Source organism: Hippopotamus amphibius, chromosome 13 (assembly GCF_030028045.1).
Source record: "Hippopotamus amphibius kiboko isolate mHipAmp2 chromosome 13, mHipAmp2.hap2, whole genome shotgun sequence".
Classification (NCBI taxonomy): Eukaryota; Metazoa; Chordata; class Mammalia; order Artiodactyla; family Hippopotamidae; genus Hippopotamus; species Hippopotamus amphibius.
The window spans coordinates 2,391,636-2,532,114 of record NC_080198.1 but is presented as its reverse complement, the minus strand read 5'-3'; the positions used below and the strand labels follow the sequence as shown (position 1 = coordinate 2,532,114).

Here is a 140,479-nt window from a genome sequence, read left to right as displayed (position 1 = left end):
AAAAAATTGAACATAGAATTACCATATGGCCCAGCAATTCCACTTCTGCATATACAGCCAAAACAATTGAAAGCAGAGTCTCAAGAGATATTTTTATACCTATATGCACGGTGGTACTATTCGCAATAGCTGAAAGGTAGAAGCAACCCAGGTGTCCAGCAACAGATGGTGGACACACAAAATGTGGTCTCTGCAGACAATGGAATATTGTTCAGCCTTAAAAAGGAAGGAAATTCTGATGCATGCGGCAACATGGATGAAGCTCGAGGACACCGTGCTCAGTGAAATAGTCACAAAAAGACGAATTCTATATAATTCCACCTATATGTGGTACCTACAGTGGTCAAATTCATAGAGACAGAAAGTAAAAAGACTGTTGCCAGGGCCTCAGGGAGAGAGGAATGGGGGGTTAGTGTTTGTTGGGGACAGAGTTGCAGTTTTGCACGATGAAAAGAGTTCTGGAGATGGATGGTGGTGACGGTTGCACAACAATGTGAATGTACTTAATGCCACTGAACTGTGCACTTAGAGATGGTTAAGAAGATAATATCTGTTATGTGTATTCACCACAATTAAAAAGAAAATTAAAAAGCTGTCCAGAAAATCTCAAAAATATTTGAAAATCAAACCATCTACTATAAAATAAGCAGTGAATAAAAAACAAAGTAACAAGGGAAGTTTTGAAATATTTTGAACTGGAGCATGAAAACGCAGCATTTCACAATTGTGGGAAGCTCAGAGAAATTAGTAGCGCTTATGATGGTTAATTTTTATGTGTCAGCTTGACTGGGTCTTGGGGGTGCCCAGACATTTGGTCAGACAGCATCCTGGGTGCATGTGTGACGGTGTTTGTGGATGAAATGAACACCTGAATTGGTAGACTGAGTAAAGTGAATTGCCCTCCTTAATGTGGTCCCGTCAAGTGAAGACCCAAATAGAAGAAAAAGGCTGAGTAAGAGGGAATTTCGTTAACTGAGACTTGGGTCCTCTCCTGCCCTTGGACCAGAACTTACCCCATTGGCTCTCTCGGTTCTCCGGCCTTCAGACTGGACCGCAGCATCGGCCCTCCTGATCTCAGGCTTGCAGACCACAGATGTTAGGATCTGCAAGCCTCCTTAACCGTGTGAATCATTCCTTATAATAAATCTCTTGAAAGGTACATACGCATTTACGTACACACACGCACATCCTATTCTGGTTCCCTGGAGAACCCTGATGAATGCGACTCTAAGCAGTTGTGTCAAGAAAGAATAAAGGTGCGTGATCTGCTCTCTCAGCACAGGAAGGAAGGCAGGGTGACTTGGCCAAGGCCCCGCCGTCCGCAGTGGAGGAGGCAGGACCGGGGTGCAGGCTGTCAGGCTTGGTGTGGAGTCGGGGCATCACCCTCAAGCTCAGCTGTGTCTCGGTGCCGCCTCTCCCGTGCGCCTGTGTCAGGCGTGCAGAGGCCAAGCGGTGGGGGCGAGGGTGGTGTCAGGCTGATCCTCAGTGGTGCTCCTGGGGTGGGGTGGGGGTGGGTGAATTATTATTCACAATTTTCTGGTCATTGGTCTAAAGACCATGAAAATATTTTAAGCAGAAATGTGATCCATTTCCCTGTCTGAAAAGAAATAATTCCTGTGTATAAAATAGGTAAACAACAAGGTTCTACTGTATAGCACAGGGAACTATATTCAATATCTTATAAAACCTATAATGGAAAAGAATCTGAAGATATATATAGATAGATAGATACACACACACACACATCTGAGTCACTTTGCTGTACACATGAAACGTAAATCAACTATACTTCTATAAAAATATATATAAATAAGATTTAAAAAAAAGAAATAATTAAACCAGCAAACAAAATGCTCTTGTTGTCGGGTGTGTGGAGTGTTCTAACCTCACCTCAACCACAGCCCCCAAATACAGGAATATGCACTGGGGCCAAGGTCTGCGTCAGGCTCGTGGGGTCACGGGCACCTCACTCTGCCTCTTGGGGTCGCAGCGTCCTTCCCTGTAAGATGGGAGTGATCACGAAAGAGTGCATTTGCTGCGTCTCTTGAAAACACATTCCCAGTGGCTCTGCCTTGTGCTTTGATGTCAGAGTTGACAACAGCATCCGGAAACTTAACAGCTGAGGTGCACGCAGGGTGTCATTTTCTCCTGCCTGAGAGGAAAAGAACCTGATCTTTGAAGCCCAGATTTCTCAGGATGTCATCTCTTTAGCATCCAAATGCAGCCCATTTTTGCTGAAAGACACATGCAGTTCTGTGACAGGCAAGCGTCTCATCCCACTTCAGGGGTCAGAAAGTGGCACCTGAGAACAGCAGAGCACTTCACAGCACCTCCTCTTTCAATCTTTTCTAATGACCGATGTCCTCGTGTCGGTGTGTCCCTGAGCTGACCTGAACAAAATCAAACTGAGATTAATTAGTGTGGAAGAGATGATGCAGATGGGTCCAGTTCCTGTTCTCATGGACACTTCACACCCCAAATGAGAACGAAAACAGGAAAAGAATTCTCATTTTTTAAAAAACGTGTCATTGGGAATCTCCTTAGCACTGGCCCAGGTGCCAGGAGAACTGGATTTTTTGTTTGTTTGAAGCTCTTTATTGGAATATAACTGCTTTACACTTGTGCCAGTTTTTGCTGTACACCAAAGTGAATCAGCTGTATTTATACATGTATCCCCACATCCCCTCCCTCCCGCGACTGCCTCCCACCCTGCCTATCCCAGAACTGGGTTTTAATTCTTATTCTACCAACCAAGTGGTCATGTGACCTTTCAGAAGCCACTGGCCTTGCTCAGTTTCCAGACCTGTGAAATGGGGTTGGTTTTAATTGCTTACTATGAAATAATAGAAAATGTGTATGCTGGTCTCTGCCCCCAGTGCGTGGCACAGAGCTCCTAAAGCCCTTTTAATTCCCCAAGTGATAAAAGTACCAGGAGCATCGTTTGTCCGAATATTTGGTCCTCAACCCCGGATCTTTACACAGAGCTCTTAAATCCCTTGGAATTTCCTGGGTGATAGGAGTGTCTTTTGTTCTAATGAAGTGATGCTTGGTGGGCTCCTGCATGGCTTCAGGATGGGGATTGGTCCCCAGAAAGATGAAGCCACAATTAGAAGCTTGGAACAGTCAACCTCACCCCGTAACCTCTGGGAAGGGGAGTGGGGCTGGAGATTCCCTTAATGGTCAAACATACCTACGTGATGAGGCCTGTGTAAAAATCCCCAAAGTATGGTGACACTGACACCTGGAAGCGTTCTGCTTCCCCAACCTGGAAGCTCTTCAAACCTCCTCCTTTGGGGTTTTTATGGCAGCTTCATCACACAGGCACGATTGATTAAATCACTGACCACTGGTGATCATTTCAGCCCCTCTCCCCTCCTGGGAATCAGTCCCACCCCTCTATTCAAGGTTAGTTCCCCTGGCAACCAGCCCCATCCTTAGATGGTTTCCTAGGTCACCTATCCACATAAACCTCATTGAGGCAGAAAAGGGCTTGTTATGAATAACAAGACTCCCGTTTCACCTTTATGGCTCTGAAGCTGAAGACAAGAGACCAAATATGAATATAACAAATGATGTTCCCACTGCTCTTATCTCTCAGGAAATTCCAAGGGTTTTGGAAACTTTGAGCCAGAAATTGTGGACAAAGACCAACTGTATATGAGAAGTACATATTTGTTTATCAGAATGACCAAGTGTGTGTATTTCTTATAAATCACAATATCGCACTGCAAACAGCCTGAAATGTCACTTTATCCACCTCCGTATTCCCAAGTCATCCGTTGGAGAGGCGTGTCCCGGGGATCTCGACAGATATGTGCTGGAAGAAAAGGCAATCCACTGACTTTGCCATCGTTTTTTCTTTTGAGAGTCTGCTGTCTGCACCAACAGATGTCTAAAGCTGATCTTTCGTATACTTACAAGAGCTTAAAATGATTTTCTTGACATGGCATATCCTCCACTCGTGTAAAATTAGGCAAAAAACCAAGAGACTCCTTGCCATAAAGCTTCAGTATAAACTTAATTCTGGTATCAAATAATATTTGGAAAATTTTTAAAAAGAATTCCCTAGGTTTACCACCTAACACAAACATCATTCGTATTTTGGTACATTCCCCTTTTCAGTAAATTCTTTTATGATAGAATTTTTAGAATTTAGACTTTTAGAATTTAGTAGACTTAGAATTCAAGGCAATATACAAAAATAAACATAATCATAAAACAAGCACCTGTTGTCCCCAAACTCAGAACTGACAATCGGTCCTCCTTTGACTTGTTAAAGAAATAAACTGTTATACAGTTGGCTCTAATCACTGTTGTGACTTGGGTGGGAATCCTTCCTGTATAAACAATAGGTTCTGTCTGTCCGCCCTGTGCCTGCCCTTCCATGCTCTCTGCTTTATCATGTGGGGCCAGAAGCTTCCAAACTATCTACCGACTCCTTGTCTGCGGGATTGGGGGAGGCACCGGAGAGAGGTTGTAAGGGGGGAGGAAGAAAGAAACTCTGTTTCCTTTCTGCACCAGCAGTGGCAGGAACCGGAGCTGAGGCTCCTGAGTTCATGGTCGGGGCAGGGCTTCTGGTGGGGCAGTGGTACCTGTGAGCTCTTGGCCTCAGGCCAGGGGTAGAGACAGCCTCCTGGTGTCTGAGTACTATTTCCTTTTTCCTATTGTTCATCTCTTTCAACACATTTGAAAGCAATTATTTGCACGAAATACCTTTCTGCTCAAAATAGCTAGAATGGCTTCTATTTTCCCGATGGGACATGGATGGATACAGTAGTATTGATTGCCATGTTTGTAGAATTTACAGAAACACCATCAAGCTGTATATAACATTCTGCATTTCCTTTTTTTAAAAAAAATTAAGTTAATTATAAGTTATTCAGATACAGAAAAGTGTTCAGTTTCACAGAATGTTGCACAGTGAACACTCATGGGACCACCGCTCAGGTTAAGAGAAAGAATAATCCTGACAGCACAAACCCCCAGTATCCCTGCCGCCACGCCTGCTTCATGCAGCGCCGTGATTTTGTGATCTCACGGTGTCGGTCTGTAGGGCTGGCTCATCCTTTCAAACTGTCGTACAGTATTTTATCCCACAAATATGCCATAGTTCACTCATGCAATCTCTCACTTAGTGAAATTAGAGGTGATTCCAATTTATTTACATTCCCAGCAGTCTTGCAGTAAACATCTTTCTTCACATCTGCGTGTACACACGTAAGTCTTCCTCTGTAGCCATTTTGCCTCACTGTGGGTCATAACCTATTAGTTGAGTGAGAAATCAATGTAAGGGGTTTCAACCAAACTTTTTTTTTTTAATAAATTTATTTATTTATTTTATTTTTGGCTGCGTTGGGTCTTTGTTGCTGCGCACAGGCTTTCTCTAGTTGTAGAGGGTGGGGGCTACTCGTTGCTGCCATGCGCGGGCTTCTCAGCTTGGTGGCTTCTCTTGTTGTGGGGCACGGGCTCTAGGCTCGTGGGCTTCAGTAGTTGTGGCACGCGGGCTCAGTAGTTGTGGCTCACGGGCTGTAGAGTACAGGCTCAGTAGTTGTGGTGCCCGGGCTTAGTTGTTCCGTGGTACGTGGGATCTTCTAGGAACAGGGCTCGAACCCATGTTCCCTGCATTGCCAGGCGGATTCATAATCACTGCGCCACCAGGGAAGCCCTCAAGCACACTCTTTTTAACAGCTTTATCGAGATATATTTTGCTTATGGTAAAACTCATGGATTTAAAGTTCCATGTTTTGTGGTATTTCACAGTTGTGCGACCATCACCAGGCTCTAATTTTCAAATGTTCTCATAGCCCCCCAGACAAGCCTTAGGACTATTAACAGTCACTCCCCATTTCTACTCTCTGCCCCACCCCCAGTGCCAGGCAACTACTAGTCTGTTTTTCTGCTTCTCTGGATTCTGGGCCTTTCACATAAGTGGGATCACAGAATGTGTGGCATTTTGTGACTGGCTTCTTTCACTGACCATATGCTTTCAGAGTTCATTCATGTTGCGGTGTGTGCCAGCACTTATTTCATTTTTGTTGTCGAATAACATTCCGTTGTATGGAGAGACCACACTCGCTTATCCACTCATCAGCTGATGGACAATTGGTTTGTTTCCACTTTTCGGATATTGCAAATAACTTTGTGAGCATTTGTATACACGTCTTTGTGTAGAGGAACGTTTTCATTTCTTTTGGGTACATGCCTAGGAGTGGATTTGCTAGATCATAGGGTGACTCTATGTTTACCTTTTGAGGAGCTGCCAGACTGCTTTCCAGAGAGGCCGCACCATTTCCGCTGCCAGCAGCACTCTGTGAGGGTCTCCCCGCCCCCGCCCCCGTGGCGGCCCACTTAGGCCCCCAGAGTTGATGTGAAGATGGTTGTAAGTGAAAGACATTTGAGGTTCACAGTTGCAGAAAGAGCCGTTTCAGAGCTTCGTTTATTTGATTAAAGGTCGAAACTTCTGGAAGTGAGGCTGCCATAAACCTCCTCTCTAGGGGAGTTTTACTGGCCAAGAAGCAGAGAGAACAAAAACCTACCTGCTTAAACAAACATTATCACAAACTTTATTTCCCATTTGCTCCTCTAGAAACCCATTTTTTCTCCCCATAGAAGCATTTCCCCCACCCTCCACCATCCTTCTCCCCTATTAAGTCTTTCTATTCAGAGTCACATTTTTCTGTGAATTCCCAACACCTGCATGAATAAAAGTCTGTCTTTTTTTCTTGCTAATCTGCCTTTTGTTGGTTTAATCCACAGGCCCCAAACACTACACCTAACACAGCAGAGAGACGTTTTTCCTTCCCTGCGGTTCCAGTTTCCCGCATCCTCACCAGCACTTGGCATTGTCTCTTTTTCAGTTGCCATAGCCGTCCAAGTAGACGGGATGCTGTGTGTTGTGGTTTTGATTCACATTTCCCTGGTGGCTAATGACGTTGGATGTCGTCCCATGTGTCCCTTGTGTGTTGTTGGCTGTTTGTATGTCTTCTTCAGAAAAATGCCTTTCCAGGCCCTTTGCTCATTTTTTAATTGGGTTGCCTTTTTATGGTTGAATTGTAATCCAACAACTTTTGAAAACATGAAATATAGGGAAGATGCTTAGAACTGTGCCTACATGTTAAAAGTTCAAAAAATGGAATGCGAAATAGAAGATATCAGAGTGGTCATCCGTAGGCAGGTAGATAACTGTTTCATGAAACTTTTGTTTCCCTCATACACACACATGTGTGAATTGGGTCACATGTGAATTGTGTGTTTTCGGTTTTGTTTTTTGTTTTATTGGCCATGCTGTGCAGCATGTGGGATCTTAGTTCCCCAATCAGGGATTGAACCCACATCCCCTGCAGTGGAAGTGCAGAGCCCTAACCTCTGGAGCGCCAGGGAAGTCCCTGAATTGTGTTTCTTATTCGGTGGGTTGCACTCAAAGCAGTTCAAATCCCATTAGCAGATCCAAACTATTATGTATAGAAGGAATAAACAGCAAGGTCCTACTGTAGAGCACAAGGAACTATATCCAATATCCTGTGATAAACCATCATGGAAAAGAATATGAAAAAGAATGTGTATATGTATAACTGAATGACTGCTTTATAGCAGAAATTAACACAATGTTGTAAATCAACTATATTTCAATAAAAAAATTTTTTTAATTGAGAAAAAAGTTCAAATCCCATATTCTAAGGTGTGAATTTAGGAGATGAATTGCTAGGTTGTTCAAGTTTACTAAATACAGATCCAAGATCCCTCCCCACTATTCTGAAATAAAAACAAAACAAAAACAAAAAACAGAAAACAAAATCCCCCCCAAACAAACAAAAACAAAAACAAAACTCTAAAACCACTTTCCCCATAAGTTTGCAACAAAGTTCTTTGCAGTGAAAACTGACCTAAATGCGCTGAGGCTGTTCAAGTCTACCTTTGGCCCATTCAGTGTGAATATTGATGTTTTACTGAAGAAAAATCCAAGTGTTGACGGTAGGTGCTGCTCCTGAATTCTCTGGAAGTGGTGATGTAAAAATGCGTTTCTGCACCTTTTACTTTTCAAACTAAAAAAATAAACAAAACCCAAAAAATTCTGAAATGCATCTGGTCTTGGTGATTGTTAATAAGGGCTTGCAGACATATGTGCTGAGAAAAACTCCCCAGATGCACTGAAGCAATCTACACCTCCACCAGCTGCGCAGAGTTCACTTCCCCTGTCTTTGCTCAGACTTGATATAGTCAGACTTTAGAAGTTTTGCCCATCTGATCAGTGAGAAAAGACAGCTCATTGCTGTTTCAATTTGCATGTCCTTGGGTGCAGGGAGTGAGCAGCTTTTCTTCCGTGTATTGGCCGTTGGGATCTTCTCTTCTGGGAACTGTCTGTTCGTACGTCTATCTATCTTTTCAGTATTATTTCTTTAGCACACCACAAACGGACTCTAACACCATATTCAAGTAATTCTAATTTTCAGTTCGTAGAGAAGTTGCATTTAGTCTCATAAACTTATCTTTTTCCCTGAGATAATAATGGTAGGAGAGAAGCTAAGAAATCTCAATTAAAGATGATTTCTGCTGTTGCCACGGCAGGCCACCCCCAAATATACCTTAATGGCATACTGGTTATTTTGAATTAAAGTTACTTAAGAGAGGACGTCCTGGGTGGCGCAGTGGTTAGGAATCCGCCTGCCAATGCAGGGGACATGGTTTCGATCCTTGGGATCCTTTGTCTGGGAAGATCCCACATGCCATGGAGCAACTAAGCTCACAAGTTGTGAGCCCCAACTATTGAGCCTGCGCTCTAGAGCCCATGCTCTGCAACAAGAGAAGCCACTGCAGTGAGGAGTCCGTGCACCGCAACGAAGAGTAGCCCTCACTCGCCACAACTAGAGAAAGCCCGTGTGCAGCAACGAAGACCCAACACAGCCAATACATAAATCAATTTTTTTAAAAAGTGATGAAATTGTAAGCCTAGAAAAAAAAAATAAAATTACTTAAGAGATAGCTGCTACAAGAGGGACCCTGTGACCCTTTTCTCCATCGTCCTGAAAGCAGGAAATAAATCTCTCCTGTGAAATGTCCACTCCCTGCATTTGGAGGTAGAAGGACACCCTTATTGGGAATAGGGAGTTCAGGGTGGTGGGTCTGTACAAACAAACCTGTTACTTCTTTAATTTACCACCCCAAGCCCTAACTCTGTTTAGATTCTTCCCTAATTAAGGACCCAAAGCCTAAGTTTCTTTGTCCTGTCAATTCCTCACAAATTGATTGTTATTTTGTTTAAAAAATATAAAAGCTGCCTGTTTTGGCCATTTCTTGGGTCCCATTTCTATGAAACCTCTATGAGCACAAGTTAAACACTGATTTCTTTTTCTCCTATTCATGTGTCTTATGTCAAGGTTATTATGAGTCCAGCCACGGGAACTCCAGGGGGGAAGAGGGAAATTTCCCCTCACGACAGACCAACACTGACTTTATCAATCCTACAAGAAGCATTCACGGTCCCCAGGGTCACAATGGGAGAAAAGGCACCCCCCCCCCAACCACTCAGCTAATTAAACTTAAAAGTTTCCACTGGATGCAAAACCACAAAACCTAAATTATCCAGTCAAGTCAGTTATGACTTAAAGGACATTACAGTTCACCACAGTCTAATGTGTGCCTTTGTGATGTAAATGTTGTGTTATAGTCAACAGTTCAGGGACTTCCTGGTGGTCCAGTGGTTAAGACTACACGCTCCTACTGCAGGGGGTTAGGGGGACTAAGATCCTGCATACCAAGAATTAAAAAAAAAAAAAGAAAAAAAAAAGCTAAACTTACCCGGCTGATCTGTTAAATGATACCAAGTAAGCCTGCTCCTTGGGCCAGGAGGGAGACGGGAGCATCGCATAGAAAGTCACCCTCCCTCTGACGGGCAGCTCAGGTGGAGGGCAGTCAACCTGAAGGCTGCTGCCAGCTTGGCAGGACAACTGCGGCTCCCCCTTCAGTGAACACATGGGAAGTTATGGAAAAGGCTAAAGTTCCTCTCCATCACTGCATTGGTGAGGCTGTGTGTGAAATGAACGTTTCCTGACACTGTTTCCTGGCTATGAGTTTTTATTTATGTATAACGTAAAGCTGGCTGAGGTGGACAATAGGGAGTGGTGGGGCCTGTGGCAAACTGGGGCGGTCACAAACCTTCCTTTTCAAAGGCGGCTGCCGCTCATCCCCAGCACGTTCCTACCAACACTGGCAGCAGACATTATAAATCTAGATTTTGTATAAAATGGCCTGATTTTTAAATATTGGGAAACAATTCAAATTAAAGAAATCTGAGTAGTGTTTTCTGTCTGACGGTGAGGAGGGGCCTCCTCCTGGAGTGAGTACTTGACTACGTAGCTTGCTAGCACTGGCCTGATGCCACACGTGTTATTAATGGAAGCTTTGTGCCTTGGATACTGCGAGGAACGCCATGCTATCAGTGAAGATGTAACTGACAGATCTCAGGCCACGCAGCCAACAGGGAGCAGAGCCAGCGTCTGACCATCATTTGCAAAGGTCTCAAAGCAAGCGTGCCTGAGGGTGGGCAGGGGCCGCCCGCAGCAGTGAGGATGCCTTGTCCACAGAGATTTTGAAAACACTAACAAGATGGGCAGAAGCTTGTCTGGTTTTTATGACCGCCATGCACGAGAATAGTAAACGATATCAGTGATAAAATACACACTGTGTATTTCTTGTTTATCACACAGGGTTCAAGTACACAAATCCCTGAAAACTTCTGTAGGTTTAAGATCTAAAGAATTGCTGTGGCTACCGTTAAGAGGTTTTTTAAATCTTTTTTTTTAATTGTAAAGTTCACATAACATAAAGTTAACCATCTTAATTATTTTTAAGTGTGCAGTTCCTTAATGTTAAGTATATTAACATTGTTTTGCAATCACTCTCCAGGCGTTTCATCTTGCAAAAGGGAAACCCCATACCTAGTAAACACCACCTCCTATTCCTCCCCCCCACCCCTGGCAACTGTAGGGGAGGAAAATTGTTCCTCTACCCTTCTAGGTTCTTTTGGCTAGTCTGTTCATTGAATTGACCTATGACAGGTTAACAGGAGAAAAACATTTATTTTCGTGCGTATTTATGGGAGCCTCACACAGACATGAGAGGTTCCAAGACAGGCGATGGAGGTGAAGCTAAGGTGAGCTAAGGTGAAGGGCCAGGGCTCTGGGGCTCCAGGGGGAGGAAGGACAAGTGCTCCGTGAACACAGGTTTGTCATGCCCTGTGGGACGACGGGGTCAGGCCCTGCCAAGCCCCCCAGCACACCACACCAGCTCACACTCTGTGGTTACCTCTGGCAGCAGCTCTCTTCCTGGACCAGGCCTTCTAATTCTCTTAGAGCTCTTTAATGGGAAGGTAAACAGCTCTTCCTGAGTCTTTTGGGCCATGACTGTCTTCCGTTCAGAAGGACCTACATGCCAGAGTGTCACGTTTTGGGGTGGCATTTTCTGCTCCCCTTCCCAGCTACTATCCGACTTTCTGTCTCTATGAATCTGACTGCTCCAGGGACCTCATATAAATGGAATTTTTTTGTTCCTATTTGTCCTTTTGTGACTGGCTTATTTCACTGAGCATAATGTCCTCAAGGTTCATCCGTATGGTATCATGTGTCACTACTCCCTCCTTCAAGGCTGAATAGTACTCCGTGTGTGTATACATCACGTTGTGTTTAATCCATCCATCGATGGATGCTTGGGTTGCTTCCAGCTGTGAACAGTGCTGCTGTGAACGTATCTCTTCGAGACCTGCTTTCAATTGTTTGGGTTCCATAAGCGGAATTACTGGATCATATGGTAATTATGTTTTTTATTTTTTGAGGCATCTCCATACTGGTTTCCACAGTAGCTGCACCATTTTACATTCCCACCAACAGTGTACAAGTGTTCCAGTTTCTCCACATGTTCCTCAACATGTTTTCTGGTTTTGCCTTTTTTTTTTTTTAATAGTAGCCATCATGATGGATGTGAGAGGAGATCTCATGGTTTTCTATTGCATTTCCCTAATGATCATGGTGTTCAGCACCTTTGCATGTACCCGTTGGCCATTTGCATATCTTCTTTGGAGAAATGTCTATTCAAGTCCTTTGTCCATTTTTTTGTTTGTTTAAGTCAGGTTATTTATGTTGGTGCTGTTGAGTTGTAGGAGTTCTTTCTATATTTGGATATTAGCCCCTTATCAGATGTGTGACTTGCAAATGTTTTCTCCCATTCCACAGGTGGCCTTCTGGCTCTGTTGACTGCATCCTTTGATGCACAGAAATGTTAAAGTTTCATATGGTACTATTTCTCTGTTTTTACTTCAGTTGTCTGTGCACTGTTGAATTTTAATAATATATAAACATTAAGATCACACACTTTAAAAATATATGCTGCAACACAATGTATTATACATGGATGTTAATTCTGAAAACTCCTAGTTACACAGTCTGCCCACCCCCCAACCCCCCCATACATATGGATTTAGCTCATGTGTTTTTTTCCAGAATAAGTTTGTGACTTTTGGAATCATTTGAATTTGCTTCAGACACAGTTCTTGTCTCCAGCTCCTAGCGTGGTTCTCAGTTCTAGGCCTAAACAGCAGATTCGAAATACTCAGTGATGGCACCGTGATTGTTAAGACAAAGAAAACAACTTGTTATTCGGCCATCCTACAAGCCCACTTACCGCTCTTACTTGGTTTAGATTTTAAGACAGTGAAACAGAGTGCAAACTGTAAGGGTAATATTTTTGTTTGGTTAAGTGCAAATCTTACCTTCTACCTGAAATATTTTACTGAATTTTCATGTTAGGCTAAGAATAAAAATTTCTTAAAGAAGATGTGGTACACATATACAATGGAATATTACACAGCGGTAAAAAGGAAAGAAATTGGGACATTTGTAGAGACATGGACGGACCTAGAGACTGTCATACAGAGTGAAGTGAGTTAGAAAGAGAAAAGAAAATATCGTATATTAACACATGCGGAATATAGAAAAATGGTGCAAATCAACCAGTTTGCAAGGCAGAAATAGAAACACAGATGTAGAGAACAAACATATGGACACCAAGTGGGGAAAGCAGGGGGGTTGGGGTGGGATGAATTGGGAGATTGGGATTGCCATATATATATTACTAATAAGAAAAAAATATCGAATTGTACACTTTAAATATATGCAGTTTATTGTATGTCAATTGTATCTCAATAAAAGTTCTTAAAGAAAAAAAGAATAAAAATTGCTTGTTTGTTACTATTCTTATTTACTAAATTAACCAGTACACACTCATGTTATTTGTTATTGCAACAGGCCAATATGTAAGTATAAGTTTTTAAAAAAATACATTAATGTAATTAAAAATGACTCTCTTTTTGGCTATAATATTTATTTCATTTTTTTAATTAAAAACATGCTTTTGCTGGCTTGCTTGTGTATACAAAGCTCAATCAAAGTTTTAAAAAGTTATTTTTTTCCAGCCATTATTATGTTGCATTTAATGGGTTTTTGGTTTGTTTGTTTTTGTTTTTGTTTTTTTGCTGCGCAGGGCAGCTTGTGGGATCTTAGTTCCCCAACCAGGGATTGAACATTGAACCCAGGGCCACAGCAGTGAAAGCGCCGAGTCCTAACCACTGGACCACCAGGGAACTCCCATATTTAACATACATTACGGAAAATAATTTTGTCTTATAAAGGAGTGTGTAAAAAAATGTTCCTCCCTAAGTGGTTTGATGCGCTAGGTACGCTACTGGAGGTATGAAATAGCCAGGTGTGTCCAGATGGGAGGAGAGGACCTGGGAGGGAGAAGGGAGAAGTGATGCTGTGTGGGAAGCAAGGCACCTGGAAGGGCCTGAGGACCATGGAAGGAGTTTGCACGCTTCTGCCAAAGGCATCTAGGAGGCTCTGGAGCAGGGCCAGGCAGACATGTGCTGTGTTCTGTGTCTACCACTCTGGCACCAGTGTGAGCTGCCTGGTAGGCGGGACCCATCTGGGAAACCAGGGGTAGGACATACCCCCTCCAGCTCTGGTGGCCTGGTGATGTCTGAGGACTCCCTGTGTATCCCTCCAGGGCTGCCAGTGTCAGGCTTAGCCAGCTGAGATAACACACGTGCCGGAACTTCTGAGGGGGCCTGATGGTGTGAAACTGCAGTCAGCTTATCCTGCAGCCACTGTCCCAGAGCAATGCCTCTGGGGATGAAGAGAGTAGGCAGGGGAGGATGAAGGGTTCAGCGGTCCAGGGGCAGCTAACTGGCCAAAGCAGTCCCTGACCCCGGCAAAGGATGGATGTGTCAAGTATGAGAGAACTGTTCTGAGAGAGTACATGCACAAATAGAGACTAGATCCTGCGAGCAGGCAGCATGTCTGGGCATTGATAAAAAGCAGTGATTTCTGTCATTAAATGGTGCCATTATCTTACACAAGATGAAGTTTTGGAAAGCATTTTGCCAAGGCTGAAGCCTTTCCAATGCTCCCAGCCTTTTTCTTATTTTTTGTTTCCCCAAATGTCGAGGTTTCCAGCTTAGAGGTGGTGCTGAAGGCCCACAGTGGGCCCCCCTTTCCTCAGTCCCCAGGGACCGTGACCCGAAGGTAGCTGCGGCCTCGTGCAGCAGGGAAACCACTGCTGCGGGGCTGGGTGCTGCAGATGGGGGTGGGTTGGGTGTGAGTGAGGGTGCTCTAGAGAAGAACTTTGACTCTAGCAGAAAGGGGTACATGACACAGACCATGCCAGGAGGGACAGAGAGCTGGAGGGGGAATCTGGAGATTAAAAGCTCATTTCAACTCATTGCAATGTGAGAGTGAACCTTACTTAGATCCTGATTCTGAAAATACAAACTGTAAAAAAAAAAAAAAAAAAAAAGCTGTGATGTTTATGAGACAGTTGGAAGTTTTAACTCTGGATATTTTATGACAGGAATTATTGTTCACTTTTTAGATGTGATAATAGTATCGTAGTTATAGTGTACATATAAAACAGTCCTTATCTTTTAGAGATACAGACACTGAGATACAGATGAAATATGACCCTGGAGGGGGCTGGGTTGGCTGCAGAAGGAGCAGGGCTGGGCATGGACTGTGGTCACGGGGCTGGATGGTCGCGCCTGGGGCTTCATTATACTGTTCTATCAACGATCGTGAATGCTTGAGCTTCTCCAATGCACAATTTAAAATATATATTTGTTACAAAAAGATGGTAGATAGGTTCTAATATGACAACATGCCAGTAGGAACAAATTTCTTGCTTTTGAAATTCCCTCTTGACCCTTATTTGCTCAAGGAGAAAGGCCCCTATCCTCCAGCGCTTGGTCCTCTCCCGCTGGAGCCTTTGGCAGGAAACAGTGTCTCCTTGTAACCTAATGGCATCCCTTCGTTTCATTGTATTTATTTGATGGCTCCTGCTATGTTGGCAACTGATACCGCTTTTCTATTTACAGAAGTTTCCTTCTTAAAATATTCTTAAACTTTGATTTAAAGAGAACTAGGAAACAACAGTACAGGTAGTACTCAGATGCTGTCAGGTTTTTCCGAGTGGTAGGAAATGCTAAGCATGGAAGGCACTGACAGAAGTCATTTTCCTACCTCATTTTATTTATCAGGTAGACAAATCTGGGGTCCCTTCCATCCCCGAGGGTCTCTGTGCCTGGGGCAGCATGGCCTCCTCAGGCCACGCCCGCTGTCTCCTGGAATCTCCGATAAACCCCTTGATGCCCAGAGAAGGCGCCCAAAGGCAGGGAGGCAGGTGCAGTTGAAAACGGGAGCGGGAGGGTTAAGGGCAACACAAAGGAAAACATCTCAGATGAGAGGATGGTCTAGCCATCATTTTGTTGCTTCCCATTGTTGTTTCCTGCTGGGGCAATTTCCTGATCACCTTAAACTAAGCAAACAGGTGGTCTGCAAGCTGTGTCCACCTGGGTTATTTTGCTAGGCCTGCTGGTATGTTTGCTTTTTTGTTTGTGTAAGTAAACTTTTTTCTTTTTAGATAACTGTAGGTTCACATGCAGTTTTAAGACATAGAGACATTTTTTTTCTTTAAGAACTTTTATTGATACAATTGACATACATTAAACTGCATATATTTAAAGTGTACAATTTGATTTTTGTTTCTTCTTAGTAATGTATATATGGCAATCCCAATCTCCCAATTCACCCCCCCCACCCCCACGCCTGCTTTCCCTCTTGGTGTCCATATGTTTGTTCTCTACATCTGTGTCTCTATTTCTGCCTTGCAAATTGGTGAGAGAGACATGCTTAAGACATACTGAGAGATCCCATGAGCCCTTTTCCCAGTTTCCCCCAATGGTGACCTCTTGCAAAACCACAGGACACACAGGGAACTATAATCAATATTTTGTAATAACCTATAATGGAAAAGAACCTGAAAAAAATATATAAATGAACCACTTTGCTGTACACTTGAAACTAACACATTATAAATCAACTATACTTTAACTTAAAAAAAACCCCCAAAACCCGTAGGACAATAATACAACCAGGATGTGGCACAGACGCAGTCAAGACCTAGAACATTTCCATCCCCACAAAGATTTCACATGTTGTCCTTTTACAGCCACATCACCCCCCAACCCCTACCAGGTCTGGCCCTCACCCCTGTCAATCACTCACCTGTTCTCCAGTTGTATAATTCCGCCATTTCAAGAATGTTATGTGAATGGAATTGTGCTGTACGTAACCTTTTGCGACTGGCTTTTTTCCCACTCAGCATAATTTCCTGCAGATCCGAGTTGTTCAGTGTGTCAGTAGTTTGCTCCTTTATTGCCAAGTAGCATTCCGTGGTGCAGATGGACCCAGTCTGTTTAACCATCACCCATGGAGGGACCTCTATGCTGTTGTCAGTGTTGCGTTATTATGAATACAGCTGCTTTGGACGTTTTCTGTATGAGCTTTTGTGTAAACATAAGTTTTCATTTTCCTGGGATAAAAGTCGAAGAGTGCGGATGTTTGTTTTTAAAAAATTAATTGCATTCATTTACAATCGAGATGTTTCATCTACAAACCCACGTTACTGATTTCTCCTCACTGGTCAGAAGATCGGGAAAGATGGGGTATAAGGGACTGGTGATTCTAATGGGCCGGTTGGGCTTCAGACCCCTGCTCCCCTGCCGAGTCCCCCGTATTTATTTACCTCCTGGGCAAGGTTCCTGGTTTGCCCCTTTAAATGGGAAGAATTGGAACATGACGAGTTGTATCATGAATTTTAAGTGTATACACACACACACACACACACACGTGTTTACTTGTATATGCATAAAATCTGTCTGGAAGTATACGCAAGCAGAAAACACTGGTTGCCTCTGCGAAGGGTGCTGGGTGAGGGGCAGTAAGGGGGAGTCACTTTTACTATGAGCCCTTTTGAGCCTTTTTAGCTTAAGCCACCTGTTATTTACTAAAAAATGAATCAATAACATATGCAAACAAGAACACTAAGAATTCCTCACAGATACCGGCTCTGGGGCTGCTTTTTCCAAACAACTCTTGTTTCTTTAGACGAGAGAACCCACTGATATTTCCCCTCCCAGAGCACCTGGTTCCACACAGGGAAGAGCCCAGCTCCAAGAGATCTCTGGTCTGGGGCCTTTAGGGTTTGAGGGTGGTTCCATACACCCCTCCTCGCCATCGAAAAGCCGTATGACGCCTGAGGGCAGGCTCACATCATCTGGGCCTCTCTGAAACCCAGTGAGCTGTCTGTGCCCAGCCCAGGGCCACCTCCTCCAAGAAGCCTTGCGCAGCCTGATTGACATTCAGCTTCTCCCTCCCTTCTATGGCAGGGACATCAATGTGCCTCCCTGCTTACAATTCAGGTCACACTTCCTGGACCCTTCATATAGGCTGGGCCCGCTTCGCACTTACCCCGCCTCTTCCTGACCTCCCACTAGGCTGGGCCCTCCCGGAAGCAGATTAACTTCTGAAAGGCACTGGTGCACAGGGTACCTGCAGAGCCCACCCAGGTGTCAACTCTTGACCAAGACAGCTACGAACATAGAGCACAACCTGTAATTTAAGAGCTAAGATTTCTGCGCGCAGAATTCAGTGATGCTGACCGTTCTCTCTCTGCTGGGGGCAGGGGAGGGGTAGTGTGTGCTCTGGCCGTGTTGGCGCCCTAAATCTGCCCTTTGGGTAACCTCCCCACGGCTTCCGGAAGACGGTGCAGCGCAGAGAACCAAGGGCTTTCGGATCTGAGAGGCTCAGCGTTGAGCTTCGTGGCTGAGTGGTCTTCAGGCCAAATCACCCTGTTTCCTCCTGGAGAACTGGGGATCCTAACGTCTCCCTGGCAAGGCTGGGAGGAGGTTGAGGGGGAGGGAGCAGCCACAGGGCCCCCGCCGCTTCAGCAGGTCGTTTGCCCTTGCGGAACCTGGCCTCGCTTCTGGATGCTCGGGCGAGGATGCGCTCCGCACTCCAGACTTCCTGGGGGCCTGTTCCTTTCCGTGTTGATGGTGGCCTTCCCCGACTGAGCTCAAGCTCTGGGAACCTGGCGGACTTGTTTGCCGGGCCCTGGCCAGGCTCACTGGCCAGAGGCGCAGAACCCGGCCGAGGGAATGGCTGCGGAGGGGCTGCGAGGCTCCACATCCGCGTGCAGTGCCGCCCGAGAGTCTGAAACCAAGAGTTTGAAACTAGGGGTACGAGTGGGCGGCCAGAAAACGGTGCCGGGCTTCCCGCGTGGTCGGGGGGTGCCCCGCAGGCCTGCGCCGCATCCACTCCCCCCGCGCGAGGCGGCTCGGGCGCGCGCCCCATCGCGTTCACCCGCCCCCCGCGTGGCCCCGGGCGCGCGCCCCAGCCCCTCCCTCCGCCCCGCAGGGTCCGGGGCCGGGGGATGGGAGCCCGGCCCCCTCCTCCCCCCCGCCCCGTTCCCGCGCTCAGGGCCCGCCGGGGCCCAGGAAGTGGCCCGAGGCCGCGGCCGTCGCCCCGCCCCCTCCCTCCCGCGCTTATCACCTGCCGGCGGGCGCGCGCGGCCGGCGACGGAGGGCGCGAGGGGAGCGCGCGGGCGGCCGGGCGCCGGGTCGCGGGAGGGGAAGCGCGGCGAGGATGGCGGCGCGGGGCCGGGGGCTGCGGCCGCTGCTGCTCGCGCTCTCGGGGCTGCTGGCGCTGGGCCCCAGCGCGCCGGCGGCCAAGCTCAACATCCCCAAGGTGCTGCTGCCCTTCACGCGGGCCACGCGCGTGAACTTCACGCTGGAGGCCTCGGAGGGCTGCTACCGCTGGTGAGGCGCGGGGCCCGGCGGGCGGCGGGGCGGGCGCGCGGCAGGTGCGCGGGCGCGGGGCGGAGGCCGCGGCTCCGGGCGCGCCCGGCGGGGCCCGCGCAGCAGGTGCGCCGGCGCGCGCCCCCGGGCTCCGGCTTGGCGGCCGGGCGGCCCCCGGCCCGGCGGCCGGCCCCGCGTGACCCGGCGGCGTGCGCGCGCGGGTCTCCGCCCCTGCGCAGGGCGCCGCCCGGGCCTCCGCGCGCCCTGGCGGGAGCGGGAGCCGCGCGGTCGGCGGGCGCGGCGGAGGGCCGGCGAGGGCCTGCCCGGCCCGGGGCTTGCGGACGGACCTCCTCCCGGGGGGGGGGGTCGCACCGGAGCTGCTGGGCCCGGGATGCGCGCCCACGTGGTCGCGCTCCCTTCTCGGCCGGGCTCCGGGAGAGGCGGTCGGGGCCCTGCACAGCCCTAGGCCGGGGACTGCGCTCTCTGGAGTGTGTCTGGTGACCGGGGCTCATCCCTGGCGCCGCACCGGTGTGGGAATTGGGCCTGTGAAGAAGTGGGGAAGGCGTGTGTGGGAGTCGAATCGCTCGTTCAGCGTCTTTGGGGGGAACGTAAACCTTTGATGAAAGGTCTTTCGGAGGAAGCCCTAGGGTTTTAACAGATAATACACCTGTTTTATAGATGAGAATTGCAAGGGAATGCTGGGTGGTTTACCCCAGGTTGTCCACAGAGCAGGGTTGGCCCGGATTCCCAGCTTCTGGGGGGAGGGGAGGGGCGGTGAACTCAGGAATTCTGCACCAGTTGTGGCACATGTGCTGTGGGAACCCCAGGAGCTAATGAAACTAGAGGTCCGCCCCACCCCAAGGTAGCTGGGTGATGTGGTCCAGCCCTTCAGATGGAGAAGAAGGCGGCCTGAACTTTCTTAGCAGGGTGCAGGCAGTGCTGGGTGTGACCGAGGCCCGGCACACACCTCCCGGCTGCCGTGCTGGAGATGAAAAGGAGGGGGTGCCCCGCCATGGGCTACACCCTTGCTTCTCCCTCAGGTTCCCTGTTTCAAGGCTAGTCAAGGTGTGATCACATTACGAGTGTTAAGTGTGTAGCGATAGTAGCCTGTGCACATCCGCAAGCCTGGTGCTAAAGCTCAGACGGCCTTCTCCCTTACGTGCGTTACTGGTACCTATTTGATTTCTGAAGCTCGCCTGCTGAAATAAGGACAGGCCATATCAGCCAAATGCATTTTGAATTTAGTGCCTTCTGGGCCTGGAGGGTTGCGGCTGCAGGGCTTGGTATCAGGGGCGATTTGGGCTTTAACTTGTCTCTCATCCCTGTCCAGGGCCCTGTGTGGTGTGGGGAGATCACCTGTTTGTCCATGCTTTGCAGGTGATCCTCCTTGTTCCCTGGTTGAAGTTGTCTGTTCTCTTGATATGAGGGGGGGAGGGGAGGTGCAAGAAAGAGGAGGCTGGCTATTAAAAACAGCTGGCTTCAAATGAATCCCTTTGGATGTATTTGTATGCTGCTTCCTCTGAGATTCTAGAACTGTGTTTTTTGTTTCTGAAGTAACAACTTTTTTTTTTCCTAACTGCAATTTCCTTTCTGAGAAGAACTGGTGGGTTTTAATTTACTTGTATAGCTTCTTAGGAGGAAGGGAAAAAAAATTCTTAATCTCTGTTGCATCCGAGGAGTGCTAAGTATCTTATAACTTGTTTTGAATCTCATCCATAGTTTTTATTGCAAATGTGTGACTGCGGATCTTAAGTGTCTCAGAGGTGTTTGGTGGTTGTGATTTCCCCCTTAACTTCACAGGAAAACCTTCTGTCAATCAAGCATTGGAGATGTCTTCTTTATTTTAATATGCTCTTCCTAGTGAGTCAGGCATTGCTTTAGTTTTTGAAGAGTCTCCTCTGGAGTTTTTAGAGTGGGTGTGCAGACAGGCTTTCTGTCCGCATTCATCTACACGTGGGAGGAAGATAGCCTCTCTCCACACAAGGAGTTCACTGTGACGTCTGTGAGGGGAAGAACAGAAGATGAAAACCCTCCTGGACCTTGGGGAAGTTTTTGCTTGTCCTCTGGATTTCCGACGGGCTCCCAGGTTCCTGGGATCACTGCGTGCCTGAGCTGGGTGCTTTAAGTTTACTTTTGTTTCTTGATTTTATAACATCAAATAATCGGGCCATTGTAAGGTCAGGAGAGCTATGAGAGCATCAAGTCAAAACGGCCCACATTTCCGTCTGAGCCTCAAAGAGGGTAGTGCTCTGGGGGAGGCGAGTAAAGAGTGACGGTCTTGAGCTTGAGACTGTGCCCCCCGGCCCACCCCATTCAGGGATTTGCAGCCTCTGGCTCATTGGCCAGACCTGACTGAACCCCTCTCCTCACACAAGGGGTTGCTGGTTATGTGACAAGTTCCTGATGCGTGATATTTCATGTTATTGAAAGGGCTCCAAAGCATCTTTCATGAGCTTCTTTTTAAGGCGTCCCTTATATAAATGACATGAGAGAGAAAGTTGGGAAAAGGGAGAAAAAGTAAAGGATCCCATAATCCTTTTTTTTTCTTTTTCTTTTGGGCTTTCCAGCCGCCAGAACAGAACCCAGCACTGAATTCTAGGAGCACATGCAGAGCCTGTTGCATTTTTTAAGCATCATGGATCGGGCCCTTTTCTCAGTTATATGAAAAAGTTGGTGCCGACATATTTCTGTTCTATTTTTTTTTTTTTAAGTTTAAACTTATTTTTTTCACATACAATAAACTGCATATATTTTAAGTGTACAGTTAGATATTTTTCTTCTTATTATTATGGCCGTGTGGCATGTGGGATGTTAGTTCCCTGATCAGGGATCAAACCCAGGCACCCTGCATTAACCACTGGACCACCAGGGACGTCCCCCATAATCCTTTGACGGTAACACAGTCAGTCACCATTTTGTTTTCCTTTTGGTCACTTATTTTTCTCCTCGAAGCTCAAACCTGGTATTCGGGTCACTTGGGAACCTCCTTCTCCACCAACCGCCAGCGAATGTAAAAGCCCAGTCGTTTTTCTGTGTTGCTGCGTGATCTTGAGTCTTCGGTGTCTGGGCGCCGTGCTGCTGGGCAGGTGTTCTGTCATCCATGGACTCTTCTCCCTGTGGCTGAAGTTGGAGTCCAGGGTGTTCTGGATTCTCCAGGGGGCTGCCGTGTCGTGGAGGAAGGCAGGGTCTTTAGGTGGGCTTCCCAGAAGCAGAGCCCGAGAGCGGGTTTGGTTTCTTGACAGGGTGCTCTCCTGGGAGGCGAGGTAGGGGAGGGGACAGAGGGAGGCCGTGGTCCCTGGGAAAGTCCTGCCTTGCGCGGGTGCTCCTGACTCGAGTTGAGCTGCGCTGCAGGCTGTCCTCCCTGAGGCAAGCCAGACACCAAGCTTTTGAATTTTCTCACCCAGGTGGGTCAGCCACTGGCCGCGCCCTGGGGAGGGGGTGTGTGCTGCCTCCCAGGCTTCTGGGCAGAGCACCTATTGGCCAAGGGTGTTTGACTGGATAAGGTTATAGGTGTACACGGTGAGCTGCGGCCCCCAGCTGGGGTGGGGTGGGCGGGCCTGCCTGGTAGAGAGCCTCTGGCAGGGCACCCGCAGCACCCACTGAACTGAGCTGGCCCGGCTGCCTTGTCCTCTCCTGGGCGCCTCGGAGCTGCCCAGTGTCCTGGCCAGGCTTGGTCCGGCCAGGGTGCACGCTCTCACCACGGCCTGGGCGCCTCAGCCGAGGGCGGAGGGGTTCCCGGGGAGGCCGGGGGAGCCGTCTCTGCTGCCTGGGCCCGCACGGTGGGGCTCATCCGTGGAGTGTGCCGTGCGCCCGGCGGGTCAGGTGGTGGCGTGGAGAGGCAGGCAGGAAGACCCCACAGCCCCTTTGTCCTTGCTCATCTGTGGCTGTGGGGGGCCTGAGGCCATGTGTGTCCCGGGGCCCCTCTGCTCACCCCCAGCGGCAGGAGGCAGCCGCGGGTCACCCTGCAGCTCTTTGCTGGAGGAAGTTGGGGGGGGGGCCTCCGGAAACCCCTCTGCACCCTGAGCCAGGTTGAAACGGCGTCCAGCCCAGCTGCCTTCTGCTCGGAGCCTGTGGGGCAGAGGCAGGGCTGGTGCTGGAGGCTGGGCAGGGGAGGCAGTAGGACCTGGTGGAAACTGGAGAAGCAGGCTCTGAAATGGACATAAAAAATTTGCAATGTGGAAGTTTAACCAAAAAAGTGGCTTTAGTTTAACCAGAGGCCCATCAGTTAGCCCTTCCTGACCCCAAACCTATCCTACTGTCCCCCTGGTCTAGAGCGTTTGCCCTTGACAGCCTGTTTGTGGGCCCTGTATCTCCTGACACACCAAGGTCAAGCCTCTCCTCCTTGCTTCTGCTGGGGGGCTGGGATGGTAGACCTGGTAGCTGGGGCTCATGTTTCTGGTGCTTCGAGGTTTGGGCAGAGGTGCCAAAGCCCCTGCAGTGCCCAGGACACTGCCGGCTCTGGAGGGCTGTCCCGCTGCTACCCGGGGACAAGCCCTGATGAGCAGCTAAGGGCTGGGGACTCACCAGCCAAGTGATGGGTGTTTGTGGCTCTTCGCATGAGCCAGGCCCTGGGGCCTGGGATGCTGAACAAGCAAGTGAGGCCCTGCTTTCATGCAGCTTGTAGTTGATGCGGGAGTTAAATAATAAACCAAGACGAAATCAACGGCTGCGTTTCATATGGTAGTAAGTCTGGGGAAACAGCCTGCTGCGGTAAGGCTGCAGGGGCAGTGCCTTTCTGGACAGGGTGGACAGGAGACGGAAAGGGGGTTGTAGGGTCAGGAGTTGGGTGGGGTAGCCTGGGTCTGACTCTCCTCTCTGCTCCCGACCCGCGGGCTGTTGCAACCCGGGTTCCCCCACGCCTGGTCGGGTCACCCCACCCGGACCCACAGAAGGAGGTGACGGCAAGTGTGTTTGCTGAGTGGGCCTGCTTCCCTTGCAGGTCCCACCCCCAACCCCGCTCTGCCCCTCGAGGTGGCTTCCGCCCTGCAGGCCCTGCCTCTGTTGGGAGGGGGGTGGGACCCGCAGGTGGGTGGAGGGAGGGCTGTGTCTTCCTCCGTCCCCACCCACCCATGTTTGCACAACCATCACTTCTCCTTTTCCTGCTGTCGCTTTCTGGCCTGACCCTCCCTGTCCTCGGGTTCCCCTGTCTCATTAGACACCCTCAAGATAAAAGTTCATGTCTGGTGCAGACGTGTTGTTTCCAATTTTTCTTTTTAAAAAAAAAGTTTGGTAAAATATACGTATCAAAAAATTAACCATTTTTAACTGTCCAGTTCAGTGGCATCAAGTATGTTCACATTGTCACATAACCATCACCACCATCATCTCCAGGACTTTTTCATCTTCCCAAACTGAAACTCTGTCCTCATTAACGGCGAGCCCCCTCCCCTTCCCCCAGCCGCTACATCCACCTTCTACTTTCCTCAACACCCTGTAATACCTGTCTGTTTCCTTTGTGGGCAGCGGTGTCCTCCACCCCCACCCCACCCCCAGAACGTAGTAACATGGTTTTTTTCTTTCGTTTTTTTTTTTAAAGCTCTTTATTGGAACATAATTGCTTTACACTCTTGTACCAGCTTTTGAGGCACACCAAAGTGAATCAGCTGTATTCATACATATATCCCCATATGCCCTCCCTCCCGCGACTCCCTCCCACCCTCCCTGTCCTGGCCCTCTAAGGCATCACCCATCATGGAGTTGATCTCCCTTTGTTATACAGCAACTTCCCAGTAGCTATCTATTTTACAGTTGGTAGTGTATCTGTGTCTATGCTACTCTCTCCCTTCATCCCAGCTTCCCCTTCCCCACCCACTCCCCACCCCAGCCCCGTGTCCTCAAGTCCATTCTCTACATCTGCATCTCCACTCTTGCCCCGTCACTGGGTTCATCAGTACCATTTCTTCAGATTCTATATATATGAGTTAGCATACAGTGTTTGTTTTTCTCTTTCTGGCTTACTTCGCTCTGTATGACAAACTCTAGGTCCATCCACCTCATTACAAATAACTAAATTTCATTCCTTTTTATGGCTGAGTAATATATTGTATATATATATATGTGCCACATCTTCTTTATCTATTCATCTGTTGATGGGCATTTAGGTTGCTTCCATGTCCTGGCTATTGTAAATAGTGCTACAATGAACGTTATGGTACATGTTTCTTTTTGGATTATGGTTTTCTCTGGGTATATGCCCAGGAGTGGGATTGCTGGGTCATATGGTAGTTCAATTTTTAGTTTTTTAAGGACCCTCCACACTGTTTTCCATCGTGGCTGCACCAGCTTCCATTCCCACCAACAGTGCAGGGGAGTTCCCTTTTCTCCACGCCCTCTCCAACATTTATTGTTTCTAGAATTTTTTTTTTTTACTGTTCAGAGCAGAGGTTTAACAATTCCATTTCTAAAGACAGTATGTTCTACTACTTCTACTTTTAAATGCATCAAGCACTTCTACACATCTAGAAAGACTAGATATTTCATATAAGAACTTCCTTGTCCACTATGTACACAGCACTGTTAAATAAAATTGCACACGTGTAACAATGGTTGTAATCTGAGGTATCTTCTAAACATGACCATTTTGGCCTGAACCATTCCCTCCCTCCCTTCCCTCTTTCCACCACCAATCCAGTGGACAAGTACAGGCATGTGTAATGCTTAGAGGTGGTTGAACAAATTCATATCCAAAAGTCATTTACAGAAGACAAGCTTTCCTATGAATTTCAACACAAAGTGTACAAATGTACTAATTTTACTACTTTGTCATATGCTGGCAACCTCTTTAAAATCTAGAGGCTAGATGTTGCAAAATTAGGACTCATTTGTCCATTATATACACTATATACACAGCAAAACAAAATTCACATAACATACAAAAAATGGTTGTCTGAAAATGTCCAGGTATGAACACACTAGCGTATTACCTTTTGCAATTCTTTCCCTCTCACCTCCTCCAAACCACTGAACAAGTATAGACGATAGTATACTGCTCACAGAGGTGGCTTAGCTTTTAACATTCCCAAAGACGGTCCTTCCTGTGAAATTTAGCAAAAAGATATTTACAAAGGGATGGTTTCCTACCTCTACATTTCACCTATGTCTGGCACTTCTAAACATCTAGATGGACTAGATATTTCAAATAAGGACTGAATTTGTCCACTCTATACAGAGCAGTCTTGAGTAAACTGCACACATGTAACAGTTATAATGGGAAAATGTCTTCAAAATGTGAGGATTCCAGCCTAAAACCAACCCCCTTCTCCCTCCCCCCTCCACCAACCCAGAGGGCTATTATGCTCACATTTTCAGAAGACAATCTTTCCTAGAAATTTTAACACGAGACGTACAAAATGCAGTATTTACTACCTCGACGTCTGTCATACGCTGGCGACCTCTTTAACATCTAGAAAGACCAGATGTTGTAAATTAGGACTCATTTGTCCATTATATACACTATATACACAGCAAAGTGAAACAAAATGCACCAACCTAAAAAAGACCATGGTTAATCCTGCCTCACTGTAAACACACTGGCACAGAGTTCTCTGCACTTCCTTCTCCTCCTCCCAACCTTGAACCAGTGCACAAACACCATGCCTCCTGTTCAAAAAGGGGGTTTGGTGAATCCCGCCCCCCCCCAAACAACATCTCATATGAATTTTTAACAAAAAGATACAAAATGTCTTTTTACTACCTCTCCCTCTAACATATATCAGGCACTTCAGAACATCTAGAAAGACTACATATTTCAAAAAAGTACTTACTGTCAACTGTATATACAGTAGTGAGGGGTAAAATGCACACACAAAACAATGGTTATAATACGGAAATGTCTTCTAAGAATGACCAGCCTGGCACAGAACCTTCTTTTCTTCCTCAAGGTCTTCCATTTGCATGTCCTCTAACCCACTGAACCAACGTGGACCTCTGTGGCTCCTGATGTCACTTCTAGAGGTGGTCAAACAACTCCATCTGGAAAAGTCATTTCCAGAAGACATTTCTTTTCCATGTTTTTTTTTTTTTTTAATAAAAACAAACGGGCGTTTGCCAGCCGTGATTTTCTAACCCTACTTCATCATAGGTCGGCAACCTCTTTACATCTAGATGGCCTGGATGCAGCGAACATTTTCTTTTGAAAGGTTGGGGGTGAGCTGAGAGCAGCTTTTTCATATCATACACTCAGGCCTCTCTCCATGGCCAGTGACTCTTCCCGGAGGGTGGTGGGCACCTCCGCTCGGCCACACGTGGTCCGCTCTTCTACCATGTCTATCTCCCGACGTCAAGGTCTTGGTGGAACCACGGCCCACCGCCCAAGGACCCGCCAACTCGTCGGCCGGGGCCCCGCTCCCCCTCCGGGCCTGGGAAGGCCTGTGTCCGTGGTCGTGGGGACGACGGGAGGTCTCGTCCGGCTGGGACAGCAGGGTCACCTCAGGTCCCGCATCCCGCATCCCGCATCCGCGCGGGCTCCCAGGCCTAAGGGCGGCTGCGTTGGCATCAGCGTGGACAGGCCTTCCCGGGCCCTGGAGGCTCTCGCGGCCCTCCTCCCATTCTTCTCGCCACCCAAAGGCGCCACGTTCCCGGGGCCTGGGTCCTCGGGGGGCCGGGGTCCCCGGGCCTGGCGGAGGCTTCGCCTGAGCCCTGTGGCATTGGGTGGGCGGGCTCCGGGCCTGCCAGTGGGCGGCTGCGGCGAGGACTCCCGGGCTCGGCAGGACACAGCCCGAGCCTGTCCCGGGAGCCCCGTTCACCTGCCCCGCCGAGGCCGGAGGGCCTGCAGGGCCTGCAGGGCCCGGGGCGGAGGGCCGCAATGCGCTTCTCACCGCGCTCTCTGCTGGAACTCTGTTTCTAGATGTTTTGATGATGGCCATTCTGGCCGGTGTGAGGTGATACCTCATTGTGGTTTTGACGTGCATTTCTCTAGTGATGAGTGATGCTGAGCATCTTTTCATGTGTTTGTTAGTCATCTGCATGTCTTCTTTGGAGAAATGTCTATTTAGGTCTTCTGCCCATTTGTGGATTGGGTTATTTGCTTTTTTGGTATGAAGCTGCATGAGCTGCTTGTATATTTTGGAGGTGAATCCTTTGTCCGTTGCTTCGTTGGCAAGAATTTTCTCCCATTCTGAGGGTGGTCTTCTTGTCTTGTTTATGGTTTCTTTCGCTGTACAAAAGCTTTTAAGTTTCATTAGGTCCCATTTGTTGATTCTTGATTTTATTTCCGTGATTCTAGGAGGTGGGTCCAAAAGGATCTTGCTTTGGTATATGTCATAGAGTGTTCTGCCTGTTTTCCTCTAGGAGTTTTATAGTGTCTGGCCTTACATGTAGGTCTTTCATCCATTTTGAGTTTATTTTTGTGTATGGTGTTAGGAAGTGTTCTAATTTCATTCTTTTACATGTAGCTGTCCAGTTTTCCCAGCACCACTTATTGAAGAGGCTGTCTTTTTTCCCTTGTATATTCTTGCCTCCTTTGTCAAAGATAAGGTGCCCATATGTGTGTGGGTTTACCTCTGGGTTCTCTATTCTGTTCCGTTGATCTTCCTTTCTGTTTTTGTGCCAGTACCATACTGTCTTGATCACTGTGGCCTTGTAGTATAGTTTGAAGTCAGGAGGCCTAATTCTACCAACTCTGTCTTTCCTTCTCAAGATTGCTTTGGCTATTCGGGGTCTTTTGCGTTTTCATACAAATCGTAAGATTTCTTGTTCTAGTTCAGGAAAAAAAGGAAGAAGGTGCAAATCAACAGAATTAGAAATGAAAAAGGAGAAGTAACAACTGACGCTGCAGAAATACACAAGATCATGAGAGACTGCTACAAGCAACTGTATGCCAATAAATTGGGTAACCTGGAGGAAATGAATAAATTCTTAGAAAAGTACAATCCTCCAAGACTGAACCAGGAAGAAATAGAAAATATGAACAGACCAATCACAAGTACAGAAATTGAGACTGTGATTAAAAATCTCCCAGCAAACAAAAGCCCAGGGCCAGATGGATTCACAGGCAAATTCTATCAAACATTTCGAGAAGAGCTAACAGCTATCCTTCTCAAACTCTTCCAAAATATAGCAGAAGGCAGAACACTCCCAAACTCATTCTACGAGGCCACCATCACCCTGATACCAAAACCAGGCAAAGGTGTCACACAAAAAAGAAAATTACAGGCCAATATCACTGATGAATATAAATGCAAAAATCCTCAACAAAATACTAGCTAACAGGATCCAGCAGCACATTAAAAAGATCATACACCATGATCAAGTGGGGTTTATCCCTGGGATGCAAGGATTCTTCAATATATGCAAATCAATCAATGTGATACATCATATAAACAAATTGAAGTATAAAAACCATATGATCATCTCAATAGATGCAGAAAAAGCTTTGACAAAATTCAACATCCATTTATGATAAAAACTCTCCAGAAAATGGGCATAGAAGGAAATCACCTCAACATAATAAAAGCCATATATGACAAACCAAGAGCCAACATCATTCTAAATGGTGAAAAACTGAAAGCATTCCCTCTAAGAACAGGAACAAGGCAAGGGTGTCCACTCTCACCATTATTATTCAACATAGTTTGGAAGTTTTAGCCACAGCAGTCAGAGAAGAAAAAGAAATAAAAGGAATCCAAATTGGAAAAGAAGTAAAATTGTCACTGTTTGCAGATGACATGATATTATACACAGAAAACCCTAAAGACTACCAGAAAACTGCTAGCATTAATGGATGAATTTAGTAAAGTAGCAGGATACAAAATTAATGCGCAGAAATCTCTTGCATTCCTATACACTAACCATGAAAAAACAGAAAGAGAAATTAAGGAAACTCTCCCATTTACCATTGCAAAAAATAATAATAAAATACCTAGGAATAAAGCTAAGGAGGCAAAAGACCTGCAGTGAGAAAACTACGACACTGGTGAAAGAAATCAAAGACGATACACACAGATGGAGGGACCTACTATGTTCTTGGATCGGAAGAATCAACATTGTGAAAATGACTATCTTACCCAAAGCAATTCACAGATTCGACACAATCCCTATCAAATTACCAATGGCATTTTTCATAGAACTGTAACATGGTTTTGATTCATGTTTCTTTTTATAGTTACCTCCGATGGATGGCAAGTGATACAGGCTCTCTGTTTACACTACCGATATAAAGTTTCCTTTAAAAATTTTTTTTTTCAGGACTTGCCTGGCAGTTCAGTGGTTAAGACTCTGAGCTTCCACTGCAGGGGGCTAAGATCCCACATGCTGTGGGGGTGTGACCAAAAGATAAATAAATAAAGTACTTTTTCAGTAAAGAAGAATCAATTTAAAAGTAAAAAGTAAGGGACTCCCCTGGCGGTCCAGTGGTTAAGACTTCCGCCTTCCAATGCAGGGGGTGCAGGTTGGATCCCTGGTAGGGGAGCTAGGATCCCACATGCCTTGAGGCCAAAAAAACCAAAAGATAAGGCAGAAGCAATATTGTAACAAATTCAATAAAGACTTTAAGAGTGGTCCACATTAAAAAAAAAAATCTTTAAAAAAACTTTAAGAAAATAAAAGAAAAAAGGAAGGAAAAGATATGAGTTACTTAGATGTAATCAGATGCAGAGAGAGAGGGGCCCAGAGGGGCCTGGAGGTGGGGAAGGTGCTGGTGTCCAGGCAGCTGCCCCAGTGGGTGGCCAGAGACCCGAGTCCAGAGGCAGGGACTTTGAATGTTGCAGGTGGGAGTGGCAGGGGGAACCTAATGGCAGAACCAGTTTTTCTGCTTACTCCTGTGCATGTTTTGCATGTTGTTCCCCACTCACTCCTGAAGACAAAACAAAACACCTTTTCGGCGAGAATGACCACCCACTGCACAAATGGGGACCCGAGACCAGGAGCCTCATAGCTGCCTACAGGCAGAGCCACGTTCAAAACCGGGTCGTGGACTCGGCTCAGCCCTGGGACGCACAGGAGATGTGCCAGCCCTTCTCATCGATGGCTCTTTTACCCGGGTTCCTTCAGTAGGGTTTTAGGAAAGTTGATTGACACATTAAGAAGCAGTGTAAAGCATGCCTATGGGGTAGGGGGTGATTGAGGGGGAGATGGAGCCGGTTTTCACCGAGGCCTGGCAGCCCGGGCCCTCCCGTGGGCAGCCCTAGGCAGGTGGAGGCCATTGGCTCTGTTTTGAACAAGCCCGGTGCATTCACCACAAAGGGGGCGGGTGGTGTCCAGACCAGGGGTCTAGAGGCAGCCTGACTGAGGTGTTTTCCAAGAATGTAACCCTGGGCAGGTTACTTCACATCCCTGCAGGGGTTTCCCTGTGCGTCAGATGGGGGGTTTCAACAGGATAGTTGGGAGGCAAATAAAGTATTTGTGATGTGTTTTGTTCTGTGCCTGACACATAGTGAGCACATAATAAATGATGTATTTTTTTCTTTAAAAAAAAAATGGTACCAGTAGTTTGAACGAAATAAGGCAACAAGTCTTGAAGAATTCAATCAGGGGATTTCACTTGTCTAGACTGTCCTGACTTCCCTGCATGTGACAGGAAGCTCAAACCAAAATAGTTTAAATAAAGCAGGGATGTTGTTTTGGCAGTTTGTCTCAGGCTGCACCCAGGACTCAGTGATGTCAGCAGGGCCTGGTCTCAGGCCTCGGGTCTCGGCCTCCGCCGGGTGCCCCCTGGGGTAGCAAGACAACAGCTCCCCCTGCAGCCCCAGTCAGGCCTGGAAGGGCACACGCTGGTCTGAGCCAGGGGGACACACAGCTGATTGGCCAGTGCCCAGCCACCTGCCTCCCAGGGTCTGTGGAGTGTGGGTGCCCCAGAGCCTCATGGTCTGAGTGTGGAGGCGAGCAGCACCCACAGAAAAGGGGGGGGCTGTTCCTGAGGAGGGGGATGGAGGCTGGGCCGCCAGCACCCAGCACAGGTCCCTGCAGGATGACACCCACGTGTGCATGTTTGCCCTGCTCTCCTGTTTGCCCAGCTGTGTGCCTGGGGGTGGGGGGGAGCCGTATATATACCCTGGGTTTGCTCACCTGGGGCCCTCGATGGGAGCTGCTGTGGTCTGGGCGGGGGAGGGGGGGGTCTCGCTGGGATGTGGGCGAGAAGTTTGAGGGGAAAGGAAGCAATGTGGCCACCAGCACTGAACCCCAGGCTCCCCAGATGCAAGGTGGGTGCCCCAGTCCCACCTCCTGTGCGGGACTTGGGGGAAGGTTCTCAAAACACTTGGAAAGGAATAGAGCCCTTGGTGCCTTCCAGTGCACTTAGGACATTTGGTAAAATGAAGTTTATAATTACAGACCTTCTCGTAAAGAAAACCCCAAGCCCAGCTTGCCTCACTTGTAAATTCTGTGAAACTTTTAAGGAGGAAATAGCACAAATCCCTTATAAACTCTTTCAGGAAAGAGAGGAAGAACAGTCATTTCCTAGCTCATTTTTATGGGGCCAACATTACAGTGATTGCAAACCAGGCACAAACATTATAAGAGAGAAATTCACAGACACAAAGTACAAAATTCCTTAACAAAGCAGCAGCACATCAACTCCAGAAAAACAGAAAATGGGTGATGTGTTATGACCAGCTGGGGTGGATCCCAGGAATGCAAGGTTGGTTTAGCACAAACCAATCAGTGTCATTGCTTGATCAACAATAAACAACTCTTCCATTGCCAAAATGAAGAAGGAAAGCCATGGAATGGTCTCAGTAGGTGCAGAGCATTCCACAGTCATTCAGGACAGAAATCTGCAGCAAACTTGGAGTAGAAGAGGAGCCACAACCTGATAAAGGCATCTACAGAAACTTGCACCAGAGTCTTACGCCGGGGACAGTGGGTGCCAGAAACGAGCACGCCGGGGGCTCTGTCCTCACGCTCAGACTCCCAGGGAGTCGGCCCGGGAGGAAGATCATGGCAGCCGTGGCCTCAGGGCCTTTGCGCTCGCCCATCCTTTTGCGCGAATGCCCTTCTCCCAGACAGTCGGGGAGCCAGCGCCTGCCCTGCTCCTCACGTGTCCTCTCTGAGGGAGGCTCCCTTCACCAGCCTGTTGGAAACTGCAGCCTTTCCCTTTCCCACCTTCTATCTGTCTGTAGCGCTGCTGTCTGTGGTCCCACCTTCACTCACTCATTTTGTCTGTTCTTGTTCTCCTCCCACTAAAACGTAAGCTCTGTGAAGGTGGGGATTATGTGTATTTTGTACTTTGTTGTGTCCCCAGCCCCTAGGACAGTACCCGGAACACGGCACGTATCCCAATACATAGGGGTTCAGTGAATGAATGAGTGGGTGCCGTAGGGACCCCAAGGAGGACCAGCTGTGGAAGCTGACTGGTGCTGTGAGGAGGCTCAGGGATGGGTCTGTGGAGGAGTTGCCGGTGCCCGTGAGCCCTCAAGGCCGGGCAGCGTGAGAGCTGGTGGGAGGGCATGAGAAGTGGAGGGGCCCGCGTCCGTGGAGGGATGGGGGGAGCTGAGGGGGGGGAGAGCTTCTGAGCAGAGGTTAGACTTGAAGTCAGAAGCTTCAGGCTCCTGCCGGTGGTGAACCCCACCTTGGGCCTGAATCTTTCCTCGTGGCTCTGAGGATGTCTGCGCTTGGGGGTGGGGCCCTGCCAGCAGGGATCAGGGTCAGGCTTCATCCAGGGAAGGGGATGGATAGGTCAAGCATCAGTGATCACAATCTAGAAGGACCTATGTTTTCTTCCTTTCTTTAAAAAGCAAAGTTCTTCTGGTTGGAATCTTGCCAGACCCCTCAGGGCCAGAAGCTCTTCATCTGGGCACCTCCTTCTGGTTCCTGAGCTTGAGTTTACTATGTGAGAGGCCCTGTGATAAGAGCTTTATGTCTGTCATCCTGTCTAATGCACCCCAACCCTTTGCAGCAGGTACCATTTTTATTCCCATTGTGCAGATGATAAAGGCACAGAGAGGTTGAATTGTTTGCTCAAGGTCACACAGCTGGTGAGTGGCAGCACCCTGCTGTCTTAGGCCTTCACCTTCTCAGCAGAGAGTGAGGCTGTGTCTCCATCACCGCCTGCACAGGGGCCCGGGGTGGCCCTTGAAGCTCCTCCTGTGGGCCTTGGGGCACGTGGATGAGTGGGTCGGGCGTGCTGACTGACAGCTGAGATGCTTGGAACAACCAGGTGTGCAAGCTGGAGCAGCTCACATCCTTTCTGAGCAGCTGCAGTTCATTTAAACTGGGGAGAGAGGAAGGCTCTTGCGCAGAAAAGCCTCTGAGTCTGGACCTGCTTCTTTGGCAGAACAGGATGCTGTATCCAAGGGACCTGGTTGTCAGAGCCGTTTCCCTTGTGGACGTCTCAGCCGTCAGCACTGCATGGACCCCGCCTTCTCTGCTGAGTGCCCTGCTGTCTTCGGGCCCTGCTCCCTGGGCCCGTCCTGCCGCCTGGGCTGTGCACGCAGAGCCCGAGAGGGTCAAGCTGAGGGGGCTGTCATGGTACATTTGCCTTTTCCCTCCTTCCGTCTGTTCCTCACGTGCATCCTCCCGACCAGTGTGGGGACAGCCTGACTCTGAGAGCTCCAGCTATGAGTGTGACAGGCTGCTCTGTCCTTGTTTTATAGAAACACTGGCAGCTGATGGACAGACCCCGCCCCTCACAGCTGTCCTGGGAATGCCGCGTTTCCCTCCCAGACGGTAGCACTTGACGCCACTGCCAGAGTGCTGCCTTTTTAATATACTTCCTATACGAGAACTTACTATTTCCTTCAAGATGACTGCTTTTTGAACATTGGACATTCTCTTCGGTATTAACATTTAGGAGCGCATAAGTTCGATGCATTTGTTTTTCCTGAAACAATTAAAAATAAGTGTGTAATAGTTAAAAGACATACAGAGTCAATCTAAAAATCGTTCCTGGGTGCTTCACTGCTCTCTGGTGTTGCGTCCTCCGTACCCTGGGGAAAACTCTTGTGTCGTGGGAGGACTGTCTGATCTGGGGTCACACAGACCTGGCTGTGATCACGGCTCTGCCACTTACAGCTGTGTGCCTTTGGGGAAGTTACTCAACCTCTCTGAGCCTCAATGTGGTTTTCCCAAATAGGCCTGCTGGAGGGTTAAGTAATCTGCTGGACAGAAGTATTTAGCTCTGGGCTTGACACATGGTAGATCATTTCTTTCATTATCTTCTGTGCCTTCCCCGTATTGTTCAGGGTTCTCCAGAGAATGTGTGTGTACACAGACACAGACACACACACGCACACACAGACACACACGAAGGCTGTGAGGCAGGAGGAACACTGTCTCACTTGCAGGTGGGTCAGTCTTTTCGTTCTATTCAGGCCTCAACTGATTACCCTACCCACCTTGGGGAGGGTAATTTCCTTAACTGCATCTATTGGTTTAAATGTTAATCTCGTCCCCAAACACCCTCAGACACACCCAGGATAATGTCTGACCAAGTAGCTGGCACTGCATGGCCCAGCCAGGTTGACACATCACACTCCCCAGCACACTTCTGATTTTAACAATAGTCTCTGGATACGTCTGCGTTCCCCAGATGGGAGGCGCTCCTGCCTGTCATCCCCTCTTATCTCCGTCGCCCTCTGCCTGGCTCGGGTCTGTGAAGAACCACCCATCCTCCCTCCATGGAGAAGGTGGCTCCTCTCCTGCCAGGTCCTGGAGGCGGGGACGTGTGGCAGGTCTTCCCTTCCCAGCCCAGGAGAGAGCCCGCCTCCGTCTCTGGGGCAGCTCTCCGGGTTTGAGAGTTCTGAGATGCAGACACAGTACTTCTGTGGGGCCAAGAGGTGATTTGAAAAGAAGAAAACTTTCCAAATTCCATATTTGGGCTTGGAACACCTGTGTCCTGACCCTGACCCTTGGAGTGGCCCTAAAGCAGTCCCTTCTTGCTTTTGAGTCTCAGTTTACCCACCTGTAAAATGAGGGCAGAGCAGTGTTTCTCCAAGTTGCATCCAATGTTGGAGGGGAGATGCTTCTATTTAGGAGTTAGAATACAGAAGAGAACAGAGAATGACGGTGACCACCCGTATTGCTGCCATCAGAGTTAGCTCTTGCCAACAATTTGTGTATGTGTCTGCAGTCTGGCTTTTTTGGGTAAGAAACACAATGTGACAGGTCAAGTGCTGCCTGCTTTGCTGTCCTCTCCCAGTTTTCACCCCCCACCCCCTGCAGTCCCCTTTCTGAGTCCCAGGTGTCCCTTTCCCTTTATAATCCCTGACAGGCACCTTCGAATGTTCCACTGACCAGCCACTGACCAGCGCTGTGACATGGACACCCGACACCAGGCCCGGGGGCAGGTGACTGCTGGGTTCTCTGCTTGCTTGTGCCTCTTAAAGGCACAGCCAACGCACACAGGCCTCCGAATGCCCCAGGAGGAGTCAGATAACTGAAAGTAACCCCCTGCTGGGGTCGGAAACAGGACCCTAGACTTCTTAAACCCTCTTTAGGTGGTTGGGGATGAGCCCTCCAGCTTCAGATTTGGGGTCCTGGAGCGGGATGAGGGGGCAGGGTGGGGGTTTCCAGGCTCCCAGCTACCCCGTGAGGATGGAGGCCAGCTCCCTTGCCCTGAGCTTAGCCGCGTTGCCTGGGTGTGGGCCTGCAGGTTGGGGCTACAGCAGAGCTGCACCCCCTGCGTGGGAGCCCCCATCTGCTGGCTGGACCTTGCCGCAGGCCTGAGGGTGGGGTGGGCGGTGGCTTTGGCTGCTGTCTTATCTGCAGGCTGCACTTACTGCCCTTGTATCTGCCCTAAGTGTGGAGAGGAGGGACTTTCTTAACAGCTGCTGAGAGCACTCAGCCCCTGACAGGGATTAGACGTCATCCCCAGGGCTGCCTGCCCGCCCGGCTCTCCACCCGGAGGCCCGACCTGGGGCCACTCACCCCACGTGACTTTCAGCACCCGAAGGGCAGCCGGGGCCACCTGTCAGAAAGATGACGTTTGGGGTTAAATAACGTGTCATTAAAATTAACTTTGACCAGGGATCCAACCTGTGCCTCCTGCAGGGAAAAGCAGGGAGTCCTGACCACTGGACCGCCGGGGAAGTCCCTCATATAGCTTTTTAATATGGACTTAAGAAAAGGATGACTCGGTAGAGCACAGAGGGCTTGCAGGGCAGTGAAACTCCTCTGATGATACTGTAATGGTGATCACAGTCATGCATTTGTCCCAGCCATGGCACGTGGAGCCCCGAGAGGGAGCCCTCGTGTGAGCTGTGGACTCTGGGTGACCATGACGGTTCAGTGTGGCCTCATCAGTTGTGACAAACGTGCCATCGGTGAGGATGTGGATGGCAGGGTGGCGGCGTGTGGGGGGATAGCGGGTGTATGGGAACTCGCCACACTTTCCACTCAGTTCTGCTGTGAACCTGAAACTGATTTAAAAGATAAAGCCTATTAAATTAATTTCACCTGTTGCTTTTTAATAAGGCAGTGAGGAAATTTTAAATGTGATTGGCCGTGTATTTCTATTGGACGGGGCGGCTTAGGGCCGTACCTGGACTGCTCAGAGCCCTGCCGCCCCGAGGCACCAAATGCAGGGCGGGGTGCTCCCAGCCAGGCTCTGAGCGCTGTGGGCGTCTCAGGGCTCTGGGAGCCTCCCATGGGGGGCCTGGGCGCGGGAGGAGGACTTCAGGCCTCTCTTATTTGAAGACTTGAACTAGGGTAGTCTGCTCTCACCGGCATTGATTTCTTTATTGGGACCCTGTCTGAGATTAATTCACTGCCCCGAAGGAGTGAGAAAAGAACTTGTCATCCCTGCTCCACTCTTGAGGAGCTTGAGGTTTGATGGGGGCGGGGGTGGAGGGGTCGGGGCGGGGGGGGGGGGGGGGGGGGGGGGAGGCGGGAGGGAGGGACACCGGGCGGTGGTGTGCTGGGATTTTCAGTCCAGACGGGAGCCCAGATCCCTGGCTCCCAGGGGCCATTGGACAAGACATGCCACACTGTTTCGGAAAGGTAGAAACAGGAAACTGAATTATTTTTTTAAAATGCTTAATTTTTTAGAGCAGTTTTAGGTTTATTAAAAAATTGAGCCAAAGTTACAGCAATTTCCTGTATAGCTCCTCCCCCAGCATCCCCCACCATCAACACCCCCCACCAGGTGGTGCATTAGTATTAGTTACAATTGATGAACCTAGGTGGACAGATTATTATCACCCAAAGTCCACATTTCATGTTACCATTCCTAGTCGGCATTGATTCTACCAGTGTAGACAAATGAGTAACGAGTTGTATCATCGCTGGAGTATCCCACCAAATGGTTTCACTGCCCTAAAAATCCTCTGAGCTTGGCCTATTCGTCCCTCATGCCTCCTGTCATTTAATTTTTTTTTTAATTTGGAATAATTTTAGATTTACAGGAAAGTTGCAAAGATAATACAGAGAGTTCCCGTGTACCCTTCACCCAGCTTCCCCTAAAGTTCGCATCCTTCAAAACCAGGAATATCAAGAAAAGGAAAATGTTAGCACTCGTGCATGACTTAACTAAACTCGGGGCTGCTTGGGTTTCACCGGTTTACCCCCTGAGGCTCCCTTTCTGTTCCTGGATCCAAGCCAGGATCCTCCATCATGTTTGTATCCTCAGTCTGCTCTGATCTTGGGCGCGTTCTCTGTTTTGTTCTTGTTTCCACGTCAGTTTTGTGTGTCTGTGTGCACGTGTGGGAAGGTCTGACGCCCTTTAAAATCATCTTGGAGCAACAGAGCCGCTCCTGTTGAGCAGTGTGGTGCCAAGTGTGCCCGGGGACCTGCCCGCACCTCCCTGTCTGGGCGTGCGTTCCTGTCCCCTTTCTTGTCTCCCTTGGTCTCTGAAATGCTCTTTTCTCAGAGAAAGTCTCTCAGGGCGGGGACCACAGGTGCATTTCCCTGGCGGCTTAGGTTTCTTTCCTCAGCTGTGGGTGAGGGCTGTTCTCAGAGCAGAGGCGTTGGTGTGTCCCAGCGTGGTGTCTGTGACATCCAAGCGTCCTTGGAGAGTTTGGAGAGGCTGCTGTGCCTTCCTGGCCCCAGGGATATTTGTGTCGACCTGGAGATGTCTGTTTGGGTGTGTTTCACAGCATTGCTTTTTAACACCAGGCTGTTTTTACAAGTTTCCTTCTGAATAACCCAGGACATTGACGCTCTAGGGAGTTAAAGCAAAGCGAGGGGCCCGCAGCCGTGACTCAGGAGTGCCCGCTCCGTGCTGGGCGCCTCGCTGAATGCAGGCCTAGGAACGCGGACGCCCTTTCCTGGGGCCTCCCCGCCGGGAGCTCACTGAGGGAGGCCCTGACACTCTGCTCTGAAAAGTGGGAGTCACCCGCAGAATGATTCTAAGCTCCTTACTGTGGCCTCCAGTGCTTCCCTGACCTCAGCACCCCCATCTCCCTGACCTCAGCACCCCCATCTCCTTGACCTCAGCACCCCCACCTCCTTGACCTCAGCACCCCCATCCCCTGACCTCAGCACCCCCATCACCTTGACCTCAGCATCCCCATCCCCTGACCTCAGCACCCCCATCTCCTTGACCTCAGCACCCCCATCACCTTGACCTCAGCATCCCCATCCCCTGACCTCAGCACCCCCATCTCCTTGACCTCAGCACCCCCATCACCTTGACCTCAGCATCCCCATCCCCTGACCTCAGCACCCCCACCCCTGACCTCAGCACCCCCATCTCGACCTCAGAACCCCCATCCCCCTGACCTCAGCACCCCATCCCCTGACCTCAGCACCCTCATCTCGACCTCAGCACCCCATCCCCCTGACCTCAGCACCTCCATCTCCTTGACCTCAGCACCCCCATCTCGACCTCAGCACCCCATCCCCTGACCTCAGCACCCCATCTCCTTGACCTCAGCACCCCCATCACCCTGACCTCAGCACCCCCATCCCCTGACCTCAGCACCCCCATCTCCTTGACCTCAGCACCCCCATCTCCCCGACCTCAGCACCCCCATCCCCTGACCTCAGCACCCCCATCTCCCCGACCTCAGCACCCCCATCCCCTGACCTCAGCACCCCCATCTCCTTGACCTCAGCACCCCCATCTCCCCGACCTCAGCACCCCCATCTCCTTGACCTCAGCACCCCCATCTCCCCGACCTCAGCATCCCCATCACCTGACCTCAGCACCCGTCTGCAGTGATGCTAGTGGCCATGCTCACCCAGCAGTGCAGTGTCCACTGTGCTCCTCTCCGCTCGTCCCATCTCACTCCCCCCAGAACTATTATTATCCCGTGTCTCAGATGAGAAACCGTGCACTGACCCTGGGTGCCTCCCGTCACGCTGTCCCTTCAGCCGGTTATTCCACGGCCCACGTCTCCGTGTGTGGAAAGTCACCTCATGGATTTTGCAGATCCGTCCGTGTCGTGCTTACCTGCCCTTCCGCCCACCTTCCCTGTAACCTTGTTCCGGGTGCACTGGGCCGTGTGCCCGTTGTCACGGTTCCATCAGTGCGCTCCGGGTTTGTAGGGCCTGTTGGGGATGGAGGCGACTGTCTGGGAAGCAGCCGTGTGCCAGGCCCGGCCTGGAGGTCCGCAGGTTCCTGGCCTCGCCTCCTCCCCAGGGAGCGTAGGCGCGTTCCCACCGGTAGGTGTTTCCAGTTCTGTGGAGTAGTCCTGTCCGGTGACTGTTGGAGGTGTTTCCCAGTGTCCAGGCGCCCGTCTGATGTGCTCGGGGGTGGGAGGGGAGGTTCAGGCCCTCGGGGTGTCCTGCTCCTACTGGAGGGGCCTCGGCTGCCCGTCTCCTCTGGGTTTGAAGCTGGTGGAGCCCGGCCCCGCTCGCCGGCGAGCCTGGCTTCTGGTCCCAGCCCTGCCTCTCCGGGTGGCTCCAGGGTAACGTCTCTGCTCCTCGCTGCAGGTCATCAACGCGGCCGGAGGTGGCCAGCATCGAGCCGCTGGGCCTGGACGAGCAGCAGTGCTCCCGGAAGGCGGTGGTGCAGGCTCGCCTGTCGCAGCCCGCCCGCCTGACGAGCATCATCTTCGCCGAGGACATCAGTAAGGGCGTCGGGGCCCCTCGTGGCCCTGGCGGGGGTGGGGGCGGGGCAGGAAACACCCCGCTGAGACCCTGGGCCGGGGCGGGGCGGGGGTGGGGGGCTGCAGAGCCCACGGCGGCGTTTCCCTTCCCTGGTTGGGTCTGAGGACCCCCGTGCGAGGTGGGGAGAGGGCCACTGAGCAAGCAGCACGCACCCTGGTCCCTCCCGTGGAGGCTGCCTTTCACGTCTCCGTTATCATTTGTTACCAAAATAACCCTTAATGGGGGTTGATTCAAAATGAAGAAAGTTGTGCAATCTTTCACTTCCCCATATTTAATTTACCATGTTTGGTCATAAGATGCTTAGAAAACAGCGACGTTTCTGTCATGCTTTCCCCCCACCGAACATGGTTTGAAAAATTTCCCATTTTCTTACAGAAATATTTTTAATGGCCAGGTAATATTCTCAACCAGAGGTTTGCACGAAGCATTCCCTTCTGTGAGGCATTCAGGTTGCTTTCAGATGTTTGTTTCAGTGTTATATGGGAAAATAAGTAGTTTTATTTAGAGAACACTTTTGGGTTCTTTCAGGTTATTTCCTGCCAGGGTTAGATTTCCAGCTTTACTGGGTCACAGCCTTTGAATATTTTTAAGGGTTTTGGTAATGGGGCTGAGTGCCTTTCTCGCAAAGTTAAGGGTGTACAAGTAGTTTTCTGTGGTGCCTGGAGAAGGGTCAGGATGCTTTTGTGTCATAAGCTGTTATTTTTTACGTTAGAGGAGTCTCCAGGTAATGCTATTTATGTGTCTTATTGATGGAGCAAGTGAAAAATCTGTGTGGACGTGCACGCGCTCGGTTTTTATATTACAGCGTAGTTGATAGTCTCATGCAAAAACAGCAGTGCAAACACACACGTACACAAATGCACACATTCCAGGTGTAATTCCTAATCTCAGGGTAGGGACAGGCATTCAGAACAGCCTCCTCCCTTTGCATGCTAACTCATCATACTAGAGCCCATGTCGTCTAGCTCAGTGGTTACGCCCTGAACAAAACTAGGAATTCTAGGAAGAGTGTTTTGCACACAGCTTTAAACGCGGTGGAAACGTACAAGACGGGCAACGAAAGTGTCTGCAAAGCCCTTACTTCCCGGATGTCGGTGCTGACTCGCGGGCTTCGTTGGGCTCCTCAGCGTTGACTCGGTTCTTCCAGCCCTGTTTTTTTTGGGAGGGGATTGTTGGTTTCCCTCATATTTGCCAAAGTGTAAGACCGCCCGACCTACGAGGCGCTGGAGGCGGGGTGGCCGCCCTCCGGCTGACCCTGTGTCCGCACCCCTGCAGCCACCGGCCAGGTCCTGCGCTGCGACGCCATCGTGGACCTCATCCACGGCATTCAGATCGTCTCCACCACCCGTGAGCTCTACCTGGAGGACTCCCCGCTGGAGCTGAAGATCCAGGCCCTGGACTCGGAAGGTGAGGCCACCGGCTGGAGGGCTCAGTTTCTTCCTCCCCTTGCACGCGCGCAGCCTGGTCTCCCCCGCGGGGGGCTTTTCCGGCCGGGGGGCTGACGTGGAAGAGGCCAGGACCACCTCTGAGTGGAGGCCAGGACAACCTCTAAGTGGACACCAGGCCCCCGGTGGCAGCGAGTCCACGGCCACTTCTCTGCAGGGCCCAGAGGCCAGCTCCATGCCTGTGCACAGGGACCGTGCAGGGAGGCCGACAGCCGTGAGGGGCTCGCAGGGTCAGTGCTGGGAACAGCAGAGGCTCTGAGGGCTGGGGTTGGCTTCCTATGCAGGCTGCAGACGGTGCATGCATGTGTGTGCGTGTGTGAGAAAGGCAGCATGTCTGCACTGCTGGCCCCTCGCACCGTCCTTCACTTTGTCACAGAACATCGGCCTGTCCTGGGCTGGGATTCTTTGTAGAAGGTCTGTTCTGCTAGTTGGCAAACTGTCACGGCTGTAGCCTGACCTCTCGGTCAGAGAACGAAGGGAAAATTTGTAGGTGAAGGTTCTTGTTGAAGAAAGTAGATCAGGCAAAAGCCGTCTTCCAGATGAAGAATCTTCTAAAACGTCAAGTCCAAGCCAGGTCTCACCTTGCTTTTGAAATCTCCCCTGACCACTCTAGCCCCCTTGCCCTGGCTTTTTAGAAACGTTTTTATGGACGGGAGTTTCTCCGTCGAGGCAGGATTGACATTTCGGGTAGGTAATTCTTTACGGGGGGGACCATCTAGTACATTAGAGGGGGTTTAGCAGCATCCCTGGCCTCTACGCCCTGGAGGCCAGGAGCACCTCTGAGTTGTGACAACCAGAAATCTCTCCCGCCATCGTCAAATGCCCCAGGGGGGCAGAATCACTGTTTTGAAGCATCGGTCGGAGGCTTCCTTCCTCTCTGTATTTGTTCATCAGATGAGCTGCCCACCTTTCCCCGAACTGCCCTCTGATCTGTGAGACTGATCTTTGCCTGGTCGTGAGGACCTGGTGAGCGGGTGTGAAGGGTCAGCCCCTCCTGGCGTGCATTGGGTCCTCCGTACACTGGGTGGCCACGGAGCGTGTTCTGCCTCCTGGGTTCTGCCGGGTCCTGGGGTGCTGCCCGGGTGGGGCGGGAGCACTGGGCCTCTGCCCCCAGCACCTCAGGCTGGGGGGGCCACGTGCAGACCAGGCCCCGCGTGCATTCCGGCAGGTGCTCTTTGTAATTACATTGGGTGCCACGTGTGAAGGGACCCCAGGTTGGGGGAGCACCTCCAGGGAGCTTGGAGGCGGGCCGTGGGGGTCAGGGGTTGGGACAGTTTCTTAGAAGGTGGGATGCTTGACTGAGCCTCGAAGGATGTGGGTCGGACCTTTGGGGACGCAGTCTCATCCTTGAGACTGAAATTGGAAAGGCCGAGGGACGCGGGATGTAGAGGGGCCTGGTGTCAGGTGTGGGATTGGCACCTGGTCTTGAGGCAAAGGGCTCTGACGCGCGGTTTGTGCAGGGAGCTGATGGGAGCTCACCTGCCTGACTCGGGGGGTGGGGGGTGGGGTGCCATACGATGCTCACAGGAGCCAGGTGCGCTCTGAGCGCCTCACGCATCCTGACTGATCCCACGTCCAGGTGAGGAGACTGAGAGTGGACACGTGTGCACACACGCGTGTGCACGCGCGTACACACACACACACACACGCTAGGCCTTAGTATGCAGCAGAGCCCCGGGTTCACTCTCGGCCAGGGGTCAGCGCCTGTTTTCTGTGACGGGCTGGATAGGAATTGTTTTAGACTTTGCTGGCCAGACTGTCCCTGCAGCGACCACTCAGTTGTGCCAGTGTGGCTCTAAAACAGTCACAGACAGTGTATAATGAATGAGAGTAGCTGTTGTAATAAAACTTTATTCACAAAACTGGCGGGGCGCTAGATCTGGCCCAAGGGCCATAGTGTGCCAACCCCTGCTCTTAACCTCTCTGGTCTATTTCCTGTCTTGTCACTTTAAAAAAAACTTTTTTTAAAAAAATTATTTTATATTGGAGTTTAGTTGGTCTACAGTATTATGTTAGTTTCAGGTGTACAGCAAAGTGGTTCTGTTATACATATACATGCATCTGTTCTTTTTCAAATTCTTTCCCCATGTAGGTTATTACAGCGTATTGAGCAGAGTTCTCAAACTCCCAATCTATCCCTCCCCACGACCCAAGTTTCATTTCTTTTTATCAAGATTGGTATGCCATGAAATTTCCCCGTCTGAAGTGTACAATTCAGTGTTTATTTATTTTTTAATATATTCACAACGTTGTGTAGCCATCCCCACTGTGTAATTTTAGACCGTTTTCATCACTGCAGAATGAAACGCTACAGCCATGAGCGGTCAGTTCTCGTGCCATCCTCTCTGCAGCCGCTCCTCCACTCTCTGTGTGTGCAGATTTGCCTGCGCTGGACCTGCCACATGAATGAGTCGTACAGCATGTGGTCTTTGGTGTCTGCCATCTTTCCCTGAGCACCGTGGGGTTAAGGTTCACCCGTGCTGCAGCCTGTGTCAGTGCTTCGTTCCTTTTCGTGGCCGAGTGCTGTCCCAGGGTGGGGCTGGACCGCGTCTGTTTATCCGTCCCTCAGTTGGTGGACGGTTGGGTTGCTGCCGCCTTTGGGCTGTTGTGAGTAGTGCTGCTGTGAACGTGGGTTCGAGGCTTTGTGTGGACATCGGCTTTCATTTTCCCTGGGTCTACAGCCAGGAGTGGAATTGCCAGGTCAGGGGGCAACTCCACATGCACCTTTGTGAGGAACAGCCAGAGTGTGTTTCCCCAGCGGCTGCGCCATTTCACGTCCCCGCCAGCGCTGCCTGGGGGGCCCAGTTTCTCCACATCCTCACCGACACTTGTTATTGTCTGTACTTTTTGTTACAGTTCAGTCATTTTTAAATCACTTAGGTTTTTTCCGGGCATGTGTCCTCTTCCCTTGGGCAGCTGGCGGACATGTCAGGAGCAGCAAGGTGGCTGCCCGGCCTTCCTGGGTGGGACAGGTACCCCGTGGCCCTCAGGGACTACCTCTCACAGTCCTCCCACTCGTAAGTGTTCAGTGGCGCAATCGGCCTTTTCCGGAGGCAGCCCCGGCACACCAGGGCTGCACACGCTGACGTTTCAGGAAGAGCCCAGATCAAGACGCCACCTTTGCTGCGCCAGGTGGCTTACTCCCTGCCTCCCTGTTCACTATGAGGGCGTCCCCACCCAGAAGCACTTGGACTAGTTCCTTAGAAATCCCTTCTTCTTTTGTCCTAAGCCTTTGTCCTCTCTGCCAGTCAGTCTCCTTTGTAAAGACGGACTTGACCTTCATAATAACCTTGGAGGGCTCTGCAGTCACATAAGGGATGTACCTTATCAAGGTTGGTGCCTGTTTGGTTTTTATCCTGCTTATGGCTCAGCAGACATTGTTAGGTGCCTGGTGCTAAGTGCCCTCATTTACCCCATGAGGGCAGATGGTAATTATACATTAGCCCATTGTACAGACAAGGAAGCTGAGGCCCGAAGAGCTTCAGCAGCTCACCCAGGGTCACACAGCTCGTGGGCAGCAGAGCAGGGGCTGGAACTCTTATGCACCAGGCAACACTGCCTGTCTCCCGCTGCTGCGTTTTTCCTGGGCACCTTTTCTCTGTGCCAGGGCCCGGGGTCTTCTTTTTGGCCCGAGGCCGTCTGCAGCGTGCCTGCCTCGAGTTAATGTTTTCCGTGTTCTTTCCCAGCCCACGTGTACCTGGTGCCTGGGCAGCGCGGGGCGGCTCCAGTCCCCCGGATGCACCTCCCTCCTGTCCAGACAGCTGGGTTCTGCTCGGAGCACCTTCCACCCGCCTTCCGGATCTCTGCTTTCGGAAGCTGGTCCCTCTGGGAGTCCTCTCTGATATTCCGTCTTGCCGGCGCTCCCTGACTGCCGAAGGTGGCGTTTGTCCCTCCCCGTGAAGTCCCTCAGGATTCACATGCCCAGGCTTGGGGTGCGGGGCACCTTCTACTCCGCATCGCTGTCAAGCTCTGCGCGTGGGCAGAACTGGGGTCATGTCAGTCTTTGTTTGACGCTGGACTTTGGGCCGCGCGGACATCCGGCACACGCGAGGTTGAATTGCTTCATGTTTCTCGGCTGCCCTCCTGGACTAGGGCACAGGGTGCAGCCTCCAGAGCCTGAGCGGGCCTGGGATTTCCACTTGGCACACAGGAGGTCTAATAGCTGCTTTTCAGACGGACAAGGCAGAACTTCAGGCAGAAGCTTCTTGTGGCACCCCCCCCCCCCAAGCCTGCACATTCCTGCTGAACGTGTGGGTCCTGGAGGCACCCTTGCTCACCGTCTGTGCCGGGGCGTCACAGTCCGGTGGCGTGCCGTCTCCTGTGGCTGTATTGTGTCACCCGCACGTCAGGGCCAGCGTCACACAGGGCCTCTTGCCCCCAAGGTCCCCAGGCTTGGTTTAACGCTCCGCTGCTGCCGTCTTGCAATTTTTATAAGTTTATTTTTGTACTGGGTTTTGTGAGGGGGGTCCGATAGGGCTTGAGGCCTCGGTGATTCGAGAGCCTGCTTCCCGGCCACCTCCCTGCGTGGGCCGGGTTCTCGGCCACCTGTGCTCTGTCCCCTGGTGTCCTGGGTCCTGCCTGGCCTCTCCCTCCCATCGCTGCCCCGTGACCGCGGCCACCTTCCATCCCCAGTGGAGGTGGGGTGCGCCTGTGTGCGCCAGGGTATGTCGGGGTGGAGCGTGCTGAAGGGCACGCCTGTCTCAGGCCACGTCCGGTCCAGAGGCTGCATTTTGGCCGGAGTGAGCCCCTCACCCACCCTCATCCGGCTTCCTAGCACATCCGTGCGCAGCCTAGAGGCTTCGCGTGGGGGTCAGCACGGTGGGAAGGGGAGATGCCTGACGCAGTTTCCCCAGAGCCTGCTCAGCTGCGATGCTGTGTGTCAGTCCGGTGGCTGGTGGGCCCCTGTGTGCCCCCAAATTGCAGGGCAGGGCCTCTGGGTGCCTCAAAGGGTCTGCACTCACCCTGGAGTATCCCTGCCCCCCAAGTGAGCACGCCTCAGCCGGCCCCGTGTCTAGGGCTTCCTCTGTCTCCTTCAACTGTTCCAAGTCTGACTTGCCCCCTTCTGGCATTTACCCTGCCTTTGGAATGAGGGGCCCCAAGCTTTCATTTGCGAGGCAGCTGGTCCTACCTGTGCACCTGCCCACGTGGCTGAAACTTCTGGAAGCCCAAGGATGCTTTCTGCTCCAGGAATGACCCCGCACTCATCCCTCCCTTCACATCTGAACGTGGCAGGCACGTAGGGATTCTGCTGCTGAAAAAACAGCTCCAAGTGTAACCACTGAAACGTATGAGGACAGGACTTCCTGTTGCTGTTTTCCAGGTTAAGACCCCCAGGGAGGCCCCTCTCCCCCAGCCTCAGTCTCCTTGTCCTCAGAAGGCTGTGGTGAACATGCCCCTGGGCTGGCTGGTGCCCTCCAGGTCACTCACTGGGGGCACTTTCTCTCCTCCTCCTCAGCAAACCTGAGACCTCAGGGGCGGGGTGGGGCAGGCTCCCGGGCCTGTCTGACTCTAAATGCCTTGCTCTTTGCACTGTAGAAACAGCTTTTCTAGGCCCCAGATGCTCCGTTTTGGGGGCTTGCCACGCAGGGCATATAGGTGACGGAGGTGGAGTGGGTGTGGGTGACAGGGTGTGGCGGGGCGTGTGGCATATGTGCTGGAGAGGCCACTCGTCACACGGCTTCTGACCTTGGGCATTGGATATATACGTTGTTTCTTAATTTGAAATGATGGGAACCAATTAAAAAATGTAAACTCAGCATCACCTGGGCGAAGAGCTAACTGTAGGTCCGGCGGGCTGGTCAGGCCTTTGAGCCCCCACTTTTCATCTCCTGCCCTGTTCCCGGGTATCCGTGTGGACCCAGGCGTCGCAGCCACCCTGAGAAGGTGTTCATGGAGGGTTTCACACCCACCCTGAGTCCTGCTCCTTCAGGAGCTGTTGTCAGGCTCCTGCTGGGCTCCGCGTCTGATGTCTCTTCCGAGGTACGCGGACGGCAGCCCGGGCTTCAGAGCTGAGGCCCGCTGTGCGAGGGCCCACCTCCTCCACCTGGGACCCGGGGTCTCAGTGTCAGGAAAGAGACGAGGAGGGGCACGCGAAACCAGACAGCCAGGGTTCTCATCCCGCGGTTCCTTTCCCAGCACAGGCAGGTGGCGAGGTGGGTAGTGACAGCCTCAGGAGCCGCGTCTGTACCGTAAAGCACTGGCCACGTGACGGGTGATGGGTGTGCACGGGCAGGAGGTGCAGCGGGAAGGACAGTGTGCCCCGGAGAGGCCTGGGCTCATGGCCAGCTCAGCCCTCACGGTCACGGGGCTCTGATCCTTTAAGCCTCGATTTCACCTCCCGAACGGAGGCTGGAGGCTGGAGGCTGGAGGCTGGAGGCTGGAGGCTGCAGGCAGTGTTGAGTGCATCTCCTCCTCCCCCTGGCCCTGGTTGTTGACGGGTGCATCCCTCTCCCTCCTGCTCCTACAGGAAACACGTTCAGCACCCTGGCGGGGCTGGTCTTCGACTGGACGATCGTGAAGGACACGGAGGCCGACGGGTACTCAGATGCGCACAACGCGCTGCGGTAAGAGGCGCCTGCCTTGGGGGGGGGGGTCCGTCACTATCTCATCACCCCGTCAGCCCCGTCTGCTCACGCGGTTGTGCAGCCCCCCGGGGTGTGTCCTGTGGGACGTTGTGGAGGAGGCTGGGCTGTCCAGCTGCAGGAGAGAAAGCTCGTCCCAGGTAGCAGGAGCTGTCAGAGGCTGCAGGTGAAGGGGGGGTGTGGCTCTAGGGCACAGCCCTCCCACGTGGGGGTGAATTAACTGGGCGGCCGTTCCAGTTGGGACGACCTTCCAGCAGTGACAGCCCTCCAGGTGCAGCAGGCTGCCTTCCCCAGCCCGGGGGCTGCAGGCAGACTCCTCGTGAGATGGACTTGTCGCCCGTCTTGACTCAGCCAGTCCTCCCAGCAGCTTACACGCCACTGTCCGCTTGCCTTAGGCTGGTAAGGGGTGGAGCTAGAACTTGAACTCCCCACGGTGCAATGTGGTACCATTAACCCCTTCCTGGCTGTTTCAATTTTTTTTTTTATATACCTTTTTATTTAGCGGTGTATTTATTTTTAGTGGGATCTTCCTGGGCCAGGGACTGAACCCGTGTCCCCTGCATTGGGCAGGCGGATGCTTCACCACTGCGCCACCAGGGAGGTCCCTTGGCTGTTTAAATTTAAAATGGGTAAAACAGAGAGTTCAGATCCTTGACGCACTGTCCACATGTCAAGTGCTCCTTAGCTGTGTGGCCGGTGTTAGCACACGGTGGACAGAGCCGACGCCGGCCACTCCCATCACAGGAGGCTCTGGCGGCCAGTGCTGGTGCAGACCCGGCTCGGGGCTCATGTCCCCTGCCGTGCTGCATTGCCTCGTGCTGTATTAAATAAAGCATTTTAAGAGTATAGCCCCATTTGGGGGAGGAGGACTTAATTTTTTTTAATTTGAAGCAATTTTCAGCCTCCAAAAAAGTTGCAAGTGCCGTACAGAAAGCGGATTCCCCGAACCATCTGAGAGCAGGCTGCCACCCTGGTGCCCGTTACCCCCAATTATTTTAACGTCCATTTACTACCTCTGAGGGCGTTTTCCTGTGAATTGACGAGACAGTCCTCTCAGTTAGGGAGTTAACCCTGATGCCTGCAGTCATCAGACCTCCTTCGAGTTGGGCCAGTTTATCCCAGTTGTATCCTTTGTAGCAAAACACACAGCCTGGGGTCGTCGGCCGCACATTGTCCTGTCTCTCCTCATCTCCGTCAGCCTGGAACAGTTTCTTGGTCCTTCTCTGGCTTTCGGGATGTGGCGCTCGTGAAGGCTGTGGGTTTATCTGACATTGTTCCTAATGAGACCCACAGCTCTGCATCTTGGCAGGAACGTCACAGAGGCGAGATTCCATGTTCCCGTGGCATCGTATCAAGATTTTGTTGGTCCATCACTGACTGTTCACTGTCACCACTTGGGTAGGGTGGTGTCTGCCAGGTGCCCTGCTCCAAAGTCACTTTCTTACCCCCTTGCAATTGACATGTATTTTGTGGGAAGTTACAAGTCTGGCCTTTTATTTACACCTTCACAAGTCCAGCTCGGGGCTCCAGGAAACATCTAGGCTCAGCTCATGGCCATGTCCACAGTGGACACCCTCACGCCCTGACACCGTGGAAGGCAGGTTGCCCTCCAGGATCCAAGCTCTTCTGGGGGCTGGGCGGTCGGCCTGTCTCCTGGATGAGCTCTGGAATTTCTGGTGTCTCAGCAAGTCGGGAATGCGGGCTTGAGATCAGAGAGAACTGGAGTCCAGTCCTGGCCTTGTCACGTCCTTCCTGTGGCTGTTTTCAAGGACTGTAACCACCTAAGCACCAGCTTCCTCCTCCAGCAGATGGAGATGTCCCTGTGCCCGGCTCTGAGGGTGGCAGGGTGGGCGAGCACGGTGACGGGGGTGAGAGCCCCTGGCACACACTGGATGTTCAGGGGATGCTGGTTGCCTGTCCTCCCCTACCCCCACCCCGCGCCACCAGGCCCGTTTCCTGCCCTGACAGCCCCTCGAGCTCCCAGGCACCTGGTATGTGAGCCGAATGCTGACCGAGATCCAAGGTGCTAAGGGCTGTTGGAACCAGAGTGTCCTGGATTTTCGTTCAATTCAGAGTGTGATACCTCGTAAAACTGGAGAAGGAAATCACCATGTAGTACAGCGTCCAGCAGATCTTGGGGAGAATGAAAGCGTGTATGACTGACTGCTCTCATTCGGGCAGAATGGGGGGCTTATTTGTAAATCGTAGGCTGCCAGGGAGAGACTCAGGCCAACCCCACTTACCCGCCCACGTTCTGGGGGTCCCACCCCATCCGGAATTCTCCCTCCCTTCTCCCCACAGCCTAATCCCAGGGAGGGTAGGGTGCGATGTGATCCCCTATTCCCGACACTTGAGGGGGTGGTCATTGAACCACTTCCCAGGTGCAGGAGCTGGCCAAGGAGAGGGGCTGGGACTAGCAGGAAGCCCTGGGGGGCCCTGACTGGGTCTGTGGTCCTGGATCTGCTCTCAGCTTCCATGAGCCTCACCTTTTACATCTGTGAGACCACCACATTTCAGCTAGGCGGGCAGTCCTCAAATTTGCACCTGCGTCTTATCGTGATCTCATTCGGATTTTGATAAAACGCAGATTTCCAGGCTGCGTGCAGACCAGAGGCTGGGCCAGGGGCCGAGAATCTGCATGTTTCACAGGGACGTTGGCTGTTCTGATGTGGGACATTTCAGGGACAGGTTTCTAGGCAGTACTGACTCGTATGGCATCTGGCACCACGCAGAGGAGCTCCCGAGAGTAAGTGTGTCAGGTTCCTGGGTTCCATGCGTCCGGTCTGACCACACGTTCCTTTTCCAGCATCCTGACGTTCTTGGAGTCCACATACATCCCTCCCTCCTACATCTCAGAGATGGAGAAGGCGGCCAAGCAGGGGGACACCATCCTGGTGTCCGGGATGAAGACCGGGAGCTCCAAGCTCAAGGCTCGCATCCAGGAGGCCGTGTATAAGGTGGGCGCGGGCGGGCACCTGGGCTTCAGGGCGGGATCTGGACGACCGGTCCCCTCACAGATCAGTAGCAGCGAGGAGATGCCCTATGAGAGCGGTGTCTGGTATGAGCCATGGCTTAGGAACAGGGGGCTGGGGCACCAGGGCCGCCATCTCTGCAGCCACGAGGTGCTTTGTCCGTTCTCGGTTTCCGGGGAGATCTGGGAGCAGTGAGGTTGGCATTAACTGTTTTCGGTGAGCTCCCTGGTCCTGCTGTAGGGACACATCTGAGCATGTGGGGCTCACCCTGCTTCCCACCGTGAGCCCAGACACTGGTTCTCTGCTGGTCCCGTGTGCGGAGGGCTCCGGCTGCCCACCCCACCCACCCCACGTCATCCGGCCTCACGAGCACCTGCTTCTCCGTCAGTGCCCCATTTTGGGGTGGGGGGGCCAGAAAGGACAGCAAGGAGTGGGTTTAGCCAAGGCCCGGTGCCCCCCTGGTTCTTGTGGGCACAGGTCTGCCCTGCCCGGGCCTCCTCTTGAGCTGCAGACCTGAGGTCCTCCTTTTGTGTGCCTGGTTCCTGGAGCCCAGGCAGGAGGTTTGTGGTATATCTGCTGATGGATTTCTAAAGGGACAGATGAGAATGCACTCTCTGCAGCGGTTTGGCTGTGGTTTGGGAATCCCGGAGGGTTTTGGAGACGTGGGACAGCCACGTGCGGGGCAGTCCCGCGGCGCGCCTGGGATGGCCGCGAGTACTTGGGGGGTTTGTCCCCTTGTGTTCTGGCCCCTCGTGTTCTGAGCGCAGGGCTGGTCTGAGGTCGGGCCCCCGCGGAGCTGCACAGGCGGTCTTGTCCTGCCCGCCCTGCTGGAAGTCACCCACCTCAGAGCTCGGCCCGAGGTAGCCTGGCTCTGTGTGTTGGTTTTTCCCTTTTTAACGTATCAAAGATACTATTTAACTTTTTGGGTTTTTTCTGTTGAGGTCGGGTTGACATACAACATTATACTGGTTTCAGGTGTAGGACGTCACGATTCGGTATGTGTGTATATTGCGAAATGATCACAGTAAGTCTAGTTACCGTTCGTCACTGTATGCAGTTACGCAACGTGTTTTCCTTGTGATGGCAGCTTTTAAGATCTTTGCTCTTAGCAACTTTCAAGTATGCAGTGCAGTATTGTTCATCGAAGTCCCCGTGCAATGCAGGACACCCCGCGGCGTATTTATTTTCTAACTGGAAGTTGGTGCCCTTTGACCCTCTTCACCCGTCCAGCCCACCCCCGGCTTCTGACAGCCGCTAATCTGTTCTCTGCGTCTGTGAGCTCGGGCGTTGTGTTTTTAGAGTCCACGTGTAAGTGAGACCGTATGTTGTGTGTCTTCCTCTGTCCCGAAGGGGAGGATCTGGTCGGCACCTAGATCCAGGCTGGTTAGAAGCCAGACCCTCAGACAACAGCGTTTAAAGGATACACGTGTATATTCTGTGGGACTGCGAGCAGAAGCCCCTCTGGCCCCCAGAGCCAGGGGATCTGGAGGTGTCCCCGGGTGGCAGTCACAAGAATCCGGGCTCCAGACAAGGGTGCAGGCTCCTTTCTGGGAGAGGCCGTGAGCTGTAGCAAGGCGGAGGGGGTGCCCAGAGAGCGTCCCCAACCTGCGTTCCCTGAAAGCCCCTCTGTAGCCCCTGCGGGTGACAGAGCTGAAGCATGCCCTCAAGGCCAAAGCCTCCTTCTAGCAGGTAGGCCTCGTCCACATAATGGCTTGCGGGGGTGGGGGTTAAGTCAGCTGTGTGTGCAGTGCCGGGGCGGTAGCCTGCCAAGCGCTGTCTCCGATTGTCACGGTCCCGTGGGGCCCAGGAACCCAAGCCCCCCGGCCCCCAGAGCCAGGTGACCCAGGGGCATCCCCGGGGCAGCAGGTGTAAAAGCTGGGGTCCTAGACATGTGTACGCGCCCCTCTCCGAGGGATGCTGGTGGGCTGGAGCAGGGCACAGGGAGGGCGCGAAGGTCGTGCCCCTGCCGACCCCCGAGGCCTCAGGAAGGGGTCACAGTCAGCCCTTAGGTGTGTGTTGATTAGAAGCCGCCCCTCAGCTGCAGCTGTGATGATGAGTCAGTAGGCCTCTTTCCAGAAGGATCAGTGTCCTGGGTCTGCCGCCCCTCGCTGTGCCCCGGGGGTGGTAGCTGATAGGAGCTCCTTCTCCGTTGGTTCCGGTCCTGGGGGACCCGCGATCCCATGACTGGGCACCAGGGCCGGGCATGGAGACGTGTCCTCTGGCAGCAGCTGCCAAAGTCAGGGCGCCAGGGGAGGGTATACCCTCCTTTCAGTAAGAAACAGGCGCGCTCGAGTGAGGAGCGGGGCTGTGACGATGCCCTCGCCACCCCCGCTCCCTGAGAGCCCACTGTGGGCCCCCCTGGGCAGGCACACAGGCCTCCTTCCCAGAAGGGCTGGGCCTGTGTCGTCTGCTGTGTGTGCCGTGCCCCCGGGGTGCTGTCCTGCCAGCAGCAGCCTCTCCAGTGCCGACAGTCCCGAGGGACTCGGGAGCACAGCCCCCGGCCCCAGCCCCTAGCACGAGCCTTTGGGGCTCTTGTGGGTGGAGCCCCCGGGCCCCGGCAGCCTGCCTACCCCTGGCATCACCCCAGCTCCTCACGTTTCTTTCTGTTTACATCTTACTGTTTGAAATGTAGCTGCAGCCTACGTACTGTAAAGTGATGTGCTCGGTATGTTTTGGCAATGAGCTCTGAATGGCTGCCTGCTGCACCACAGGGCTCCCCTGGGGTTTGGGGGCATCCGAAGGTGTGGCCTTGTGTTCTCACCCTAACCTCCCTGTGCCCATGAGAACAGAGTGGAACGTTCTAAAGATTCTTTCAGCTGGTCACACCGACCCCTACTCTGGGCTCACCTCGCCTTTTCTCTCTTCCTCACGCTAAGAACGTCCACCCCGCGGAGGTCAGGTTGCTGATTTTGGAGAACATCCTTCTGAACCCAGCTTATGACGTCTACCTCATGGTGGGGACCTCCATCCGCTACAGGGTGCAGAAGATCAGGCAAGGGAAGATGACAGGTGGGTCACTGGCTCAGCTCGGTACTCGTGGCATGGATGGTAAAACAGGCATGGCATAAAATTTACCATTTAACTATTTAAGGGCTAATTTCAGTGATGTCACTTATATTCACATTGTTGTGCAACCAAAACCGCTCTCCATCTCCAGAACTTTCCGATCTTCCTAAACTGAAACTCTGTCCCCATTAAACACTAACTCCCATCTCCTTCCCCCGGCCCCTGACAACCACCCTTGTACTTTCTGTTCCTGTGAATCTGACACGTCTCAGGACCTCGTGTACGTGGAATCATATAGTATTTGTCCTTTTGTGTCTGGCTTATTTCACTGAGCGTAATGTCCTCCAGCTGCATCCGCGTTGTAGCAGGTGTCACAACGCCCTTCCTTTTCAAGGCTGAGGAATGTTCCATTGTCTGCATAGACCACACTTTGGACACTTACCGGTTGATGGACACTTGGGTTGCTTCTACCTCTGGCTGTTGTAAATAGTGCCGCGTGAACACAGGTGTACACCTATCTCTTCAAAACCCTGCTTTCAATCCTTTGGGGTTGAAGAATGTCCGGAGCCATGAGCTTCACAGTGGACTGGGTTTTGCCCCTGGTCTGTGGCTGACTGCCGGGCAGCCTTGACAAGGCACTGCCCCGCGTGGGGCCCAGTTTCTGTATCGGAGCCCTCGAGGCCTTTCTGCCTGTGCTGAGGGCAGAATGAATGCGCGGACGTGGGTTTGTTCTGGAAATTCTGAAGTGCTGTGTGCGTGTGAAGCGTCGTGGATGGTGTGTTCTTAGTGCAGCGCCAGGCCTCTGGAGAGCTATTACCGTCAGTGTCATTCTGCTCAGTTTTCACATGTTTCACGTCAGAGCGCAGGGCGTCCAGGGCCTTCGGCACAAGAGTGTCACACGTGAGGCCTGTCTGTCTGAGGGCCTGGACGCATGTCCGGCCAGGTGCCTCCCCCAGGTTGCAGGCCTCCTGTCTGGGATGCAGGGCGTCGGTTAAGAAGCGTGTAGATGCTTCAGGCAGCTTGGGCCTGTTCCGTAGTTGGGTCTGAAAACCTGGGGGCAGTGGGTCTGGTCAGTCATTACTGTGCGGCAGGGTGCTGTGGCCCTGGGGAGGCCTCAGAGCCGAGGACAGGGCTCTCCTGCCCCGGGACCTGGGTCTCTCCCACACGCGGTGCCCTGCTGAAGGGCAGCGGCCTGGGCATCCCGCACGTCCCTGTGTGCTGGGCACACAGCATCCGGCTCTTCTGCACATGTCGACACACAGGCGGGGTGTGTACGAAGCTGGGCTGGGAGTCCTGGCCAGAGCCCGGCATGCACCCCAGACCTCAGGGAAGCAGATTCTATGAGCAAAGGGACTGACTCCGGTACGGCTTTCTGAGACTTTTAAAGGGGAGATGGCTCAGTGGTGGAGTTCTCGGGGCCCTGCCCCTGCATCCTCAGGGGGAACACAGTGGGGACAAGTTGAAAGGCCAGAGGGCACCCACAGGGGCTTCTTGGAAATACCGTCTCCACCTGAGCACTGTCGAGAAGCACACTGTGACCTGGTGGAGACACTTTGGAAACCTCTGACCGTCACGAGCATTTTCTAGGTGTTGTGCTTTTCACCTTATGACCCAACAACTCTGTGAGGTGGGTTTCATCAATACCCTGTTTTATAGATGAGGAAACCGGGGCACAGAATGCCCGACAGTCACAAAGCTGTCAGGTCCTTGGCCTTAATCACTCCTGCAGGAGCGCGTGGCCCTGGGCCCTGGAAGAGCACAAGAATGGCTTTCCCTTCTCCCAGGGCGGGGGGGGGGGGGGGGTGGCCCCTCTGCGGGGGCGGATAAGGGCGGAGAGCCGTGCCCCCACCGGGGAGGTTGGGGGGTTTAGTAAAGAAGAGGTCAGGGCTTACTTACCCTTTGGTGCAATGGCTCAGAGGGACACTGCATCCTGAGACACCCAGAGGACTTCCCGGTTTGGTCTAACCTGTGGTAGAAGTCAGAGAAGGGAGCGCATGAAAGATACCCCGGACAGGAATTAGTTAAGCTGTCTCCCTTGCATCTGTGGGGTAATGAGATGGAAAAACGCCTCCAAAAATAAACACACCTGGGTGATTGATGGTACTGGGTGCCGCGGGGCTGGAGCAGATTCCAGACAGATGCTCAGGGAGGACAGACGGGGAGGAGCCAGCAGAGTCCACGAGACAAGACCTCCGGGTGGACGCGCGCTGTCCGTTTTTTTTTTTTTGATGGGTTGTTTTTCTTCCTTTTAATTGAGATATAATTCACATCACTGTCATTTTTAACAGGCTGCTAGACAGGAAAGTCATGGGAATGACGTCTTTACAGGGGATGTGATTTCGGCAAGCCCCTGTCCTGCACAGCATCCCGCAGAGGCTCAGAGAATTATAGGTCAGAGGGCAGTTACCCCAAATTAGTTCTTCAAGTTTTCTCTCAGTCTTTCTTCCTTAAAAATGTAACCTTCCTTCTCTTCTTCCATCTTTTTGTTTCCCGACGTCTGCCTCCCTTGCTTTGAGTGGCAGTTTCCTTTCTCTTGAGCCCATTCTACAGACCCCCTACCCTGAGTTGCAGGCACTGCTGGAGGCGCTGCAGTGGTCAGGGGGCTGCCCAGGTCCTGCCCGCGTGGAGCTGCAGTGATGACCTGCAGATGCCCCCACCCGTGGGGCAGGCGAGGGAGGAGAGAGGCATGGAGGGGGGTGTCTGTGAGGCCGTGGGCAGTGTTCGGGGGGTGGACACAGGCCTCTCCCCCCCGTCCCCAGTGCCCGGTGCTGGCGTCCTAGACACACCTGGCCCAGTAACCAAACTGTGAGGAGGACCAGCTGGCGGAGGGAGTTGGTGTCTGAAAAGAACTTGGGTGACGGGAATGCTAGAGATTCGTGGGATAAATTGTGCTGAGGTTGGAAGATGGACGCGTGTGGGGCAGGGATTCCTGCGTCCGAGACTCAGCTGTTAGAGGACGCAGCGCGCCCTGTGCCAAGGCCGCCCGGAGCTGCTGCACGCTGGGCTGCCTGGCGGGCTGGGCTCAGACCCCCTCCCCAGGAGCTCCACGGTCTTCCCCGGAGCCTCCGTGGGGTGGGGGTGGGCGTGGGGTGGGGGGTTCTGACAGCCAGACACGCATCTGGAGGGTCGGCCGGGGTTGGGAGGGGTCAGAGACTGGGTCTCCTAGAAGAACGTGGGCCTGCTGGCCGTCTGCAGGGCAGCCTAGGGGCTGGCCCCTTACCCTGGGGGTGTTAGCAGGGCTGGGCTGGGGCTGCAGGAGCAGCCTTCCTCTGTCTGTGGACAGATAGGGACCTTTCCTGTCCGCAAAGCCTTCCCTGTTCAGTGCCTCTGACAAGTAGTGAGGTCCTGCAATACAAGAGCTGTTGAAGAGTTTGTCAGACAAGCCCCCGTTTTCATCGCCTTAGGGCTTTGTAAATAGGGTTATATCTTGTTGAGCAAGATGCTTCCGCAGTCGGTATATTTATTTCCCGGAAGGGCCTTTTTCATTTGGAGAACATTAACAAGGAAGCGAGCTAGCGCTTCATAAAGCACCACCAAGGAACGCTGCTCTGAGAGCAGCGGCGTCACCTTGTTATTTTATCATGACGTGCGTCCTCCATGCACTGCTGCTGTGTTCTGATCACCGGGTACACCGTCTGCGAGCATCTCGGCCACGCCTGAGCGTCCCTGTCGGAGACCAGGAAGTGGTCTGGAAGGGTTCTCAGTTCCAGCGAGCGCCAGAATCCCCTGCAGGGCCTGTGCCAGCGCAGCGTGCTCGATGCCCCCCCCCCCCCCCCCCCGCCTCCTCCCATCCCCCGAGTTTGGTTCGGCAGGTCTGGGACGGGGCCAGTTATCTGCAGTTTCCCAGGTGATGCTGATGGTTCGGGGAACACACTTGGAGAACCCTTTGCTCCAAGGCACATTCTTGGGGACTTCCTGGAACACACAACAGATATACCCCAGGACAGGAGATGGGCAAGTTGCCCCCCTTTCAGAATTCCTGGGAGTTTTGAAGGATGTTCTAGCTGAAGCTCCTCCAGGATCCTTGTCCTAGGTGCTTTCCATGGCAGCCCCTGCCTGGGACCCAGTGGTGAGCAGGGAAGCTGTCTGTGGTCCCTACCTCCTGTCCCTCTCTCACGCAGGAAGGCTGGAATGGGGCCCCACACAGGCACAGTGAGTGGGTTATTTGATAGGAGATCCTACAGACTGGGGAAAGGGCCTGTCCGAGGGGTCCTGCTGCCTTTCATCTGCATCCCAGCTCTGCTACGCACCGCTGCGGGGACCCTTGCAAGCTTCCAGTCTTGATTTCCGCAGTTCCCCGTCTCTCGGATAGGGGCGTCACTGGTGCCTTTTTCAAGGGTGGCTGTGGGATAAAACAGGGTGAGGTGCACGTGAAACATCTCACAGGGTGCAGATGGACACAGAGGTGGTGAGTTTGTAGAATCCATTATTTCTCAGCAAAATTGTTTTCCATCCTGGCCCAGATTGGGTGAGTTCTCTTCCACAACATGACAGAGCAGGAAGCAGTGATGGATGATCAGGATAGCAACAGAGAGAATTCTTTGCAAATTATAGACCCAGCTCTTGAAACCCAATGGGAGACCACAGAGCAGCGCCTTTCTGGAAACCCCCAGAGGACCCTCAGGTCCAGCAGACCCCACCCTGGGCCCCTCAGTGCAGAAGCAGCCGTTCACTTATTTCCACGACAAACAGCATAGGGTCTGATGTTGGTATCCTGCCAGCCGCTGGCAGTTTGAGTCAGAGGCTGTGCTTAATTTATAAAAAAAAAAAAGAAAAGCTGCTCACGACATCCACAAAAAACTGATTGCCTCTGAACATTCATGGAGAGTGTCAGCTTTGTCCACAGGCATGGAGAATAATATTAAAATTTAAAGCGTTGAAAAAAATTAAGCAAAAAAAAAAAAAAAGCAGCTGTACGGACAGGGTCCAGGGATTGGAGGCGGGGGGTGGGGTTGGGCGGGGAGGTGACATACCGACTTCAACATTTCCTGTCTTTGCTCCCTTTCCCCGCTTTGTTCTTTGTTTCTGGGTCACCAGAACTCTCAATGCCGTCCGAGCAGTACGAGCTGCAGCTTCAGAACAACGTCTGGGGCCTGGAGGGAGACCCGGGCCGGCCCGTGGCGGTCTTGGCCCAGGACACATCGACGGTCACCGCCATGCAGCTGGGACAGAGCAGCCTGGTCCTGGGCCACAGGAGTATCCTTTCCCTGGGCAGCGCCCACCTGTGGGTCCTGCGCTGGACACATGCTGCTTGGAAGTCAAGTCACTTTTCTCCCTGGAAGCGTGGCAAGGCTAAAAAAAGCCGTTTTCCCTCAAGGTCTGAAAATCAGAAAGAACCAAAATAGCACCATGGCTGAGCGGAACCGCTCACCTCTGGAGAGCCTCGCTGGAGAGGCTCTGAGGCGGGAGGCAGTGGCCGGAGCGGAACCCCACTCCCAGCTTCCGGAACCTTCTTTGGTCTCATCCAAGGGGCGCGGCCGAAGCTGTTTCCACACCAGTGTGTGGGTTGTTGTGTCTCAGACTTGTTCACGTGCTCTGGACAAGGTCTCCAGGGTCCTTGCAGGGGGCCCCCTTTTGAGCGGAGAAAGCGCCCTGTGGCCGCTGATTCTGGAAAAGGCCTGTGCTCTGCGTGGCCTCGGGCAGGGGCCCTCCCATCCCCTCTTCTCCCCAGGTGATGTCAGTGGTAACGGAGCTGTGGTAGCCAAGCCGACGCCTGGTTTATTCCCTCCTTAATGCAGAATCCAGGTATCCGCATGCAGGGCGCTTCCCGGTTACCCAACAGCACCATCTACGTGGTGGAACCCGGGTACCTGGGTGAGTGTGGGCATCCTGGGTCACCTGTGGTTACAGGAGTTAAAAAGTCAAATAAAAACGACAGCCCCCCAGGCAGTGCCTCACTGTGGCCAGCTGTGCCCGCTGGGAGGCCTGGGCCATCGTGCCTACCCTGCCTTTGCTGGGGCTGCCCCCCAGCCCTTCCCCCATCTGTGCACACAAGGGTAGACTGAGGTCCGGCTGGTGGCTGGCTCTGCAGGGAGAGAAACAGAATAGGGTGGCATCGGGAGGCCTCTGTCTCCTGGTTTTATAGCCGGGCTCTGCCCAGACCTGACCATGGCTACGGACGTTTGGGAGATGCCTTGGCGGGGAAGAGGGGGAGACTTGAGGCTGAGAGAGGAGGGGAGGAGTCTACAGCCACGGAGGACCCGGAGGGGCCCAGCCAGAGCCCAGGAGCTGTTGTAGAGATGACGCCTGGAAAGACGTCTGGACACGTGTCCCCGGGGCCTGAGCCGGCTCCCCTGTCGGGTGCACTGTGGTGGTCCAGGTGAGAGAGCTGCGGCCCGGCCGCTCCCGGTCCTCTCGCTGGCTGCCGAGTGAGGCCGCTCTTGGGTGAGACCCACGCTAATGCGTTGTGGCCCCAGGCAGGGTGGGCCTGTGTGTCTTGGGAGCTCCATCTGCTCAGAATGCTTGGTACCTGCCGTCTGTCTGGCCTGTGCGGGGCACTGGAGTCTTGTGCTCGGTTTTGTGGGGTCGGGGTGGGGGGGGGGCCCAGCGCAAGCAGCCAGGGACGGGACGGCGGTAAAGAGTTAATAAAGGGGAGTGCAGGACAAGGGCTTCTGGGAGATGGTGTTCAAGGCAGCCGTTTTCTCAGAAGCCGCTCTTGTGTGGGTGCGTCATCCTGGCAGAGGGCACAGCTCGGGCCCTGGTGTGGAGGTGAGAGGCACGTGGCGTAGCAGGGGTCAGCCCGCAGCTGGCAGCATCGTGTGTGGGCACAGAGCCGAGGCCTGGGAGGGCAGGGGCGGCTCGCGGGGAGAGCGCTCAGAGGGTAGACCTACTGTGCACTCGGGGTAGACCCTGTGGATTCAGGCTGTAGACCCACTGTGGATTCAGGGTGTAGACCTGCTGTGCACTCAGGGTGTAGACTCTGTGGATTCAGGGTGTAGACTCACTGTGGATTCAGGGTGTAGACCTACTGTGCACTCAGGGTGTAGACCTACTGTGCACTCAGGGTGTAGTGTCTCTGTGGATTCAGGCTGTAGAGCTACTGTGCACTCAGGGTGTAGACTCTCTGTGGATTCAGGGTGTAGACTCACTGTGGTATCAGGATGTAGACCTACTGTGGATTCAAGGTGTAGACCTACTGTGGATTCAGGGTGTAGGCCTGCTATGCACTCAAGAATGTAGACCCACCGTGGATTCAGGGTGTAGACCTGCTGTGCACTCAGGGTGTAGACTCTGTGGATTCAGGCTGTAGACCCACCGTGGATTCAGGGTGTAGACCTGCTGTGCACTCAGGGTGTAGGCTCTGTGGATTCAGGGTGTAGACTCACTGTGGATTCAGAGTGTAGACCTACTGTGCACTCAGGGTGTAGACCTACTGTGCACTCAGAGTGTAGTCTCTCTGTGGATTCAGGCTGTAGAGCTACTGTGCACTCAGGGTGTAGACTCTCTGTGGATTCAGGGTGTAGACTCACTGTGGAATCAGGGTGTAGACCTACTGTGGATTCAGGGTGTAGACTCACTGCATTCAGAGTGTAGACTCACTGTGGATTCAGGGTATAGACCTACTGTGGATTCAGGGTGTAGACTCACTGTGGGTTTAGGGTGTAGACTTACTGTGCACTCAGAGTGTAGACCCACTGTGGGTTCAGAGCATAGAGCTATGATAGATTCAGAGCACAGACTCACAATGGATTTAGTGTAGACCTACTGTGGGTTCAGAGTGTAGGCTCACAGTGGGTCAGAGCTAGAGCCACCGTGGACAGGGTCGAGTTTGAATGGGCCCTAGAGCATCCGGTGGGGAATGTTCAGGTTTGGTCCTGGGGCATCTGAGGTCAGCTCAGGTTCTGAGGACTCAGGACCAGTGGGAGCACTAGATCTCATTGTCCCGGGCAGCTGGTCCCTCCCCTGGAGGAGAGCAGGGGAGGCAGCCGTGGGGCCCCATCCTCTCCCTCAGCTGCAGGCCCCGTGGCCTCCATGCTGAGGCTCTGCGCCTGCCTGTTTCGCAGGGTTCACCGTCCACCCTGGCGGCAGGTGGGTGCTTGAGACCGGCCGCCTGTATGAAATCACCATCGAAGTGCTTGACAAGTCCGGCAACAAGGTCTACCTGTCGGATGTGAGTGCCCCAGTGGGCCCGGGGGGTTGGAGGGTGAGGGGCATCTCCTGGAGCAGCTGCCGCACACGCAGCCCCCAAAGCACAGGGGCCCCCGAGCAGGCAGGCCGAGTTGGGGTGCTCCCTAGCGGTGCTGCTGGGTCCACGGGAGACACTGTCTGTGGCGTCTCAGGGCCCCGTAGGCCCGTGAGTCTGCACCCCGAGGCCCCACTCCCATCAGGGCTGGAGCGGGCAGCAGGGTCACAGAGGTGGTGACGGGGAGGTGGCATCTGCCAGCTGCCCTCCTGCCCCCTCCTCATGAGCCCAGGGACCTCACGGCGCTGCGAATCCATCCTTCTCTGCCTTGCAGAGGCTCAGGGCCGGGAATGCTGCCGCCCGTCCAGAGGCCCCTTGACTGAGGCCAAGCTCAGTAGCTTCCCGGCTCTGGAAAGAGCATCACCGAGGGGCAGATGAGTCTCAGCTGTGTTTGGTCCTTTGCGAGAAATTCCCGGGATTGTGAGAACAGCCAGAGCTTCCTCCTCGTGGGGTCTGAGGTTTCGAGGAGCAGGCGAGGCTCCCCTTCGGCACCTCCGCAGAAGCCACGGCCTTCCCCGTGTAAAGACTCGGCCGATTGCCGTTTTAGGGGAGAGTAGCTCCAAGGAGCTGTGCTGTCCTTTTCTGTATCTGGTGGTCTTCTTGTCGGGACTGCAGGGTCCGAGAGCCGACCGTAGGCTTCGCGCTTCCGAGCTCCGGGTGCCTGGGTCACGTGGGGAGGGCAGCCTGGGAGGGTCAGAGGCCAGAGCGCTCGGAGCTGAGGTCCAGGGCTTCGCGTCGCTCATCAGCCCGGCCCGGCAGCTGTCCCGGGGCCACGTCCTCGACGTCCCTGAGTTGTCTCAGAAGCTCTCCTCGCCTTCCTGCCTCCCCTTCCAGAACATCCGCGTGGAACCCGTGCTCCCTGCAGAGTTCTTTGAGGTGCTGGCTTCTTCCCAGAACGGGTCGTACCATCACGTCAGGGCGATGAAGAGGGGCCAGACGGCCATCGAGGCGGCCCTCACCTCCGTGGTGGACCAGGCAAGTGGGCGCCTCCCTTGGCCGTCCCCTGGGCCCACTGCGGGCGGAAATGTCAGCCCAGGGTGGATGTGAGCCCGGGGACGTCAGGGGCCCGAGAGTGCACTGCTTCGTGGGCACCGTGGGGGTCCCACCTGCTCTGGGCTCATAGTGGTGTCTGGGGTGGGGGGTTTGGCCTTCCCCCGTCCCCTGTCCCTGTGCTGGGCCGGAGCCCCGCTTCCTCTGCCCTTTGCTGGCTCCTGTAAAAGTGAGCCCGTGCCTCTGGGACCGGGGCTAAAAACCCTTGTTGGGGAGCGGTGTTGGGCCTGTGTGTCTAGCTGTGCACTGGCCGGGACACATGAGCGTCTCTTTGGCTGTTTTGGCTCCTTAGATCCTTCAGAGTTTTTAAATTTCCCCCCATGTTTAAAAGATAGTTTCGGTGGGAGCAGATTTTACTGATTGGAAGCTTGGTGTGGGTGTTCTTATCTTGCTGCCACGCACAAACCTCTCTTGGACCTCACGGAGGCAGACATGGCCCGTGGACCAGGCAGAGATTCCTACCAAAGTGGCCACTTCCGCTCTGGAGGTTTTGGGCAAGTTGCTTTCATGCCCCGTGCCTCGGTTTCCCCATCTGTAAAGTGGGGATAACCACGTCCATCCTGTCAGGGGTGCCATGAAGATGCAGTCAAGCAGTGTGTATTTGAGAGGCTGTTACAGAGCCACTGCAAGCCGTCTCCATGGAGATGGAGAAGGCCTCAGGGTACCTGGCATTTTCCTTCCCCCTCCCCTACAATCGCAAAACCAACCCTGGGGACTGGTGCCCGGCGGAGGGGGGGCAGGGCTCTGCTTGGGTGCTGGTGGTCATGGCGGCATGTGGTGCTCTCATCCCCTTGCAGGACGGAGGGGTCCACACGTTACGGGTGCCTGTGTGGAACCAGCAGGAGGTGGAAATCCACGTCCCCATCACCCTCTATCCGAGCATCTTGACGTTTCCGTGGCAACCAAAGACAGGCGCCTATCAGTACACAATAAAGGTAACTGTAAGACCCTGTCTGGGTGCATACCTTTGGGTGTTTCCATGGGGTGGGGGCGTTAGGTCCATTCTTCCTGTTAAAATTAGTTGTTGGGAGAGAAGGAGTCTTTATACTCTCTGTATTTTCTGAGGTTTCTATCACAGCAGTATATTTTGGTAATTAGGACAAAACTGTGAAACATAGAAAAGAAAGCGTGATAAAGAAAGTCCTGAACGTGGATTTAACTTCCACATGTATTTGTTTCTGTAAAAAAATTATTGTTTTCTGGAAGCAGTGTAAATATCATCAGGGAAGAGTTTGGAATTCGAGGGGAAGGCATCTCCAGCTGCATCACATATCAGGTGTTCTTGGTCTTTGATGTTCACGTGCCCACTTGGTTTAGGGGTAGGGCCCAGTGCCCACTGGGGCTGGAGCCCGTGTGGCCTGCCCCGTCCCACCCGTCCCTGCCGTCTCCCGGCAACGAGACAGGTGTCCTGTGTGTGCACTGGGACCCACTGTCCCTTCATTCAGTGTGTCACCTTCCTGGCCCCTCTAGGGTTCAGGGGTGGTGGCCCCTGATCTGGGAGGCCGCTTGGCTGTCCTTTATTTCATGACAGACAACTCGGAGCGGGCAGGGGTCTGTGCCAGGAGGGGGCAGGGAAGCTGAGTCCTGCACCGGCCTCTGGGGTGGGGGTCTTCCCCCTCCAGCCTGGGCTCAGGAGTTGCCCCTGGGTCCTGGGGCCACTGTCACGGTCATATGTGTATGCATGTGTCAGCCACAAGGTCCCCAGAATATGAGGGCCAGAATGAGACAGGGTGGGGAGAGCGTGGGGTGGAGGCAGTGCCAGCCAGACGTTGGCTGATACCACGTGTCTCCACGTGATGGCGGGATGCTGACCGCCTGTGAGAGAGCGAGGGTGTGAGAGAGAGAGGGACCGAGGCACCAGGCAGGCGGGCTGACCCGATGATGATTTCCCTCCCCAGGCCCACGGCGGGAGTGGGAACTTCAGCTGGTCCTCCTCGAGTTCTGTGGTTGCCACGGTCACCGTCAAGGGTGTGATGACCACAGGCAGTGACACTGGACTCAGTGTGCTCCAGGCACGTGACGTGCAGAACCCGCTGCATTTCGGTGAGATGAAGGTGAGACTTCAGGCCAGGACGGCCGCGGGGAGGCTCAGGCGGTGGTCTGTAGCCGCCGTCTTATTCAGCCTCAGGTTTAACTCAGAAACACCTTTTAGCCCTTGGTCTTGTACGTGGAGGTGGTGGTGGCGGCAAGGGGGTTGGTGTCAGGTCTAGTCCTGCCCCTGAGCTCATGGCCAGATCAGGGAGACAGCCATCCCGTGCTGCACCAGGCAGGGATGGGACCAGCCAAGTTTCCTGAAGGGAGAGCAGAGGATACAGAAACATGAGATACTCAAAGGAGTCCTTCCAGAAGATCCCCCTGACCTGAAAGCTGTGAACCTCCAAGTTGGAAGGACCACTGCGTGCTGTGTTGTAAATTCACAGTGAAAGGAGAGCCCCAGACTCCAAGAGACCAGCCCCGCTCCTTTCCTCTGACTCCTGTTCAGATCCAGGTCGGGAGTCCCCACACGGGGCCCCTACACCTGGCATTCATCCCAAGTGACGTGGGACCGGCTCAGCAAAGGCCGAAGGTGGGAGTGGCCACCTGCAGCCGAGCCTCTGCCAGCCCCGCCTGGCGGCCTCCTGACCCCAGCTCTTTCCTGATCGCCTGACCCTCTTCTCAGCCTGTTTTATTATTCCATTTAGGGCTGACATCAAAGCTCTGTACATAGTGTGTCCAATCCCAGCCTTCTCCTACACTGTTTGGGACATTGACGGACAGGCTTTTCTTGTCTTTTTATTTCGATCCACACACACCTACCTAAAGATCCATCTAACTCTCATCTGAGTGGGGTCGTCACCGAGACCCCTTAGCTGCACCGTAATTGTCAAGTATTTGGGTCATCTGTGACTGGCTTGCCCCTCCGGTGCCCCCAAGCTCCCATCACAGTAAATGTGCCCCTCTCACCCGGCTGCCCAGCCCAGAACCTGAGGACCGTTCCTCAGTGTGTGTCGTGGTCAGAGCCTGGTTTCCGGGGCCGCCTGCATGGTCCAGACTCCACTGGGCTCCAGCCGGGCAGGCTCTCAGCCCCCTGGCCAGGTTCCTCATCAGGCATAGAGGTTGGTGATAGAACATTCTTAACAAGGAGGCTGAGAGGATGGGATGAGTTCATTCTGTTCTTGGAACAGCGCCTGGCATGTGGGGAGTCTTGTGTGGTCTAAGTATTAGTGTTCTGGATGCTGGTGAAGCCTCTCTTGCCCCGCACACTTGCCCGCTTTACGTCTCTCCAACGCACTGAGCCATACGTGTCTCAGGACCTTTGCACGGACGGTCTCTTCTTCCCAGACCTTTGTCTGGCTGACGCGGACATGGCTCCCAGGTCTGAGCTCCTACGTCACCGTCTCAGAGAGGCCTTCCCTGACAGCTCTGTCCTGAAGGTCCCCCCTGTGTCCCCAGCACACACCACCGTGTTCCCCAAGCTCAGGCTTCTCACCGACAGTCCTTGGTGCCCACACACAAGGTATTAGGAAAGCTGAGCGGTGGCTTATCCTCCTCCGAGGAGCCTGCCGACCGTGCGCGCCCCTGTCCTCCAGGTGTACGTGATCGAGCCCAGCGGCATGGAGTTCGCCCCGTGCCCGGTGGAGGCCCGCGTGGGCCAGAGCCTGGAGCTGCCCCTGAGGATCCACGGGCTCATGCCCGGCGGGGCTGACGAGGTGGCCACGCTGAGCGACTGCTCCCACTTTGACCTGGCGGTGGAGGTGGAGAACCAGGGCGTGTTCCAGCCGCTCCCAGGTAACGCTGCGCCGTGAGTGGCTGCCGCACGGCGAGTCAGGGCCGACAGCCTGGGTTCTCCGCGTGGGCCGCCCCCGATTCCTCAATCAGGGGCTGATTCGGCAGTGGAGTCACCGCCTGAGACATGGCATTGGTCCACCGTCAGCTGTGGTCTGCCCTGGATCTGACCGCATGTGGCCCCGTGTCCCTCTGCTTTCTGAGCCTCAGTTTCTACATCTCCGAAGTGGGCATCCTCCCAAGTAGCGTCACACACCATGGTGTCCATCACGGTGCCTGGAGTGCAGCAGGTGCTTGGAATACACTGTCGATAGGGGTTTTAGGGCTTTGGATGAGTTACAGAGTCATAAGCCCTTTGTGACTTCATGGTCCGCCCCTCAGGCCATCGAGGCCAGGCACCCCCTGCAGGGTTGGGTGGTGATATCGGTGGTGACGGTGGCAGTGGCGCTCCGTTATGTGGTGTCAACCCTGCCGGGCGTGGTGTGTGCACTTGGCATGTGTGACCTCACCAGGCATCACAGCCGCTGGGGGAGAAGGGCCTGTGGTTGGGCCACGTGTCAGGTGAAGAGACCGAGGCTGCGTCGCTGCCCAAGATCCCACGAGGTCCGCAGGCCGGGAGGGATACAGTGCTGGGTGTGTCTGACACTGACCCTGAAGCCTTCGTCCCCTGGGAAACAGGGCCTCCCAGGGGAGTCGGCCCAGGGAGTCCCCTCCGACTGCGGATGACAAAAACCAAGGACTGGTGGTGAGTACGCTCCGGGCAGGGTTAGAGTGGACGGGGAGCAGCGTTTGAGGGTGCGCCCCTAGGATATGTGCACACACAGTGGCCTGGGGTGGCAGAACCTGTCGAGTCCAGAATCACAGGGGGCGTGGACCTTAGTGGCCAGAAGTGGGGGCCGCCACTGGTTTCTTTTCTTTGCTTTTTAAAATAAGTTTACTTATTTGTTTATTTTATTCACTGGGTCTAAATTGCTGCACACGGGCTTTCTCTAGTTGATGCGAGTGGGGGCTGCTCTTCATTGTGGTGCGTGGGCTCCTCGTTGTAGTGGCTTCTCTTGTTGTGGAGCACAGGCTCTAGGCGCATGGGCTTCAGTGGTTGCGGCATATGGGCTCAGTAGTTGTGGCTCATGGCTCTAGAGCACAGGCTCAATAGTTGTGGCGCACGGGCTTAGTTGCTCCGCGGCATGTGGGATCTTCCCGGAGCAGGGCTTGAACCCACGTCCCCTGAGTTGGCAGGTGGATTCTTAACCACTGAGCCACCTAGGAAGTCCCTGCCACTGGTTTCTGAGCCGAGGAGTGACTGCTTGATCCTGGCAGTTTAGGAAGCTTGGGGGCAGAGGTGTTTGTAGGCTTGCCTGTGGGGCCAGGCAGCTTTCCATGTCACTGCTGTGGTCATGGTCACTCACAGAGCTGTTTGAACGTGAAGCTGCTGAGACATCACAGAACGTCACTGGACATCACTGAGTTCACATCCTTCCCTGGAGGTGCTGCTGCATCCTCTCTGACCATCCAGGAGGAACCGGGCTCTCCGAGTTCTGTGTGCTCAGTGAGGCCACCGTTTAGGATGGAGGCAGATATCCATGTGGGAGAGCGAGACCTGCTGATGGCAGGAGGGGAGCCCGCTGCCCCTGTGCTCCTGCCACGCGCGTCCTGGAGGGGCATCTGCCGGCTGCAGCCAGGTCGTCCCAGGAATAAAAGGTGAAGAACAGGGCTCGGGTTCCACAGTCTTGGTCCCGGTGCTGCCTTTATCAAAACTCCTGGCATGCCCTCCTCCAGATCTGTGCATTTCACTGTGTGTAAGTTTGACCTGAAGAAAAAAGGAACCCTAGAGAAATATTGTCCTGTAGATAATTACGTGTGCCAGAGTGTTTAGGATGAAGGGTACCAATGCCTGCAGCTCGCTTTTAGATGCATAAAAAAGTGGATGGATTGATGGATGGGACGAGGGTGGATAGATACACAGCCAGAGAAACAGAAACAAATGTTAGCTGTAGAATCTAAGGGGCTTCACAGCATGATTTTTTTCTACATGTTTGGCAAGAAAACTATAAAATACCACCAGAATGGCTTTTTAAAAACAGATGGAAGATACCAAGCATTGGCAGGGATGTCGCGCAGCTGCTAGTCGCGGTGTGACTCGACACAGCCATTTTTGGAAGGGTAGTTGGCAGAAACGGCAAAAGCTGAACACAGGCGCCAAGGACCGGAGGTGAGGTCCTACATTCCTCGGGCCCCCGAGGAATGCGTCCCCCAGAGAAACGCCGCACGTGCTCAGAGCAGCACGGTGCCTGCCTCATGGCCCTGCACCACCAGCAGCCCAGGTACCCCCACCCCCTGCCGTCTGCGCACGCGCCGCTGCAGAACCGCCGGCAGACAGCAGGCGGTCACTGTGTAAGGCCACCGGGCTCTGGGCGTCCTGTCGCTCAGCAGTAGTTACCAAACTGCCCACGTACCGCACACCTGCATACTTATGCTGAACTGGCTGCAAAGTAGCTGATGTGTGCATTTTCCTATTTGTGTGTGTATGTGCACAGCAGGGAAAAGGCGATAAGGAAATGTGAAACGTGACCAGCGATTGTGTGAAGGGACTCGGGGTCCTCTGGTTCTCTTCTAGGGAGCAGAGTCGCATTGCTGAGAGAAGCATGGCCCCAAACCAGACCAGCGGGGTGTGAGTCCCAGCTCTGCTGCTTCCCAGCTGTGGGACCTTAGGCCAGTTACTTAACCTCTCTGGACCTTGGGTTTCACATCTGTAAAGTGGGAATGATCGTAGTACTTCCTAGAATTGTTTGAGAATTGGTACGTGTAGAGTCCCTAGTATGCTATCAGCATTCGGCATACCTCTCATTGCTGTCTCTCCTCAAGCTTTTCATGGTAAACCCACATTACTGTTAAAATTAGAAAACGTACGTGTGTATTTTAAGAAACAACAAGGAACAATCAGAGAAAGGGTACTAACTGCTCAGCTCTTTGCCTGGGTGGTAGGGGTCCAGGTTACAGTGTTTATCGGACCCATGCTGTGTATTAAGCACTGATACATCAGATGAGCACAGTGAGGGCCAGAGAGGTTAAGTGATTTGTCTGAGGACACACAGCACAGGTAGAACCAAGGCCCCAGGAGAGCAGCCCCCTGGAGCAGCCTGTGAATGGTCCGTAGGGCAGAGTGGGTGAAGGGGGCTGGGGCACCCCATCTCACAGCCTGCTCTGTCCACGCTGTTCTCAAGACTGGATAATCACTCCTTGAGGACTTGCAAATGCATCTTTATTTTTGTGTCCTTGGGACTCTCTCGGGATCTAAGAGGAACGTGGCAGTTGGTCTGGAGGTCTGGCGTCTCTCACAGGCTCGCTGAAGCCAGTGGTCACATCCCTGTCCTTCTGACATCCTTCCTGCAGCCCCTCCACGTCCCGCTGCAGAACGGCCTCAGAAGACGATTTTCTGCGTTGACTTGGTGTGGCGAGTGCCCCAGAAACTAGTAGTGAAATCCACAGAGGAGGTATTTCAGTCAGAAAGCCGACTGCAGCCTGTAGGCACCAAGGAACTGAGCTTGGGTTAGTGTGAAAGAGGCAGCCACGGCCCAGCCAAGGCCGAAGGCCCGGGACTCACGGAAGAGGAGAAGACGTCTCCTGGGAGTTTGGAGACGCAGAGCACAGAGCACCAGTGGGGCTGGTCCTGGGAGCAGGGGGGCCGGTCCAGCCCCTGACGCCCAGCCTCGCTCCCCATTTCTGTCCTGCGTGTGCCTGACCCCCAGCTTCCTGCCGCCCGGATGCCTGCTCTCCATCCCTGGGCTCAGCGGGGAAAGGGGAAAAGGCCCGACTCCTGCGAGACAGACAGAAAAGTCAGCTGCACAGGAAGGGACCCCAAGCCGCCTCGGGGACCACGCCCCCCACCACGTCCCTGCCTCCCCCGCGGGCGGGCGCGTGGGCTTTGTTATCCTAGGATGACCCTCTTGCTCGCGGCGAACACGGGCCGCGGGACCACGTGGTCCCCTCGTCCTCCTGGAAGTGCTGGGTGATGTCCCTGCAGAGAGGCCGTGCACAGCTTCTGCATTTCTGCCCCGAGGGCGGCTGCGGCCTCCTCCCATCCGAACCACACGTGTGGCTGCCGGGAGTGGCCGTGACGGTTCCTTGGCGTCGTCATTCCGTCGGGCTGTTCTGATGAGCTCCACGTCCCACGTCACTCCCTCTTCTCCGCCTGGTGCGTCCACAGCCCCGGTTCTGGGCGGAAGGAGGCGGAGCAGAGCGTCCGTGAGGCAGCTTTCTGGAGCATGGAGTTCGTTTCAGGACGGGAGGAGTCAAGTGCTTGACGAGAACCGCCCCTCCCCCACCCGCCTGGAAGGACAGACGGAAGAGCGGGGGAGGGGACAAGCGCCCCAGGAAAGGCTGTCCAGGCTCTGAGGCCTCACCCAGGTGGAGGCTGAGCGGCGGGCCTGCTCCCAGGCCGGCCTCTCCTCGGCCCCCAGGCGGCTCCAGGCCGTCCTCGAAGCTCAGCAGCTTGTTGGATACGGTGCTCCGGAAGGCTGTGGAGGTGCCGGATACCCTCCTGGTCGGAATCCCGTGCTGAGAAGGCCCCCCTCGTGCCCGCGCCCTCGTCCACGGGCCCGAGTTCTCTCACCCGGGCGTCTGTGCACGTCCTGCCGGCTCCCGCCTGCCCGCAGCTGTGTGCGGCCCATCTCCGGGCTCAGCGTCCTCTTGCTCTGCATTCAAAGGCAGGGAGCGCAGCCTGACCCTCCTCGGCCGTCCAGAGGGGACCACGCGGGGCTCACGTTGTTGTGATGCTTCTTGCTGGGCAGCCTGGAGTGTAGATGCTTTCCGATCAAGTCTGAGCATCTCCCAGCCACCCCCTGCCGGCTCTGGCTACCAGAGGGCCAGGCTGGGGTCCCACCATCAGGTTGCCAGGAGGGTCCCGCCCTGGGGGCATCTGGTTTCCTCTGAGGCTCCATTGTGGCTGCTGTGTTGTGGGTGGAGGGGGTGATCCCCGCCTCCAGGCTGGGTGAGGGGCTGGCGGGCTCTCTGGCCTCTGCCCTGACTCCTGGTCCTCCTCAGGTTGCTGATGTTCTCCCCGTAGAGCCACGCGGGGACGAGAGGCTCCTCTGCCCCTGAACTCACTGCTGGGGCCCAAGTCTGCAGCTGTCACGTCCATCTCATCCTCAGAGAGGAGGATTCCTGGCTCAGGTCCCAGGCTCAACCCCCTCCTGGTGGCTGTGCTGCAGGGCGGAGACCAGCTGCCCGTGTGCCCCAGGCCTCCGTCTGTCCTGTGGCCGTGGTCCTGTTGCAGAAAACCGATCCTACGAGAGACCAAGCATCACACTCAGAGGGTTGGAGAACTCAGATTTATTGAGCCGGCGGACCCAGACGAGCTAACGCTCCAAAATTCTGGGCCCCGTTTCAGGGGAGTCTTCTCCTTCTATAGGTTAAAACATACAACTCTAATTGGTACAAACTGATTGGTTACAAAATTAGTATAGGTTACCGGCAGTTACAGAGCGTGGGAGTTGCTATGGGTTACACACTTGGGGGGGTTTCTAACAGAAACTTGCAGGAGCAGGACATTCCATACTTATCAGGACTAAGGTCACAATTGGCATTCTCATATTGGGTACAGGTTGAAGTTAATGAACACATAACAAGTCTATGTGCGAAGGGTCTCAAACAAAGGCTTGGGGTGGATGCCTGAGAGCGAGGCATTCTTCCCTTATCTGATCACCCTCGTAACTCATTTTATGTTTAACTGAGAGTGGCGAGCAGGCCTTTGCAAGGTAGAGGAGAGTAAGAAATTACAGGTGTGGAAGTTTCAGTGTCCTCATCAGTCCTGTAAATGGTCCAACGGGTCTCCTCTAGCCATTCACCTCGGATAACTTTATGATGTTGGGAGATTTGAGACCTTCATGCTGTGGACTTCATGGGAAAGTGCCTGGAGTCTGGAGGAGCTCTGCTGATTTTCTTTATGACCTTGATGGCCAGCCAGGCCACTGTCACCTTGGCGAAGCTGCCCTGGCCAGTGGTCTTGAGGAGCTTGGAGTAGTTCACACGAGCCTTCTTGTTAGCAGGGAGGCCTCAGTGGGGCCCTGCACGAACTGTACTAACAATACCAGCAGTGGTAACTAATACTAACCAGTGGTACTAACAAACATATGCTCACCAACGATGATCATAAATACTAACTATGCCAACTATACCAACAATTCTAACTATACTAAAAATGCTACGAAAAAACATTAAGATAAAATGAGAAAAAGAAAATTTAAAAGAAAAGAAAGAAAAATAAAAGAGTAGAGGACAAAAGAAAAAATACACAAAATGGAGCGGGGAGGGTGGAATAAGCTAAACTGTGGGTCCAAGGCCGCCAGGTCACCCAAGGCAGCTTCCTGGGCTATGAGGACCAAAAGCCTGGGCCCAGCAGGGACATCTCTAGGATTTCTGTCAATACATCACAGTGGCACCTTATGAGGTCAGAGCAAGAAACAGACCAGTCACGGCCGGGGAGAAACCACAGTGGTTTTCTCACCAACTGGCCTCAAGACAAACTTTACTCTTAACGTACAAGGACCCAAAGAGCTTTTTGTTTATGTGGGTTATTAGAAATTGATATTTACTTTATTCGAAATGACAACTGTAGGATAATTCAGTGGCCTTTCATCTCTAGTTTGAAAATCTCTAATAATGTTTAGCTTTTAAAGACCTCATGATGTCAACACTTGAAATATTGAATTCCTTTTCCTTAAACTCTGTTCTCAAAATAATCCTACAATTCAGCTGACAGCACAACACTATAGGAAAACGTTCTGTTGTATAAGACACGGTAAGATAATTATCTTTATGTTTCTGTCATTCTGTCGAGTACGTAGTGTTTGAAACCTGGGATGTTGGGGGTGATTCCAGAACCTCCCCTGGTGGCGCTCACAGTCCAACGAACTCACTTAGAGGAAACAGTTAGAACAGAACTAAATGGGGATTCATTTAACACCCATCCTAAGAACTATGGGCGCCAGGAAGTGGTGCGGATGAAAAAGCTGCACAGGAGAGGAGAGACCTGGCGTGGGTGCGAAGGTACATTATTAGCATCTGCAGAGCTGAGAGGAAGATAGCTTGCATCTGATTTTCACCAGTAAGATCAGGAGATTTCTTATCAGAAACTTTGGAGGCCAGATGGTGTGGGTTGATGTATTCAAAGCGTTGCAGGAAAAAAGCTTTCAACCAAGAATCCTATATCTGGCAAGACTGTCTGCAAAAATGAGTGAGAAATGAAGACCTTCCCAGGGAAACCAAAGCTGAGCAAGTTCTTTACCACCAGACCTGCCTGCGATAAGGGGCTCATCCTTCAGACTGAAATGAAGAACATGGAAGCCTTGTGACCGAAAGTCTTGTGAAGAAATAAAGAAAATACACAGAAGATTAGAAAAGCTGGTACCATTGTAACTTTGGTTTGTAGCTCCACTTTTTGTTTTCTACTTAATTTAAGAGACTAATGTATTTTTTAAAAAATCCCAATGATTAGTCTGTTTTTGACACATGATGCATGGAGGTGTAATTCTGTGACCTTGGTACCTGAAAGGAGGTAGGGTCGGAGCTGCACAGGAGCAGAGTTTTTGTACGTTACTGAAGTTAAGCTGGTACAACTGGGCATTAGACGGTTATAACTTTAGGATGTTAAATGCAATCCCATGGTAACCAGAAAGAAAAGAGCCGTAGAATACACACAAAAGGAAATTAGAAGGGAATTAAAATGTTTCACTGCAAAAAATCAGCTAAGAGTAAAAGAAGATGGCCATGCAGGAAATGAGGGACAAAAGAGCCAAAAGACATGTGAAAAACAAACAGCAAAATAAAAGAAATAAATCTTTTTATTAGTAATTATTTTCACTGTAATGGATTACATTCTCAAACAAAAGACAGATTGGCAGGTGGATCAAAATGTGTGATCCAGCTATGCTATCTATAAGAGACTCACTTTAGTGCCAAAGACGCAAAAAAGTTGAATAGAAAATGATTGAAAAAGATAGCCCATGCAGACAGTAACCGCAAGAGAGCAGGGTGGCTGTACTAACCTCAGACAAAGCAGACTTTAAATCAGAAAAGGTTACGAGAGACGAAGAGGATGCTGTACATTAGTGAGAGGTTCAGTACGGCTAGAAGATAAAACTATAAACATTTATACCCCTAATGATAGACCATCAAAATATATGAAGCAAAAATGGATAGAACTGATGGAGAAGAGGTTGGTTCTATATAATATTTGGAGCCATGAATACCCCACTCTCAGGAATGGATAGAATAACCAGACAGAAGGTAAATGAGGAAGCAGAGGACTGAACAACACAGTAAACCAACTGGATGTAACAGACACACATAACCCAACCCAGCAGGACAACACACGTACACGTGGTGCCTTCTCCAGGACACACTGTGCTTTAGACCACAGGTTAAGTCTCAGTAGACATTAAAAGTTAGATATCAGGACTTCCCTGTGGTTCAGTAGTTAAGAATCTGCCTGCCAATGCAGGGGACACGAGTTCGATCCCTGGTCCGGGAAGATCGCACATGCCGCAGATCAACTAAAGAGCAGCTACCATGAGCCACAACTACTGAGCCCATGTGCCATGACTGCTGAAGCCCGTGCGCCTAGAGCCCATGCTCCGCAACAAGAGAAGCCACTGCAATGAGAAGCCCATGTACCGCAATGAAAAGTAGCCCCCACTGGCCACAACTAGAGAAAGCCTGTGCACAGCAACGAAGACCCAATGCAGCCAAGAAATAAAGCAATATTAAAAAAAAAAAAAAAGATATCATACAAGGTATCTGCTCTGACCACAGTGAGTTGAAGTTAGAAATCAATGACAGAGGCAAAGTGGAAAATTCACAAATTTGTGGAAATTACACAACACACTCTTAAAGAACCATTGCATCAAAGAAGAAATCACGGGGGAAATTAGAAACTACTTAGATATGAAGAAAAATGAAATAGGACATACCAAACTTAGGAACACAGCAAAGCAGTGCTGAGAGGGTAATTTATAGCTATAAATGCTTATTTTACATTAAACAGAAAGATCTTGGGCCTTCCCTGCCAGCCCAGTGGTTAGGACTCCATGCGTCCGCTGCTGGGGGCGTGGGCTTGATCCCTGGTTGGGAAACTATGAACCGGAATGCTGCAAGTGCAGCCCCCCACAAACAACAACCCCCCCAAACCCCACCCCCCACAAAACCCCCACCCATATCTCAATTCAATAATCTAACTTTGTGCAACTTAGAAAACTAGAAAAAGAACAAATTAAACTGAAAGCTAGCAGAAGGCAGTCAACAATAAAGATTAGGGCAGAGACAAAATAGAGAATAGGAAAGCAGTAGAGAAAATCAGTAAAACCCAAAGTTGGTTCTTTGGAAAGATGAACAGAGTTGGCTGACTGTTAGCTAGATTGACTAAGAAAAAAACAGGAAGCAAATTATTAACATAAACGTGAACGTGGAGACATTGCTGACTGTAGAGAAATGAAAAGGATTGTAAGAGAGTACTGTGAACAACTGTACTCTAACAAATTGGATAACCTGGATAAAACGAAAAATTCCTAGAAATATAAAACCTACCAAGACTGAGTCATAAACAAATAACAAATCTGAAAAGACTCAATGCTAGTAAAGTGATTGGATCAGTAATCAGAAGCTTCCAAACAAAGAAAAGCCTTGGACCTGATGGCTTCACAAGTGAATTAAAGAATTAATACCTATCCTTCTTCCAGAAAATTACAGAGGGAAAATTTCCTAACTCATTCTATGAAGCCAGCATTATCCGGATACCAAAGCCAGAAGAAGATACTACAAGAAAAGTACAGACCCATATCCCTGATGCACACTGATGGACAAATCCTCAACAAAATACTAGCAAACTGCATTCAACAGCATATTAAAAGGATTAAACACCAGGACCAGGTGGGATTTGTTCCTGGAATGCAGGGTTTCAGTAGTCTAAAACTAACGTGATACACTGCATTAGCAGAACATAGGAAAAAAACCACAAGATCATCTCAGTCGATGCAGAGAAATCAGTTGACAGATCTCGAAACCTTTTTATGGTAAAATCAGCCTACAACTGGGAATAGAAGGAAACTACGTGAACATAATAAGAGCTGTATATGAAAACCCCACAGCTGACATCATATCCCACGGTGAATGGCTGAAAGCTTTTACGCTAAGATCAGGAACAAGACAAGGTTGCCTGCTATCACCACTTCAACGTAATACTGGAGGTCCTAGCCAGAGCTATTGGGCAAGAAAAGGGAATAAAAGACACCCAAAATCGGAAAGGAAGATGTAAACTTATCTGTTTGCAGATGACATGATCTTATATATGGAAACCCTAAAGAGTCCACCAAAAAAGCTCTTAGGAGTAAAATAAATTCAGAAAAATAGGATTTATGTGGAATCTCCAAGAATCCAGAATAGCTGAAACAATGCTGAGGAAAGAATAAACTTGGAGATCTCATTCTTCCCATTTTCAGGACTCATTACAAGTTATAGTACTGGAAACAGAGTGGCATTTGTGCAGATTTGCAGACCAGTGGAATAGAATAGAGCCCAGAAAATACTCTGTAATGACGTATATATGTCCTTATACATTTGTCAAAACCCACAGTAAGCACAACACCAAGAGCGGCCCCGCCATGAACTGTGGACTTTCAGTGGGTGTGGTCTGTCAGTGCAAGAGCACCAGATGTAACGGGAGTACCACTTGGGGGAAGGATGTGGATACTGGGGGAAGCTATGCATATATGAGGGTAGGGGGTACATAGGACACCTCTGTGCCTTTCTCTTAATTTTGCTGTCAACCTAAAACTGCTCTAAAAAGTCTTAAAAATAAAAGGCAACCTGTGGAATGAAGAAGATAGTTGCAAGTCATATGTCTGATAGGGGGTTCATGTGTGGGGTATGTAAAGAACTCCCACAGGTTGACAATAACAAAACAAATAACCCAATGAAAAAAGTGGACGAAGGACTTGAATAGACATTGCTCCAGAGATGATATACAGATGCCTAACCACTAAAGATCATCTGTAATAATGATATAAATTCAACATCTCTAATCGTGATATAAATTCAAATCAAGACCACAGTGAGATACCACCTAAAACCCTTTAGGACGGCTCCTACCAAAAAGACAGGAAAAAACCGGTGTTGCTGAGGGTGAGGAGCTATTAGAACCCTTGTGCACTGTTGGTGGGAATGTAACACGGTGCAGCCACTGTGGAAAACGGTATAGAGAGTCATCAGAAATTAAACGTGGAGCCGCCATACGATCCAGCAGTCCCATCTCTGGATATATACCCGAAATAATAATGCACAAATGTGGATGGAAGATCCACAACGTGTAAAACACAAGGCGGCATCTCACCGCCAGGGCTGAGTCGAAGCAGGTAGCGCAGTTCCCTCTGTGTGGGGTCCAGAGGCTGCAGAATTCAGCTGTGCTCTTAGAAGTCAGTGAACAGTGGTTTCCTTCTGGGGAGGGGCTCCTGAGCAGGTGGGTCCAGGGGAGATTCGGGTGGGGCTGGGGATGGGGGGTGCAGGTCATGCTGTTTCTCGATGCTGGTCCTGGAAGCAGGGCACGTTCAGCTTGTGGGGGAAGAACTGTGAATTGTACGCTTATGATGTGTATGTGCTTCTTGGCATGGGAATTATGCTTTAAAATGGTAAGTTAAGAAAGTTTGATTTCGTTCACACGCAGGTTGAAAGAGGGTGGTCAGCCTGTCCTGTCCTTCCCGGCAGAGGCAAGTTCTTGGTGACCTCGTGGTTCTCCTCTTGCAGGGCGGCTGCAGCCAGGGCCTGAGCACTGCAGCGGCGTCGCGGTGAGGGCAGAGGCCCAGGGCTACACTGCGCTTCTGGTGAGCTACAGGCACGGCCACATCCACCTGAGCGCCCGCATCACCATCGCCGCCTACCTGCCCCTCAAGGTGAGCCTCGGGCCCCTGCCCTCCCCTCCTCCCCGATGTGAGTTACCCGTCTGCTCTGGTGAATGTGTTAAGACATCGATTGTTCAGAATAGCTTTGGGGGCATTTACAGAGGTGATTTTCAAGCTGAAATCAGGAGCATGTAGCAGGAGCAGGGCCCTCCTGGTGGTGGACAGTGAATGCCGACATCTGTGTGGACGAGACGATCCCACAGGGATCGGAATGGAGGGGCTCTGGGTCCACTCCGGAGTCACCCCGCAGGGTTTCCACAGAACCCTGGGGTGGGGACAACGGCCCTGGCATGTGGTGTGGATTCTGGGGCCTCAGGGCCCTGGGTCAGGTGTGGATGTGTCACTCACCTGACACCAGGTAACTGTCAGTGTCTGGGTTCCCCGTGCACATCTACCTTTGTTTGACACCAGCTCCTGAGTTTGAATCCAGGTCTGACACCACCTCTGCGACCTTGGCTGAGTTAATTCCCTGGGCCTCAGTTTCCCTGCCTGTAAAATGGGGCTGATACAGCAGCTGCCTCACAGGGTTGTGGTGACGATCAGCTGAGCTGGAAACCAAGTGGGCTGAGCACTGTGCCTGGGAGGTAGTGAGTGCTCAGTAACAGTTATTAATATGGGAACAAGAAAGACCTGGCCCTCCCTCCAAGGTGGGGCCAGACAGCCTCACACCGGAGGCCCAGGGCGGGGTGGGTGTGCCGCTTCCGCGGGGCGGGCCTCCCGGGCTGGGCCAGTCAGCACTTGAGTTTCCAGGACACAGGCCCCAGCTTCTAGGACGGCTCTGGTCCCCTCCATGTGGGATATGTTTTCTTCTCCCCTTCAGCCATTCAGAGCAAGCTCAGTGACACCAGAATCCTTCATCTCTGAACCCCTAGCCAGGGGCATAGTGCCTGATACAGAACAGACCACAACCAAGGGTTGTTTTAGGTCTTTTATTGAGAAATAATTGACATGTAACATTGTGTTAGTTTCATTAGTACAGCATAGGGATGTGATATTTGTATATATTTTCAAAGAATCACCACAAGTCTAGCTAACATCCGTCACCATACATAGTTAGAATTTTTTTGTATGTGTGATGAGAACGTTTAAGATCTACTCTCTTAGCACCTTTCAAATATGCAACACGGTATTATTATCTGTAGTCATCGTGCTGTGCCTTACATCCCCAGGACTGACTTATTTATTTATTGTATTTATTTATTGGCTGCGTTGGGTCTTTGTTGCTGCACACGGGCTTTCTCTAGTTGCGGCGAGCGGGGGCTACTCCTCATTGTGGTGCGCAGGCTCCTCATTGTAGTGGCTTCTCTTGTTGTGGAGCACGGGCCCTAGGCGCGTGGGCTTCAGTAGTTGCGGCACATGGGCTCAGTAGTTGTGGCTCATGGGCTCTAGAGCACAGGCTCAATAGTTGCGGCGCATGGGCTTAGCTGCTCCGCGGCATGTGGAATCTTCCCAGGGCAAGGCTCGAACCTGTGTCCCCTGCATTGGCAGGCGGACTCTTCACCACAGTGCCACCTAGGAAGTCCCAGGACTTATTTATTTTATAACTGGAAGTTGGTATCTTTTGACCTCTTTCACCTGTTTTGCCCCCAGTTCCTGCCTCTGGCAACCACCAGTCTGTTCTCTGTTTCTCTGTTTGTTTTTTGTTCCTAGGCTCCATTTATAAGTGAGATCACATGGTATTTGTTTTTCTCTGTCTTGATTTACGTCACTTAGTGTGATACCTTCAAGGTGCATCTATGTTGTTGCAAATGGCAGAATTTCCCTCTTTTTATGGCTAAATAATATTCCATTATATCTATGTCTATATCTATACATCTATATCTATATTTATATCGGTCTGTGTATATCTTACATCTTCTTTATGCGTTCATCCATTGACGGACACTTAGATTGTTTCCTTATCTTGGCTGTTGTAAATAATGCTGCTATGAACATGGGGTACAGATTTCCTTTAAAGTAAGTATTTTTCTTTCCTTTGGATAAATACCCATAAGTATTTATGGGAATTGCTGGGTCATGTGGTAGTTCTGTTTTTAATTTTTTTAAATTAATTAATTAATTTTACTTTATTGTTTTGGCTGCATTGGGTCTTTGTTGCTGCGCGTGGGCTTTCTCTAGCTGTGGCGAGTGGGTGCTACTGTTTGTCTTGGTGTGCAGGCTTCTCATTGCAGTGGCTTCTCTTCTAGAGCACCGGCTCTAGGCGCACAGGCTTCAGTAGTTGCAGCACGTGGGCTCAGTAGTTGTGGCTCTTGGGCTCTAGAGCGCAGTCTCAGTAGTTGTGGCGAACGGGCTTAGTTGCTCCGCGGCATGTGGGATCTTCCTAGACCAGGGTTCGAACCCTTGTCCCCTGCGTTGGCAGGCAGATTCTTAACCACTGCGCCACCAGGGAAGCCCTGTTTTTAATTTTTTGAGAAGAGTTGTTTTGTTTAGAAGGAATGAGTGGGGAAATGTGTCCAGGGTTACCTAGCTAGGGCTGAATTCAAGGTCTCCTGACCCCCCAAACCAAAATATATATGAATACCTTCTCATAGATGCCAGTCTTTGCTCTAAACCTTAGGGGTATAACAGTGCAAAAAAACACACAGAAATCTTGGTCCTCATGAACTGACATTGTGGCAGAGACAGAGGTAGAGATAATAAATAAATTAATAAGTAATGTATTTCATATATGCATGCCTTGGAAAAAGTTAAGTGTTGAAAGGGTGATAGGGAGGGTGGAGGAAGGAAAGATGGCAGCATAAAATTGAAAGGTCAAGATCCTCTCGCTGATCAGGACCCTGGAGGTGAGAGGGCTCAGAGAGCAGAGCTGAGAGAACTAAAATCCCTAAGATAGCAGTGGTCATCCTGGAGAGGCCCTACCACAGCCAGCCATGTGACAGAGCCTGGGTAGGAGGTTCTTCCGGACCTCTGCTGGGTGCTTGTCCAGATGACCACGTGGCCTGATTATCTGGGTGTTTGGTGGAGCGTCAGGGGCCAACACCTGAGCTCACTGTCCCAAGCTGAGATGTAAGGGTGAAGATAAGGTGGACATGTCCCCAGTAAGGGTGGCTTCCTGACTGGGGAAATTATAGGAAAAAAAAAAAAGAATATGTGTCTCTTCTCTCATCTTTCTTGTATGTTGATATCTGTTAAGATTAGGTGTATTTGCAAGTGACAAAAGCCAAAATAACAGTGGCTTAATGAATACTGAATTATTTCTCTTTCACGAGGAAGTTTCACACAGGGCTAGTGTGGCAGCTCCATGGTCATCAGGGACCCAGGTTTCTGTCTTTCTACTTCATCACCCTAATATGTGGATATCGTCCTCAAAGATGCCTCATGCTTTAAAGTGGCTGTTGGAGCTGCAGCCATCACATCTGCATTCCACATAGCCCGAAGGGGAAAGAGCTCATCTCTCAGCCGAGTTCATTTCCTGTAGTAGCCTTGTGAGAAATTTAAAAGAGCAGTTTTCACCTGTACCTCACTGGCCGGAACTTAATCTGCTGGCCACAGCTAGCTATAAGAGAGACTGGGAAATCATTTTAGCTCGGCAATTTACCACCCTAATAAAATGGAAGTTCTTTCTCTGAGGATGAGAGGCGTGTGGAAACTGGAAAGACAGCTAACAGTTATTGTCCAGCCTGTGCTTCCCAGCCCACCCATCAGCTCACTCTCCAGACAGTCCCTGCTACTTTGTTGGTACAAGGCTCAGGGTGGGGAGACAGATCTCGGGGAAAATCCCACCCTCTGTGCCCTGAGAGGCTGCCTGTCTATGAGGAAGGCAGACCCGCAGATAAATGCGGCGAGCGGAGCAGAGGTAACAGAGGGTCCCGCGGGCACAGGTCACCTGTGAACTCAGAGGTAGGAGGGTGGGGGCGGGGCTAGAAGGAGTGTGTGTATCTCGGGGCGAGGTGTGAGGCTGTGGGGTCCCCCTGGGTCAGGTCGAGGGCTTGGAATGCCAGGTTAGGAGCTGGATGTTCTCATGTAGCAGTGGGCGGCGGGTGAGGTCAGGGAAGGACAGTCACACCCATAGGACCCTGCCGATGGCTGGGAGGCTGGGTGGGTGTGTCTTGGAAGCACACTGTAAGGACGCCCCCCACTGGCAGAAGAAGGACCCTCCCCCGATCTTCCAGGTGTCTCTCAGCTCTCCCCTGACTTACTTGTAACCTCCTCTGTCTACTTGGCCTGCAGAGAGAGGGGGCTGTCTTGCTGGTTCTCTAACTCCCTCCACGGTCAGCACCCAGTTCTTCTTCAGCCCGGTCGGCTGCAGCGGTTTGGGGTACATCGTCATCCCACCTTCAGGCTACCCTTTGGGAGCCTGGAGTGCCTGGGTCTGGGGTCCCTGCTTGGCCCCTTCCTCCTGGTGATGTGAGTGTGGACACCCTGGAGCCTCTGGGTCAGTGGGGTACAGGGAGGCCGTCACCTCTAACCACCCTGCCGCTCTGTTCTTTTGTCTTGATCCTGGACTGAGGCGGGTGGATTCCATCTCCTGGCAACGCAGACTGCTGGAGCTAAGGGCCTCTTGACGACCAGACGCCCTCCTGTTTTGCAAACCAGGAAACTGGGTCCCTGAGAGGAGAAGGTCTCATCCTTGATGTGGGGCCCCTCCTCTCCTGCTTGGCCTGTTCTGGTGTCTGTGTGTTGACACCCCCGAGGAGCCTGTACGATTTACGGGTGTCCTTCATTAGCTGTGCTATTAACCTGTCTCCCTGGCACAGGCTTCGGTGACACTTTTACGCCTGAATAGGAAGAGAATTACACAGCAAGGTGATAATTGATCGTTCTCCGGCTTTAATTATAGGACATGTGGTGCTTTTGCACAGTCTTTCCTGTTGGGCTGGTCATGAAAAAAAATCCTCACTCAAGGCCTGCAGTGCCCTGCTTTGTCCACAGCCCAGTTGTTCTGGTTGTGGCCACGAGGCGGATGGGAACAGGGCATCTGGAGTTGGAACAGACCCAGGCCCACCAGCTGGGTGGACTTGGACGAGTTGCTTCCCCTTGCTGGGGTTCACGCTTTCCATCTGCAAAATGGGGGTGGCAGGTGACTGTAGACAGTAGTGGGCACCGTTTACTGAGCTAGACGTGTGTTCAGGGCTTCCGTTCATGCCCCCTTGAATCTGTGCGATAACCCATGAGGCAGGGGTTCTCATTGTACCCATTTTACAGGAGAGGAGACTGAGCCTTGTAGACATTAACCTGCTTAAGGTCACGCAGCTGAGTGACAGCTGCATTCTAGCTGTGGGGCCAGAGAAGCAAATGCACTCATAAACATACAGGAAGCAGTGTTCGGTGGTGAGAAGGGTGGTCCAGCCGGATAGGGAGGTAACAGGTGACGGGAGGTCCTGCCTTGGACAGGGGATCCGAGAAGGCCTCCCTGAGGAGGAGGTTTGTGCAGAGGCCCGAGTGAAGTGCAGGAGCAGGCCGTGCGAGGAGGGAGGCGAGGTCCAGGGAGGAAGGGCCAAAGGCCCTGATCACGTGCAGGAAAAGGGCCCTGTTGATGGTGTCTTTGGTGGGCAAAGATAGAGCCCGGGGTTGGGGGCGTGGGGAGGGCTCCTTGGAATCGTGTGTGCGTACACACCTGTGCACGTGTGTCCAAAGAGGGACGCCTGGAGAGTTGATAACTGACAGCAAGTTCAGGTAAGTGTTCATGTTGCAAAAAAAAAAAAAAAGTCAAAAGGACAGAATTCTCGTTGACAAGTGATGCCCTTTCTTTGCTCAGGGTTTAGCACCCACCCAAGGAGACCTGAGCCTCACAGGCTTGGCAAATCACCTTGCCCCCACCTGCCTCCACCCCTGAGGGTATGTGACATCTTAAGGCTGTCACTCGGTGACATGCCCCCTCCATATGGAGGTGCAGCTGGCTGGGGCACTGCTCCTGCTCCAGGACTGTGGTGACAGCTGAGTGGTTATCAGTCAGTACCTGCGAGGGCTTCAGGCTGTTGGCAGTTGGGGAATGCAGCCCCCATGGGGGTGGGGGCGTGGAAGGAGCTGAGCAGAGGGTCAGGGCTCTGGCAAGCAGGTCAGCAGAGATGACCACGGCAGCGGGCGGGCACACACATCGGGGCAACGTGGAAGGAGCAGGAGGTGGTACTGGCTGGGCGGGGGACGCTTTGGCTCAGCCCGGGCTCACGGCATCCCCGCAGGGTCTCCGCTGCAGAGGATGTGAGAGGGTCATTTTGCCGTGATCTGCACGAACACTCACAGGGCTTTAAGGGGTCCAGGTGAGTAGGGTTTGGGGAAGCCAGGCCTGGAAGTCACTGTCAGGTACTCTGTGTGCTGGGCATTAAGCTGTCAAGGACTCACTTGATGTGGGTTCCTAGTAACCTCCACCTAGGATACCGGCCATTCTGAACTAGAAGTCACCCTGCCTTTGCGGACTCTAGTGTAATGCAGGTGCGGCTTCTGTGTGTGCCCGTCTGTGCCCACTGCGGACTGGCTCCCTTTATTGCCAAGCTCTGATTCAGCCTCAGGAGCACAGATCCCCACCCCCCGTAGCCGTTTCCGGCCAATCAGAGTTGGACCTTTGGGCTAACACGTGTTTGCAGCTCTTGGCCTAAAAGGTACTGGAAACCATGAGAGGCTGAGGTCAGTTCGTCCAGGAGGATGGGATTGATGCAGGTTTGGGCTTGCCAGCGTTGAGGTGATCAGCTGGTCACGGGTGGAATCACCTGGTTTCATGTCTCCTCGGTTTTAAGGTTTGCTTTTTTTAACTTCATTTTTTGCATGTCTAAGTTGTTTGTGTGGTTTCAAAGTACACCCAGAAGCCTCACTTCCATCCTTCCCCTGCCTCTTGTCGAGAGCTGTTTTGCTTAGTTTCCAGTTTGTTTCAGTGTCTCTTTTTGCAAAAATCAGCAAGAACAATTGCATATTCTTGGGTCTTGCCCGTTCCTCTCTTACTCAAAGGAAGTATGCTGGATGTCCTTTCTGCACCTTGCTTCTTTACTTGGAAAATAAAGAAAATAACCTGCAAATCTCTCCGCATACATATGGAAAGATCTTTGCTTGACATTCCATCGTATGGATAGACCACAGTTTACATAACCAGGCTTCTGTTGATGTGTGTTTGGGCTGTTTCCAAGCTTTTGCCTTAAAAATAACACTGCGATGCATAGCTCTGTTACTGTGTTTTATATATTCCTGGAGACGTGTCTTTGGAGTCCATTCCTAGAAGGACTATTGCTTGGACAAGGGATAAATATGCCTGTCATTTTAGTAGTTATTGCCAAATTTCCCTCGGTTGGGCTTGCACCATTTTCCTGTCTCCCCAGCAGGATATGAGAAAACATTTCTCAATAGTACTATATTTGAAAGTTGCCGAGAGAGTAGATCTTAAAAGTTCTCATTGCAAGAAAAAAAAAAAATTATGACTTTGTGTGGTGACAGATGTTAACTAGACTTACCGTGGTGATCATTTTGCAGTCTATACAAATATCAAATCACTGTGTTGTACTAATGAAATTAATATAATGTTACATGTCAACTATATCTCAAACAACAATTTAATTAATTTTATAAAAGAGTTTCTCTACAGACTCACCAGCAGCGTGTGTGCTGAAACTTTTGAATTTTTACTAATCAGATGACAGAGAAATAGTATCACAGTGTAATTGTAATTTACTCTTTTAGAAATAGTTTAATTTGTTCTGTACGGTTTTTCGTTTCTCGTGTGGTTGAGATCATGCTGCAGATATGAGAGAAAACAGATCTGCCCTTCCTTTAATGAGCCCATGGGCTGGTCGGGGAGGCAGACACCCAAACAAATCATCTCCTGGCAGGACCGGAGAGTGAGCCCCCTGGCCCGGCAGGCCCACTCCTCCCAGAGATACGCTGACACTTCCCCTCTTCTCTCCCATAGGCTGTGGACCCCTCCTCTATCGCCTTGGTGACCCTTGGCTCCTCAAAGGAGATGCTCTTCGAGGGGGGTCCCAGACCCTGGGTCCTGGAGCCTTCTAAGTTCTTCCGCAACGTCACCTCCGAGGACGTGGACAGCATCAGTCTGGCTCTCTTTGGGCCCCCGGCCTCGAGGAATTACCAGCAACATTGGATCCTCGTGACCTGCCAGGACTTGGGCGAACAGGTGAGAGGGTGGCCACCCCCAGACCCACTTTGCCTAGAGGGAGGGATGGGAAGTCACGTCCCTGAGTACCCTGCGGGCCCTCGCAGCATCATTTTATCTAAATCCTCAAGGAAACCCTGAGAGACAGCCACGGCTGTTGTACCCTTTTCACAGACAGGCAAACTGAGGATCAGGGTGCTAGGGTGACTGAGTGAACACCATGTGCGCTGAGCGGGGTGCAACAGTTGTGACCCCGATACACACTGGCCAGTCCAGCTCCCTTTCCACACCTGGGGTGACCTCCTCTCGCCCCAGGCCTCGGCATCCCCATTGTCAAGTCCGGGTGGGGCGAGATCGGGGTCGCAAAGTCAGAGGCCTCCAGGGTCAGGCAAGTATCATAAATGAGTGAGACTGCAGACCCAAGTCAGGCAGATCTTTTGGGTGTTTCAGGATAAGCTGAGAGTCGCGATCGTTTTTTCTGTGAGAACTTTTTTTAAAAATGAAATACAGTTGATTTACAGTATCATATTAATTTCAGGTGTATGAAATATCTTGAATTTTTTTTTTTTAATGCTGAAATCCAAAAACAAATTAGCCTGGGTGAACTGAGCCCAGTGCACGTGTGGTCCCTGCAGGGCTGGCAGTGGCTGGGTAGAGCGGCAGCTCGCGCCTTGGCTCCCCTGTGCCCGGCAGCCCCAGGACCAGGGCTGCACACTCTTCTGCGTGTAGTAGGCGTGTAACCCTCCGTTCCCGGGGTGCCGGGAAACAAAAAGCAAGGGGGGCCACCGTGAATTAAGGAAGGTAGGAGAGAGCCCGTTTCTTGGGGGAGTGAAGAACACCTGTGTGTGTTTAACAGTGCAGAACATGTCAGTTGACGTTGAAACATGCCCGCACGCCCCCCAGGTACCCTTACGAAGCCGGCCACACTGAGGATGGCTTGGTGTGAGCGGAAGAGAGGCACAGTGAGAGGCGCACTTCCCACTGGCTTCGTTTTTTTTTAATCAATTAAAGAATAAGAAAAATAAATACATAATAATAAATACCACAACAAGAGTAAACTTGGTCAGGAATTAGCTTAGAGAAGTTTCTTATCCCTGGCTTGACACGGTCCTCTGTGTCTCCCCGGACTGTAGGAGCTGAACCCCCAGCAGGGTTGTCCCCAGGGCCCCCCAGTCCTGGTGCTCTGTGGTCGCTTCTTGGGGTGCCGGGGGTCGGTGAGGACACTGCCCTCCGTCCTGCCTCATGGTCAGGAAGGGTGAGGGGCTCCTGGACCGGACTGTTCTGTCCTATGAAAGCGTGTGTCATTGAGGGGCCGCGGGCTGCTCCCTTGGGACAGGCCGTGAGCAGTGGTGCTTGGGAAGCGCGGGCCGGGCTGGGTTTCTGAGGCCGCGGCTGGCGGCTCCAGCACCTGCCTTCTGTTCCCGCCCTCCACATCCCTCAGCCGGTCCCTCCCCACGGGGCTCCGTCAGTCACACACGGTCTCCCGCACCTGCACGGTGTTGCGATGCGTGTCTTCAAGGCAGTAAGGATGCCTCATTCAGAACCCGCAAGCTTGTCGGTGTTAGCCCACCTCGGGGTTTTCACAGGGTCCTGGGAAGCCGCCCAGGGTCCCCTGACCCACCTCTTCCCTGGGCCCCGGCGCAGGCGGTGGTTCTGTTCTGCTGGCAGAGGGCGCCTTGCATGTTGAGGGAGCCCCTCCCGGCGTGTGTCGCGGGGCCTTTGCAGCCGCCTTGGGGCTCCTGGCACAGAGAGGCTGAGACACGGGGTGCCCGCTGCTGCTTCTCCCCCAGGTCATCGCCCTCACGGTGGGGAACAGGCCCAGCGTGACCAACCCCTTCCCGGCGCTGGAGCCCACCGTGGTCAAGGTCGTGTGCGCGCCGCCCTCCAGGCTCACCCTGACGCCCGTCTACGCCAGCCCCCAGCTGGACCTGTCGTGCCCGCTGCTGCAGCAGAACAAGCAGGTGGTGAGTGGCCTTCCGGTGCTGCCCGCTCGCCTCCACCCTGGCCCTGCCTGTGACATGGGGGGCCCGGGACCTGGGGGGGGGTCCCCTGTGTCACAGCTGCTGGTGGCCGCGCCCACACTTGGCCGCCTCTCTGTGCGTCACTTTGCGGTTTGTACAGATCTCGTTGTTTCCCTCCGTGGCACGAGGGTGTTTAGGTGGGGTTCTTGTCTGAGGGTGGGGCCTGTGTCCAAGCCAGGGCTGCTGAGGGAGTGACCGGCTGTGGCCTTCTCCACGGCGTGGGGGGTGGGGCTGTGTTTCCAAGGTCATTGCGGGCAGAGGGAAGAACGTCGCTGGGATCCCTGACAGCAGGGATGTAAGGCGACACCCAGCCTGGCCCCCACCCCTGAGACCCTCGAGACCAGACAGCTGGACGTGGAGGATTTCAAAGCCCAGGGTCAGGCGTGCACACACCCTGCTGTCAGGGTCAGGCGTGCACACACCCTGCTGGCCGGCCTGGCCGCAGCCCTTGTCAGAGGAGAGCCAGTCTCCTCTCCTCTCGTTCCTCAGTGTACGTTTGTTGGACCCTCACCCCTGTGCCAGGCACACGTCAGGTTCAGGAACACAGGTACCTGGGCAGGTGAGGCGCCCGGTCTCTGAGCCAACAGGAGACCAGGAGGCCCTCAGCAGATGCGGTGGATTGGGAGGGCGGGAGGCGCGGTGGACACCAGGGACCTCAGATGGTGGGGAAGGACCCCTGTGAGGAGGGCACATGGGCTCCGGCCTGTGCTCGGGGTCCCAGCCAAGAGGGGCCAAGCTCAGGGTGCCCCAGGCAGGTGGAGTAGCAAGTGCAAAGGCCCCGGGGCCAGCATGGGGCCTCCACATCCCTGCCGCCCACACAGTGATCAAAACCGTGTGGGTGCCTCGTTCCTCGTCCCCGTGGGCCGGGCCCACAGACAGAACCTACGTCTGTCCAGCTCCAAGTCTGGTGCCTTCTCAGAGGCCCTGCAGTTGCTCCTCCGCCAGCCCCAGCCTGCGGTCAGCCCCAGGGCGTGGCCAGCTGCGTTGCACCTGGGTGGCCCGAGGGCCTGTGTCTCCTGGGGCTGCCTCTGGGCGTGAGGCATCCCATCTGTGTGTGTTCTGTCTGTTGTGGTCAGCGTGTGTCCTCCACGCACCTGACGGGACCTTTCCCAGCTGTTCACGGTGCAGCCTCTGCCACCCGGGGCCACTGGGCGCTCGCTGCTGTTTGGAGAGAAGGCGTCCCTTCGTCGCTCTAGGGGAGGTGCCAGACTCCAGTGCCTGGGGCCTGGGAACCAGCCCACCGTCTGGCCTGTGACTCTGGGCCTCCCGTCCTTGTGGGTTTAGTTCCGGTTTTCCTCCCGTTGCCCTGGCGGTCAGTGGCGGGCCTCGCTGACCTCTCAGCTGTGGGGCAGGCGGGCCCCTCCCCTGGTCCTGTGCGGGTTGGGGCCGCGATGGCGTCGGTTAGAAGTGAGGCGTCCTCGTGCGGCCTCAGGGCCCGCTCGCCTGCTGCCGAGGCCCGGAGGCAGCAGCCTCCTGCGGGAGGAGGCTCGTGGCCCCGGGGCCGGCGTCCCCCGCAGCCCAGGCCTGGGGCCGTGTCCCGGAGCGGCTGGCCGTCTGCCCGGAGCGGAAGACCTGTGTGTGCAGGAAAGGACTTCGGGGGCTGTTGAGACAAATGCCATGGAAGTTTTACATTTCGAGTCACTTTTATGTGCTTGGCAAAGTGTCCCTTGTAGAAAGAATGACATCATGCGAGTCTGGGCTCTTGGGAGACCCGGCCCGCTGGGTCCACCGTGTGTGAGGCCGGGAGCCGGGGCGCGCCCGCCGTGCGGCCGCCTCCTCTGAGTGGCGCTGGGGTGGCGCTGGTCTCCCGAGTCACCGCGGGGGCGCGCGGGGCTGGACACGGCAGGCAGCGTGGTGACTCACGCACCTCTCGCTGCTCTCTGCGGACATCCTGCCCTGGCTGCCTGCGTGCCCGGAGCAAGAGCCGCAGCTCCTCCGTGCTCGGACGCGGGGACGGCCCGGGCCTGGCTTGCCGGCCCCTGGCTGGAACGTCTCCCTCCCGACCCCCCAGCTCCCCGTCCCCGCCCCCCACCGCTCTTTATTCGCACGTTGCCTTTGGCGGGAGGGGGTGCTTCTTAGCCTTAGACCTTATTTCGGGGTCCCCGCCTCAGCATTTCCCACTCTGGTTCCCTTCTCCAACCTCTCTTCCCCCCGAGCACCTAACACCGGCTGATGCTGTAGAAGGTACGCTCAGGCGGACGTTACAGAGTTGTGGGTTCAGTTCCAGACCCTGCGGTGCAGCAAATATCGCAGTCAATTGCGTCTCGGGGACTTTCTGGTTCCCTAGGGCACATAAAGGTTACATTTACATTATCCTGTGGTCTGTTAAGTGTGCAATAGTGTTACGGCTAAAGAAACAATGTACAGACCTTAATTAAAAAGGACTTTATTGCTGAAAAATGCTAACCGTCGTCTGAGCCTTCAGGGACTCGTATAGCAATGTCAGAGGTCCCTGATCACAGACGCCCTAACAAATACGTATAATAATGATGAAAGAGTCTGAACTATTGCAGGAATTAGCAACATGTGACCCAGAGACGTGAAGCGAACAAATGCTGTTGGAACAATGACGCCAACAGAATCGTTCGACACACGGTTGCCACAGACCTTCCAGTTGTAAAAACACAGTATCTGTGAAGCGCAGTGTCTCCGAGCTGCGTCTGTGTTCATTTTCCTCTTTGTGAGTCTCTCTCTCTCAGGGCCTGGCTTGTGGTGGGAGCTCAGTGAACTGTGGGTGGATGCGTGAGCCGGGGACCCCTCTCCAACCCCACCCCCTGCCCTTGTCCCTGCCGCCCTCTGCCCGTCCTCTGCAGGCTCACCTGCCTGTGGCTGAGGATGGGGCCGGGGGGGAACGGTGAGGCCTGGACAGCAGGTGCCCCACCAAAGCCCCCACGGCTCCAGCCCAGGCTGCCCGAACCTTCTCAATTTCAAAGGAAAGATAATCAGATCCCCGTGCACCTTCCTGTCCTTAAACACTGGCTATCCGCTGGCCGAGCCGTGCCTGGCCGTCTGTCAGCTGTGACCTCGGGGTCAGCCCAGGGTTGTCTGTTGGCTGAAAGATGACGGTCAGGCAGCAAGTGCGGCTCTGAATTGGCTCCTGTGTCATAGATCTCACGCGAACACAGAATCGCCTTGTGGTCCATCCGTCCTGGGGTTCCAGAGCCGTGAGCCAGTCAGGCGTGGCCCCTGAGATTTATGGTGTCACCAGGGGACCCTGAGGAAGATGTATTCCTGCCACGCGTCCTGGTGCAGTGTCGATTTCACTTTATACCTCTCCTAAGCCAGAGGCTGCCCAGGATGTGTTTGCAGAGTAAATCACTGGCGAGGCCAGACGTTAGGAAGGGCAGACCTGTCGGAGTGACAAAGTGGGACCTTGCTGCAGCCTGACCCCAGTGCTCCGTGCTGGGCCTCGACCGTGCAGCTCACAGCCAAGAGATGATGAGCTGGGGCTTGGATGGAGCTGCCGCCTGACTTGTGCGCCTGGGAGAGGCTGCATCGCGCCCGGGGCCTGTGGGCTTTAAAATCAGACCAGAGAGTGCCACCCCTAAACCTGTGTGACCTCGGCAAGCGACTTAGCGTCTCTGAACCTCAGCCTCCCCGTTTGGAGATGATGCTCTTGCTTTTGGCAGGACCAGTGGACCTGCGAGTGTGGTCGATGCCTTGTTCATGTCCTCACCCATCCCCGGGGAGCAGGAGGAAGGGAAGAGCGTGGTTTTCCACCCTGGGTTGCATCTAGGGGACAGAGTGGGGCCTCTAGAATATGCACCTTGTTGTCCCCACCCACAATCACAGCTCCCAACTCGAGGCCACAACGGTTGTAAACTGCTTTGCATCCCCTGTGATTGTGCTGATCTGCATGTAGAATTCGGGACCTGCTTTGGCCCAGAGTTCTCTGGGGACGAGGGAGGTGGGAGTTTGCTGCCTGCACCGGGTGGGCCAGGCGGGCTCGGCGGCCTCCCGGCACCCCGCACAGCCCCGCTCACGCAGCGTGCGTACCGTGGGGGCTGGGGGCCCTGCTTCGCTGCGGTCTTCCTTCCGAGACTTGGCCACCAAGTTGAGCGTAGCGGGCAGATTCTGTTCTGGCCATTCCAGCTTCCGCCCCCGGAACTGTCCTAAGTCACTTGTCACATTTCACTGGCCAAAGTGAGTGATGCCCTCACTCCTGACTTCAAGGGCCAGACGAGCACCGTCCTACCTCCTGGACCTGCGCTTGATGGAGTGTGGACCCCGCTGAGCTGGGTCCCTGCCCGAGCCTTAGTGACACGAGCCAGGCGCCTTAAAACATTCTCGCGTGAGCCTTATTTAAAACAGAGCCCTGGGAGGAGGGTCCCGTGCAATCCTCGCTTCACGTGGAGAAACTCCGGAAAGTGGGCGGCTTGCCTGGGCGGAGGTGGGCTGTGAGTCCAGGCTGTGGGACCCGGGTGTCCACTTGGGCTGGGAGGGCGGGGTGAGCCGCGGTCTGGGGGGAGGGGGGCCCATCCCGCACAGGCCCTGAGGAGCGGAGTTGCTCGGGAAACGGGTGACGGCAGAGCAGCAGGACGTGGGGTTCTGGCATGGAATCCTGATGGCCTGACGCTTGGCCGCCGAGGACCCCTGTTCCCTCCCTTCCCTGGGACCCGGCCTCACCCTCAGTGTGTGGGTGGCAGCTCCCATCGCTGGGGCGGTCAAGGCCGGGTGAGAACTCGGCTCTAAAAACTTTGCCATCCGAGCGGCTCTGGCACATGTTGGGGTGTCATTGGCATTCCTTGTAAACCACAAAGGGGGCGTCCTAGAGGGGCTGAGGTGGGCAGGGGGTGGAGGGCGGTGGCAGGATTTGGAGAGGGGAGTGCTGAGCGGACGAGAGCAGCCTGGCTGGGACGGGGAGGCTGTGGGCAGGGTCCCCAGCCTCAGTCAGCACTGCTGACATTTTGGGCGAGATCCTCCCTTCTTGAGGGGCTGCCCTGTGCACAACAGGGTGTTTCGCAGCACCCTGACCTCTTCGCACTAGATGCCAGTTGCGCCCCCTGCAGTTGTGACAGCCAAAAACGCTCCCAGACGTCACCAAGGCCCCTGTCAAGGACCCCGGGCTGGAGCGGCAGGCCGGGTGGCATGCATGGGGGTGCTTTGCTGGCCGGCAGTAGTGAGCGTTCATGAGCGACTTGCTCCCACTCGCTCACCGCAACCCCCACGAGCCCACAGGCAGCTGGAGGGTCTGCTGCACCACGTGGTCAGGGCCCTACCTCTTCCGGGGCACAGCCACGGCAGGTGACCTTGGCTTCTCACAGGTTCCGGTCTCCAGCCACCGCAACCCCCTGCTGGACCTGGCCGCCTATGACCAGCAGGGCCGCAGGTTCGACAACTTCAGCTCGCTGAGTGTCCAGTGGGAGTCCACCAGGCCACCGCTGGCCAGCATCGAGCTGGACCCACCCCTGCAGCTGGTGTCCCGGGACGACGGGAACGGCCAGAAGAAGTTGCACGGTGAGCTGGGAGGCGAGCGGTGGCCCCAGACAGACCAGCCAGGTGCTGAGAAGGGCTGACGGCTGTGGGCGTGGGGCTGGGACCCCGTCTGTCCAGGACTAAAGCTCAGGGGACGTCCAGACCCTCTTTTAATTCTCGCACGTCTGTGAGGTAGGAATGGACTCTCTTTGTGGGAGATGGGAAACAGTGCAGGGCTCGTGGTGGCTGAGTCTCCAACCCCAGCTTGTACCCAAGACCACCCTGGCGCCAAGACCCAGCTGCTCCAAGACCCCCCGATGCTGCTGTCACAGGCCCCTTGACAGCCAAGACCTGAGCCGTCTCCTCCCGCGCCTCTAAGCTGCCCCAGGAGCCCTGCTCAGGCCCGCTAACTGTTATGGTGCACACGGTGTAAACAAAGCCCGCCACCTGTGGCTTTGATTTAAGCTATGAATCAGACAGAGGGACAGAGGGGCTGCCTCACAGGTGGGAACAGGGCCCAAATCTGACCTTGGTTTCTCTCCCGCACTCAGGTTTGCAGGCCATCTCAGTTCACCAGGCCTCGGGCACCACGGCCATCTCTGCCACCGCCACTGGCTACCAGCAGTCCCATCTGGACGCGGCTAGAGTGAAGCAGCCGGTACCCACCAGGGCCCAGGCGGGCGGGGAGTCCTCCTTCTCCTGCGCTGTGCCCAGTGTCCCGGGGTCCCGAGCCCCTTGCTGGGCCGCACCCCTCACCACCCTGCTCCCGGACTGGGGGTGCCTCCTCACCGGCCTCCCTGCCTCCACCTCCCCTTCCACGCACCCTGCGTGCAGGCGACGGGGGGAGCCGGCTGCCCGCTCCGGCACACGCCTCAGGGGCCCTCAGGCCTTCGGGCCGCAGCCTCCTCTCCCCCACGGTCCGATTGACAGCCCCAGCCGAGTGTGCCCGGGCGGCTCAGCCCTGTCCCTTGAGCCCGCAGCCCCCACTGCCTGGAACACCGTCCTACTTTCCTGGGGTGCCTGTGACTCGCCCACCCTGGGTGCCTGCCAGGTGGGGTGGGTGCCCGCCTTGGCAGGACTACAGGAAACCTCACGGGGTGTGGGCTCAGAGCACGATGGGTATTCCTGGGCTTGTCCCCGACGTCACGGAGTCCCCGGGTGGACTCCAGCACCTGGGGCCGCTCGTCCTGCTCTTGCGGGAGAGGCCTGTGGGCTGGCCCGGGTCTGACTGGCCCCCTAGGTCTGACGGCGCTGGCCTTGCCCCTTTAGCACGACCCCCTCACGCCTGTGTCGGCCTCCATCGAACTCATGCTGGTGGAGGACGTGAGGGTCAGTCCGGAAGAGGTGACCATCTATAACCACCCAGGCGTGCAGGTACAGCCTCCCCCACGCCCCACCCTCTGGGCGTGACCCCCGGGGGACCCCTCGCCTCTGACGCTAGCCCGGTCCCTCCCTCAGGCAGAGCTGCACATCCGCGAAGGCTCTGGCTACTTCTTCCTCAACACCAGCAGTGCAGACGTGGTCAGGGTGGCCTACCAGGAGGCCCGGGGCGTTGCCACGGTGAGTGTGGGCCCCGCCCTCCTCCTCATTTCAGTGGGCGGATTGCTTCCGTCACGACAGGGGTGACGCGCAAGGTCTTCAGATTCCCTGATTCCCTGTTTGTGCAACTCGCAAGTTATCTTTGTGGTTTTTCATTCCATCTCCACAACTACCCGCACTGTAGTTACCTACTGGTTTCCTTTCAATTGGCCTTTCAGTTAGGATGAGAATAGGAGGGTGAGGCGAAGATTATCCGCACTCTGGTAGTAGGATTTACAAGTGTTTTAATTAACTTTTAGAAAAGACAAATACATCATTTTTCAACATAATCTCCTTGCTTTTCAATACACTTTGTCCATCTGTCAACAAGCTTTCGTATTCCCTCATTAAAAAATGTTTTAGGCTGAGCTGTGAGCCACAAATGCACCACTGTCTTCACTTCTTCATCAGAAGTGAATCTTCATCCTCGTAGGGCTGCTTTCAGGGACCAAACAGGTGAAAGTCCGATGGAGCAAGATCAGGACTGTAGGGAGGATGCTTTAACACCTCAAAAAGATGTTTTCGCAGAGTGTCGGCAGTGTGAGCAGAAGTGTGCGGACGTGCACACCCTCAGACCGCAAAAAACGAATCCCTGCACGCTGCTCTTCTTTTGTGCAAATCTCAAGTGGGGCATCCATTTCTGCTCCTATCGCAGTTACAAATGAACTGATGTAACACGTTCACACCTGCACAGCAGTGACTGGGGAGACAGTAGCCTTGAATGGAAAGCGCTCATAAGACAGTGAGGCCAAAAGAAGTTTTAAACTGGAGTGTGGATAATTGTCGACTCACTCTCGTTTTATTGCATACGTGCCACTATAAGAACTGTAAGGAAAATTGCCGTGAGAGACACATCAGCTTTTTCTGTTCCTCCGTGCTCCTTTCCTGCCCCCTCCCTGCCTGTGCCCATGGTGTGGGAGAATTGAGCAGTGCACTGTCTTCAGTGCTTTTATTCCAAGTTTTCTTTTTCTCTATGTTGCTCTGTAGGCTGGCTGATTGTTGTTTTTACATTTGTTTGTACTCGGCCGTTCTCTCCTTGTAGAGCATTTGGGTTGTTTAAATGTTTTTATTTTTAAAGAATTACCCTGGGGCTTCCCTGGCGGTCCAGTGGTTAAGACTTCCCCTTCCAACGCAGGGGGTGTGGGTTCGGTCCCTGGTCGGGGAGGCTAAGATCCTATGTGCCTCGCGGCCAAAAAACCAAAACATAAAACAGAGGCAATATTGTAACAAATTCAATAAAGACTTTAAAAATGGGCCACATCAAAAAAATCTTAAAAAAAAGAATTACCCTATAGTTATGACAAAGAGTGAAGGCAAGCTGACACCAGTGTCCCGGACGTCTGCATGTCGGCACAGCGAATTACCGCGCGGTCATGAAAACCCAACTTTCTTTCAAAGGAAACGCTGACTGTTGAGTGTGTCAAACCACTGCCCTGAGTCGTAATTGCAGGCAGCCAAGAACCAGGGGACCCTGACACCCAGGCAGGGTCCTGAAATTGCAGCCCTGCTAGTGGCCTTTCGACGGCTCAGAGCCTAAAGCCTGCTTTCCCCTGGCCGAGGCTGGCTGCTGGGTGTTGGAGGAGTTTTACAGTCGTCCAGGCACCGAGCGAGACTTTGTCCCGGACTCAGGAGAGGCTGGGGCCGTTGGTGCGTGGTGGGGGTTCAGACCGTGCAGCCAGGGAGGCCAGGGCTGAGCCGTCCTGCAGCCCTGCCGCCCGCGCTTGCTTCAGCACTGCCTGCCTGTGCAGGGGAGCCCTTGCCGCTGGCAAGAGCACGAAACACATTCCAGGGAATTAGCCTTCGCGGAGACCTGGTCCCACAATCTCCTTGCAGAAACACAGCACGGGTGCCTTGCCCACGGTTGCAGTAAGCTTGCGTCCTAGCCGGGACACCTCACGCTCTCAGCCGTAACTCCCCGCAGGTCCCTTTCTCTGACTTGTTGCATCTGTTGACTGTCTTGATACTGGGGTCGCGACATCCGTTGCCTCTGAAGGGGGACAAGTGTAGAGTAAGGGACCCAGACAAGCAGGGTGCAAGGAACATACCGGGAAGAGCTGGGCTAACCGGCACCAGAGGCTTAGTGTTGGTGTCGAAGGGTAATAGGGCGTGGTGGGGACTGTGGCTAAGAGACAGCTGCTACCTCTCACTGCCTTTTTTTGTCTTTAGGAGCAGCTTATTGAGGTGTATTCACATACCATGCAACTCACCCACTTACAGTCACAATTCAGCAGTCTGTAGTGTATTCACAGATGAAGGCAGCCGTCACCAAGGTCAGTTTTAGAGTATTTTTATCACCTTAAAAAAAAATCAAAACTTCAGTGATCACTTCCCTATCCTTACACACACACACACACAAACACACACACAAGTATATTAGATTTTGTCAAATGCTTTTCCTGTGTCTCTTGAAATAATCGTGGGTTGTTTTTATTATTATTCTTCTATGGATATGATATGTGACGTTAATTGGCTTTCAGATGTTAACCAACCTTGCATTCTGAGATAAGCGCTACTTGATCCTGATATATAATTCTTTTTACATGTAACCGGATGCCGTTTGCGAGTGTTTAATTGGATTCATGTTCATATTCCTGAGAGATATTGGTGTGTGGTTTTCTCTTCTGTGATGTCTTTGCCTGGTTTGGGTATCATGGTACTATGACCTTCATGGAATGACTTGGACGTGTTCCCTCTTCTAATTTTTGGAAGAGTTTGTGTAGAATTGGTAACGATTACTCTTGAATGTTTGGTAGAATTAGCCAGTGAAGCCATCTGGTCATAGGCTTTCCTCATGGGTAGCTTTTGATACGATTTCAATCTATCTCGTCACCTCTTACAGGTCTATTCAGATCGTCTGTTTCTATTTGAGTCAGGTTTGGTAGCATTTGTCTTTCTAGGACGATCCAGTTTTTTTGTTACTTTGTTTTTCTAACATTTTCTTACCTTCCTCCAGTGGGCGACCTTGATCTTTAGCTGTCTTGTTGGGAGGATGCTTTCTCACAGTTCAGCTCCTGGGTGAAGGGCGAGGTAGCACGTCATAACTCGTGTTTTTCTCAGAGACAGAATCACAGATGTCATGCTGTCTTGGGTTTATCGCTGTAGATCAGAGTAAGAAAAAGCCATCTCTTGGCACCTGTGGACAAATGTGTGTTGTTAGAGGGAGCTCGGAGGCAGCTGGACGCCTGAGATCATAGGAAACTCTCCCCCAGGCATTTATATTCTGTTTATAAAAGAAAGAATAATATTCTGTTTATAAAAGACAGAATAGTTCCCTGGCCATTCCTAATCCAATGAGTGTTCACCATCAAATCCTTCATATTAAAGGGAAAACCTCAAATCGTAAATGATTCCAACTGCTTGAAATATGCCTTGCTTTGCTTTATCTCTGGAGATTAATAATAACTCCCCTGTTATCTAGAAGAGGGAAGTTTCAAGTTCAGGAAAATGTGTGTAGCGCCAATGAACTTGGGCACCCTTTTACTCACACTTACTCCACACCACACGTTTTGAATGAGCCTTGAAAGCAGCCCTGCAGCCAGAGAGAGACCCTTCCTCCAAGAACAAGAGCTTCTGAGAGTCTGTGATGGACTAGGCTGCTGCTACAGGTAGGGAGCTCCCCATCTCTGGAGGCATTGAAACAAGCCGGCATGCTTGTCTGAAAGACTCAAGGTGAGATTCCAGCAACATAGTCAAGTTTCCCGAGACCTACAAACCCCTGCTCAGTCCTGCAATGTCCCACAACGTGCAGTTCTCGTCGGCAGCAGATTCTAGGCTTGTCCCGGCCAAGACAAGCATGACGTCCCCCATTTATAGCTGGTCCCAAAGAGCTGTAGCAGTTCTCTCCCTGGGTTGTGGACTGGCCTTCGCCCACACGTTTCGTCTTCCGTGGCTCTTGCTGAGTGGCCCAGGGTGCCTCGCTGCAGACATGACCCCAGGACACGTCTGGGCCCTGAGTGTCTGGCGTGGCAGGCCCACCAGGATCGCGTTTCCCTAGAAGGTATCCTGGAGGCACCTTGGCTGCCGGGGTCTCTGCTTCCCCCAGCCTCGAGCCTGTGCAGAAACCGCTGTGGCCCCAGGTGGAATCAGGTTCTGGTTCTGGTTCCCTTTGCCTCTCCTGTGAAGTGCGGGAGGGATTTTTCATGGAGCGTTGACAGCTGATGACAGGTCCTCGCAGCTTCTCGGAGGGCTGTTTCTGAAGGACGTTTACACATTTCTGTGGCATTTTCCAGCTGCTAATTAGCAGCATTCTCATTTCCCTTAATCACAGAGACGAGGAAGCCCGCAACAGTTCTTCAGTTAGCTCGGAGAGAATGTTTCTCTCTTCCCTGTCGATACCCGTTCAGAGGCAAGAACGGCCCGTGGGTGTGTGTCTGCTTCTGGGCGTCGCTGGGAGAGAGGTGGGCGCTCACGCGGCGGGGCGGTTGCAGGGTGGTGATGCCCACACAGTGCACCCGGGCTGCGCACGCCTGTGCCTCTTCTGCTCTCACAGCCCCAGACCCTCTGCACCGCGCCTCTGCGTCCTTGGCCAGCTCACACAAGGGAACGTTTATCTGATTTAAACGCAGGGTTTCGTTCTTCTCGCCAGTTCTTTACGTTTCAAAATAAGCCCTCCACGCAGAAGCCATGTGATTGTAAGAGCCGGTGGAGAGGGGGGAGCCTGCTGGGCACTGGGCACTCAGACTTTCATTAACGCACTCGCCCTGCGAAGGGGGGCGCCCGTCACACGCCAGGCCTGGTCCAAGCTCTGGGGATTCAGCGGTGAGCAGTCAGCCAGGGCCCCTGTTCTCAGGAGCCGGCCCATCTCCGGGGTCCTGGGACGCGGGGCTGGTCACGGTGATGCTGTACCTCCGAGGAGGTGCGTCAGAAGGGGATCCTTCCTCAAGACGGGGCAGGTGGTAGGTGGTGGCCTTGGGGCGTGCGCTCAGGTGTGTCCCGCCTTTTCCCTGAGAGGGGTGGTGGGCAGAGGCGCCAATCCCCAGCCTGGCCCTGCAGGAAGCCTCTGGGCCGGCCGTCCGGGGCCCTTAGATGAGGTTTCTCATCTCGGTGTGACCCTGCTCATCCCCCACCGGCCTCGAGGGCGTCCACGTCCTCCGGGGGCGTGCATCCCCACCCTCCTGCGTGGCGCGGCCTGGCCGCCACGAGACGTTGACGGGCGTGCACGGAAAACGTTCAGAAGTATCCCCAGCGTCCTTGATTTTTCTACGCCTTTCAAGGCCCAGGTGTGACGTGTGATGGGCCCGGGAAGCCAGGACGCGGCACCCCCTCGGGGCCTGGCGGGCACGGGCGGGCGGCGCGAGCAGCGCGGCCCCTGGCTCCAGGGCAGCGTCTTAACGAGCAATAACGGGTTCCTGTTTCCGAAGAGGTGGCAGGACGTCCCCGGGCTCTTAGGTGGCACCTTCACCACTTGGGAACGCGCGTTCATTCCGGGTGTGGGTTCCCCCCTCCCCTCCTGCACACGCGTCCTCCGCACGTCCGTCCAGAAGCAGGCGCGTCCGGGGCCTGGAGGAGGCGTGGTGATACTCACACGGTGGGGGACCCTGTCCCCGACCCCCCCAGCCCTGCACCGTGCCCGCTGCTGGCCGGCACGTCCCCTCGCTTCCTCCAAAGCAGTTTGTCTCTGGAGTGGCGGGTGGCCTCGCCCTTGAGGCGCTGTGCATTGTCCAGTGGGCTGGCAGGAGCTGATGTGCGGCCAGGCGGGCCATGTGGCCCCTCCGTGGGTGGCAGCCCGACGCCCTCCTCTGCTCCATCATCTGGAAGGCACCTGGACGTCCAGCTGCTGGGAGATCAAGTGGAAAAGGAATCGATTTCCCCACCGTCATTTATGTCTTTGTTTAAAATGTGCACAATGGCTCTTTTGAAGGAGAGAAAAAGAAGAGAAAACGAAGAGAAAACACCTCCTGGGCGCCCCGCGCGGGTCAGTGCAGCGCGCGTGTGTTTCTCTGCGTCGTGAAGGACGTGCCGTTCCCGACAGCAGCAACTTTTGCAGGAGGGTCAGATCGAGCCCTCGCGTCTCCCTGTGATTTGTAAATGGGTTCTCTCCCCAGTGCCGCCCCCTCAAGGCTGGGTTCCCGCCCTGGGTGGCCCGTTTCCCCATAGGTCCACTGAAGGACGTGGGCAAGAGTCAGCACTTCCCAAATAGATGATGGTGCCTGGGGTTTGCAGACCCCTTTTTCCAAAAGTTCCCACGTCTTGACAAAGCCAGGACTGAAGCTGAGCTCCCGGAAGTGCAGGTCTCCGTACGTTAACCGGCAGCTGGTAGCTGTGACCCTGGATCTCAGTCTACTCGATACTCAGGGCCGGGCCCGGGGCTCCATCCTGAGGCTGCAGGAGGGGAGAAGACAGCCTGGGGGCAGGAGGCACAGGGCGGTCTGTACTGAGTTGGAGTGAAGAGTGGTACAGCTGCACCAGGAGAAGTGAGCAGCAGGGCACCGGTTGCAACCTTATGGGTCAGGGGACACGTTGCCGGGGAGGGACACGTGGACGGGACTGAGGGTGAGTGGAGCCAGCGGGTGGACACAGGGAGGACGAGCCCCCAGATCTCAAAGGTGGACTATGTGGCCCCGAGGCGGGCAGGCAGGTGCCAGCTGGCTGGAGCACGACGGCCATGGGGGAGGGTGGTTTGCAGGAAAACCAGAGCCCTGGGCAGGGGCTAGATCGTGCCAGGTTCTTACAGGACTTGTTAAGGATGTGGGCTCACTCTGGGCAGCCTTTGAGGGCTTTTCATCTGGGTGCTATGAGATTATGTTTGGTTGTCTCCTGACCTTCTCCCCCGACAGGTTCTTGATACGGAAACTGCAGCCTTGCCAGTACTGAACCATTCACTGTACCCACGGCCCCTGCCCCCAATGCGTATAAGACCACAAACCTCAGGCAGCAAAGCCAGGGCCAGATAGAGGCGGGGGGCAGCCACGGCGCCCACCCACTAGCTCCGTGATGTGCCCCTAACTGCCCAGCCCCCCAGACCACCCAGTTGAGACGCACACCTAAGCAGTATGACAAATTACTGGGAGTCCGTCTGCAGCCTGAGAGAGTGGTGACGATGCGGTTTGTCTGGGGAGAGATCTTCTGAAGGTGGGATCCCTGGAAGCAGGTAGAGAGAGAAGAAGACTGAAAGGGGGTCTTTGGCAGTGAAAGTGTGGAAGACAGGCACTCAGATGAGCTCATTCGCTGCGAACATTTTACAAGGGCTCTACTGCAACTGCAGCGGCGGTAGAGATGGACGTGGAGGTGTGCGAGATTCCGAGAGTGCACGCTGAAGACATGGCGGCCTCTGCAGCCCGTTCCCAGGTTCTGAGAGTCTGTGCGTTCAGATTAGGAGTTCTCGTTTGGAGAGCAGCCGTCTCACGCGCTACCAGCCCCTGGCTTGCAGGTTCACGGGAGATCCCACCGGATGCTCTTCTCTTATGAGAGCTGCAGGGGCAGGTGGCCTGCACGGGAGATCCGGAATCCTGGCTGTGAACCCTCACTCTGCCATGCTCTGACCACCCCACCTTGGAGCAGCTTCCATTTTCTTCTCTGTAAATTGTGCAGGGTTGAGATAAACGCTCTCTGGAGTCTATCCTGGCACTACCCTCTCACATCCCGAGCCCATCCCCGGCTGGCACTCGGTGCTCATGATGGGGGTGGCCAGGGCAACGTTTGGGGTAGGGTTTTCCGAGCCCTGGCCCGAGGCCTCTGGGAGACAGTGTCCCACGGGCCATAGGCTGCTGCTGTGAGCGGCTGTGTGACCGCACCCACCTCTGACTTCGCAGGTGCACCCGCTGCTCCCGGGCACCTCTACTGTCATGATCCACGACTTGTGCTTGGCCTTCCCGGCCCCGGCAAAGGCTGACGTCTACGTCTCGGACATTCAGGAGCTGTACATCCGCGTGGTGGACAAGGTCAGTGTCAGCTTCCCGATGCGGCTCCCTCCCTGCAGAAGCCTGGAGAACGGTGGCGCTGGGGGGGGGGGGGGTGTTTTCCTCGTGTCCGCCCGCAGCTCGCCGTGCTGTTTCACCCAGCGTTCTGGGCTCAGCGCAGAGCGGCCCCTGAGGGGATCCATCCTCATCTCAGCTGACACCCTGCTTGTAAATCCCGCCGGAAGTTGTCCCGGTATTCGCTCCGTCCGGCCTGGGAGTTCTGTCCTCTGGCCGGTGCAGGTTTACTAGCCAGCCCGGGGCGTGCCTCGCTGAGTGTGAATTTTCTCCCCAGCGTGTATGTTTTGGATTCTAAAAAAATTTCGGTGGCAAATGAATAAAATGTACTGATGCCAAGTGCCTTTGCAAAATGAATATGTAATAGATCTAGACTTTCCTTTAATGTAAAGAGGAATTTTATATTACTCCAAACACCTGAAATAACTGCAGCGAGGCTTACAGAAGGATGCTGTCGGGGTCCTATCTTCCTGAGGGGAGAGGATGGTTGCTAATTAAAGAGGGACCTTCAAGCAGCTTAGACTCCTTACACGTCAGTATTCTCTCAGCCTCAGGTATTCCTCCTCTGATGTCATTTCCACTGGTGATTTGCTTCCAGACTTGAGTTCTTTCCCTAAGCATTTCTGCCTCATGTTCCCTGAAGGTTTCAGTATGTGTATTATGCGCTGAGAGATGTGAACTGTTGAGTCAGTGAGCACTTATTAACAGCCCACTGTATGCCTCTTGCTATTCTAAGCTGTGGATTACCTCTCTAACTAGATTGTTAGTTCTTTTTATTGAAGTATAGTTGATTTACAGTGTTGTGTTAGTTTCTGGTGTACAGCAGAGGGATTCAGTTATACACATACATGTATTCTTTTTCAGCTCTTTTCTTTCGTAGGTTATTATATCTAAGAGAGTCGCTGTGCTGTACAGTAAATCCTGTCATTTATCTGCTTCCTGCATAGTAGTGTGTATCTGTTAAACCTATACTCCTAACTCATCCCTCCCCCCAGATCGTTAGTCCTCTCAGTGTGGGATGTGTCATTTATGCATCCAAGATTCCCCGAGGCCCCTTGAATACAGAAAGCACTTAATTGATTTTTGTTTGTCGATGGGCTGATAGTCTGGAGATCAGCTTAGGTCTGTGGGTTTGAGGTTGGGGATGCTTTTGCAGAGAGCCGTAGGACACCACAGGTGGTGGCACTGGTCATTCGAAGGCCTCCCCTGAGTCTGTGTCCCCCGCAATGCAGGTGGAGATTGGAAAGACGGTCAAGGCGTATGTCCGAGTGCTGGACTTCCGCAAGAAGCCTTTCCTGGCCAAGTACTTGGCCTTCATGGACCTGAAGCTCCGGGCAGCCTCCCAGATCATCACGTTGGTGTGAGTCCTCGCAGGGTCAGGGGTCAGAGGAGGGCATCTCGGGGCATCGCCGACAGGTCTGTCTGGGGGAGAAGTCCCAGCCCCTGCCTCTGTTCCAGGGCCCTCGACGAGGCCCCGGACGACTACACTGCCACGTTCCGAGTCCACGGCGTGGCCATTGGCCAGACCAGTCTCACGGCAACCGTGACCGACAAGGCCGGACAGAGAATCAACTCAGCCCCACAGCAGATTGAGGTAGAGCTGCTCTCTTCGCACCTCGTGGGCCTGGGCCAGCCTCTGTTGCACGATGGGGCTTTTTCACGATAGGCTGGGTGCTTTAGGGGCAGCCCGGGAAGCCACACAGAGGGGCCGTATTAAACTGCCATATAGTGTCCTCTGATTAGAAGAGGGCCTTCTCTGGCCCTGGGGACCTGGGGGCACAGCGGGGAGACTGGGTTACTTCCCTCTCTCCGGGACGTAGGGGCCGTGGCGGGGCTCAGAGGAGGGAGCGACTGACAAGGCAGTGGCTGGGGGATGCAGGCGGGTCTGCGCTCGTGTCTGCGCTCGTGTAGACACGCACGCTGGCAGTCGGGACCACAGTGGCGCTGGGCTCCCCCCGGGAGCTCCAGGAGCAGCAGCGCTGGGTGAGGGCGCCCCGGGCCCCGGCACCGCCCCAGCTGTGACTCGGTGCCCCTGCGGCGTTAGGCTGTGACAGGAGCCCCGCGGCCTCCAGGGCCAGGAAGTCGGGCCCAAGTGTATGCTTCAGTGGCAACACGAAACGGGTCCTGCCGTGTCCTCTGTGGTCCTGGCCACACGAGGCTGGCGGGCTTCCTGTCGGTGGGTGCGGGTGGTGCTTCTAGATGGACGTGTGCTCTCTTTTCCTGGTGAGAAGGAAGTCCTGCCTGCCTGTAAATAGCGCAGCCCTGCGGGGACGACACCTCACGCACAAAGCAGCCCCGGGCCAGCTGGCGTGTCTCCTGGCAAAGCAGGGCTTGTGGGGGTGCAGGAGGAAGGTGTGGGGGCTTTGCCCTGCTGAAGAGACGGGGGCATCCTCGTCCCAGCCCCCCGCGTCCTGCTTTCCTCATCTAGAAAATGTTGAGACCGTCGAAGCGGAGAGCTCGTCTGAGGCAATTTGTGGGTAGAAATTTGGAGACCTTTCGTGGAAGGGGCGACCTTCCAAAGAGGAGTTGGGTTGGAAACATCAACACGCGTCAGAATCTTTAGGGGGACTAGTTGAAACACACATCGCTGGACCCTAGCTCTGGTCAGGGCCAGGCCGGGGAGTGGGCATTTCTACACGTCCCGGGTGGCTTCCACAGGAGCTGAACACGCCCCTGAGAACTGCAGACCCTCAGGCCCGGGGTGGGATGAGGTCTTGTGGGGGCCGCTCGGGCTCCCCTGGGGTTGGCCGGGACCCCAGGCCCTCGCCGGCCCCCTTCAGAGCAGTGATGTCTGCACACATGGCTTCCCTGGAGGAAAGTGTGGCCGCGCCGGTCATGTGAGCCCTTTCCCTCTTGTGTCTCCACACCCAGGTCTTTCCCCCGTTTAGGCTGATACCCAGGAAGGTGACGCTAATTATCGGGGCCACGATGCAGGTAGGAGCCAAAGGCCATGCCCTCGCCCCACCCCTACCTGCGGCCTGGGGCTTCAGAACAGGCTGCGGAGGGGAGTTCTGGGGTGTCGGTGCCCTTGCCCCTGAGGGTGGGGCGTGGGCCAGCCCTGGGGGGGCGCGTGCTGACGGACGCTGCTGCTTCTCCCTCCAGATCACCTCCGAGGGCGGCCCCCAGCCTCAGTCCAACATCCTCTTCTCCATCAGCAACAAGAGCGTGGCGCTGGTGAGCGGCTCCGGGCTGGTGCGGGGCCTCGCCGTGGGCCACGGCGCCGTGTCGGGGGTCGTGCAGGCCGTGGACGCCGAGACCGGCAAGCTCGTCACCGTGTCACAGGTAAGGGCGAGGGCTGCACCGAGACGGGCGCCTTCCAGGTCCTCCTGGGACGCACCCTCTAGCACACGGTGCACTGCTCCCCAGGAAGCTGGTGGGGTGGGTGAATGCACGGGGAGGAAGCCCTGCCCACTGGGCTGGGGTGCGGCTCCGGAGGACCACCCCTCTCCCCGGGTCTTGCTTCTGCTCTCTGAACCTGAAGCCCCTGCCTGTCACCTCCCCCAACCCCCGGGGCCAGCCCTGCCCTCAGGCCCCCGAGGTTGCCCTTCTCCAGACTGAGGCTCCCTGGCTGCTTCTTGAGGGACAGGGTCCCCACGCCCTGGGGACAGTTGCAGTGCAAGGTGACGGTAGCGGTTGTGACAGCAGACTCTGCTTTACCTGCCTCCTTGAGTCCTCTCAGGACCCTCTGCTCTGCCTGTGAGCACGTGATGGGCCCCAGGAACGGCCTAGTGACCCACGGCCACTGCACCGCTGTTCCAGGACCTGACCTGTTGTTGCCCTCAGAGCCCTCCTGCCTTTAGTTTGCTCATTTCGAGCAGGGCTTGGAGATGTTCCCCTAGCAGAGCTGGGATGGTGTAGGCTCTGACACACTGGTGGGTTACGGTGTGTGTTTGGGAGGCATGTGCTAGCTTAGCTGCCATAAACGAGGGTAACTGGACACCAGCAGTATTCCAGCCTGGATTTATATTTCCAGGAGAAAGAGAAAACCTGAGTCACCCACCAGCATCTTTGCTTGGCTAGAGGTTAACTCCCAAGCCTCCTCGTCGGAGTGGGGACATTTCCTGACCACTTTTCTGGGTTGGCAGAGATGCTGGAGGCTGAGTCAGGGAGGCCTCGTCCAGGAGGGTCCTCCTGCCCCACTTCGGTGGCCCTGGCTCCAAGCAGGTGAAAGTGGATGTTTCTAAGTCTGATCATTTCTTTCTTTTGCAGGGGTGGGCACTTCTGTGGGCCTCTGGGAAGGACAGGGCAGAGCAGTCCCCCTCCTGAGAAGGGCTCAGGGCCCTTGGATTCTGCCCATGTCTTTGGCCTGCAGGGACTTGCAGGAGCACAGGCTTGGCAGTCAGGCCATGCTAGAACCCTGGCTCTAAGAGGATGTTTTGTTCTGGGTGATGTGAGTGTGGACAGGGACTGGGCCCCTGAAAGCGGTCCAGGAGCGCCTCTGAGTTCAGAGCATCTGAACACACAGCTCGGGCTCTGGCACCGCACCCCCTGGAGAGGGGCTGACTTTGATCCGACATTGAGTTCATTGATTTACTCCTTCCCCAGCGGTTCCAGTGTCGCTCCAGGTGTCCCGGTTACACTGCAAAGTCCTTCCGAATCACGGAGTGGTTACTCCGAGTCTCCCTATCGATTTTATAAGATGAGAAAGCACTGGGCATGTGAGAGTAGAATTGAGGACCGAGGAGGCCCTGCTTTTTTTCTCTCTAAAGGAACGGGCTCGTTTTTCTCCTCCTGGGCGCCCGCGTGGCTGACGTGGCCGCTGGCTGGAAATTCAGCCAGAGGACACATGGCCATGCAGTCCCTCCTGGCCACCCTCCTCTCTGGGCCGACTCGCTGGGCCGCCTCGCTCTCTGCGTCTCCCATCTGGCGGGCTGGGGGCGGGGCCGGGGGAAGGGCCGGGCACCCCTTGGCAGATGCAGGGGCTGCACCGCCAGCTCCATCCGAAGGCGTCTCCTTGAGCGCAGGCAGGTGGGGGCCGAGCCGGGGACCCTGAGGTCCGCGTGTCCCGGAAGGGTGCGCGACTCTGTTCAGAAGCTCACGGTTCCATCTGTCCAATTCAGGTCACCCTAAGAGTCAGCTCCCAAGGCCGAGGGATAGTCCAGGACTAGCAGGAGGAGACTGAGCCGCGAGGAGGAAGAAGGGAAGGACGGGGAGGGATGCTAGCTGGGCACCTCCTGCGTGCCGAGAGTTAGCCCAGATCACAAGGCACTGGAGGTGGGCTCACAGGCGTGTCAGTAAAAGGGGCTTACAGGCTTTAGTAGCCTAGGTCCCGCATGCGTCCGCTTACGGGCTTTAGTAGCCTAGGTCCCGCATGCGTCAGCTTACGGGCTTTAGTAGCCTAGGTCCCGCATGCGTCGGCCGCACTACAAAGAAGCCAGTGAAGTTAGTCTTTGACGAAGTTAATGGGAGTATAGAATTCAAAATGAAGGAGGATATAAGGTCTGTTCTAATCAATCACCCTCTACCTGGCTCCTGCATTCGTCCCTGTACCCGGCTCAGTCAGAGACAGACAGGCTGGAGGTGGGGTTGGGAGGGTCTGGAGACCTGGCCTGTGGGGGCTGCCCGGCCTAGAGAGGAACAGTCCCTGGTCAGTAGTCCCTAAGTCTCTGCAGGGCTGACCTGGGGCGTCTGAATCAGGCAAGTCTGTAGGCTCAGAGGACCAGGCTGGCACCCCCACGGACAGGGAACAGGCAGCAGCCAGGTCCACGCGGGGCGAGCCACCCGCAAAGCCAGGCCTCCTGGGGAAGAGGCACAGCGTGGGTGCCTTCTGGCCACGTGACCTGAGCCGGCCCCGGCAGGAGCCTCCTTCCTTGGCGGGGGGTCCCTTCCCGAAACGGCCGTTGCCGGCACAGCCCCCGCCCGCAGCCAGCCTGAGCCCCAAAGCCCTTCTCCTAGGACGTCGTGGAGGTGGAGGTGCTGCTGCTGCAGGCCGTGAGGATCCGCGCTCCCATCACACGCATGAGGACGGGGACCCAGGTGAGGCGGGGCCCCTGCAGCCCTGCTGCCTATGCGCGCGCAGCAGCCGCTCGGCAGGTGTCGGGCCCTGCGTTCCGGTCCAGGATGGGCCCGGACACGGTTCCGTCTGTTGGGACAACCTCCACGCCCGTCAGCAGCCGAGCCCTGGGTGCCCGCGGGGTCCGGCGTCGCCCCCGCCCTTCCTGCCGCGGCGCGCAGGCTCCCCGTCGTGCTTGCCCGCGGCGCCAGCTCCTCTTGCGGGTGGCGCGCGTGCCCGCCGTCCCGTGTGGGTGCCGGCCGTGGGCGATGCGGCGTCTCCACCCGTCTGTCGCCTTCCTGCACCTAGAGTAGCACCTGGCACCTCCCGGGAGCCAGTGTTTGGAGGGCGCGCACCTTTCTCCGTGCTTTCTGTGTAGTAATCCACGTGGTGCGCGTAACAGCCCCGTGAGGTGGCTCCGGGGTCATGTCCTTGTCGCAGACCAGGAGGTGGGCACGCCTGCCGAGGCCACACAGCCCGTGAGCGGTGGGCCTGGGTGCCGACCCTCGGCCTGGCTCAGGTCCATCCCTGCTTTGGCTGCGTCACCACCACACGCGCCCTATGGTCGGCCCTCCGTCCACTCAGGGTGTAGGAGGTGGTAGGAATCCACCCCTCCGGGAGCCCCCACGACACTGGGAAAGAGGAGAGCAGGGTGAGCTGTGCTGCGGGGGGTGGGGGCGGCAGACGTCCCCGGTCGTTTCAGGAGTGGGGTCTCCCAGCCGAGGTGCGATGGCCCCCGGCCCTGGAGGGATGGGCGGGGAGGGGCTGGCACTGTCTCCCGCCGCACCCCTGCTGTTTCATCAGGTCCCCCTGGACCTGTGCCGCGCCTGCCGCTGGTAGAGAGGAATTGGGCGCGGCTCCTGTGGCCCCGTGGAATCGGGAAGCACCCGGCAGTGGGGGCCGTTCAGGCGGCGCCCCGGGGCATCCGGGAGGCGGTGGTCATGGGCTGGCTTCTCCTCACAGATGCCCGTCCACGTCACCGGGATCACCAACAACCAGAACCCTTTCTCCTTCGGCAACGCCGTGCCGGGTCTGACCTTCCACTGGTCTGTCAGCAAGCGCGACGTGCTGGACGTCCGGGGGCGGCACCACGAGGTACCCACCCGCCCAGAGCCCCCCAGTCCCACTCCATCCCAGGTGGCGTCAGGCCGGGGGCGGGTCTCACCACGCGGCTGTACCCCGCGCCCTCTCGAGGCTCCCTGACTCCTTCTCCCGCGTCTGCGGCCACACTGTCCCTCCCCGGTGTCCCTCCCCGCCCCTCAGTGCTGCTCGTGGCCAGGAACCCCGCCTCCAGCTTCCCGCTCGCGGTTGCTAGGACAGCTGCAGCCTTTTCCTGTTAAGCGCCTTCTGGCTGACCAGCTGCATGGCACCGGGCTTAGGGGTGACCTGCTGGCGGGAGGCAGCAAAGGTGGCAGCCGGGGGTGGTCCCAGAGCTGCCAGAATGTCTCGGGGCCTTGGCTGGGGTCCCCAGCCCGTAGCCTCTGGCTCCCTTTCCAAGATGACGCCTGGCGGCGCTGGGGTTTTCTGCATGTTTATCCCAGGGCCCCAGCCCCCTCCCCTTAGTCCTCCTCAGGGGTCCCCGGCCTCTCCCCAGGTCTCAGCTGGCAGGTGCTGCAGGTGCTGCACCCGTTTGTGTGAGCTGGAGCCCATGTAGGGGGGGAGGGGACATGCCCGGGGTTGCCCACCCAGGGGGCTGCAGCCCAGGCACCAGCCCTGGTGACTCCAGGCTACAGCCCCAGGTGGGCCTCGCTCACGCAGCGCCCGAGTGGGGTTGGTTCTGGGGGCTTCTTGCTGTCTTATCTGTGGACGGTGGCGGGGAGGGCCTGCGGAGGGGGCCGGGCGTGGGATGGGGTCTCCTAGAGGCTGCCTGAAGCTCATCTAGTACGGGACGAGGGCCTCCCCCCAGCCCCGTGGGACCAGAGTCCTGTCCCCAGACTTCCCATGGTACCCGGCCGTGGGACTTACCCACAGATGGCCCGTGACGAGGGCGCTGTGGGGAAACACCCCAAGCCTGGTGTCTTTTTGGCAATTCGTGCTGACCCCTGCACCGTCAGGGCTCTGAGAAGTCCTGCGTGAGAACGCTGGCTGGCCCAGCCTCTCCCACAGGCTCCCGTGAACGACGTACATCGCAGCGTGGGGCACCCTGCGCTCATGCCGGGGTGACCACAGGCCGCAGCCCCTGGGTCAGCAGGCCCTGACCGGGTGGGGAGGCCGTGGGGTGAGGGCGGGCGGTCTGGGGCTCCCGTCCAGCTCCGGCCTTGGGGAGCCGGGCCCGGGCTCTCCCCGAGGACACGTTTGCTGTGTGTCACAGGCGTCGCTCCGGCTGCCGTCGCAGTACAACTTCGCCATGAACGTGCACGGCCGGGCGAAGGGCCGCACCGGGCTGCGGGTGGTGGTCAGGGCCCTGGACCCCACAGCTGGGCAGCTGCTGGGCCTCGCCAGAGAGCTCTCCGACGAGATCCAAATCCAGGTAAAGGACGGGTGGCCTTTACGCTCCCATTCGGGGGAGCGTAAAGGCCGTCCCAGCGGCCTTGCTCCTCCCAGGGGCCGCACGGGCACGTGCCGGGGGGCGCGGGCCGCAGGGGGCCTGCGGGGGGATGTGGTGAGTGGGGCGGGGTCTGGGCGGGGAGTGTGAGGTGCTGTGGGCGCTCCGGTGGGGTGCCTGGGGCGGCCTTGCAGGTTGGGAGGGCCTGGCGGCAGGCGGGGGTAGGGCCTGAGGTCTGAGCGAGCTGGACGCGCTCCCGGAATACCAGATAACACAGAGCTCAGAGTCTAGGGTGCCTTCTGGAAGGAAGAGCCTGGAACATTGTCCGAGCCGGGCATTCATTTAGTTGTGCGTGTGTTTCACAAACATGAGGCGCGCTGAGCAGAGGCGGGCGCGCTCTCCCCACTTCCCAGGCCGGCTCCTGTGCAGCCCGCGGGGCAGGCGCTGCAGGCACAGCTGCCCTAGATGAGCCCCCAGCCCCTGGGGGACGTGCCCCTGTGGGTCCCAGAGAGCAGGCCGCAGTGGGTCCTATGCGACCCGTCATTCACGGATGGAAACCGAGCCTCAGGGTGGGAGGCGGCCTGCTCAGAGCCCTCGAGGGGGCCCCCGGCAGGACTTGGACGGGGCAGGACCAGTGCCCAGCCACCCCAGTGCAGCCCGGGACTCAGCCCACGTCTCTCTCTACCTGCCCTGCCCCTCTGCGCCCAGCCAGGAGGTGACACGTTGCCTCTGAAGAGCATTTCTAGCTTCAGGGACCCCATGCCGCTAACCTGAGACTCAGTCATGTCTGGGTTCCCCTAAACTGCAAAGAAAAACTGAGAGCAGCCCCTAAATATCATGAGAAAAGTAACGGGTTCAAGCCCCCTCTTCAGGAAGAAACAAACTATTTCTAAACCAGGCACATGCCTCGTTAGGGTTTCATGCAAGCAGGTTTCAAAGAGAGAAACGCCTGTCTGCCAACCGCCCTCACCGCTGCCTGCACACACACACACACACACACACACACACACAAATACATGCTCTTCCCAGCTGAAAACAGAATGAAGCAAGTTCTGACCCCTATCCTGGAATTAAAAACAGGGCTTTTCCGCTCCCAAATTCTGTGACCTCAGTTGGGTCGTGTCACATCTCAGCCTCGGTTTTCCTGGCCGAGGGCAGATGGGTTTTTTGGGTACATCGGAAACTTAGAGACACTGGGTCCAGCCCACAGAGGTGTCTTACTTGGCTCACTCAGGGCTTTGAAACAGTTTTTATGTGTTGCCAACAGTTAAAAGTAGGAGGATTTTGTCCAAAAGCCCAGTGTGCAGCTTGTCCTGAAGACGTGGCATGACTCCACACAGCAAAACCCGCTGACAGAGCTGCGTCCCCCGGTCCCCAGCCCCCGCTGTCCTCTCGCACCCAGGCCGTTCACCGTGCCGCTGGCCCTGGTGCTCTGCTGCCGGTCACACAGCAGGAGAGGCAGGTCCCCCTTGCACCTTCACCTCCACCTCAGGAGGGGCCACAGAGGTCCATGCCTGAGAAGAGTGGGCGGGGACCTGTCTGGGTGTAGTTCCTGCAAGACACGGAATCAGCGATGCAGCTTCAGGCTGGGTGCCGCCTGCCTGGCGGACGGGCGGGCTCACCTGACTCCAGCACCCGGCCCGGCTCCCAAGGCCATGCCACGCGCACCATTTAGGAAGCATTGCCACTCCTGTCATGTCACACGAATGCCCCAGCTCTGTGGGACAAGCGTGCAAGGAGGATCACCTCTAGACCCTTTTTACAGATGAGCAGGTTGAGCGTGAGCGTATGGTCAGAGCACCACGGTGCGGGGAGGGAGGGCAGTCAGGCCGGTTTCCTCTTGGAAGATCGCCCGTCAGTTCCGATGGTTTTAGACCCAGGCCCTTAGGAGCGTCCAGCAGGTCTGATCAGATCAGAAGCCAGCGGGGAGGACAAGGCTGTGCTTGGCATCCAGGCTCGGGTGCCAAGGATGCCAGCCGCCCTCAGGGTCCGAGGAGAAAGGGACTTAGAAGGGTGGTGGGCACCTCAGGCTGTGTGCAGAGAGGGGTGTGGCGTCCCGGGGAAGGGCTGCCTCCGTGGCGGGATCAGAGTCCACCGACATCATCGGGTTTCTCGGCTGCTGGCCTGAGGTCACCGGGCGCCCCACGCCAGTTCTGTGCGGATGCTGCAGGAGCCTGGCAGGGGAGAGGGCGCAAGGCAGGGCTGAGGGGGTGGATGGAGGGTGCTTCCGGGAGGCGCATGTAAGGAGCAGCACATCTCGCTGAGAGGAGATTTAGACAGCGCTCTCTCCAGGCTCAGTCCTGGCAGCACCGACCGCCGAGCAGGGCCCGGGGCCCCATCACCGCTCCCTTCCACACACACACACGTCCTGAGAGCGTCCCGCTCTGAGAAGCCCCAGGGGCTTCACCAGCGCACCTGCCGCTCCTCCTCATCACACCTCCCGCCTCTCAAAGCTGAGCCCTCGCTGCCACGGCACCAGCTGCGTGACGGGGCTGCGCGAGGGTCTCTCGCCCTGGGAGACACGCAGAGCCTGGACATGCTTCCAGGGAACAAAACGTGCCCTCTCTTCCAGGTGTTTGAAAAGCTGCGGCTGCTGCACCCTGAAATAGAAGCAGAGCACGTGTTAATGTCACCCAACTCATTTATCAAGCTCCAGACAAACAGGTATGTGACTCAGCGAGGCTTCACGCGGGTGGCGAAGCTGCGCTCACGTCCGCCGGCTCATTTGTCAGAGCCGCAGCCGTGGGTGCCTCGGGCGAGCGGCGCCTCCCTCCCGGTGTCGCGCCGGAAGCAGGTGCCACCTCTGCCCTCCTCCTGGTCGCCGCGGACGTTCCTTGCTCGTCTGCCCCTTCTCCTCATGGGTCCCTCTTCTCCCTGTGGCCCAGAACCTCTCATGTTTTCTGTGGAAATCCACTGTTTCAGAGGGGGAAAATGCCAGTTTGGAGGTGTTCAATTTCTCGAATGCCCCTGTGTCTTCAAGTCTTGCTGCTCCGTGTGGTCTAGGAGCTGGGGCATCACCCGGGGGCGTGTGAAATGCAGGTCGCGGCCCCTCTCGCGTGGTGAGGACATGGGCGGATGCTGAGAAGCTCGGTTTTGAAGCCTGTCTGCAAACCTGCCTCTTGCCTGGCATTCTAAGGCAATGCTTTGGGTAGCAATGCTTTGCGTGTGAACGGTGGGTGTAAAGTAGGGCACCGTAAGGACCACTGGAGAAACACACACACGAGGGGAGACACACAGCCAAAAGCGCCAGCGGCCGGCTCTGCGAAGGGCTCTGGGTCCGAGGTGGATGACAGCTGTGCTTGAGGAGTCCGGTGGGGAAGAGGGAAGTGTAGAGAGAAGAGCTGTAATGAAACCAGCTGAAGCCACAGCCCAGGCGAGGGCCTTCCATGTGAGGGTTTGGGGGCACGCACCCCGATGGCAGTGCTGCAGCCGGGACTTAAAGGCTGCACGGGAGGTTAAGAGGAGGGGGTTGATGAGGGGGGAGAGATTTGAGGCAGAAGCAGTGACGTTTGCTTAAGGTCATCTGCAGAGGGTTTGTGGGGCTGTGGTGCAGAGAGAGGGTGAAAGGGGGCCAGGCCTGGGAGGCTTTTTCTTCCTTTCTTTCTTTATAACATCAATGAACATGTAAAAGAGCATAAAATACTGCATCATTTGTCTTCTACCCAGTGCATATTATCCGTAGTTTTCCAAACCCCATTCTTAGCAAGTGGCCCATTTTTATCCTGTTACCGGCCCTTGGAAATAGAACAGGGCAGGGCCATTGCTCGCATTTCACAGTTGAGGAAGCTGAGGCCAAGAGAGGGGACACGCGTGCCTAAAGACGCACCGTTGTTTGCGGGCTGTTGGGACTGCCTTCAGGCTTCCTCCGGCTCCGAGCCCCATCCTCTTCCCCCTGCGCCAGCTGCCTTATGTCAGCAGACTGAAGACAGTGCACCACAGAAGGATCTTTGACAGCTCTCTGTGCAGCTGATGAGACTCTCAGCTCTCGCGTCCTTCCCACTGACCGGCCCACGGAAGGCGCGACTCTCCCTGCAACCCTCAGTTTTCCAGATCAGTTTTCCGTCGGCCGCTGGCGAGCTGCCGCGGGCTGTGCACAGGGTCCTGGTGCACGGTGGGGCCGAGATTAGGCCTCTTCTTCTCCCGGGAGCAGCAGGACCCCCAAACCCTGGGCCCCTCTCCATGCCCACTCCCACCACCACTGTCTGTGAGTGTGGGTCTGTTTTGCTTTCCAAAGGGATGGTGCCGCCTCTCTGAGCTACCGCGTCCTGGATGGGCCCGAGAAGGTTCCCGTTGTGCACGTTGACGAGAAAGGCTTCCTGGCCTCGGGGTCTGTGATCGGGACGTCCACGGTCGAAGTGACTGCCCAAGAGGCTTTCGGGGCCAACCAGACCATCATCGTTGCTGTCAAGGTAGGATCACGTCGGCCTCCTTTTTGGAGTAATAAAAGCCGTAGTGCTGTTTTCCCCTTGCAGGTGTACACGTGAGTGTACGCTCCTTCCAGCTGAGACCGGGTCTGTGAGAACTCATGAAAGGCCCTAGGTCAGAGGCTGCAGCATCCTTTGGCTGTCAGAGCCAGAGATCCTTGGAGCTGATGGATGGCAATGACCTTCTCTCATAGATGGGGAAACTGAGGCCCGGAGAGGTCCATGGTTTGCTGGGACTGGCACCCCAGTGTCCTGACCGGCCGGCATTGAATGCATGTGCTGGGTCTTGACCAGAAACCATTACATTACAGACGGCCCCTCAGAGGATGAGGTGACCCATCTTATAGGCAAGCAGACCGAGGCTCAGTGTCATACGGTGACTGGGAGTCAGGCTCTGGGTTCCACCCCGCGTCGGCCTGGCCCAGGCTGGTGTCCTCCGGTCCCACCCAGCACGCCCGTGTCCCCTGCCTTTCTGTGCTCCTTCGTGACGGGACATTCTCCTTGGGCGTCCCTGGGTTGAGTCCCAGGGTTCATCCTGAACAGAATTTTCTTTGTACATCTAACCCTCGATGACGGAGAAAATACACGACCACTCCACTGTTCAGATTTTGCTTGGGTCAGGCACCTATTTCCTCATGACCGTCTTTTTCTTTCAAGACGGGTGTCTAGCGGGGACCCCTCCACCCGAGTTTTCAAGCAAGGGGAAGGGACTGACTGCTCATCCTGTGTCACAGTTAGCACTGAGCACAAGCTGTGTGCCGGTCACGGCACCCCGATCTTTGTCAAAGAAATTGGGTTTTGGGGGGCTGGCTTTTTGGCCAGGATGGATTTTACCTGGAGTCAGAGAATCAAGGCAGCTCTCTAAGGAGCCTGGGTTCTTGGGCTCCTGAAACCCATCATCCCCTCCTTTTCCGTCTCGCGTTCCCCTGGGGCACCTGGTCCTGGCAGCTGTGCAGGGTACGGAGGCCCCCAGGGAACGCGGCCCCTGCAGTCTGAGCGGGCGGGCATCGTTTCTACTTTAAATGCCTGGAGAGCCAGGACCTCCAGTGAAGCTGAGCAGTCAAAGCCCAGAGGATATTTTTGCAACATGAATAACGATCTAATTTTTCACGGTCATGGATTCTGACTCTTGTGGGTTGGGTTTCCTGAGAGTGAGGCCGGCCGCCACACAGGGAGGGGCCCGCGTCACAGGCTGGGCCACTCTTGCCATGAGCCCAAGTCAGTCCAGCCCCCAGGCCTCCTGAGATGGGGACCAGCTGGGGGCGGGCGTCTGTCCTGGGGAGGGGGCTCTTCAGGGAGGTGCTCCTGGCACCGTCGTCACCCCACCTGCTCACCGCCCCCAGGTGTCCCCTGTTTCCTACCTGAGGATCTCCATGAGCCCTGCCCTGCACACCCAGAACAAGGAGGCCCTGGCGGCCCTGCCCCTGGGAGTGACCGTGACTTTCACCGTCCACTTCCACGACAGCTCCGGAGATGTCTTTCACGCTCACAACTCCGTCCTCAACTTTGCAACTAACAGGTAGGTGGTGGGCCCCTCTCATTCTGCACATGAAGTCACATCTCGATGGGACCCAGTCCGATTTATGCAGTGACTGACGACCACGCGGAGAGGCCAGCGCCGCTGAAAGGAGAGTTCGTCACTCAGGGTTCCCCAGAGTAGGGCCCTGGGGGAAGTGCCAGGCCCGGCCAGGCATCAGGAGCGAGGGGAAGCGTGGCCAAGAGTCTTTATTACCGTAAGGCAGAAAATCATTCAGCAGGGATGTCCTCTAACAAGCAGGAGGCAAAACCCAGATGTTAGGGTTTGTGATTGGAAAGTTTGGGATAAGGTTTTTTGCCACCGTGAAAGCTGGGCTGCAGGGGAGTGGCCGACAGCCCTGGCTGCTGGCCTGGCCTCGTGGGCAGTGGCTGCAGAGGGCCAGTTACCGCTACAAAAGCTGGTCAGAGGCTCACGTGCCGTCTGCTGTGTGCAGGCCCTCTGCGCGCCACCTCGCTGACGCCTCACCGTCGCCCATTGGTAGAGGCCCAGAGAGGTCAAGGCACTTATCCAGGGCCACACAGGAAATGGGGTTTGAACACCAGCAAGTGGGGTTTGAACACCAGGTCCCATTGGGCTCCGAGGGCAGTTCTTTTTGGCTGGTGCTTCTGAAATACAACTGCAGCCTCAGACCTGATGTGAGGAGAGAGGGGGTGGTCCCCGGGAGAGAGCCATGGCCTCAGGCTGGACCTGCCCGCGTGGCCGAGTCGCTGGAGCAGCAGTTCTCAAAGTGTCGTCCGCAGACGAGCGTCATCACCGCCACCTGGGAACCCTTAGAAATGCACGTTCTCAGGTCCCTCCGTCTGTGCTGTAACAGGGCCTGCGGGCGGTTCTAAAGGTTGAGCACCGCTCTCCTGGGGGTGCAGACCAAGCTAAGAGGGGGAGAGAGGCGCCTCAGACCCAGGAGGAAGGATCAGGGCTCCCAGGAGGAAGAGCGTCCGCTCTGGGCACAGGAGGTTGTGTCTGGGTGTTGGGGACCATTGCAGCCTGGGCTTCCCGTGGGCCCCGGAGCAGATGTGTCCCCTGTCGCTGAACACACCCGGGGCCGGGCACTAGGAGAGCGGGTTTGGAGTTGGGCCCTGTTCAAGCCCGGCGCAGCACTTTGTGGGGCCTGTGAGCTCGGGCGGGTCACCCCCCAGGCCGCTGTGTCCACACCTGTCACGTGGAGAACATGGCCTCATCCCTGGGGCCACCCACTGAGGCTGCGGTCATGAGGGCCTCTGGCACGCCGTGGCGCTCTGGGCACAGCAGGGTGTCTGCCGGTCTGGGGCGCAGGCCGCCCTGGAGGGAACGGAACCCCGTGTCCGGCTCCCCCTGCTCCCCTGTAGAAGTCCCCCGGGCCTTCCGTGGTGGGAACACCTGTCTCCAAGAGAGCGATCGGGGGTGCGGGGAGGGAGGCGATGCAGCAGAGACCCTGACCCTCCCCTCCCCCAGCCCAGCCTCGCCTCCGGCCCCGCGGCGCACGTCACTGAGGGTCCCCTGTGTGCCTGGCGCTGGCCTGAGTGCTTTCCAACTGCTGACTGGGTTTGCTGCTCACGTCAAGCCTGGGACGTGGGTACATCGTCCGCCCCACTCGGCAGATGAGGACGTGGGCGGGGGGGTGTCACTTGTCCCAGTTGCGCATGGGGCGGAGGGCCGCCTGTGCCCCCCAGGTGTCCTGGTTCCCTGCCGGGGAGGGACGGGGGCACTGGGTACATCACTCGCCTCTGGACCTCGGCCAGCCCTAGGGGTGCGGGGACGGTGGCGTTGGCCGTACTGTCTGGGCTCCAGGATCCCCACCCGGGGTGGCGGGGGAGCTCGGTTGCTGTGGGCTGCAGATCCCTCACCCAGAGCGGCTGCTCTGTGAACACAAGCCGGCAGGCGTCAGGGTGCGGCGGGCGGGCGTGGCCCAGCGGGGGCCCTTCGCCGGCCCCTCCCTCGGAGCTGGGGCCTCTCCCGACACCGAGTGCCGTGTCTGCTGTGCCCAGGGACGAGTTTGTGCAGATCGGGAAGGGCGCCACCAACAACACGTGTGTGGTCCGCACGATCAGCGTGGGCCTGACGCTGCTCCGAGCATGGGACGCGGCGCACGGCGGCCTCTCCGACTTCGTCCCGCTGCCCGTCCTGCAGGCCATCTCCCCTGAGCTGTCCGGAGCGGTGGTGGTGGGGGACGTCCTCTGTCTGGCTACGGCTCTGGTCAGCCCGGAAGGTACGAGAGGTTCTGGCCAAGGGGACTGTCTCTGGTCGGGAGGAGGGACGGGGTGCCTGGCCTGCTGTGACAGGTGTGCGTGTGGAGCTTGGTGACCTCTGGAGTGGGCGTCAGAAAACCACTGCCCCGGCCAGAGCCAGCCCACGGCCTCTTTCTGCAATACTGGCACTCGGCCACACCCCATCTCCATGTCGTCAGTGGCCGTTTTCACGCTGCATCTGCTGGGTGGAGTGGTGGCATCAGAGACCCTTGGGCCCCCACAGCCCCAAACACTTACAATCTGACCCTTTCCAGAGAAGCTTGCCCCCCTGCTCTGGGGGTTTTCCACCCTCGTGGAAACGCCCTGCATCTGCACGGTCTACCCCAGCGACCACGAGCCACGGGACACTGGAAACGTGGCTGGTGAGGCCGAGGGTCTGACTGGTGCTGATGAGCTTCGTGGCGGGGCTGCCACGTCAGCAGGTCCTCTAGGAGGGAACCTCGGCCGAGCAAGCCTCTGGGCCGGTGGGGCGCCGTCCACGCCCCCCGTCCATCCACGAGCCACACATACAATTACTTACTTAGTGTTTCTTCCAAATTGGCTGCCTTGTTTTAAACCTAAGTAAACTCATTTTAAAAGGAAGTTACACACTGCCTTTCAAGAAAAATATTTGCCACAAATAGAATGTGGTTGTTGAATCCTTTCATTGTGTTTATTACATAATGAGATTGGCTTTTCACTAAGGACCGCCGTCTAGTGACGGCTCGGAGTCTGCCACCTGCTTCGTGTGTGCAGAAGGGATTGCTGAGCGGGGTGGGTGGCGGGGGCGGTGCTGTGGGGGAGGCGTGCAGCGCCCAGGTCATCCCAGGACAGGAATTGGCGCAGAGATGGCCGGCGGGGAGGCGTGGGGCAGGGTCCGCGGCCTGCAGGGCCAGGAGCCCAGGGGAGGGGAGTGTGGGGCGGGGGGCCCCCCGAGGACGTGGCTCAGGCGACCCAGGTGGGATGGGGTGGCTGGGGACGTCAGGCGTGGGAAGGACGGGTCACGGGCAGCTTCCCCTCCCAGGCATCCCTGGGACCTGGAGCTCGTCAGCCAGCAACATCCTCCACATCGACCCCAAGACAGGCGTGGCCGTGGCCCGGGAGGCGGGATCCGTGACCGTTTACTACGAGGTCGCCGGGCACCTGAGGACCTACAAGGAGGTGGGGCTTCGGGGCACACGTGGCCGACCCTCTGACCGACTGACTTTTCTTCAGGAAAGAAGAGCCAGCGCCCGGGAGGCCGGCGGGATGGGGAGGCGCGGGCCTGGAGGGGGCAGGTTCCTCCTCCCGGGCGGCTGGCTCCCTTGTCCATAGCGGCGGGAGGACAGAGGCGGCCTCCTGAGGGTGGTCCCCGCACCCGTGTGCTCCGGCTGGGTCCCGGGGGCGGTGTCGTCTGTGTGGGCGTCCCCCGGGAGTCGTGGCCGTGGGCGACCCTGCTCGGTGATTTGGCGTCACCGGCAAACTTAAACTCCCCCAGCGAGTCACCTCTGGAGTCTTTCTGGAGGCGAACAAGACCGCTCTCTCTCCTGTTTATCTCCAGCCGGGAGGGAATCAATGAGCAGAGTCTGGCTGCGTTCCACGTGACTCATTTTTAGAGCAGCGTGTGCCCTGTGGAATCCAGCCGTTTAACCTGATAGCGGGCCTGTTTAGTGCGGCAGCCCTGCGGTCGGGGCGAGCCCGGTGCAGATGAGAGGCACCTTGTGACAAATAAAGCAGTGCCCCCCGCCCTCCTCGAGAAGCCCTGGAGGGTGGTTGTGCAGGGCTGGGGCGGGGGGGCCGGCAGAGGAGGGCAGCAAACAGCAAAGGTGGGCAGGGTTGGAGAGCCAGCCCTGGGGCTGGAACCCAGGGTGTGGGGGAGTGGAGGCTGGCTTTACCATCAGATCGTGACAGTGGTTAGGCGTGTGGGCTCTGGGGCCAGGCTGCCTGCGTTCCAGTCCCAGCAGGGCTGCTGAGAGGCTGTGTGACCTTGGGTAACTTAAGTCACCTCTCTGTGCCTCGGTTTTCTTACTAGTAACATGGGGCTAACGTTGTTGTGTGGATAAAATGAGTTATTAATGTGTGTGAAGCCCTCAGCATGTTACTCTCAGCTCATAGCTCATCCTCCGTGGGTACGCGCTGCTGCTGCTGCAGGTCAGGGTTGAAAACGTGGAAACTTCAGCCGGACGCCCTAAGCATTCGTCAGAGATTTTTTTAAGGCAAAGAGTATAGATCAGAAGTACGTCTGGAAAGATTGCCTGGTGCCTGGCTGAGTCTAAGAGCCTGAGGGAGGGCCCGTAGCTGCAGGGTAGCCGCTGGGAGACAGAAGCTGGGCCTTCACTGGTGCCCCCGGAGGGGCAGAAGCTAAGGGGGGGTTTGGAGAGACTCAGGAGGGAGGGGCTTGGGAGAGGGAGGCCTCGGGGAGGAGTCTCCGGGTCTGGCTGGGGCGAAGAGGGGGAGGGTGGCCCTTTGCAGAGGGGAGTGCAGAAGGTGGGGCCAGTGTGGGGGGAGGATGAGGGGGACTTTGAGGTGGTCCTAGCTCCTCCAGGTGAGGCCGTGGCGATGCAGCGGGGCGGGCGTGTCTGGAGCTGCAGGGCTGAAAGCTGGAGACAGCGGAGGGTGAGGGAGGCTGGGGAGGTGTGCAGCACCGACATGGGTCTGAGGCCCTGGGGGTGGCGGGACCACAGGGCCTTCCGGAGCAGCAGGGTGCGGGGCCAGGCCTGGGGCCCTCTCCCAGGTGCGGAGGAGGACGCGGGAGGAGACCGCAGACCGGAAGCTAGGAGCCGAGAAGATGGGGGCGGTGGAAAGGGCCCGGGCAAGGGCGCGGGTGACCGTGGTCCGTCTGGAGGGTGACAGGCTGGCTGCCAGCCTGCCTGCGGTTCTGCGTCGGCCACAGAGCAGTGAGACCCCGTCCCCGTTCCCGAGGGGCTCACCTGCTGGTGGCACCAGGCCCGTGGCGCGCAGGAAGTGCTCAGCGCCTGCCCAGAGCCTGTGAAGGCCTCCCACCTGGAGCTGGCCCTGCAGGAGGGTGGAAGGGGTTGCCGGCTTAGGAAGGCTTGTAGCGATTAGATGGGAGGGGTGACCCGGGAGAAACCTGGGGCGCCGAGCCAGGGCTGCCACCCCCGGGCCGCGTGGGTCTGCACTTTGGTTGGGCCGATTGGAATACACGGCAGTGAAGTAACGTGGGCCCTTCTCTCTGTGCTGAAAGATTAATGAACTGAATTGATGTATGGAGAAGCAGTCGTAACTGCCAAGGGAGCTGAAGTCGGCCGCCGCGTGACTTGAGGCCTGTGGTCCGCCTGCCCTGCGGCTGTGGGAGGCAGCCGGCTCCGCGGTGGGGTCAGGCCAGCCGGGGGTCCAGCCCAGCCCTGCCCCATCCGAGCAAGTCACGTAGCCTCAGAACCTCGGTCCTGTCCCCCGTCCCGCGGCCAGGGCAGGGCCTGCGTCCCAGGCGCGAGCCCGCACGGTCGGCGCTCAGGGACCCGCCCCGGCTTCCCCCCGCAGATGGCGGTCAGCGCCCCTCAGAGGACTGTGGCCCGGTACGCCCGCCCCGCCCAGACCAGCTTCCAGGAGGTCGTGGCCTCCAAAGTGATGGTCACCGTGGGAGACCGGAGCTCTAACCTGAGAGGTAGGGAGCGAGGGGTCGGGCGGCCTGGGTGGGCCCTGCCAGGCGGGGGGGCGGGGACGGGTGTCCCGGGCCCTCCTGATGGGGTTCTGCCGCTCTTCCTCCTGGAGCCCGCTGACTCCGAGGACCGTATTTAACCCCGGCTGGCCCGCCCCTTCCAGCTGTTTAGGAATTCGAGTCCTCCACGAGCAAAAGCAGATAAGGAATCTTCCCGAAAGAGCCCACTGCCCAGAAACTGCCTGGGTTGGAGAGGCAAGGTCAGCCCGAGGGCACCCAAGTAGAGAAAGCCGCAACTTACCACCATTCATCCCAGAAAACACGGCTTAGCAGGCCTCGCTGTCAGCTGTGATTTCCATAATTACCTCTCCCGAGTCACGCACCTCCTGCCCGTGACAGCCCTGGCCAGCAGCTGCCAGACATAAGCGCATCGATACGGGCTGTGTTTTAAAAGCCACTTACCCGGCAGGGTTAAACACCACTGCTGTTGTTCTGAGGCAGCTTTACTGCCTCGGGGTCACGTCTCTCCCTGCCCCAGGGCAGGTGGACCGTCCTGTGCCGTGGCCCAAGTGGTGCTCAGGGTGACGGTGGGGAACGGGTGCCCTCCTGATGCCCGGGGATCTGCCCGTCTCCCCTGCTGGCAGGAGCAGACGACAGGCACTAGCGGCCTTGACCCACTGCCCTGCCCCCGGACGCGGGCCCTGGAAACATGCCGACAGTGCCCGTGACTCAGGATGCGCCCCCTTCCCGCGTAACGAGTCATTTGTCCTCAGCTTTTATAAACCGCGGCCCCACCAGGAGGAATGTGGGCGCAGGCCCGGTTCTCGGGCCGGCCGGCCTCCACGTGGCCTGCTCGCGCGTCCTCGCGCTGGGCTCTGCAGGCGGGGGCGGGGGCCTCGGGGGCCTGGGCGCGCGGCCTTCTCACCCCTCCCGTCTGCAGGGGAGTGCTCCCCCGGGCAGGTGGAAAGCATCGCGGCCCTGCACCCAGAATCCCTCCTCAGCTGCCAGCTGCAGTTCAAACAAGACGTCTTCGACGTCCCAGCACGTGAGGTTTTCACCGCAGAGCCAGAGTTTGATGCCACCCTGGGTGAGTCTGCGGGGTCTGGACGTGAACGCTGACCCGCACGGCGGTGTGCCTGCGGTGCGTTTGGCTCGCGACGGCCGTCTGTCCAGGGGACAATATCTGTCAGGCCCAGCCTGGGGACGGATGCCGTCACCCTGGCCTCCGGTCCCCTGCGGCTGCCGGGAGGGGTTCCGTGCCGGGTCCCGGCCGCTCTCAGCAGTGGAAAGGACTCGGTGCAGAGTTGGGAACCTGGTCCCAGGCCTTTCCTGTTCTTCTAGCTCAGAGCCTGCGGGCGTGGAGGCTGCTTCCCTCGTGCAATTGGACGGGTGGCGCCCTGCTCTGCTGGCACGATGGAGCTCTGGGAGGGATGGAAGGGCCCTTATTCAACGCACAGTCGAGGGCCGTGGGCGTCTGTGGAGCGTAACCGCTCACGCACCTGGTAGCCAGAGCCTTGGACCTGACAGCCGGCACCACGGGCTGGAGTGGCCGCGTGCTGGCCCCGTGTGTGCTGGCCGCGTGGAGTGACCTGAGTGTCACCAGCTCGCTCTAAGAGGAGGGCCACCCCTCGCAGTGCCCAGCGCGTGCGCACAGCGAGTCCACGACAGGGCTGTCAGTGTGGCCGTGAGAGGGGCTGTGGATGAGCACTTGGCACGTTGCCCAGTCTCTCTAAGAATCCGAGGCCCCAGCCTGCGGCTCCCGGGGCCCGGTGAGGCCCTCCTCTCCCTGCGCTCGCTCTGCCTCTCTGTCCCTTTGGCAGCAGCACCAAAGCATCCTCAGCACCCAGGCGGCCGCTTGGGACTCAGGAGGTGCGTCCTGACGGCACGCTGCGTGCGGGGCCCGCGCTCGGGGCTTAGCACAGAGCAGGCACTTGGTGGCCCTGTGGGTTCACCAGCACGGCCCCACAGGGGTGTGACGTTACCCCCATCTGACAAGGGGGACAGAGTCGGCAAGGAAGCCGGCTCGCCTTGGGGTGCCTGGCTGGCGGGGGCGGGGGGCAGAGGGGGCATGGAAGGGACTCACGGAGGGGCGTCTGGCTGGCGGGAGCACGGCATGGACCCCAACCCGGCACCCGGGTCCCCAGCTTACAGAGCTTTCCGAGGCACCGCGCAACAGGGTTCATTCAGCTCTCTTGCCTACTGTGGGGCAGGCACGGACCCCACATAGTCCCCCCCAGGGCTGCCCAGAACTTCCGCCACACCTGGGGCGTCAGCGGTGCCAGGGCTCAGCCCCACTCGAGTGCGGCCGGCGCTGGCTTGTGGTCCCCGTTCACCCTTCCTCACGCCTGGTCTGAGCCGGGCTGGCTGGGCCCTGAGAGGCAGGGCTGGACCAGGCGCTGCTGCCCCAGGGGAATCCGTGAGTGGAGGGTTCCGAGGCAGAGAGGGGGACGCTGGTCACAGAGAGGCGGGCGGGGGCGCCGAGGAGGGACTTCCGGGAGGCCCCTGGAGGAGGGCACGCCTCTCCCGGGCGCTGCGGGATGAGCAGGAGTCCTGCAGGGAGCAGGAACAGCATCAGGGCCTGGGTGGAGGGGGCCCGGGTGGAACAACGCCCTCGCCTCCGCAGGCCGGTACGTCTGCGCGCTGACCATGCTCAGGCTGACGGACAAGCAGCTGAAGCACCTGAGTCTGAAGAGGACGGCGCTGCTGGTCACCGCCTCCCTCCTGGGCAGCCACCCCTCCGGGGAGCAGGTCGGGGCCGAGGTGCCCTTCAGCCCAGGGCTTTACGCCGACCCGGGTGAAATCCTTTTGAGCAACCACTACACCAGCTCCGAGGTCAAGGTCTTTGGTGCCCTGGAGGTTCTGGAGAACCTGGAGGTGAGCGGTGACCGTGCGGGAGCCAAGGCTTCGGAGGGGAGCAGGGGGCAGCGAAGGCCAGCTAGACGTGGAAGTCCTGGACCAGCTAGCTCTCTTTAAAATGAAGATTTTTTTAGGGAATTCCGTGGTGGTTAGGGTCCAGTGGTTAGGACTCCGCGCTTTCACTGCCGAGGGCGCAGGTCCAGTCCCTGGTCGGGGAGCTGAGATACTAGAGGTTGCATGATGCAAAATTTAAAAACTAGAAATTCTTAAAAATTGAATTCCTTTACCCTTCTTCTCATAACGCTGTGGCTGCCTGTCAGCCCACGTAGCTGTGCGCGTGGCCTCGATGGCTCCCGGCCTCCCCTAACCGGAGGCGAAGGGTGCGGGGAGGGGCCGAGGGTAGGGCCCGCCTGACACGCTGCGTGTGCTCAGCACACGCCTCACGTGTCCGTGAGTGAATGCTGACGAGGGTGCAGGGAGACGTGCTCTAGCCCCTCACCGCGCGCAGATCCTGCATCCCGCATCCCGCGCACGACCGTGCCCCCGCCGCGGGGCCTGGGTCCCCCGTTCCCTGCGTGGCGGTGAAGGACGTCCTGGGGCCCGGCAGACTGGGGGGGGGAGGGGTGACGTGTGCAGGGCTCGCCGGCGCCTCCGTCGGCCCCTTCTCTGGTCTCGCTGCAGCACACGGGGCTGAGCGTCCTCGGAGCGGGACGGGGATGAATTGGCTGTCGGTGCCGGAGGGTCTGCCGGGCCCAGGCTGGGCTGCTGGCAACGGGCCACTGACAGCGCGCGGGGCGGTCCCTCGGGAAGCCGGAGTTTGGTGACAGCTCCCACAGTGCAGCGTGTTTTCAGGGAGCCCTTCACTGGAATTCCGTGGTGTTGATCTGTCCTCGCCCTCAGAGCGCCCCAGCGTGGACAGCGGGCCCCTCTGACTTGGCGGGTTGCACGCCTCTCAGGGAGACGTGCCCGGGCCTCATCGCCTGCCCGGGAGGGGCGCCGGCAGGGTCCCCACCTTCGGCCTGCGGGTGTCGGGCAGGCGTGGGGGTGCGTCCCTCAGCCCCGCCGTCTCTCCCAGGTGAGGTCGGGGTCCCCGGCCGTGCTGGCCTTCGTGAAGGAGAGGTCTCCGGGGCTGCCCAGCTTCGTCACCTACACGGTCGGCGTCTCGGACCCCGCGGCCGGCAGCCAGGGGCCTCTGTCCACCGCCCTGACCTTCTCCAGCCCCACCGCTCACCAGGCCGTCACCGTCCCGGTCACCGTGGCCTTCGTCATGGATCGCCGGGGGCCTGGTGCACGTGCGTCATGGGGTGGGGCGCCCGCCGGGAGGGCCCCGGCAGGAGGGACGGGCGGAGGGGGCCCGCCGGGAGGGGAGCCGGGAGTCTGAGGGCTGGAGGAGCAGAAACGCAGGATGCGTCTCTTCCCCGGGGCCCCTCACCCTCCAAGCACACGCACGGCGCGAGGGGCTTCGCGGGCGGCTCGGTAACTGTCTCTCCTCGGACCGCAGACGGCAGCGGCCTCTTGCAGCACGTCCTGGACTCCTACCAAGTCATGTTCTTCACGCTGTTCGCCCTGCTGGCCGGGACCGCGGTCACGATCATAGGTGAGGCGGGCAGGCTGTGTGTCCCCTCACCCCCCCGCCCCCTTCCTCGCTCTAACCACCTGTGCATCTCGCAGCCTACCACGCGGTCTGCGCGCCCCGGGGGCCCACCGCGCCTCCGGCCCTCTCCCCGCGAGCCAGCCCGCAGCACAGCCCGCACTGTGAGTAGACACCCTGGGGCCTGGAGGGGGGGATCCCCAGGGCTTGGAAGGCCTGCCCCTTGGCACGCGCTGCAGCTGGGCTGCGGGGCCCAGAGGGCAGGGCCGGGAGCTGGCGGACGTCGGTGCCGGGCAGGCCATGCAGGGTGGAGGGGCTGGTGCCCGGGAACCCTGCCTCTGCGGGTGGGCGTGTGGGGCCGGGGTCCCACCCCCTGGGGCTGCTACGCAGGGCTCCCGGCTGGGGTCGGACCGGCTGACTCAGAGTGAGGGTCCCGGGAGGTCCTGATGACGCGATGCTCAGATAGGGAAGAATCCGTGTCACTGCTCACCTCCGTCCACCTGTCCCTGGCGGCCCTGAGGCCCCGGCGACCGTGCACAACCGGGGGGCTCCTCTCTCTCCGAGTGGTGTCCCCTGAGGCTGTGCGGTACCCGAGCTGCACAGCTGTACACGGCAGCGCCGTGTCTCCTGACCCCATTCGAGGGCTCTCCCCTCCACGAGGAATCCTTGAGGGGGTGTCTGCTGACCTATGGGGCGTGGCCTGCCTTCGAGGGGCCTGTGAGTGTTGTGAACGGGGACACAGCCGTGTACACAGACGCGTGTTCCTGGGTAACAAGATCCTCCGGGCGTCCTGGACGCCTGGAGTCACAGCCTCCTCCAGGCTGCCTCTCAGGCCCGCGCCTTGCCACGCCCGTCCGCCGGCGCACCCCTCCCTGGTTTGCAGGAGCCACGCCGGGGGCTTCGCGCGGCCCCCTGAGCCCTCCAGACCCTTCCGCACACGCCGGAGTCTGTCCCTGCAGCTTCCCCTGCGCCCCGCGTGCCGCCTGGACGGGACAGGGCCGTGGGAGCCTGAGACCCAGCAGGCCGGGGGGCCCGGCCCAGGCCTTGGCGCAGGCAGCTCGGCAGGCCCCGGTGGAGCCGTGTGCGGGCGCGGGGGCCTCTCGTGTCACCGGCACCTGGTGTGGGCCCTGCGGGGTCTGAGGGGCGGCGCCGTCGCCCTCTGGCGCCTCGCTCACCGCGTCTCTCTCCCCACCCTAGATTTTGCCGCCGCGTCGCCAACGCCTTTCAACGCGCTGCCTGCCCCTCGCAGAGCCAGCCCCCCCTCGGGGCTGTGGAGCCCGTCGTACCCCTCCCGCTAGGCAGCGGGGCCGGGGCCCCTGTGCCTCCGCCGCCCCTCTTCCTGCAGCTGTAGTTTAGGCCGTGCTCACCAGCTTGTTCTCATGTGTAGGAGTTTAAGTTTGTCATCTGGGGGTTTTTGTTGTTTTGTTTTACTGCGGGTCTTGCAGAAGCAAAGACTTTGGCTCATTCCTTGACCTGGTGGTCTGGGGTTTCCAGACAATGCACCTTTCCGCTTTTATTCTCTTCATCTCTAAAATCGCTCCCTTCTCAGGATTTGGAGCAGGTGGGAGTCTATGGAGAAGGGCTCTGTAGATGCTGTGACAGCAACCCTCTCAGGGAAAGGACTTTTTAATGAGTTTTTTATGTGTGTGGGTTCTTTTGCCTGTGCACACTTGACGTTCCCCCTCGCCGGGCTGCTGCTGGGCAGGGATTGGAGCGCACAGACACAAGTGACCGGGGGCCCCCCATCGCTGCACAAGGAGCCTCAGGACCGGGCCAGGGCGCCCAGCTCAGCCTTGGGGGTGCCTGAGATGCCAGGGAGCTAGGAGCCAGGCCTCCCACCCGCTTCAGGCCACTGTGAGTGGACGGCTGTCCTCTGTGGTTCTTTGTTTCCAGAGCAGTGGACTTGACCTCTGCCCCATGGGATCTGGTCCATCCTCCCTGTCCCAGTGTTGCTATCAGCACAGGACTTTGGAATCTGAGTTGGGGAAATGTCCTTGGCCTGGAGACAGGGACCTTCCTTGTGTTCGACCGTTCCGCCCACGCGCAGCCCTGTGTCCTCCGTCCCTCCTTCTGTACGAAGCACCTCGCAGATCTGAGCCTCTGCCGCCCCACGGGACGGCCTCCCTCCAGGCAGCTCTCATCCACACAGCAGCTGAGACTTCCAGGACGTGGCCCCTCCCGAGGCCGGGGGGCCAGGTCACCCCTAGGAAGGCCCAGAGCCCTGCAGGCATGGACCCTGAGCCGCCCGCGTGAACCCTCCTCACCCTTGGGGGCTGGGCCACACGGTTTATTTTTTTAAAGCTGGAGACAGGAAGAATTGTGCCTTGCATATTACTTGAGCCCAAACTGACAACTTGGATGTAAATAGGTGCGTTTCTACTTGGGTTATTTAATAAAGCTCTATATAATTTCTTACGATGAGCGTGGTTATTGCGGAATCACGTGCGCCTGCCTGGAAGTGACCAGGCCTGGTGACACTGTTTCCCATGGTGTGCATTTGGGGCTCAGGTCTGTCCTGCCAGCCTCTCTTCTCTGGCTGGACACCCAGGCCTCCCTCCCACCCTCGAGAGACTAGCAGGCAACCAGGGTGGGTGGCCGTGGTGTCTGCCCCCAGACGGGCCTTTCCTATTGGAGGACGTGGCAGCCCTGCCCACACATCCCCGGGGTCACCTTGGCCCCCTCCCGGCCCTCCTCCCTGCGGCTCTGGCTCCATCCCCTCTCCTGAGGCCATCTCCCCCCACCGGCCACCAGCGCTCTGCCCAGCCACGCTCTCGCTCCGACCTCTGCAGCCGGACACCAGCCCCATCGTTAGCTGTCCACCCCTCACCCTGTGCCCCTCAGCCCCAGGGCCTGCCTGCGGCCCTCACGGGGCACACTTGCAGGGCTCTCTTGTCACAGGGGTGGGAACGGAGGCTTGGAGACATCAGGTGGCCACCCCAGGTCACAGCCCACCCAGAGGCGCCGCTGGTGGAGATCAGTTGTCCCCGGCATCACTCACCTGCCTCCTCAAGGTCCGAGTCCCTGACCAGAGCAAAGAGCAGCCAGAGTTCACGCGACAGTTCCCAGCTGCTAGAAACTAATGTGTGGCTACTTTTGGGACCCAGAACAGAGCGGCCGTGTCCCAGACAGCTGGTGAAATGAAGGGAGGGGCGCCCTGTCCACCTCCTGTCCCATCCCCTGGCTCAGCAGACCCCGTGGGGCTCCACCTGGCAAGGGTGGCTGGGCCGTCATCATGACCAGCCTGCCCCCAGCCTGGGATGGCCCCCCTGACAGGAGATCCAGATCAAACGGGCCTCCTGCCTCAGTCACAGCAGCACCAGCCCTCGGCCCAGCCCTCCCCGCTGGGCCCACACCTGCAGACCTCACCGACTATCTAGCTGCCTCCCGCCTCGTGCCGTGGCCTATGCTCTGTTCTGGGCTGTGGTCTTCTCCTCCATGAACTGCCTACACGGTTGTGAAAATAAGCAGGGTGCCGGTGTGAGGCCTTTGGCTTGGGCGGTGGGCTGGTGAGCAGGGCGTCCTCTCCTGGAGGAGATGGTGGTTCTGACTGTTGGGGTTGAGGGGAGGCAGCCTGAGCTGCGGGTGGAAGGCCCTGGGGCAGGGAGGTGACTGGGTGCAGAAGTGCTTGGGGGACAAGTGACAACTGTGGACGTGTAGCCACACGTCCCCAGGCCACACTGGGGAGCTTAATGCAGAAACCGAGAGCCCCGGAGGCACCGTCGCTGCCCTGGTCCCGGTTCCCGGCTGGGAAACGGGAGGCCACTGCTCACGAGGACCCTGTGAGATGGAGAGACAGCTGGGGGTGGGGAAGGGAGTCCCCCCAGCCCTGACCTCTGTTGCCATCATCAACCCCACTGCTCTTCCCCAGCTGGGATGGCCTTGAGGATGGGAACAGGCCTGGTTCTACGTCCCAGGACCTGGTGCACAGCATGACCTGGAAAGCATTCAACGGATGTCGTATGCTCAGCACAGGGCCTGCCTGGCACACAGCACTCAATACATGTCAGCATTGCCCTCAGTCAGGCCCCCTCAGCAACACAAGATGGTTGCCAGGATCCAGGCATCACATCACAACCAGACGTGGCAGCATCCAGAAGAAGAAGAGGAGCAGAGACAAGCTCTCCCTGTCTCTTTCTAAGGACTGAAGACTTCCTTCCTGGAAGGCTCCTTGGCAGACAGCTCCCCCCTTACCCATGGCTGGAGTTGGCTCCCGTGGCCATTCCTAGCCCGTGGAGGTGAGGGCGCTGGGATGACTGTTCCCATGGACGGTATTCCTTCAGGGTTCACTGGAGGTCAGGACGTCAACCCCTTCAACTGCTTTCAGATGAAAATGGAAAGGTCTCAGCATCTGCGCAGTTGGTTTCCTCCCTGATGACTGTGTTTTCTTCCCTGCACCCCCCTCAGGTACTCTGGGGCCTGACAGACCTGGACAGATGCCCAGGCGTGCGGGTGAGAGGTCGGGGCTTTCTTCTCCCCAGATGTCACTGTCATCTTAAAGCACGTGCTGCTGGAAAGAGCCAGACCCGGCCAGAGGCAAAGGCGTTGACAGAACCTGGTGACGTGGTTCAGCTTTCTGTTCCCAAACTAACCAAGCAACTTTCGCTCTCTAAAGGGTGCCAAAAAATGCTTTTCGCACCATTTAGCGCTAAAAATATAGTATAGCATATAGATTTTTTTCCTACAGATTTCCTAAGTTTGGCCAAAAAATAACTCTGTTTCTCTCTCTCTGTGTCTCCCCCTGTTTCTCTGTGTGTGCGCCGGGGGTTGGGGGTTGGAGTGTACTGGAAATGTTACATCCCAAGGTCTCAGACACCAGCTACGAGACAGCCCAGAGCCTGGGCATCCAGGTGGGTGGGAAAGGCATGACGTTTAGAGATGAGGTGGCCAGGGGTGCAAGCCCCCCGTCTAGGGCTAGACCGGAGTCGTGTTCCCTCTCTGGGCTGCAGTGTTCCCCCACCTGCAAAGCGGCTGTCCTAACGCCTGGCTGCCCGCGACCCCGAGTAGCTCCAGGAGACGAGGTGGTAGGTGGGCTGCACGCTCATCCCAGCCCTCAGCCTCCCACAGGCACACCGTCTTCCCAATGCCTCCCCCAGAGGCCGAATGCATTCCCCCCATGGAGGGGGGCCATAGTCACGTGACGTGCTTTGGCCAGCAGAATGTGGGTGGAAGTGACCACGTGTCAGTTCAGAGCCTGGGCTTAAAGAGGCCTTGCCAGTTTCCACTCACCCTCCTTGTGCTTCTGCCATTGACAGAATAACAAGGAAGCCCAGGTAGCTGCTGGCCCCAGGAGGAGGAGAGACACCTAACAGGGACCTGAGACACACCTGCACATCCAGGACCAGCTGACCTGCAGTCTCGTGAGAATGAGACTAAATGACTTTGGGGACGGTTTGTTAGGCAGTGTCGCTGCAGCAGTGGGTGACTGATACAAAGCGTGGCATGGGTTCTCTTCTGGATGAACCCATCAGGGCAGGTTTCTGCAACTTGTCACAGAGTCTGATCGACATGGCTGCAGGCTGGTGGCCCCTCCCTTCAGCCTGTTCTTGCCTGGGCCCTGCCTGGGGCTGCCCCCTCAGCCCATCCTGCTGGACAGGGCTTCCCAGTGGCCCTGGCGAGGCTGGAAGGGCGCCCAGTGCTCAGAGCCCAGGCCAGGCCCTCGGGCAGGCGCCGTGGAGGCTCCGGTTTCCTGCGCCTTGGGCGGGGCCCCAGTCAGCCTCACCCTCACCCTCGGGCTGCTGCCCTCACCCTTTCGCCCCCCCAGTGGGCCAGGTGACAGGCATCCTGCTCGTGGCGACACCCAGAAGCAAGAGAGCAGGTGGGAACACACAGCCCCCGAGGGCTGGGCTGGGATGGGCATGGGCTCTGCGGGCTCTTGAACAAAACAAGTCATGAGTTTGAATCTAGAATCAAGGCTCAGGAGTAGACTATGTGGGCTGGGAGGAGCTGCAAGGCCACAGGTGTGAAAGGAGGGGTCAAGGGTCAAGGTTATTAACACAGAAATAATGCGTTGTCTTTTCTTATTGTTCAACTCTCTCATTGTAGAGATGGGAAAACTGAGGCCCAGAGAGGGGAGGGGACCAGCAGAGGCCACCCCTGAGTAGCACACTAGGCCCTGGCCCTTCTCCTGAAGGTCAAGGTCCCCCCCCACCCAGAGCAGTGACACAGGACGTGAGGACACATCAGTAGATGGTGTGGACTTTTATCCTGTGATTAATTCTCAAGGAACCCGTCTAGATCCACAATTTCAGCATCACATAAAGTGAGCAATCTCAGTTAAAGAGGGAGAAAGAAAGAAAATAAAGCCCGGACCCTGGGTTTGGTGATTGTCTATTATTTTGTTAAGTTTTATGTTGTATGTGATTAGCACATAAACTTCCATGGAGGATTTCATTAGCAGACTCATCAGGTGACCACTTTCATGTGGGGACTGTGTACTGAAGGCAAACAAAGACAATTGATAAGAACCAGGAAAGAAATGGAATCCCATTTTCCCATCGCTGCCCGGCTGCACGGCGTAATCGCCCCAGGGCGGCGGCTGCTCCCCGCCCTGCCCTCCTCCACGGAGAGGGTGTGTCAGGAGGCCAAGGGCAGCAGCCCAGAGCCCAGTGGACAGGGCCTTGGCACCGGTACAACTCCTGCCTCTGCCGCTAACGAGCCGGGGGACCTTGACCTTGAGTACTTCCCGTCACCTCTCTGAGCCTCCGTTTCCCCACCCGCGGGGTGGTCGCAGAGCGTCACACGACCTCCTCCGTAGGTGTGCCGTGTGGAAATGAGCTCCTGTATTAAAACCTCAGCACGGCGGGGAGCAAACATTTGGTGCTCCATGAACGTGCACGTTCCTTCCTTCGTCTCCCCGGTGATGGGAGGCAGCCGTCCGCACTCCCTCGGGGGCCGTGACACATTCCCCGGGGGTCCCTGTCACCACTCACCCGGCCACCCGAAGCAAGTCAACAGTCAGGCCCAGGCTCACAAATGTGGATGTGATGGGCCAGGCAGGTGGCCCCGAGGGCAGGGGGCTGGGGGTGGACACAGGTGGCCTGAGTGCGTGGCCTCACCCTCTGGGCTCCAGCTGCCGGGTGGGAACAGATCCCAGTGGGGCCCATTCTTCTAGTTTTCTAGGCTCCTAAAATCTTCGGGGTGGGGGAGGGGGTAAAACCTCCCACTTTATAAATAATGGTAATAAAAGTAAAGTTTGAAAACTATTAAGAGAAACAACGTGTGTGGGTCCAAGGAGCCTGCCCTCGGGCCACCAGCTCTCAGTCTCTGAATTTCTCCCCGACAGTAAACTTCTGGCATGTGTTTCCACAGCCCCTGCCTGTGGTCCCGGCAGACGTAGCTGACCGTTCCCCCACGCTGTCCCGGCCAGGCAGCGCTCTGCCTCAGCTGCCCTACGACCCAGCGTTCGGGGCAGCCACAGCCAGGCGGCCGGTATTGACGGAGGCGAGCAGTCCCATCGTCCCCCCTCATCGACTCCATGCCCCTTAGTTTAGGGACAGGAAGGGACTCGTTTTAGCTCACCGATCACCAAAGATGCGAAGGTATCAGCTTTTCTCTAGCGACTGGACACAGATAGACAGAGTGGCTAAAAGATGCTGTGTATGCTAGAATGTATCTTTTTTTTTTTTTCCCTTCGAAAGTATAGGTTTGGGACTGAAGCATCTTAAAATGCAGAAGTAGGCAAATGTTGCAGCCCTAGCCACCTGCCCCTACTGCCCACAGGGTCCGGGGGTCCAGGGTGAGGGGCTTGATAGGCAGAGGTAGGATGTTTAAGTGTGTAAATGTAATCACTTGGTCAAGTTTTCAGGAGCCACTGAAATGACATCGGCCATCTGTGTGGGGGAGGGGAATGGGCGCTCATGGCTTAAATCCAAGGAAAATGATCAAGGGCTGTTTCTCGGGCACCCGAGTTGGAGGCAGATTCGTGTTGGCTGTGACGTCAATAATTTTGTTCCCTAAGCCGGGAAGGTTGCGTGGCTGTTCTCACCTCCAGGGGATGTTGGCAGCCTTTACCCACCCCCCGCTTCCCAAGGAGCTGGCAGTGTGGGAAGCAGAGTGGTGTGTCAAACGGGGCTTCTCTCTGCAGGGGCAGAGGGAGACAGACAAGGCCCAGCGCACCTGCTGTGGGTGGAAGATGCTGCAGCCTGAGCGAAGGGACCTCAGGGAGTTGGAGGCCCCCAGGAGGAGGACTCGAGTCAGAACCAGGGCTGGAGCAATGGGCATCTCAGTGGAGGTGCTAGTCTGGGCCCAGGGTCCGAAACGTCTAGCGTCCTGTGGGGACAGGATCGAGCAGTGGGGAGGAATGGATAGTGGCCTGGGTTCAAATCCTCACCCATTTGGGATAGAGTCATGGCATATCGTTCTGGGTATAAAAAGCCCTTGGCTCCCAAACTAGGGGGTGCAGGGAAATGCTGATTTCGGGTGACCAGGGTCAGCACATTCAAACCAGGCCTTCCTGTCTCCCCCCGTCCCGTGATATTCCCCAGGGGCACGCATGGCTGGATTGAGATGTTTTTAATTCAGGTCACCCAGAGAGAAGTCAGCAAAGTTAATTCTTCCCAATCTAACTGGACGCTTCTTTAAGTTTCTCGCTTTTCAAGTTACAGAATGGATAAAACCCATTTTCAGTAAAATTTCACATAATTTCAGATTCTGAGTAGGTTATTTAATTTAATAATTAAAACCTATTTTATCAAGTCCTGTCGTAAAATATTCTAATTATGGTCAACCCTCATTGTATTTCACCCTGTAAAATGTTTCGTATGTTCTACTTCCTATTAATAAAAGTATACAGCAGATGTCAACTTAGAAAGGGTGGCAGGGGTAGAGTTTTACCCAAATTCTCTGAGGGAGCACATGAAAAGCTGTGAGACCTCCCCTGTAGGCAATGGGGAGCCATGGAGGGTGCTGGAGCAGGAGCGTGTCATAGCCAGAGACTCGCTCGGAGGGTCACTTCAGTGATAGGTGTGTGAGTGAGTGGAGTCGCCTTGGTAGGAGCCTGTGGGATGACTGCTCCGTCGAAGGAGAGTGGACAGGCTGTATGTGGGGAAAACACATGCTCTCACCTCAGCTCTGCCCCTTGGTCCTTTAACCAGGCCTCTGCTTCCCGTCCTGACAGTCCGGCCTCCCCTCTCTGGGCCTGGCCTCTGATCAGGTGCCCCGGCTCCACAAGGCTGCGGGTCCAGGAAGGGAGCAGCCCTGAAGCCAGGCCCTGCCTGCAGGGAGCACAGCTGCTGCCCCGGACGGCTGCCCCGCTCTTGGCAGGAGAGAGACTAGACCTCAGAGGCCACAGCTGAGCTGTGCTGGGCGGCCCGATTCAAACGCTGCGCTGCTGTGAGGCTCTGAAGGGCAGGGCACGCAGGCCCAGCTTTCCTGCCTGATTCGGAACATCTGAGCCTCGCCGGCTCCTCCCACCCCGAGTCCACCGGGGCCTGGGGATGCTCCCGTCAGCCCCTGGGCCGGCGGCCTGCCCTCCGTCTCTTCTCCCTTCTCCCCCTGCCTGGCTCCCCAGTCAGGGCAGAAATCTCACCTCTTCTGCAGTTTCTCTTCTTCCTCTTCTCCTCCTGCACCCCTTTCCCTTCCCGTCCTCACCCACCGACTCCTCCCCCAGACTCCCCCTCTTTATCCTCCTCTTCTCCCCGTTCTCCCTACAGCCCCCTACAGCCCCCTACAGCCGCCCTACTCAGACTCTGGTCCTCCTGGGATCAACAGCGTAGGCGCCACGGGGAGCCTGTTAGACACGCAGACTCTCAGCCCTGCCCCCCCCCCCCCGCCTCCCCCCAGACCTGCTGGATCAGGACCTGCAGTTCAACAAGACCCCCAGGTGACTTGTATGCACTTTCCTAATTACAGAGTAATCGGAGTTAATTGAAGGAGAAAATACAGATGAGAAAAGAAACATCACCTGTAGCCCCTCTGCTGATCGCGAACTCCATTTTCAATTTGCTGTTCTTTCTTCCCAAGTTTAAAAAAAAAACATTATTTTATATTGGAGTATAGTTGATTTACAATGCTGTGTTTGTTTTGGGTGTAGGGCAACCTGGTTCAGTTACAGATACACATATATCTCTTCTTTTTCGGGTTCTTTACGCATGTAGGTTATTGGAGAGTACTGAGCAGAGTTCCCTGTGCTGTACAGTACATCCTTACTGATTATCTATTTTACATATATTAGTGTGTGTATGTTAATCCCAACCTCCTAATCTGTTCCTCTCCGCCACCTGCCTTTCCCCTTTGGAAACCGTAAGTTTGTTTTCTAAGTCTGTACGGCTGTTGCTGTTTTTCATTTTTTTAGATTCCACATATGAGTGACATCCTGCGCTATTTGTCTTTCTCTGGCTGACGTACTTCACTTAGTGTGATCATCTCTCGGTCCGCCCAGGTTGCTGTAAATGGTATCATGTGCTTTTCTCTGGGTGGGTGCCAAGAGTTGTTGAGCCAGAATCCCAGCCTGGATTTCACTTCTGGAAGCCCCCCCACCCCACCCCCGCACCAGCCTCCCCGACTGTGGCTGTCGCTGGCCCAGTGGAGTCCACTCCAGTCGGCCTGGGACAGCCCAGGATGGGGACAGAAGTCCTGCCGAGGATAGAAAGGACAAAAGCAGCCGAGGTTCCCTGCTGGTGGGAGGGCGGGTCCTTGCCCAGCCTGCACTGGCTGCAGGGCCCCGAGGAGCCACCCACCCCTGCCTGCACTCCCCGAGCTCCGTCCCATGCGATGCAGAGGGGGTCGGGCTCAGACCAGGGCCGGAGCGGGAGCAGTCCCGAGGGGGCTGGGAGGAGGCCCAGCCGTGTGG

The 140,479-nt window shown here is 55.4% G+C and overlaps 1 protein-coding gene across 1 annotated transcript; it reads left to right on the top strand.

Moving 5' to 3' along the window:
* The first annotated feature begins 19,022 nt into the window (after window positions 1-19,022).
* Window positions 19,023-132,042, top strand: NUP210 (nucleoporin 210). Its single transcript, XM_057706863.1, has 40 exons — window positions 19,023-19,195; window positions 40,919-41,055; window positions 42,371-42,502; window positions 49,007-49,103; window positions 51,928-52,078; window positions 54,970-55,102; window positions 60,137-60,295; window positions 60,845-60,913; window positions 63,103-63,209; window positions 64,116-64,256; window positions 65,129-65,266; window positions 66,230-66,385; window positions 67,901-68,099; window positions 79,887-80,032; window positions 87,876-88,097; window positions 89,867-90,040; window positions 95,362-95,554; window positions 96,064-96,170; window positions 96,782-96,886; window positions 96,971-97,072; window positions 104,842-104,970; window positions 106,236-106,363; window positions 106,462-106,597; window positions 107,875-107,937; window positions 108,106-108,285; window positions 110,899-110,979; window positions 111,959-112,090; window positions 113,307-113,465; window positions 116,053-116,144; window positions 117,715-117,889; window positions 119,248-119,423; window positions 121,406-121,626; window positions 122,670-122,806; window positions 125,126-125,249; window positions 126,184-126,330; window positions 127,867-128,117; window positions 129,175-129,391; window positions 129,601-129,696; window positions 129,771-129,854; window positions 130,888-132,042. Exons 1-40 carry the CDS (start codon window positions 19,023-19,025, stop codon window positions 130,986-130,988), a joined length of 5,670 nt encoding a protein of 1,889 aa, XP_057562846.1. The 3' UTR covers window positions 130,989-132,042.
* Window positions 132,043-140,479: the final 8,437 nt, after the last annotated feature.

Excerpts from the sequence above, each read along its gene's own strand:
- NUP210 (XM_057706863.1), top strand. The coding sequence starts at position 19,023 with ATGGCGGCGCGGGGCCGGGGGCTGCGGCCGCTGCTGCTCGCGCTCTCG. Across the intron at positions 60,914-63,102 it reads GGTGGAACCCGGGTACCTGG|GGTTCACCGTCCACCCTGGC; the intron begins GTGAGTGTGGGC and ends CCTGTTTCGCAG. Across the intron at positions 104,971-106,235 it reads ACATCCGCGTGGTGGACAAG|GTGGAGATTGGAAAGACGGT; the intron begins GTCAGTGTCAGC and ends CCCGCAATGCAG.